Source organism: Oncorhynchus gorbuscha, linkage group LG11 (genome assembly GCF_021184085.1).
Source record: "Oncorhynchus gorbuscha isolate QuinsamMale2020 ecotype Even-year linkage group LG11, OgorEven_v1.0, whole genome shotgun sequence".
In the NCBI taxonomy this organism is placed as follows: domain Eukaryota; kingdom Metazoa; phylum Chordata; class Actinopteri; order Salmoniformes; family Salmonidae; genus Oncorhynchus; species Oncorhynchus gorbuscha.
In genome coordinates, this window is record NC_060183.1 from 76,936,130 (window position 1) to 77,080,308 (window position 144,179).

General features: G+C 42.9%; 6 protein-coding genes across 10 annotated transcripts; 3 read left to right on the top strand and 3 right to left on the bottom strand.

The window, feature by feature from the left end:
• Positions 1-399: 399 nt before the first annotated feature.
• Positions 400-15,533, bottom strand: LOC123989488. Of its 2 annotated transcripts, none has more exons than XM_046290538.1 (8): positions 15,418-15,533; positions 15,230-15,328; positions 11,905-12,018; positions 10,178-10,658; positions 6,891-7,143; positions 3,625-3,705; positions 1,519-3,468; positions 400-1,362 (listed from the first exon to the last, which is right to left on the bottom strand). In XM_046290538.1, exons 2-8 carry the CDS (start codon positions 15,265-15,267, stop codon positions 836-838), a joined length of 3,444 nt encoding a protein of 1,147 aa, XP_046146494.1. In that variant the 5' UTR covers positions 15,268-15,328; positions 15,418-15,533; the 3' UTR covers positions 400-835. The 2 variants fall into 2 exon arrangements, with proteins under 2 accessions (XP_046146494.1, XP_046146495.1); XM_046290539.1 differs by having other exon boundaries at positions 15,423-15,444.
• Positions 15,534-23,845: 8,312 nt separating this feature from the next.
• sh2d4a (SH2 domain containing 4A) lies at positions 23,846-41,937 on the top strand. Of its 2 annotated transcripts, none has more exons than XM_046290540.1 (9): positions 23,846-24,179; positions 24,979-25,316; positions 26,540-26,699; positions 30,233-30,425; positions 31,782-31,911; positions 38,456-38,657; positions 39,425-39,555; positions 40,566-40,783; positions 41,118-41,937. In XM_046290540.1, the coding sequence occupies exons 2-9, from the start codon at positions 25,142-25,144 to the stop codon at positions 41,208-41,210; spliced, it is 1,302 nt and encodes a 433-aa protein (XP_046146496.1). In that variant the 5' UTR covers positions 23,846-24,179; positions 24,979-25,141; the 3' UTR covers positions 41,211-41,937. The 2 variants fall into 2 exon arrangements, with proteins under 2 accessions (XP_046146496.1, XP_046146497.1); XM_046290541.1 differs by having other exon boundaries at positions 30,233-30,413.
• Positions 41,938-51,038: 9,101 nt separating this feature from the next.
• slc38a9 (solute carrier family 38 member 9) lies at positions 51,039-78,801 on the bottom strand. Of its 2 annotated transcripts, none has more exons than XM_046290543.1 (15): positions 78,672-78,801; positions 75,300-75,426; positions 73,422-73,551; positions 71,868-71,986; positions 71,334-71,397; positions 70,321-70,414; positions 67,159-67,329; positions 66,801-66,860; positions 62,609-62,833; positions 61,706-61,813; positions 61,196-61,302; positions 59,339-59,452; positions 57,867-58,015; positions 53,162-53,251; positions 51,039-52,903 (listed from the first exon to the last, which is right to left on the bottom strand). In XM_046290543.1, the coding sequence occupies exons 2-15, from the start codon at positions 75,392-75,394 to the stop codon at positions 52,738-52,740; spliced, it is 1,692 nt and encodes a 563-aa protein (XP_046146499.1). In that variant the 5' UTR covers positions 75,395-75,426; positions 78,672-78,801; the 3' UTR covers positions 51,039-52,737. The 2 variants fall into 2 exon arrangements, with proteins under 2 accessions (XP_046146499.1, XP_046146498.1); XM_046290542.1 differs by lacking the exon at positions 78,672-78,801 and adding an exon at positions 76,343-76,370.
• Positions 78,802-93,108: 14,307 nt separating this feature from the next.
• On the top strand, positions 93,109-106,002 carry ddx4 (DEAD (Asp-Glu-Ala-Asp) box polypeptide 4). 2 transcript variants are annotated; one of them, XM_046290545.1, is made up of 24 exons: positions 93,109-93,220; positions 94,766-94,800; positions 94,984-94,999; positions 95,769-95,828; positions 95,905-95,955; positions 96,041-96,088; positions 96,246-96,269; positions 96,546-96,590; positions 96,736-96,774; positions 96,952-96,969; positions 97,392-97,442; positions 98,117-98,149; positions 99,521-99,556; positions 99,645-99,689; positions 100,089-100,234; positions 100,516-100,668; positions 103,029-103,183; positions 103,389-103,518; positions 103,648-103,814; positions 104,008-104,153; positions 104,270-104,369; positions 104,482-104,752; positions 105,066-105,173; positions 105,279-106,002. In XM_046290545.1, the coding sequence occupies exons 2-24, from the start codon at positions 94,783-94,785 to the stop codon at positions 105,357-105,359; spliced, it is 1,941 nt and encodes a 646-aa protein (XP_046146501.1). In that variant the 5' UTR covers positions 93,109-93,220; positions 94,766-94,782; the 3' UTR covers positions 105,360-106,002. The 2 variants fall into 2 exon arrangements, with proteins under 2 accessions (XP_046146501.1, XP_046146502.1); XM_046290546.1 differs by lacking the exons at positions 94,766-94,800; positions 94,984-94,999 and having other exon boundaries at positions 93,150-93,220.
• Positions 106,003-106,143: 141 nt separating this feature from the next.
• On the top strand, positions 106,144-121,169 carry LOC123989492 (interleukin-31 receptor subunit alpha-like). The gene is made up of 15 exons (XM_046290544.1): positions 106,144-106,653; positions 107,534-107,818; positions 107,935-108,049; positions 108,320-108,492; positions 110,530-110,657; positions 111,398-111,560; positions 112,378-112,460; positions 114,503-114,710; positions 115,111-115,278; positions 116,010-116,108; positions 116,260-116,403; positions 116,493-116,633; positions 117,008-117,092; positions 118,922-119,003; positions 119,697-121,169. The coding sequence occupies exons 1-15, from the start codon at positions 106,599-106,601 to the stop codon at positions 120,246-120,248; spliced, it is 2,481 nt and encodes an 826-aa protein (XP_046146500.1). The 5' UTR covers positions 106,144-106,598; the 3' UTR covers positions 120,249-121,169.
• A 1,510-nt stretch (positions 121,170-122,679) lies between these two features.
• Positions 122,680-142,684, bottom strand: LOC123989494 (interleukin-6 receptor subunit beta-like). The gene is made up of 16 exons (XM_046290547.1): positions 142,517-142,684; positions 141,547-141,621; positions 141,075-141,374; positions 140,526-140,667; positions 139,603-139,766; positions 139,355-139,509; positions 138,281-138,440; positions 137,995-138,077; positions 137,422-137,659; positions 136,994-137,176; positions 136,244-136,345; positions 135,777-135,920; positions 132,636-132,776; positions 131,087-131,183; positions 129,961-130,039; positions 122,680-125,843 (listed from the first exon to the last, which is right to left on the bottom strand). Exons 2-16 carry the CDS (start codon positions 141,614-141,616, stop codon positions 125,181-125,183), a joined length of 2,721 nt encoding a protein of 906 aa, XP_046146503.1. The 5' UTR covers positions 141,617-141,621; positions 142,517-142,684; the 3' UTR covers positions 122,680-125,180.
• Between the last annotated feature and the right edge of the window lie 1,495 nt (positions 142,685-144,179).

Consider the following 144,179-nt stretch of genomic DNA (forward strand, 5'->3'; position numbering starts at 1 on the left):
CTGAAAGATGAGATTTAAAACAAACAAAATATAACACATTTTAAATATACTGTGTCAGTAAAATGTATATAGTATATATATAAACTCGAAGTAGAAGCCTAAGTGCTGTTGTCTATAAGTTCACTACAATTTGGGGATGGGAGGTAGGGTTAGGGGAAAATAATAAAGGAAAATATAGGTTAAAAAATATATGTATGTATATATACAATGTATGTATGTATGTATGTATGTATGTATGTATGTATGTATGTATGTATGTATGTATGTATGTATGTATGTATGTATGTATGTATGTATGTATGTATGTATGTATGTATGTATGTATGTATGTATGTATGTTTACCCCAAAAATATATGGGGGATTGGAAATGATGCAGACAATAACCCCCCCTCCCACTGCAGGCTGTTTTGGCGCCCATTGCTGACCCCCTGGAGATTTCTATTCACACATTGGCAGACATATGTGCTGCAGACACCAGCCACTAGAGGGAGGTACAGCACTGGTGTGTGATTGTGGAATTCCCTAAACTGCGCAACAGAATGTCACACACGCTGAGTCTGTGTCCCAAAAATCTCTCCCTTCCTCCTGAAGTGTGCACTCGTTCATTACTCTCCATTAATATTTTGGATTGGTGGAGTCATGTGCTAGTGGGAGTTAGTTTCCACCATATTTCTTATACCAGTAATTTTCTTTCAAATCAGTGAAGGGGGGTGAGCAAGTGCACACTATGGGACAAAGGGAGATAATTAGGACGCACTCTGAACCTCTAATGTTGTCTGCTTTTTGGATGACTGCCCACTTTTCTGTTCAAGGGTTCTTATGATGCCTGGAAGTCTATTTCAGCTCCTGGATCACAAGGCCTTTATCTCTTCCATAAGTTCGCAACAGTGGGTAAATCCTCTCTCCCTTAGTGAAGACCATGTCAGTGATGGTGTAAACGTGACTCCTGGACACGCCGTTGTAGAAGGAGACCCACCTCTCCTCAATATCCACACACACATCCAACAATTTGAGGTTAGAGGGCCAGGGGAGGTTGGTCTTGAAGACACACAGGGTGGAACTACAAGAAGGTTTACTTAGACACCAGTAACCTTCATTCGGAGAGAAAGAGAACCATCCTTTCCTTTCAGCAGACTCCCTGGTCACTCCTACAGCCCAACTTGCCTCCACCCCAATATTCACCTCCACGTGCCAGAAGTGTCGTCCAGAGCGGAAGCCCTCCTTTCCCAGGATACAGGCCCACCCATCAAATCTCTGTGGATTATTAGGAACCTTCCTTTTTTTTCCTACTGTCACTCTCCTCCCATTATCAGACAGGATCAACTCACAGTGAGCTGTATCAGGGTCCAGAGTCACATCAGCTGTGGAGAGGAACAACAATTACCACGATCACAAATGTCACTATAGATTAGAAAGGAAAAATCTGATTTGAGATACAACATGATGGTTTACTAGATTTTGGAACAGGTGCATGTTATACTGAAGTATGAATAATATAATACTCAAAATAACCGTACCTGCCAGTGGGATGACTGTTTCTTTGCTAGGTTCACTCATGTCTCCCTCTCTATAGATGGCACATACTCTGACTCTGCAAGAGGTGTGTGTGGGTGTTAGGGAGTACACACACTCGTCCCTGTCTGTTAGCAGTATGACCCACTCGTCCTGTCCCTCCTCTCTGTACTCCAGTCTGTAGTGGAGCACAGGCCGTCCCTTTGCAGCCTCCACTGGTCTTCTCCAGGTCAGAGTGACCGAGTTTCTGTCTGCTGACTGGACTACCGGACGCCCAGGCTCAGACCCTGACCCAGTCTCTGCCACAGTGATGTCACTGAACTCACTAGTCACTCCTGCCATGTCCTCTGCTCTGTGTCTGATCTGGTACTGTGTATCTCTCTCCAGGCCTGATATCACAAAGGCTTTCCCATTTTCTCCGGTCGTCATGCTTCTCCAGTTCTTCTCCTCATGGAGAAAGAACAGGTCAGGTCTGACAGGTCTGTACTCCACTCTGAACCTGTCAGTGTGTCCAGTCTTTGACGGGGATAAGAGGAGGGTCACACTACTCTGCTCTGTGTCTACTACCTTAACGGTCTCAGGCTTTGACACAGCTTCATAGTCAGAGTCCACTAACCTGCCTCCCTGGTAGAGACGGATGGAGGCTCCAGGAGTGGAATCATTTGGAATGGAGGTTGCAACGATCTTGAGTTTCTTGGTGACCTTAACGAAATCAAGAAAAGCTCTAGCTGCCGTTGTTACTCTCTCCTTGTTCTCCTCAGACTTGAACCAGGGTTGAGTGTGCTGGTAGCGGTGGCCAGGCCTGGTCTGTGAGTATGTCTGTAGGGAGTCAAGATGCTGCTTCAGGGATGAGAGATACAGGTCTGTTTCACCCAGAGAGGTGAGAGTGAAACACACCACAGTGTCTGTCTTTGAATTACTAATGACTTTTTGCAGCTGGTCTGTAGACACCATCTTAGATCTGATTTTAGAGTCAAGAGATTCAAGGAACTTCAGCTCAGCCTGTTTGTCATCCAGCCACTGTCCTGTTGCTTCCATTCTGAACGGGGACAGGTCATGACCTTTCATCTCCTCTTCAACAGCTTTCTCCTCCTGCACTCCTGACCTCACAGACACCAAAATTCTACCCATGAGTTTCTGCAGTTGAGCTAGGTACTGTTGAATGAGATCTATAAAATTGATCAATTTATCTTTCAGGTCCTGAACTTTACTGACCCACTCATGCTTTACCATCTCCTCACACCTTGTGCCTGTGTATCTGTAGTGTTCCATCTCTCTCTCTACCCTGGACTGCAGGTCTTCACTGATCTCCCTCACACAGGTTGCTGCAGGGTACAGGTTCTTCAGAGGGCAGAGCCAAACTCTCAAAGGAACAGCCTTCTCTCCACTGAGACCCAGCAGCTTAGGGAAGGACTCACTGAGATCAGTTATCTCTCTATCACCTCTATTTGTCTCAAGATCTCCATAGTAGGTACAGGTGAGACCAGAAGATGTAGCTAGTTGAGACGCTCCGTCCTCTGCTGTGAGAAATTGGATCATTTTCTTCAGTTTATTGATAACTTTGCTCATGGTCCATGTTCTGCTGGTCTTACAAACGATGAAGGCCTGAGTTCCATATGTCACAGCCATGACCATGTGTGTGGATGTTTGCTGCTGAATCACTTCAGGACACCTCACCTTCTCTAACAGGAAGAAAGTCAACTGATCCAGTCGGGTGGTTCTTTTGTAGTGCAGAGTCACATAGTCCCCTTTGTGCAGGAGAGGATGGTTTAGATACTCTGCAGCTCCTCCCACATCCACCAGTCCAGACAGGAAACTGGTTCTGATTGGCTGATCCAGTCCCAAAGCTCTGAACCTCTCCTGCAGAGAGTCTGTCTCTATTACCTTGGTCTCAGTGAATGGGAACGGCAGGGATATTTTCCTTTTTATCTTATTGTCTGAGTCACACAAGAAGTCTGAAGGGAGTGAAAATGTCATGTACAGTATTATAATTTAATATAATTCCATATTCTCCAAGACATTTATATTATTCTCATCCATTCCACTATCCCTATAAACACATAATAATTCTGAACATAATCGGTGCAGATATCACTTAAATGTAGAGTTACCTGGAGTGAAGGACTCAGAGCAACAGTTATACAGCATTCCAGGGTGAATGGGCCGACCCAGAGCTGGCACCTCCACCCAGCCTGAGAGACCACATGGGAGAGAACAGTAAGATATGAGACAATAGTCCACACAAGGAGACATGCTGATAATACTATCTTATTTACTTCAGAAATATATAACTGTCATTCTGATAGGATCATAGTCACACTGACTAGAGTTGATTGCGGGAGACACCGAGATTTACTGGGATTTGCCGCCTAAAACCACTCCCTTTTCCTGGGAAAAATAACTGTGAGAAACCTGTAAAATTATAATAAATTATTTCTATGAACAGCATGGAATGGAACTGTTAAATATATGCCATGTCTAACTCTAGCTTCTCTATGGCCTCTGCATGATGAATCTTCAACGCTCAGGGTGGGGACAGACAACCGATCTCAGCATCTTTCTCTCTCTATCAAATCCATTCAAATTGAATCCAAAATAGATAATCCTGTTGTAGATTGATATATATCTCTATACATTGCATTTGGAAAGTATTAAGACCCCTTGAATATTTCCAAATGTTGTTACGTTACAGCCATATTCTAAAATGGACTAAATCCCTTTTTTCTCTCATCAATCTACACACAATACCCCATAATGACAAAGTGAAAACAGGTTTTTAGACATTTTTGCAAACTTATTTACATAAGTATTCAGACCCATTTACATTTACATTTAAGTCATTTAGCAGACGCTCTTATCCAGAGCGACTTACCCTTTACTATAAGAATCGAAATTGAGATCAGGTGCATCGTGTTTCCATTGATCATCCTTTAGATGTTTCTACAACTTGATTGGAGTACACCTGCGGTAAATTCAATTGATTGGACATGATTTGGAGAGGCACACACCTGTCTATATAAGGTCCCATAGTTGACAGTGGATGTCTGAACAAAAACCAAGCCATGAGGTCGAAGGAATTGTCTGTAGAGCTCCGAGACAGTATTGTGTCAAGGCACAGATCTGGGGAAGGGTACCAAAACATGTCTGCAGCATTGAACGTCCTCAAGAATACAGTGGCCTCAATCATTCTTAAATTGAATTATGGAGGCCAAGACTCTTCCTAGAGCTGGCCTCCCAGCCAAACTGAGCAATATGGGGAGAAAGGCCTTTTGGTCAGGGAGGTGACCAAGAACCCGATGGTCACTCTGACAGAGCTCCAGAGTTCCTCTGTGGAGATGGGAGAACCTTCCAGAAGGACAACCATCTCTGCAGCACTCCACCAATCAAGCCTTTATGGTAGAGTGGCCAGGCAGAAGCCACTTCTTAGTAAAAGGGACATGACAGACAGCTTGAAGTTTGCCAAAAGGCACCTAAAGGACTCTCAGACCATGAGATACAAGATTCTCTGATCTGGTGAAACAAAGATTGAACTCTTTGGCCTGAATGCCAAGCATCATGTCTGGAGGAAACTTGGCACCATCCCTATGGTGAACCATGGTGGTGGCAGTATCATGCTGTGGGGATGTTTTCAGCAGCAGGAACTGGGACACTTGTCAGGATCGAGGGAAAGATGAACGGAGCAAAGTTCAGAGAGATCCTTGATTAAAACCTACTCCAGAGAACTCAGGACCTCAGACTGGGGCAAAGGTTTACCTTCCAACAGGACAATGACCCTAAGCACACAGCCAAGACAATGCAGGAGTGGCTTCGGGACAAGTCTCTGAATGTCCTTGAGTAGCCCAGCCAGAGCCTGGACTTGATTGAACATTTCTGGGGAGGTCTGAAAATAACTGTGCAGCGACGCTCCCCATCCAACTTGACAGAGTTTGAAATTATCTGCAGAGAAGAATGGGAGAAACTCCCCAAATACAGGTATGTCAAGCTTGCAGCGTCATACCCAAGAAGACGCGAGGCTGTAATCGCTACCAAAGGTGTTTCAACAAAGTACTGAGTAAGGGTCTGAATTCTTATGTAAATGTGATATTTTTCTTTTAAAGAAATTTGCAAAGATGTCTAAACCTGTTTTTGCTTTGTCATTATGGGTTATTGTGTGTAGATTAAGGGGGGAAACTATTTAATCAATTTTAGAATAAGGCTGTAATGTAACAAAATGTGGAAAAAGTCAAGGGGTCTGAATACTTTCCTGATTGCACTGTAGATGTCATATATGTTATATTTCATTAATTAATGATGGGTTATAATAACCCATCATATTGAGCAGGGGTATTGAGCAGGGATATTGAGCAGCTGCTCAATACCCAGACACCTGTGCTCTGCTGGCCTCTCTCCTTAAAAAACGCTCCTTAGCTCTTGGAGTCCCATGCAGGAAAAGCAAGACTAGAATAGGCTGCTGGACATTTTTTTAAACATTTCTTATACCAAAAGACTATTCAAAGAGGGACACAAGCTCTTGTTTGCTGAATGTTAAATACAGCAGCCAATAGAACTCACGGGTAGTTTGAAAGAAGAGCAAATGCGGTAGGTTATAGCAGTTATTTATTCAGATCCATATAACCATACAATCTTCGTGAAGAGAAGTGAAAGCCTTCTGCATCTAATTCTTATATTATTCAAGAATGATTAAGATAAGGACAACGAAATGTATTAAATGTAACTGTTGAAGACGATTAATTAATGAAGCAACAACAGAGAGAGAAAGAGGTAGGCCATTAACATTTGGGGAAATACACTAAATGGCCATAAGGATGTGGACACCCATTCAAATGAGTGGATTCACCTATTTCAGCCACACCCATTGCTGCCAGGTGTATAAAATCGTGCACACAGCCATGCAATCTCTGTAGATGAACATTGGCAGTAGAATGGCCCGTACTGAAGAGCTCAGTGACTTTCAACATGGCACTGTCATAGGATGTCACCTTTCCAACAAGTCAGTTCATCAAAGTTATGCGCTGCTAGTGCTGCCTGGTCAACTGTAAGTGCTGTTATTGTGAAGTGGAAACATCTAGGAGCAGCAAAGGCTCAGCGTGAAGTGGTAGGCCTCACAAGCTCACAGAACAGGACAGCCATGTGCTGAAATCGCCTGTCCTCGGTTGCAACAAGTTCCAAACAGCCTCTGGAAACAATGTCGGCACAATAAGTGTTTGTCGGGAGCTTCATGAAATGGGTTTCCATGGTCGAGTATATGCTTTACAATGCTTTTGAATCACACTTTCGGTTTTGGCGTGAAATACCGGGTTACCCGGGAGAAAAGTGATTTATTCTCGGAATGAAACATTTGTAAAATACCGGTAAAATATTCAACCCTAACACTGACCAGCTGTAATATTCTCCAGGTTTCCTCTCTGAGTCTCAGCTGCTTTTTGCTGAAGGTCTGAGCGGAGTTTGTTGATGGTCTTATACAGGTCAGCAGTTCTGATGTCCATCCGTTGTTTCTCAATTGCCTCTTGTTTTAATACTGAATTCTCCTTCCTCAGCTCAGAGATGATTTTCTTCAGCTCAGAATCTTCTTCCCCCATCTTCATCTTTTTAGAGACGCTCCCCTCCACCTCATTCTCATTATTTCTCTCCTGAAGAGTAAACAGGACACACACACAGTAAGTCTCATTATATCAACAATAGTTGGGTCGTTCCACGAATAGAGAACGTTTTTCCTGCCTTTGATGTTTTAAGTAGAGATTGTGCACAAATAACGAATTGTAAAAGCCTGTTATATTAAATTAAGTGCATATAAAATAATGAAGACTGCATGGAAAATTCAATAAATCAGATTTTTATGAATAAAGACTTGCGAAAGTGCAAAGAAATCTGCGTTTTGTTTTTCTGACTTCTAGGAAGATTCTTACCCAATGAAATCACAACATTTCTCAATTTCTCATTGTAAAGTTATTTTGTTGCTTTGAAGTAATTTCTGGTTATTATTATTATTTATTCAATGTGTTTAGTGATACATTTATGTCTCTCTTTCATTTTAAGGTCAACCCTGTTATGTGAACGACATTCTCGTTTTAATATAGTGAAACTTTTTAAATATTTTTTTCAAAAGCAACATAGAACACATATATGTCAAATCATAATGTAAAAGCATGTGAGATATTTCCACTCATTTTGTCCATTTTCTGGTGTTTTGGGGTGGAAAATTGAGTTATAGGTTTGTGTTGTAGGTTTCATGATATTTGTATCTAAATCAAAGTAGATCATTTTAAGATTGTTCTATACATCAGTTGGGGTCTATATAAGCTTAAAATGAGGTCCTAAACCTGGCATGAAAGTGCATCCTTGTAGCTGTGTGGGCTAATATTGTCAAAATGTTTGCCTTGGTGTAAGTTGAGCCAACGGCAAGTTGTGTGTTTTCTTCCCAGGCGTAATGCAAGGCATTATCGCTGGAATATGAGGTAACAACAGGGCCTATGTTAAAAGTGTAAGTAACAAGAGAATTTCCCAGGACATAAACATATCTGATATTGGCAGAAAGCTTAAATTCTTGTTAATCGAACTGCACTGTCCAATTTACAGTAGCTATTACAGTGAAATAATACCATGCTATTGCTTGAGGAGAGTGCACAGTGTTAAACTGGAAAAGTTATTAATAAACAAATTAGGCACATGTGGGCAGTATTGATACAAATCATTTTACTGAAACGCAATGGTTCATTGGATCAGTCTAAAACTTTGCACATATATTGGCCAAAATCTAAATTGCAGCTGGGCTGGAATAACTACATTTTGTCCTTCCTCTTGCATTTCAAAGATGATGGTACAAAACAAATACAAAAGAACGGTTGTTTTTTTCTTTATTATCTTATCTTTCTGTATTATCTTTTACCATATCTATTATGTTATATTCTCCTACATTCCTTTCACATTTCCACAACCTTTAAAGTGTTTCCATTGAAATAGTAACAATAATATGCCTATCCTTGCTTCAGGGCCTGAGTTACAGGCAGTTAGATTTGGGTATGTAATTTTAGGTGGAAATTGAAAAAAAGAGTTGGATTCTTAAGAGGTTAACTTCTTATGTCCAGCGGCTTACCCCAAGAGACCACTTTTTTGGACAAGCTATGTTTTTAAAACCATAATGTTTACATTAATTCTGATTATTTCCAGGGGTCCACAACATCCTAAAATATTTGTTGATATCTTTGTTAGAAAGAATACTATATGACGGAGTTGTCACGTTCTGACCTTTATTTCTGTTGTTTTTGTCATTATTTTGTATGGTCAGGGCGTGAGTTGGGGTGGGCAGTCTATGTTTGTTTTTCTATGATTTTGGGATTTCTATGTTTCGGCAGAGTATGGTTCTCAATCAGAGGCAGGTGTCATTAGTTGTCTCTGATTGAGAATCATACTTAGGTAGCCTGGGTTTCACTGTTTGTTTGTGGGTGATTGTCTATGTTGATTGCTTGTGTCATCACAGTTCTCATTTAGCTTCACGTTTATTGTTTTGTATAGTGTTTCAGTGTTCAGTGTTTTCTTTATTAAATTTCATCATGAACACATACCACGCCGCATTTTGGTCCTCCGATCCTTCTCGCCTCTCCTCTTCAGATGAAGAGGAGGACGCCTGTGACAGGAGTAATGCTGATGCCACATTCACGTGCTATCGGAGCTCCTAGTTCCCAGTGGGAAAGTTCACTTTAACAACCCTCCATGTCGGAATTACAAGTGGGAAAATGTTGTTATCCGAGTTGTGACTTTACACCACCGACCTTTCCCCTTTTCAACCAAAAGATGATGACAAATCAGATTTTGACCATTACAACCATGTCAATATTTTGATGTAGCTAGTCTGACCATATTGTCAATGTTAAGCAAGCTAGCTAACTTTATTATTAGAATTGTTAGCTAGCTTATCAAGCAAGCTAGAATTGTATTGGTTAAAGAATTGTTATGACTTCAACATAATTTGAACACTATCATGTCGTACTTTCCACTTCCCAGTTTCCTATTTTCCACGAGCATGTGAAGCCAGTATGAAGGTAAAAAATGACTAAACTTGCACCTCTCCGTTACCCCTCTCCCTCTCCCTTACCCCTGGTCCTCTCCCTTACCCCTGGCCCTCTCCCTTACCCCTCTCCCTCTCCCTTACCCCTCTCGCTTATCCCTGGCCCTCTCCCTTACCCCTCTCCCTCTCCCTTACCACTGGCCCTCTCCCTTACCCCTCTCCCTTATCCCTGTTCCTCTCCCCTACCCCTGGCCATCTCCCTTACCCTCTCCTTTACCCCTGGCTCTCTCCCTTACCCCTGGCCCTCTCCCTTACCCCTGGCCCTCTCCCTTACCCCTGGCCCTCTCCCTTACCCCTGGCCCTCTCCCATAACCCTGGCCCTCTCCCTTACCCCTGGCCGATTTAAGATGAAAACATCAACCCTGTTATGGTCAAATATGTTACTTTATTTGCCACTTACTATAGTCATTTTATTTATTTCACCTCTTGTGATGGGAAAACATGATTATTGAAGTTATTCATGTGCCTTTATGACCGACTGCTAAAATGTAAAAACATTTAAATGACCAAATTACACTACCCAAAAAGTACTCGATTGGTGGAACAACCCAGATAAGTGCTTGTAGTCATGTCTAGTATTATATTTCTAATGACAGTACCTCTTTGATTCTCTCTTTCTTTCCAGTGTTACCATGGTGGTCTTTGTGTCCACCGTATCCAATGACATCGGCCAGGGTGTGTCTCTGCAGAGCTGGGATGGTGTAGTGCTGCCTGACGTGAGGCTCACAGTAGGAGACAGTGCAGGTCAAACAGGACTTAACCGCCCTCAGCTTCTGGCCAGAGCATATATCACATGCCACATCCATGGGCCCAGCGTAGCCCAGAGCAGGGAGGGCAGGACTGAAGCCTGCCTGCTGGAGCTCGTGGAGCACCTTGACCAAGGCTGTGTTAGTGTAGAGCTCAGGCTTGGCTCTGAATCTCTTATTGCACTGGGGGCACACATAGTTTCCTGCATGGCCGGGCTGGGCCCAGTGTGTGCTGATACACTGCCTGCAGTAACTGTGTCCACAGGGAATGGAGACCGGGTTTGTCAACACATCTGAACACAAAGGGCATCTGAAATGACGCACAGTCAGCAAACTGGCAGAGAGAGAGAGAGAGAGAGAGAGAGAGAGAGAGAGAGAGAGAGAGAGAGAGAGAGAGAGAGAGAGAGAGAGAGAGAGAGAGAGAGAGAGAGAGAGAGAGAGAGAGAGAGAGAGAGAGAGAGAGAGAGAGAGAGAGAGAGAGAGAGAGAGAGAAAAAAAAAGATACAGGGGGAGAGAGAGAGAGAGAGAGAGAGAGTTAACTGTGTATTGCCTTCCTTCAAAACGGTCAACCTGGTCGCACCAATTAACATTATATTATATTTTTTTAGATTCTTCCGTGTCACATGGTGTTATACGATCCTCCATGTCACATGATATGATACATTCCTCTATGGCTGCGCTTCAAACATGTAAAAGACACCCTCACTTTATGCCCTTCGGGAAACTCACGCGGCCATCTTTGCCGTCGGTCCAAAGAATTAGCCAAGCAAAGGAAGTTGGCAACGTAACAGCCCTCGTTTGTGATCGAGTGTGCTGTCCTGAAACGCCCCATAATTCAATTTGCGATGATTGTACATCCGCTAAGAAAAGTCATCCGAAACATAAAACCAACATCAATATGGAGAAGTCAACATACAAATGTAAGTAAAAACAGTCAGAAATTGTGCTCCTGATGCACATGACGGCACAAACACGTATCGTAAAAGTAATGATGTTTTTGTTTGGTTAGCTTTTGGAAACGTTAGCTAGCTCATATAACTTTCCCTAACATCACACTTATACGTTGTAATTTTCCATTTGACCTGATATCGTTTGGATGGCTAGTATTCGATGTCTGCGGATGCTTTGTCTTCCAGCCTAGATATGAAAAGCAATCATAATTGACTGTAGCGCATATAAACACACACAACAGCTATTGGTTTTTCCATGATAACTGAAAACACAACTGTAGGATGAACAAGTGACAAATTTCCGGGCAAGGGTGGTCCATTTAAAATGAATGAATTCTTCCCTCGCTCCTTGCTCTGCAACTCATCATATGTTATGATACGTCATCAGAAGTATCCACTTCATTTAATCCACTTAATTTGAGGACTGAGAGGACTGTGTGTTCGGAATGCAGCCCATGTCACATGATATATGTTCCTCCATGATGCGGATTCATATGATAGAGCTGATTATATTATTTTGGTGTGAACAGACCATTTGTGCTCAAAAAACGTATACTATCCTATATCTAGTTGGTGCGACCGGGCTGAAACTATGTAATGTTGCAGTCTGGCCTTTTTCAAACCTCTCACCTGAGATCCGGGTGCATGGTTTCTCCTCTGAAGTGAATGGGTTCAAACATTGACCTGTTACTCTTCATAGACAGGCAGCTGAGACCAGGTGACTCAACTCTCTCCTCCTCGACACTACAATTCAGACAATATTGTTATCACATATCACAAGGTTTTGTTTTAAGCAACTAATTTTTGATTCAGAGATGTTTTATAATCCGTAGTGTAACATTAATTTATGGGATTGTAAAGGTTTATGGGTTGGTTGTAATTCTGGACTATAATCAGTGGTAAAACTGAACTTTGCTCAGGGTTTGGCCTCAGTTTGGTACATGATTGATGGATTTGATTAATTGATACATTTTATTATTGCATCTTCAGCATTTAAAAAATAAAAAATATACCTTTATTTAACTCGGCAAGTCAGTTAAGAACACATTCTTATTTACAATGACGGCCTCCCGGGGACCAGTGGGTTAACTGCCTTGTTCAGGGGCAGAACGTCAGATTTTTACCTTGTCAACTCGGGGATTCGATCCAGCAACATTTTGGTTTCTGGCTCTAAACACTAGGCTACCTGCCAGAGGATGCCCCTCCCACATGGGCTTATAAGACACTGTGTTTGCTGTAGCTAAATAAAATAATTATGTCTATATGTGCACACTTACACACACACATACATATATATATATATATTCAGTTGAAGTCTGAAGTTTACATACACTTTAGCCAAATACATTTAAACTCAGTTTTTCACAATTCCTGACATTTAATCCTAGTAAAAATTCCCTGTTTTACGTAACTAAGGATCACCACTTTATTTTAATAATGTGAAATGTCAGAATAATAGTAAAGAGAATGATTTATTTCAGCTTTTATTTCTTTCATCACATGCCCAGTGGGTCAGAAGTTTACATACACTCAATTAGTATTTGGTAATATTGCCTTTAAATTGTTTAATTTGGGTCAAATGTTTCAGGTAGCCTTCCACAAGCTTCCCACAATAAGTTGGGTGAATTTTGGCCCATTCCTCCTGAGAGCTGGTGTAACTGAGTCAGGTTTGTAAGACCTCCTTTCTCACACACACCTTTTCTGTTCTGCCCACAAATTTTCTATAGGATTGAGGTCAGGGTTTTGTGATGGCTACTCCAATACCTTGACTTTGTTGTCCTTCAGTCATTTTGCCACAACTTTGGAAGTATGCTTGGGGCCATTGTCCATTTGGAAGAGCCATTTGCGACCAAGCTTTAACTTCCTGACTAATGTCTTGAGATGTTGCATCAATATATCCACATAACTTTCCTACCTCATTATGCCATCTATTTTGTGAAGTGCATCAGTCCCTCCTGCAGCAAAGCATCCCCACAACATGACGCTGCCACCCCCGTGCTTCACGGCTGGGATGGTGTTCTTCGGCATGCAAGCATCCCCCTTTTTCCTCCAAACATAACAATGATCATTATGGCCAAATAGTTATATTTTTGTTTCATCAGACCAGAGGACATTTCTTTGTCCCCATGTGCAGTTGCAAACCATAGTCTGGCTTTTTTATGGCAGTTTTGGAGCAGTGTCTTTTTCCTTGCTGAGTGGCCTTTCAGGTTATGTCGATATAGGACTCTTTTTACTGTAGATATAGATACTTTTGTACCTGTTTCCTCCAGCATCTTCACAAGGTCCTTTGCTGTTGTTCTGGGATTTATTTGCACTTTTCGCACCAAAGTACGTTCATCTCTAGGAGACAGAACGCATCTCCTTCCTGAGCGGTATGACGGCTGCGTGTTCCCATGGTGTTTATACTTGCATACTATTGTTTGTACAGATGAACGTGGTACCTTCGGGCATTTGGAAATTGCTCCCAAGGATGAACCAGACTAGAGGTATTGGCTGATTTCTTCTGATTTTCCCAGGATGTCAAGCAAAGAGGCACTGAGTTTGAAGGTAGGCCTTGAAATGCATCCACAGATACACCTCCCATTGACTCAAATTATGTCAATTAGCCTATCAGAAGCTTCTAAAGCCATGCCATCATTTTCTTGAATTTTCCAAGCTGTTTAAAGGCACATTCAATTTAGTGTATGTAAACTTCTGACCCACTGGAATTGTGATACAGTGAATTATAAGTTAAATAATCTGTCTGTAAAAAATTGTTTGAAAAATGACTTGTGTCGTGCACAAAGTAAATGTCCTAACCGACTTCCCAGAACTATAGTTTGTGAACAAGACATTTGTGGAGTGTTTGAAAATGAGTTTCAATGACTCCCAAACTAAGTGTATGTAAACTTCTAACTTCAACTGGATAGATATATAAACATACGTTCATACGGCAGTGAAAAACTATTGAGAAAACAACCTTTCAAGTATTCAACTTATCTTGTTGCATCTTCCAAGCTTTGGAAATAAAATTTGCAACCAGGAATATTTATTTCCTAAATAGCCATTTACGTTTTTCTTCATCTTTACTCCAGAAGAGTTCATGTTTTCTATGCAACATTTGGTCGAACAGTATAGCTCTTAAATCATCATATAAAGTACAGTAAACTAAGAGGTGCAGTTTATTCTCTACCCCCCTTAAACCACAGACAGTACATTGTCACTCTCCCTCATCTAAGGCATTTGACCTACCTACTTCAATTGCCAGAGGCACTATCCTGGTTCTCAACTGGGCACACAAGGACTTTTGGTTTCTGGTTAGGTGATAGGTGAGATAAGGTTCTGGATCATAGCTGTTTTTGATCTGGTTGTAAGTTTAGAGTTTTGGTTTTAGCCATTTTTCAGTTGAACATTTGTCTTTGTAGCTAAGGGTTAACTTGTGTTTGATCAGGTTGATATTGCATCTTAACTTGTTTCTAAATATGTGTTGTAGATCAGCTTTCTTGAATATGTAATTGACTTCCTTTCTCCAGTGGTAGTTGTGTGTTTTATCTCAGTTTAAAAACGTTTCTGTTATTCTGTCCTCTGATATATTGATAAGACGGTTCCATAAGCTAATCATTTAACCCTCTGCCTTTTTTCACAGGTCTCATCCCATGTCTCCTTGAATAGCAAGGATTGGGGCAAACTTATACACTTCCCAGAAAACATTGTATGGCTCTCTTTTTTTTGTAGTGTTAGCTGTTTTAAATTCTTTAAAACCCCAGATTCCAGCAGCATAGTTCAGTGTAGGACACATACAGTATTGTACATTTACCATGTAGGATAGTTAGGACGTTGTGTTTCTTTACGCTGCTTTTGTAGCGTCAAAAATATAGTCTCTTAAAATCAATCGCTTAAAACATCCTCTAATAAAATCAAAACAGAGGAAGTCTTGTTATTGCTCTATTATGGACAGCCCCTCTCTCTGACTCACCTCCTACTCACGACTTCAGGGTCTCCCTCAAGCTCCATATCGTCTAATGTCTCTTTAAGACTATGTTGCTCAGAGAGATCTCGCAATCAGGAAAGCTACCTAGACAACACAAACATAATACATTAATGCTCTATGTGCAACAACGCAATAACAATTTCAACCTCAAAAACCAATTTACTCATACTCACTTAACTCAGTTCTTCAGCACCCTTAGTCCCCCTGATCTTCCTATGTTAATGGCGTATTAAACTTTTCAATGGGCGGAGTCGGCTGACAGATACTGTTGACAGACAGTGGCTTCATATTCAACTTTGGCCTTTGAATGTCCCAAGGATCCCACATAGCACTAACCTTAAGTGAATCTAACTTTAACAACTATACCAAAAACATGAAGGGACTTGGGGAGTCATTTTTTTCTGAACACTAAAGCCAGTCGGTCTTTCCAAAGTCTAATAACAACTCTGAAATGTAAATCTTCAGTATGTTACAACTGACCTACAGATTCCTCCCTTCAGAAGATATTTCATTAGGAAAGCAGCAAAATATTTCTTGACACTACAATTTTAGACACAATCACATATCACACAAGGTTTTGCATAAAGCATCTAATGTTTGACTCAGAGATGTTTTATAATCAGTAGTTTAATATTAAGTTCTGGGATAGTAAAAAGTTTACGGGTTGGTTGTAATCGTGGCTTATAATCAGTGGTAAAACTGAACTAAGCTCAGGGTTTGGCCTAGTTGTAAATGTACCGTGTAGGCTAATTAGGTTGTTCCGTTCCTTTAAGCTACTTTCGTAGTGTCCAAAATCCACCACTTTTTATATCAATAGCTCAGAACATGTAGGGACTTGGGGAGTCATTTTTGTCTAGAAACACTCAGTCTGTCCTAAGTCTAATAACAACTTTGAAATGAACTTCTTCAGTACATAAAAACACTGCTTTGTATTTGTATTTATTACAGATCACTATTAGTGGCTGCCAAGGTAGCAGCTACTCTTCCTGGGGTCCAGCAACATTAAGGCAGTACTCCATGTTCAATAATGGCCTTTTCTTCCCTTTATATATAGTATGTATAAACTGGAAGTAGAAGTGCTGCTGTCGATAAGTTCACTTCAATTAGGGGATGGGTGTTAGGGTTAGGGGAAAATAATAAAGGAAAATATATATTTTTTAGAAGAAAAAAATATATTTAAAAAAAGAATATATATATATACAGTACCAGTCAAATGTTTGGACACTTACTCATTCAAGGGTTTTCTTTATTTTGACTATTTTCTACATTGTAGAATAACAGTGAAGACATCAAAACTATGAAATATAACATATGGAATCATGTAGTAACTAAAAAGTGTTAAACAAATCAAAATCTATATTTTATATTTGAGATTCTTCAAAGTAGCCACCTTTTGCCTTGATGACAGCTTTGTACACTCTTGTAAATAAACTCTTGTAAATAAACAGGAATTTCCTTCTCAGCCACATCCTACAGTCTCACGACTAACTTTTGGGACATACTACTATTTAGCCATTTAAAAAAAAATAGCTATGGAGGTTTTATACATTTCAAATCCTTTGGAAGACTATTCCAAAGAATGGCAGCTGAGTATAAAAAGTTTATTTCCCCATAGCATTTTTAAATCTAAAACAAACAACGTTTGTTCACTCCTTCTAGTGGAATAGTTTAGGTTATCCAGTACCAAGTTAAAGTAGTACATAGGTACCCGGGGACCATACCTTGAGACCATGGGGTGGCAGGTAGCCTAGTGGTTAGAGCGTTGGACTAGTAACCGAAAGGTTGCAAGATTGAATCCCAGAACTGACAAGGTAAAAATCTGTCGTTCTACCCCTGAACAAAGCAGTTAATCCATTGTTCCTAGGCTGTCATTGAAAATAAGAATTTGTTCTTAACTGACTTGCCTAGTAAAATAAAGGAAAAAAATACTCTTAACAATCTTATTCACAAGACACAATTTATTCTGAGACTCTCCTCCCCTTTGAGGCATCTAAGGCTTTCAAAGTGGGAATGGTCAAGATGTGGAAGTGCTGGAATTGTAAGAATAATCCTGAGTAATCTTATCTTGGGGGCACTGTACCAGGAAGAGCACAAATAGTCAAAGTGGCACTGAACAAGAGCCCTTGCCAATGACCCCATTGCACTTATCCAGAAACCTAATTTTATGGTTCACTTTGGAGAGAACTTTTTGTGCCATCCTCTCCCTTGTCAGATGGGTATCTAGCACACGTCCAAGATAATTAACAGTCTTATGCAGTCTTCTGCTAAGTCAGCTACTACCACCTTAAAGTCAGGGGATTTCATTCATTTCACTTTAGACCCAAACAAGATGGACTCTGTTTTTCCAAGCAAAGTGACAGCTTATTGTCATATAGCCATTTACTGACATTCAGAAGTTCAGCACTGAGGACTTTTACTGTCAAACGCTCCCTAAAACATTTCAGCGAGCAGGCCTTTCTAATCGACCTGGCCAGGGTATCCTGGAAGGATATTGACCTCATTCCGTCAGTAGAGGATGCCTGGTTATTCTTTAAAAGTTCCTTCCTTTTTATTTTTATTTTTTTATTTCACCTTTATTTAACCAGGTAGGCTAGTTGAGAACAAGTTCTCATTTGCAACTGCGACCTGGCCAAGATAAAGCATAGCAGTGTGAACAGACAACACAGAGTTACACATGGAATAAACAATTAACAAGTCAATAACACAGTAGAAAAAAATGGGCAGTCTATATACAATGTGTGCAAAAGGCATGAGGAGGTAGGCGAATAATACAATTTTGCAGATTAACACTGGAGTGATAAATGATCAGATGGTCATGTACAGGTAGAGATATTGGTGTGCAAAAGAGCAGAAAAATAAATAAATAAAAACAGTATAAAAACAGTATGGGAATGAGGTAGGTGAAAATGGGTGGGCTATTTTCCTATAGACTATGTACAGCTGCAGCGATCGGTTAGCTGCTCGGATAGCTGATGTTTGAAGTTGGTGAGGGAGATAAAAGTCTCCAACTTCAGCGATTTTTGCAATTCGTTCCAGTCACAGGCAGCAGAGTACTGGAACGAAAGGCGGCCAAATGATGTGTTGGCTTTAGGGATGATCAGTGAGATACACCTGCTGGAGCGCGTGCTACGGATGGGTGTTGCCATCGTGACCAGTGAACTGAGATAAGGCGGAGCTTTACCTAGCATGGACTTGTAGATGACCTGGAGCCAGTGGGTCTGGCGACGAGTATGTAGTGAGGGCCAGCCGACTAGAGCATACAAGTCGCAGTGGTGGGTGGTATAAGGTGCTTTAGTGACAAAACGGATGGCACTGTGATAGACTGCATCCAGTTTGCTGAGTAGAGTGTTGGAAGCCATTTTGTAGATGACATCGCCGAAGTCGAGGATCGGTAGGATAGTCAGTTTTACTAGGGTAAGCTTGGCAGCGTGAGTGAAGGAGGCTTTGTTGCGGAATAGAAAGCCGACTCTTGATTTGATTTTCGATTGGAGATGTTTGATGTGGGTCTGGAAGGAGAGTTTGCAGTCTAGCCAGACACCTAGGTACTTATAGATGTCCACATATTCAAGGTCGGAACCATCCAGGGTGGTGATGCTAGTCGGGCATGCGGGTGCAGGCAGCGATCGGTTGAAAGCATGCATTTGGTTTTACTCGCGTTTAAGAGCAGTTGGAGGCCACGGAAGGAGTGCTGTATGGCATTGAAGCTCGTTTGGAGGTTAGATAGCACAGTGTCCAATGACGGGCCGAAAGTATATAGAATGGTGTCGTCTGCGTAGAGGTGGATCAGGGAATCGCCCGCAGCAAGAGCAACATCATTGATATACACAGAGAAAAGAGTCGGCCCGAGAATTGAACCCTGTGGCACCCCCATAGAGACTGCCAGAGGACTGGACAGCATGCCCTCCGATTTGACACACTGAACTCTGTCTGCAAAGTAATTGGTGAACCAGGCAAGGCAGTCATCCGAAAAACCGAGGCTGTTGAGTCTGCCGATAAGAATATGGTGATTGACAGAGTCGAAAGCCTTGGCGAGGTCGATGAAGACGGCTGCACAGTACTGTCTTTTATCGATGGCGGTTATGATATCGTTTAGTACCTTGAGTGTGGCTGAGGTGCACCCGTGACCGGCTCGGAAACCAGATTGCACAGCGGAGAAGGTACGGTGGGATTCGAGATGGTCAGTGACCTGTTTGTTGACTTGGCTTTCGAAGACCTTAGATAGGCAGGGCAGGATGGATATAGGTCTGTAACAGTTTGGGTCCAGGGTGTCTCCCCCTTTGAAGAGGGGGATGACTGCGGCAGCTTTCCAATCCTTGGGGATCTCAGACGATATGAAAGAGAGGTTGAACAGGCTGGTAATAGGGGTTGCGACAATGGCGGCAGATAGTTTCAGAAATAACCATGCTCCATTCAAAAAAATGTAGAACCAGTAACAGATATAGCCCTTGCTTCACTCCAGACCTGACTGCCCTTGACCAGCACAAAAACATCCTGTGGTGTACTGCATTAGTATCGAATAGCCCCCGCAATATGCAACTTTTCAGGGAAGTTAGGAACCAATATACACAGTCAGTTAGGAAAGCAAATGCTAGCTTTTTCAAACAGAAATGTGCATCCTGTACCACAAACTCTAAAAAGTTCTGGGACACTGTAAAGTCTATGGAGAATAAGAGCACCTCCTCCCAGCTGCCCACTGCACTGAGGCTAGAAAACACTGTTAACAGCGATAAATCTGTGATAATTGAGAATTTCAATAAGCATTTTTCTACGGCTGGCCGTGCTCTCCACCTGGCTACCCCTACCCCGGTCAACAGCCCTGTACCCCCCACTGCAACTTGCCCAAGCCTCCTCCATTTATCCTTCACCCAAATCCAGATAGCTGATGTTCTGAAAGAGCTGCAAAATCTGGACACCTACAAATCAGCGCAGCTCGACAATCTGGAACCTCTTTCTAAAAGTATCTGCTGAAATTGTTGCAACCCCTATTACTGGCCTGTTCAAACTCTTTTGTATCGTCTGAGATCCCCAAAGATTGGAAATCTGCCGAGGTCATCCCCCTCTTCAAAGGAGGAGACACTCTAGACCCAAACTGCTACAGACCTATATCTATCCTACCTTGCCTTTTTAAGGTCTTCGAAAGCCAAGTTAACAGACAGATCACCGACCATTTCGAATCTCTCCATACCTTCTCCACTATGCAATCTGGTTTCTGAGCTAGTCATGGGTGCACATCAGCCACGCTCAATGTCCTAAACGATATCATAACCGCCATTGATAAGAGACAATACTGTGCAGCTGTATTCATCGACCTGGCCAAGGCTTTTGACTCTGACAATCAACACATTCTTATTGGCAGACTCAACAGCCTTGGTTTCTCAAATGATTGCCTCGCCTGGTTCACCAACTACTTCTCAGACAGAGTTCAGTGTGTCAAATTGGAGGGCCTGTTGTCCGGACCTCTGGCAGTCTCTATGGGGGTGCCACAGGGTTCAATTCTCGGGCCGACTCTTTTCTCTGTATACATCAACGATGTCGCTCTTGATGCTGGTGATTCTCTGATCCACCTCTACGCAGACGTCACCATTCTGTATACTTCTGCCCACACCTGCCCGCCTTGTCCAGCATCACTACTTTGGGTGGTTCTGACTTAGAATATGTGGGCAACTACAAATACCTAGATGTCTAGTTAGACTGTAAACTCTCCTCCTAGACTCACACTAAGCATCTCCAATCCAGAATTAAATCTAGAATCGGCTTCCTATTTCGCAACAAAGCCTCCTTCAATCATGCCGATCCTTGACTTCGGCGATATCATTTACAAAATAGCCTCCAACACTCAACTCAGCAAATTGGACGTAGTCTATCACAGTGCCATCCGTTTTGTCACCAAAGCCCCATATACTATCCACCACTGCAAACTGTATGCTCTCGTTGGCTGGCCCTCGCTTCATATTCGTTGCCAAACCCACTGGCTCCAGGTCATTTATAATTCTTTGCTAGGTAAAACCCTGCCTTATCTCAGCTCACTGGTCACCATAGCAGCACCCACCCGTAGCACGCGCTCCAGCAGGTATATTTCACTGGTCACCCCCAAAGCCAATTCCTCCTTCGGCCGCCTTTCCTTCCAGTTCTCTGCTGCCAATGACTGGAACAAACTACAAAAATCACAGAAGCTGGAGACTCATATCTCCCTCCCTAGCTTTTAAGCACCAGCTGTCAGAGCGGCTCACAGATCACTGCACCTGTACATAGCCCATCCGCAAATAGCCCATCCAACTACCTCATCCCGTTATTTATTTTGCTCCTTTGCACCCCAGCATCTCTACTTACACATCTTCTGCACATTTATCACTCCAGTGTTTAATTGCTATATTGTAATTATTTCGCCACTATGGCCTATTTATTGCCTTACCTCCCTTATCCTACCTCATTTGCACACACTGTATATAGACTTTTTCTATTGTATTATTGACTGTATGTTTGTTTATTCCATGTGTAACTGTGTTGTTTGTGTCGCACTGCTTTGCTTTATCTTGGCCAGGTCGCAGTTGTAAATGAAAACTTGTTCTCAACTAGCCTACCTGGTTAAATAAAGGTGAAATAAAAACATTTAAAAAATAAACCACATGTTTTGTCTTGGTGGGAAGCCAACAGTGCAGAATCATCTGCATAGATGATAAACGGTTGACGGGAAATTGACAGTAGGCCATAACCGATAGCTTAGCCTGCCTAGCACGCCCGAATTTGTGCTTTGCAGAGGGGTTATTAAGTTAAAGGTATTGTAGTGATTTCAGTCATATAAATAAATGTTTTTTCTATGGTTTACAGTCACCAAAGATTAAATTGCATTATATTGCAGATTTTTGCATTGAAATGTAAAAGGATAGATACAATTAAAACATTGACACATAATAACAGTAGATCCTACATCGAATTACAATTGAATCCTCCTCGGGTCATCCCACTTTATTCAGTATAATCAAAAACATTTGATTATAGTTCTTTACGCCTCAACTGAAAGTGTAGACATATATAACAAGAGCGCCATCTTGTGTACAAACAACATGACAAGGTTTTTATCTTCAAATCAAATCTAATTTTATTTGTCACACGCGCCGACGACAACAGGTTTAGTAGACCTTACCGTAAAATTCTTAAAAGCCCTTAACCAACGATGCTGTTTCAAGAAATAGAGTTAAAAATAAATATTTAGTAAATAAACCAAATTTAAAATTATAACATTAAAAAAATCTTATGTACAGCCCTGAAGGTTTCTCAACCACGTCGCTCTGGGTGGGAAACCAACAGTGCAGAATCATCTGCATAGATGATAGACGGGAAATTGACAGGTTTAGCCTGTCTGTCTTCAACACTGGTCACGTAGACTCGACGTAACATAGTAAATGTCAATCCGGAACTCACAAATTAGTATGATATGTTACATTTGGTATGGTTACATAAAATAGGTTACTTATTATGCAAACGTCTATCAAACCCCAAAATTGCGTGTTCGAATCTCATTGTAGACAACTTTAGCTAATTAGCAACTATGCAACTACTCTTTTTGCTACTTTGCAACTACGTAGCATGTTAGCTAACCCTTCACATAACCCTAACCTTAACCATTTTAGCTAACCCTGCTCCAACCCTACATTTACCCTTTAATCTTACACCTAACCTTAATCTAACCCCTAGAGCTAGCTATTGTTAGCATTTTGTTGTTAGCCACAACAAATTGGAATTCGTAACATATACGACATAGTGTCTCGGATTGACATACAGAATCATTTGAAATGCTCTGAGACCACGTTGCAACACATGACACTCAATATAGTCTAGACAGCAATGAGCTCCATTATAATAATAACCACTAACGTGCAAACTAGTTATTCCACAGCAACCGCTGTTCCAGGTACAATATCACAGGGTACTCTTCGGTAGTTTGAATATGAGGTCCAAAATATGTGACACTGACAACGTAACTATTTCTAGTTCAGATAACATTGCATCTACTGTAGCCGACAACATTACCGCTGCTCCCAGGAAACAATAGGCCTATTCGCTTCAGTTACCTGTCTTCTATTACTGCAAGCATCATACTCAAAATGAAGCACTCAAACATTCACATTTATTTAGGTATTTATGGTTGAAATGCCCCTATCTTGCCAATGTCTTTCTGTTTTGTTGTTTGTCTATCTTTTTGTCTGTCTGTCTTTTTGTCTGTCTGTCCATCTGCTCTCCACCTATTTTATAAACAAGTTGTTGATAAAATATATAGTTCCATAAATAATTGTTCTGATCAGCACATAACGCACATTGCATTATTACATGTGCCACTGAAAATGTGCCATAACACTGACAATTGTTTATATCATACTAGTCTCTAGCCTATTGGTAATTTGCACACAATTTAGACTCCTACAGAATAGCATTACTTTTACCTGAAGTAAATTAGTCTCATGCACTCTCTCCTGGACAGACTAGATAGATCTGGCAGCAGACTAATTTTTTGCTGAGTTACTAGTTGTCTTGAACGCACTGAATTCAGAGATTTCCGAGTTTCCAGTTGTTTTGAACGCTGCAGTAGTCTACCTGCAATAACAGTGGGTGGGATGGACACATATTAACATTTGCATAAAGGAGTGTTTTTTTTGTTGCGAAACTTGTTGGCACTTTTGTCCTTCATTTAGGAAATAAGTAACTTACGGAAAACGTTACCGGCAACGGAACATTTGTCATTTTCGTTAAACCTGCGAAATACCGCTAAATAGTATGCTACAGGAAAAATATATGCATTTGCAGGCGTGACCATCGGCCCATAGTGTGACTCATGCCGAACATTCCCATGGGACATTTTGTAAACAAGTTATTTTTTAAGGCGCCCACGTCCCACGTATCGCCTGTGATTTCCACTTTCAGGATATATACCCTAGCGGTAAGTACATTTGCATGAACTCCGTAATGAAATGTATGGAACGTATTTTTGTTTACCATTTCAATATCCAGTGATAGTACAAATATATCAACACTGCAAATGTTAAGTCGGCGTTCTCGTTTACTGCCAGCATGATCATAATCCATTGTGAATATGCCTAGTCATAGTTGATTATGGACTTAAGTTACTTTTTTGTTGTAGTATCTTCCTGTAATTAACGTCCCGACTCTAGCTGTTGTAGGTCTGTGTAGTGACGTTTCTGTACTTAAGTAGATACTGGTAGTTAAATGGGCAGGTTGTAGTGAACTCCACTGTATCCTATTACTATTTGAAAATCAAAATGACAGCCATGTCTTAACAGTCGACGTGCAATTCAATGGATTTGACGAGTTTTCAATCACTGTATTTCAAATTGATTTCGCACGGCAAATTCCTATGTCCCGCAGCCACCTTTTAATTGTTTGCATACAGTTGGCGACACCGAGCCAAAATAGGCTGCTATCTCACCACGAGATCATTATTCTGTTTTATAGTATAACTGTTTCTCCCATGCTTATTAAGCACGAATCACAGTCGATTGAGAATGTGAGAGTTCAGAGACTGGACAATTGTCTTCCTACATACTCCTATGTGTGTGTGCGTGTACACCAGTTGCAACATCTGACCTGTGATGTGAACAAACATATCAGGCACTGTACTGGCTATACCAATAGAAAATGTGTGGAGAAGGCAGCAGGTACTCTGATGCACAGTTATGGTCAAAGCAGCCATTTCTTATGGACATTTCTGTTTCTTTCAGTGGGAATTCAGAGAGTGAATACAGGCATGGACCAGCCTTCATTAGATGATTAACAACTACCTATTTCAACTGAGAAACTCCCAACATCCAACCAACACCAGGTGTTCTCTGCTAATACTAAAGTTTTCTCTGCATACTGTTGGTGAGACATTGCAGCTCTACGATGCTCCAGCAGATTTTGACGGACATGTTCATATCACCTGAGCTCCTGGCTGAGCTGAGCGAGGAGCAGAAGCAGGTGTTGTTCATTAAGATGCGTGAGGAACAGGTCCGACGCTGGAAGGATGGAGAGGCTCGACTAGAGAAGGAGGATGCCACTCTGACGAAACCCAAGAAAGGTATCAGTGAGCCGTCAACACTGACAATGAATGGTTGTGTGTGTTCCTCATGGCACCCTATTCACTTTCTAGTGTACTACTACTCTGTATAGTGTACTACTACTCTGTAGTGGCAGAAAGCCTAGTGGTTAGAGCGTTGGACTAGTAACCAAAAGGTTGCAAGATCGAATTCCCGAGCTGACAAGCTAAAAATCTGTTGTTCTTCTCCTGAACAGGCAGTTACCCCACTGTTCCTAGGCTGGCATTGAAAATAAGAATTTGGTCTTAACTGACTTGCCTAGTTAAATAAAGGTAAAATAAATAGTGCACTACTTTTGACTAGAGCCCTATGGGGGAATTAGGTTCCATTTTGGATATGTTCCATTCCTCGCTCTGTGAAAAGCACATTTACTGTTCGTCTCCTGGGATGTTTCTGTTTTTCTATATGCTAGCTGAGTTATTCTCAACTCCATGATGTTCATCACATCGTGTGTGTGTGTGTGTGTGTGTGTGTGTGTGTGTGTGTGTGTGTGTGTGTGTGTGTGTGTGTGTGTGTGTGTGTGTGTGTGTGTGTGTGTGTGTGTGTGTGTGTGTGTGTGTGTGTGTGTGTGTGTGTGTGTGTGTGTGTGTGTGTGTGTGTGGTGGGTTGGATCTCCAACTACATCGAGCCGCTGTCAGGTCGATATGTTTGAAAATGTACATTCTGAAACCCTTACCGTGTACTTAAGTTTTTCTTCTGTAGCTGCCTGCCTTTGTTTGCTTAGATCCATACTTTCTTATAAAACCACCGACTGTTTCCTCGTATCCACTGACAGCGACTTGATGTAGTCCGAGGAACACTCCGCCCACAGTCGTTGCAACCCAACTCCACAGCGATTTACAAACCCAGCTAGTTATATGCCAAACTGGAGACTAAAGGACATATCGGGATCTCCACTGAAACGTTGCGTTCAGATGTAGTGATGGAGAGTACGATTCACTCCTGTTAAAGTAGTCCAACTGCAGCTGTGTTTTACAACTGTGTTGCACTGTGGAAAATGAATTGAACAATATTATGCTAGGATTAATGAGCACAGTATTTCTCTAACTGGCTGTGTGTGTGTGTGTGTGTGTGTGTGTGTGTGTGTGTGTGTGTGTGTGTGTGTGTGTGTGTGTGTGTGTGTGTGTGTGTGTGTGTGTGTGTGTGTGTGTGTGTGTGTGTGTGTGTGTGTGTGTGTGTGTGTGTGTGTGTGTGTGCGCATCAGCCTCTGTGAAGAGTGTACAGTGGCTGGAAGGGATGGATAGTGACGTATGGGTGTGGGTGATGGGAGACCACCCTGCCGACCAGTCCTACGACCAGATCTGTGATGACATCATAGCCCAGAGGGCAGCCTGCCAGGCCCAGAGAGAGGCTGAGGAGCTCAGGTGGGAGGAAATGACATCATCACATGCTGTACATTTTTTTAGCAGTGCAACGTGTTTGTGCTTTATCCCTCTCCTTTGTTGTTGTCGTGCCAAACGCCCTTTGTCATTGGCAAAAATGTTAAAGGTTAAATATGTCAGTCAAAGCAGAGAGAGACCTGACTGTCAGGTCATTAGCCACATATTTGACTCTTAACACTTTAAATAGAACACCTTCTATGGAGACAGACATGGTTTTCATAGCCACCAATAACACCGCTTTCTGACAGGTGGTTAAGCTTGTTGTATTGAACAGTGGCATATACACTTACTTAATTTACAGACACTGTAATGGGATGCAGTGGTTGACGTAGGCAAAGTGTGTGTCTATGTTCTATTTGTGGCTTATCACACCAGACAACACAAAATGACCTGTAAGGTAGGCTCTGCACAGATTCTCTGGCTGTCTGTAATACCCACATGGCTATAGTTTGGTTTAATCTAGACATCGCCCTTCCCAGCCAGGAAGCCCAAGTTAAACATTTCTTCAACTAAACCTCTCTTTTTATTGAGTCAGGCACTGCCTGTGTTGTGAGCTGCACTTAACCAAGATAGTGTTGCCTATAACGTTGTTCCCACAACAACACGTCATTCAACGCTGTGGGGGAGTATGACTTCTTAGTCATGTTTCCCTGTTAGTGTGGTGATAATGATAACCGGCTGCTGTAATAGTTTGGTTGAGCCACAGGTATGTATAACCCCAAATTAACCTGCAATCAGAAGACATGGTAACTTGTGTGGGCAGGAAACAATGTGCCATCTCCACCTCTGGTTAGTGCCAAATACAACAGGTGTAGTAGACCTTACAGTGACATGCTTACTTACAAGCCTTTAAACAACTAATGCTTTAATAAATTAAGAAAAAATAAGTGATAAGTAAAAGTAAGTTCCTGTGAGCAGGTGGCTGGTGTCACTTTAAGTCAGAGGTGCTCGTCGTAATGGAGTGAATGCAACGCTATGTGTTTAAAACCTTCCCCTTTGTTGGAGAAGGTGCATAAAGATGGCGGCCACCGTGTACAAATGCCTTTCTATTGCTCAGTTGGCCGTATTGTTCATTGCTCTCCGTGACTCTTTTTTTTGTATCATCGACAAAGCTCCAAGATGGTGGCCATTTTGAGAGAAAAAAATTACAAAAGTAGATTGTGATGATTTGCTGTCACATTGAACCATGGATAGTGCTAAAACAATGATGTCCTGTCTGAATTCCTCTGTCTTCATGCCCCTCCGCAATTTCACATTCCATCATCTGTATGTGCGAACATTGTTGTTGAACATTCTACTAAATTGACATCATTCTGACGTTTCAAATTCTTCTCTAAGGCTGGTCAGACAAAAGCCTTACTTAACCGCCCATATGGGTTATATAATAGAATTCCATTTGAGAACATGCTGTCTCACGCCCCACTGTTCTGTACTTGTGGATACTTGAGTTCTCTTACTAAGTGGTTTCTAAATTTAAACCTAAAGTATCAACTTTTTTTACAGACAGTCTATCACAGAATCCTGTTTTATTGTGTTCTCTAACATCCACATTCTCCATTTTAAATGAATGTGTTGATAATTCTGGGCCAAATCCTAACTGGAGATCTGTAAAATCGCTGTAAAAAGTTAGAAGCAGCCTCCCGGGTGGCACAGTGGTTTAAGGCACTGCATCGCAGTGCTAGCTGTGCCACCAGAGATTCTGGATTCGAGCCCAGGCTCTGCCGCAGCCGGCCGCGACCGGGAGGCTCATGGGGTGACGCACAATTGGCCCAGCGTTGTCCAGGTTAGGGAGGGTTTGGCCGGCAGGGATATCCTTGTCTCATTGCGCACTAGCGGCTCCTGTGGCGGGCCGGGCGCAGTGCACGCTGACCAGGTCACTAGGTGTACGGTGTTTCCTCCGACACATTGGTGCGGCTGGCTCCATGGATGCTCCCAGGCTCCATGGATACTCATGCTCCATGGATACTCATGCTCCATGGATACTCATGCTCCATGGATACTCATGCTCCATGGATACTCATGCTCCATGGATGCTCCGTGGATGCTCCGTGGATGCTCCCAGGCTCCGTGGATGCTCCGTGGATGCTCCCAGGCTCTGTGGATGCTCCGTGGATGCTCCCAGGCTCCGTGGATGCTCCGTGGATGCTCCCAGGCTCTGTGGATGCTCCGTGGATGCTCCCAGGCTCTGTGGATGCTCCGTGGATGCTCCCAGGCTCCGTGGATGCTCCGTGGATGCTCCCAGGCTCCGTGGATGCTCCGTGGATGCTCCCAGGCTCCGTGGATGCTCCGTGGATGCTCCCAGGCTCCGTGGATGCTCCGTGGATGCTCCCAGGCTCCGTGGATGCTCCGTGGATGCTCCGTGGATGCTCCCAGGCTCCGTGGATGCTCCGTGGATGCTCCCAGGCTCCGTGGATGCTCCGTGGATGCTCCCAGGCTCCGTGGATGCTCCGTGGATGCTCCCAGGCTCGTGGATGCTCCGTGGATGCTCCCAGGCTCTGTGGATGCTCCGTGGATGCTCCCAGGCTCCGTGGATGCTCCGTGGATGCTCCCAGGCTCCGTGGATGCTCCCAGGCTCCGTGGATGCTCCCAGGCTCCGTGGATGCTCCGTGGATGCTCCCAGGCTCCGTGGATGCTCCGTGGATGCTCCCAGGCTCCGTGGATGCTCCGTGGATGCTCCCAGGCTCCGTGGATGCTCCCAGGCTCCGTGGATGCTCCGTGGATGCTCCCAGGCTCCGTGGATGCTCCCAGGCTCCGTGGATGCTCCCAGGCTCCGTGGATGCTCCGTGGATGCTCCCAGGCTCCGTGGATGCTCCGTGGATGCTCCCAGGCTCCGTGGATGCTCCCAGGCTCCGTGGATGCTCCGTGGATGCTCCCAGGCTCCGTGGATGCTCCCAGGCTCTGTGGATGCTCCGTGGATGCTCCGTGGATGCTCCCAGGCTCTGTGGATGCTCCGTGGATGCTCCGTGGATGCTCCCAGGCTCCGTGGATGCTCCGTGGATGCTCCGTGGATGCTCCCAGGCTCTGTGGAGGCTCCGTGGATGCTCCCAGGCTCTGTGGAGGCTCCGTGGATGCTCCCAGGCTCCGTGGATGCTCCCAGGCTCCGTGGATGCTCCCAGGCTCCGTGGAGGCTCCGTGGAGGCTCCGTGGAGGCTCCGTGGATGCTCCGTGGAGGCTCCGTGGATGCTCCCAGGCTCTGTGGATGCCTGATGAAGACCTCCATGGATGCCTGATGAAGGGTCGAAATGTTATAATAAAATCACCTGGGAGCGTTTTCCTGTTTTCCTCATAGTAGTTGCCATGTGCCTGTATGGATAGGACATATCTGTAGCTCTTTTCCTCTATCCATGCCTCGAGGTAGGGGATTGTGGACTGTCATTGGAGGGGTCATGGGACTATTTGGAGAGGTGGAAGGTATTTCGATTTTTAGGGAAAGCTTTACAAATCAGTGGACAGGTAAAGATCTACAGGTGCTTGTGTGTGTTCTCACTCACAAAATCTGTGTGTGTGTGTGGTAGGGCGAAGAAGGAGGCGGAGCTGGTCAAGAGGTTCTCCAGTGTGTTGATGGACTCAGAGCTGCAGTTGTGGAAGGAGGAGGTGGAGCGACAGGAGGTGGAGCGACAGGAGGTGGAGCGACAGGAGGTGGAGCGACAGGAGGTGGAGCGACGGGCTGCAGCTCAGGAGCAGAGCCAACAGGAGGTGGAGATTAAGGTCCCCCAAGCCCATCATTAAGGTCCCCCAAGCCCATCATTAAGGTCCCCCAAGCCCATCATTAAGGCCCCCCTAGCCCATCATTAAGGCCCCCCTAGCCCATCATTAAGGCCCCCTAGCCCATCATTAAGGCCCCCTAGCCCATCATTAAGGCCCCCTAGCCCATCATTAAGGCCCCCTAGCCCATCATTAAGGCCCCCTAGCCCATCATTAAGGCCCCCTAGCCCATCATGTTGAACTAATTCACATGCCACAGCTTATTTAGAGAGTTAAGACTTTTCTTCCAGCTATAGACTTGGATAGACATTGTATCTGTCCCATGGGCAGCGCCATTGAGGCAATCTCCATTTTGAAGTAGTTCATTTAGTTTCTCTATTACTTCTACGTTGGCAAACAAACTGAAAGGGTACATCCTGCCACCTAGAGTGTGTTGTTTGCACAGGTATAAAGGCAAGGCCTTTATGGAATGTTTGCTCACTCGTTAATTCATTTGCCGTTCCTTCCTGATGACCTGGATGGAATTGTGTGATCCTTCCTTAACCCATAGGAAATCCAGTTGACTACACGGGCGGTAGGTAGCCTAGTGGTTAGAGCATTGGGCCAGTAACTGAAAGGGGGGGGGTCTGATTTGTTGAAAATTACTTATTTTTGTGATTTGCTGGATCAAAAGCCTGCACTCCCAGTACTCTAGCTCTCCGGGGCCGCTTGCCTTAAATCTTAAGACAGTTGAACAATTATTCTAAGGTTTTTACAGTCATTGCATCAAGGGTTTTGATCATAAGTACAGTTCGACAGGTTATATGGTTAAGTATTAGACCATTGATTAAAATAATGTAATTCTATAATATTGTCACAGTATGAGTGTTTAAGTTATGTAAACAAGGAAGTTGATGATGCATTGATATAAAACAATTAGCCTCACAATAGGTGTTGAAAGCTCATTTTGTCAACTTACAGGAACAACTCAATGTTTCATCAATGGTATTGTTTGCCCACATCCTCAAGACAATAACACGTTAACTAAACAACCCATATAATCGCTTTCCAGTTATCGTTCATTTGACCAACTTTTAGAACAATGTCCTTCCTAAACAGTCAGTTCCCCATATAGGCCAGTTCAAAACGATGATTAAATACATTTGTTTGAGCTCATAGCATAACTGTCTTTACACAGTGTTTGAAATGGACTTGATTTACTGCAGGTAAAACTCTGGAGGAGGAACAAAATGTTTGAACTTTTTGCCAGGTGTGCTCTAATGAACATGACCCTGGTTCAATACAACAGTCTTACTATTTGTTTAGCCACTACTGTTCACTGGTGACATTTCAATCTCTTCTTCCCCCTCTTTCTCTCAGAAAAGAGAGGCGGAGGAGAGGAGGAGGGCTGAGGAAGAGGTGCGAAGAGTGGAGCAGAAGAGAAAGCAGGAGATCTACATGGACTTGAGGGAGGTCAGAGAGGAGAGAGATGACCAACACTGGCAAGATTCACACACAACACACACACACACACACACACACACACACACACACACACACACACACACACACACACACACACACATATTCTAGGTCGTCATTTTTGCAGTCGAGCTTCACATCTCAGAAGAAAAACCGGTGTTTCTTCTAGACTGGTTGGTTGTGCAGCAACAAAACCTTCACGGTGCAACTATGGGGCAAAACGGACAGGGTTGGCTTAGATTGTTGAAAACATGTAAACTATATTTAGTCTCCAATATGTTGATTGAAAACATCCATTGCACAATGAGCACTTGTTGTCTCTCAATTACATCGTTACAGTTGTTGGTTGGTTAGCTAGCTAGGGAATTCTAGCCATATTAGCATTGACATGAAATCAGTCAAAACGCCTCAAAACAAGCCATGGTATCAAGAAGAAGAAACTAGCTGAAACGAGTCATCTACGATTCCCCACATGGTAGTTTCTTGTCATTGTTGGTAGTAATATCTGTCCATCCAGAATAACAAGTGACAGACTTCTGCCTGATTTGAAGCATCGCTTTCATGACGTTGTCAGCTAAACCATCTATTGGACAAGCCCAGAATGTGATTCCTGATATCCTTGGAAACCTCGGTCCTCAGCCAGATCCTTAGCATGGCTTGGGGTGATGTGTGTTACTTGCCATTCTTTGTTGGCGCTAATTTTAGAACACTCAACATGATCTCAGAATGGCTGCAAAAATATGTTGACCTCATTGGAAAAGGTTTTCATTTTGTGAAGGAGAAGACATGTCTGGGGGATCCGTGCAGTCCTATAGTTTACCACTGACCTGAACATCTAGATTGTATAAATAGGATTTTAAGTATTGTATTAATGTTAAATTGGACAAATGTACATCATATAAAATATGATGATTATTTCCTCCATGGCAAACTTCCAAGTATAATGAATATAGTTCCAACACACAAGTTAATATTTAACCATCTTGTTTGACAAAGATTAGAGCTGACCTTCAGTTGCACTGATTAACAATATAAATAATCAAGCTGCTTTGAATGTTTTTTAAAATTCATTTTCTGCCAAAGTGTGGACATATGTTTGTCTTGTGCTTAGTCTGAAATGTACACCAGTCTTCCACTGTTGCCTCTCTGAATGTGAAAACCCTTTCTGCTGTTTTCACACTTTAACACCAATCATAAATGGGTTGAAATAAAATGTATGGAAGGCAGGAAACCCCCTTGGGCCTCTGGATAGAGCTATATAGGGCACACCAGTTGATCATTACACAGATGACTGTTTCTTGGCCTTGTGAAACGGTTTGTTTACATTCAGTAGGGTAACCAGACAAATCGTGACCTTGGGACTATAAGGTTATATCTGTTCTGAGATATTGAGTAGAAGCTCTGCGTCTCACAAAGACACGGCGGTTGGAACCACAAATCTCAAAGGAAAGGACAAAAGGACAGACTTCCACCTGTCTAATGTCCATTGCTCGTGTTTCTTGGCCCAAGCAAGCCTCTTCTTATTATTGGTGTCCTTTAGTTGTGGTTTTTTTGCAGCAATTCAACCATGAAGGCCTGACTCACGGAGTCTCCTCTGAACAGTTGTCGGTTACTTGAACTCTGTGAAGCATTTATTTGAGGTGCAGTTAACTCTAATGAACTTATCCTCTGCAGCAGAGGTACCTCTGGGTCTTCCTTTCCTGTGGCGGTCCTCGTGAGAGCCAGTTTCATCATAGCGCTTGATGGTTTTTGCGAATTCATTTGAAGAAACTTTCAAAGTTCTTGAAATGTTCCATATTGACTGACCTTCATGTCTTAAAGTAATGATGGACTGTTCTTTGCTTATTTGTGCTGTTCTTGTCATAATGTGGACTTGGCCCTATTTGGTAAAATACCATCTTCTGTTTACCACCCCTACCTTGTCACAACACAACTTATTGGCTCAAATGCATTAAGAAGGAAAGAAAATCCACAAATTAACTTTTAAGAAGGCACACCTGTTAATTGAAATGCATTCCAGGTGTCTGGAATGCATGAAGCTGGTTGAGAGAAGGCCAAGAGAGTGCAAACCTGTTATCAAGGCAAAGGGTGGCTACTTTGAAGAATCTCAAATTTAAAATATATTTTGATTTGTTTAAGTTGTTTGGTTACTACATGATTCCAAATGTGTTATTTCATAGTTTCGGTGTCTTAACTAATATTCTACAATGTAGGAAATAGTAAAAATAAAGAAAAACCCTGGAATGAGTAGGTGTGTCCAGTGGTAGAACCTTATGGCTCTGAAATGTCAATCTGGGTTCAACAATAAGGTTCTGACACTAAGGAATTAGACAGTTTTAAAAATATGTAAATGACCACGTTTACATGTGCATAGTATTCTGGTTAAGAGCTCATATCCTGCTTAAGGTCTTATTTGGGATAAGCTGTTTACGCGCACCTATAGAGATGGATAGATCTATCTCTGTCGCCCGCTCAATAGTATCCATGAATAAACAGAATATTCCTCATTTAGGTATAAGGGTTAAATGGAATAGTAACTGAAATAAAGACATTGACCGTAGGCCAATAACCTCTCACATGTAGAGTAATCTAATATTAACTCCTGCAGAATTAGGTTATGCATTTCTTACAGTGAAATGTGATTTTAGCATCTCTGTGAATGTGCATGTAATGTTATCTTTTGACACTTATGCAAGCAGACAGTATTTCAACCATGTAAAATATGCCCCCAAGACAAACTGAAGTCTTATCAGAAACATGTTACATCGTTTTCTCAGCTTTTCATTTAAAAACCGGTCAAACTGATGACATTTTGCAAAATGTCAATCTTTCCACTGTTTTGGAGTTATTGCGTTTTCTCCCCGGTCCCTAAACGAAACAGACAACTTTACCGCTGTTAACTAGATTATTAATACATTCATTTTATCAATGTAAGACATTATTCTGAAGAGCACTACTTTATTTAGTCTTCTGGGGCAGGCCTCCCGAGTGGCACAGTGCTCTAAGGCACTGCATCGAGTCCTCTCTGTGCCACTAGAGATTCTGGGTTCGCGTCCAGGCTCTGTCGCAGCCGGCCGCGACCAGGAGACCCATGGGGCGGCGCACAATTGGCCCAGCATCGTCCGGGTTAGGGCGCAGTGCACGCTGACACGGTCGCCTCTCCCGAGTCCGTACGGGAGACTCAGTCTTGGGACAAGACTGCAACTACCAATTGGATAACACGAAAAAGGGGTAAAAAATAATAATAATATTCTGGAAGAGAAGCTGCATGTTTCTTACTATGTCAGAAATTATAATATGGCCTACCAAATGTAGGAAATTATAATATGGCCTACCAAATGTAGGAAATTATAATATGGCCTACCAAATGTAGGAAATTATAATATGGCCTACCAAATGTAGGAAATTATAATATGGCCTACCAAATGTAGGAAATTATAATATGGCCTACCAAATGTAGGAAATTATAATATGGCCTACCAAATGTAGGAAATTATAATATGGCCTACCAAATGTAGGAAATTATAATATGGCCTACCAAATGTAGGAAATTATACTATGGCCTACCAAATGTAGGAAATTATTATGGCCTACCAAATGTAGGAAATTATACTATGGCCTACCAAATGTAGGAAATTATACTATGGCCTACCAAATGTAGGAAATTATACTATGGCCTACCAAATGTAGGAAATTATACTATGGCCTACCAAATGTAGGAAATTATACTATGGCCTACCAAATGTAGGAAATTATACTATGGCCTACCAAATGTAGGAAATTATACTATGGCCTACCAAATGTAGGAAATTATAATATGGCCTACCAAATGTAGGAAATTATACTATGGCCTACCAAATGTAGGAAATTATACTATGGCCTACCAAATGTAGGAAATTATACTATGGCCTACCAAATGTAGGAAATTATACTATGGCCTACCAAATGTAGGAAATTATAATATGGCCTACCAAATGTAGGAAATGATAATATGGCCTACCAAATGTAGGAAATTATAATATGGCCTACCAAATGTAGGCCTACCAAATGTAGGAAATTATACTATGGCCTACCAAATGTAGGAAATTATAATATGGCCTACCAAATGTAGGAAATTATACTATGGCCTACCAAATGTAGGAAATTATACTATGGCCTACCAAATGTAGGAAATTATACTATGGCCTACCAAATGTAGGAAGCCTTTTCGGGTTAACTATGCATCCTCAAAAACCAAATGAATAATAGGAAATTATGATTATGGTGTGATTAGAATAACACTAAGATAATAATAATAATAATAATATAGTAGCAGGACTTACAGTCATGTGTGCATACATTCTACGTTTGGGTGGTCCCTACCCAATTACAAGCGCCTACCAACTGAGCTACAGAAGGACCAGATAGATAGTCACTATGGCCTACCAAATGTAGGAAATTATACTATGGAATAATAACCTACCAAATGTAGGAAATTATACTATACAGAAGGCCTACATCAAATGTTATGAAATGTATTATGATTATCATACAAAATTATACTATGGCATCTACCAAATAGGCCATTATTGTTGGCTGAACAATTACTGTATCAGCTCATGGGTTATGGTCATTTTACATTTACATTTAAGTCATTTAGCAAATCCAGAGGACAAATTGGTATTCACCTTATGACATCCAGTGGAACAACCACTTTACAATAGTGCATCTAAAATGTAGGAAATTATAATATGGCCTACCAAATGTAGGAAATTATAACTTCCTATAGGGAGGCGAGCAGGCCAGAGGTGGATGAACCAAATGATCAGAGCCTGGAAATTATAATATGGCCTGGAAGCCAGTGGAAAGCGGAGGAGCGGGGTGACGTGAGAGAACTTGGGAAGGTTGAACACTACGGGCTGCGGCGTTCTGGATGAGTTGTAGGGGTTTAATGGCACAGGCAGGGAGCCCAGCCAAATGCAGTCCAGACGGGAGATGACAAGTGCCTATAATATGGCGGATGTTGTAGAGCATGAACCTACAAATGTTAGTTGGAAATTATAATATGGCCTACGAGATCAAATGTCCTTCCCCGGGAGGAAAGCATTATAATAGGTGGTGATCCTCATCCACAAATGTCTGCCAGACATGCAGAAATTATATCAGAAGGGGGAAAGGAGAAGATTATGGCCTACCAAATGTAGGAAATTATAATATGGCCTACCAAATGTAGGAAATTATAAGCAGGAACTTGCCTAAATTAGAGGTGAAAGTCGCCAGTAGTAAATGAATTATAGTAGGCTAAATTATTATGCTGGATGGAACTGTGCAGGTAGCCTGCTTTTATGAAGTGATTTGTGAAACTGAGCATGAACAGACCATGGTCTGGAGAAGAGAAAAAACACAACAGATTTCATCTAAAGGTCAGGAATATAAGATGTTGACATGCCACAGTATTCCGTCTTACATCAGCATATCCCATCTTATCCGGGTTTCTCCATAGCCCTGTTCTGTGAGCTATACAAGCCACCGGGAGGGGAGGACCGAGCCGGCCTGGAAGATTATTGTAAACAGGATATGATGTTTTATTTATATGCATCAACTCAAAAACTGTACACTTGAGTATCCTGAATAATAACAGGATATTGGTGTGAATGTAAATGTGGTCAGTGATTAGAATAACACTAAGATAATAATAATAATAATAATATATGCCATTTAGCAGACGCTTTTATCCAAAGCGACTTACAGTATCTGTGTGATCCATTCTCAGTGCCGTCGAGGGACTGGAGGGAGGCATAGGTGATGTCTGCCTTGTTGGCTGGATCAGTTCCAACCCACTGGAACTCCCCTGGCTGGGTTACAAGCGCCATGCGTTTGTATGGTCTACAGGGATAGACAACTGAGCTACAAGGAGATTGGAAGAAGGACCAGATAGATAGTCAGAACACATCAAATACGTTATGAAATGTATTATGATTATCATACAAATGACTGTCATCACTGAACAACGATGTGGCAACATCATTTACTTTACAATTTCTGACAGTTGTGCTGTAATTTTTGATACTTGTGCCAGTTTATTGTTGGCTGGAACAGGTCCTGTATTAACTGTAAATTAAGAAGGCACAGCTCTAAACTCACAATTATCTCATGGGTTAAGGGTGTCAGCTGGTAATAGTTTCTACAGTGCTGCTATTTGCCATCTAGCTGGCTAGCTGCTATAGCCAAGACCATACTTGGAGTGCTGACTGACTTTGTTGTCCTCTTTCTTTTCCTTTTTCTTCTGTCCTTCTTTTGTCCTTATTTTGTCTTCCTTTCTTCTGTTAAAGATTTTTTGTTGTTATTCTTTTCTGATTGGTTGCCATCTCCCTTTATTGGAGGGAGATTCAGGCTTGTGATTGGATTGCAGATAGAACCTTATGGCGCCATGTTCAAATGGGTTTATGCAGATCTAACTCTCATTTTTCATTTATTTCACTTAATTTTAACAAAAACAAACGTCATATATATGAAGAACCATGAAGGTAGGATTTTTGTGTGTGTGTGTGTGAGTTTACATGTATGTGTTTTGTATTCTTCTGTGTTTTCCACAGTGCGGAAGTCCAAAGCGGCTGACCTGCGGCGCCGGTCCATTGCCAAGCAGACCCGTGATGACCACCGGCGGCAATCGGTCAAGGCTCTGGAGCGAGGCCGTGTGGCTGCCGTCACCAAGGCCTTCGGCGGGGACAGACCTGCCCTCCCGCCTAAACCCAAACCCAGGAACCTTACTGTGACCAGCGACACCCTTAACCCGTGAGCTGACCTGTGCCTTCACAGTAATACAAGGCCTGTTCGGCAGAGTTGGGGTCAATTCCTTTTAAATTCAGGATGGAAACTGAAATTAAAATGTTCCTCAATACTTCTCGGGGAAATGTGTGCATTTGTTGGAATCTGAATGTCTGTTTACTTCCCGAGTTGAGCCCAACCCTGCTGTTCAGGAGGTCTAGGGTCCAACATTCTAGAACATTCCGATATAAATACTATTGTTGGTTATGTGGAGTAGGGAATCATTCTGCAGTTATGTTGGCCCTATTAATTACATTTATATCTGCACCGTTAAGGATGTTTGACATTACTGAATACACCCTGGACTTGGCTTGACCCCACTGAAACCCAATGGTATCCAGTCATCTGCTATGACACAGCCCAAAACCCTAGTCCCTTCCCTTAGTAACTACCACTTAGGACTTTGCAGGTCTGAAGGTCAATAATATAACTATTCAATAATAGTTATATTATTGAATAGATGGTTAAATCCACTCTATATTCACACTGGTATTAGTGAACCAATCTTTCCACCAGCCTGATATGGTAATGTCTTTTGACAGTAGTCATCCTGTAAGTACATGTCAATCCTCGTGCTTGTGATGGTTTGTCTCATTCACTGATGTCTAGGGATTCCCCTTTCAGACAAAGCCATGCAGAAAAACACTGAGCCTTAGAGCTTAAACACATGAATGCCTTTCACTGGCTGGCTGACTGCCTGACCCACTTTTTCTCTCTGTGTCGCTGCCTGACAGGAAGCAAGGGGTGCGACGCACACTGTCCACCTCCAGCAGGGAGCACATTATTAGATGGTTCCAGGAGGAACAGCTGCCTTACCGAGCGGGTTTCCAGAAGGACCAGAGTCGCATAGCGTCTTGGTTCCATGGTAAGGGGCCAAGTTGAACTGGAAATGTTTCTAAACTGAACAAGAGGATTCCATCTAGAATGAACAACATATGCAAAAAGCCACAAATGCAAATCAATCTTAATTAGTTTACATTAGACCGGAAGTCATTTACTGTATGTGTGTGAAGAGACCACATCAGTCTCCATGCCACGCAGCACAGTTGGTTAGAATTAGGTCTGATGCCCCCTACTGTTTGTAATATCTTAATTATACCACAGAACACCCAAGTTTGATCCATTTACTGAACCACACAGTGCAGGGGTAGGTAACCCTGTTCCTGGAGTGCCGCAGGTACTGCAGTATTCCAACTAGGCACCAGACCTGACCAACTAATTGTTTAATGATGGCCTAGATTCAACACACTTGGTCTTCCAAAAACGTGAAGTACATGCTGGGCGCTCCAGGACCAGAGTTGCCTAGCTACCCCTGACATAGTAGGTGCTGGGCACCTATGCAAATTCTGCTGCTATACAGCGGGTTTATCAGTAACTCTCTTGCCTTGGGACTTCTGCTATATTTAATACGTATCTGAAAGGACTGGCATGATCAGAGGTGTATTCACTAGGAATCAAATGGAACGAAACAAGGAGGGACCGACCTCAATGTGTCCAATAGAAACTCTTGTTTTCGTTGCGGTATGCGACTAATGAATACACCCCAGACAGGTTTCTCATGTTGAACGGAAGCAACGGCCCTGTCCAGAAACACCTCCTTTTCCCTACTCCCTAGATGCACTTGTGTAGCTCTGACTGGGTTGCAATATGGAGGAATTAGAATTTGGCCTATCAGAAGGCCAAATGGAGCTATTGTTATATTGCTTAAACCTATTAAATCCTGTCAGATCTCCACAAGTATCTCAGGGCTACAGGTAGTTTTCTGGAGAGTAAAACATGTACATGTATGTGGTCCATCCTTAATATGTCACATCAGGGTGTCATTCTGACTTGGCAATACTTAATAACTGACCCACCGTTACTTTTACCACCAAGGCATCATTTCGCGGCAGGAAGCCGAGGACTTACTGAGCGAGGGGGAACCCGGGCACTTTCTGGTGAGGGTCAGCGAAAGGATTCTGGGATACGTCCTGTCTTATCGATGCAAAGAGGAGTTTAAACACTTCCTCGTTGACGCGACAGAGGGCTGCTACATGCTGCTGGGACACCAGATCAGATTCACCTCGTTGGCAGAGCTTGTGGAGTTCCATGAGGTAGTGGCACATCTAGAGCCCTTATTTTGTGCTTTAAAAAACAAAATGTTGTTGTATTTGGGGGTTGTTCAGGGTATATTTGAGGGTTTTACTGGCAATGGTTGTGATATTTGGTGGTTTTGCCTACTGTAGTTGAATGCACTTATAAGTCGCTCTGGATAGGCGTGTGCTAAATGACTAAAGTTGAAATAATACAGGATTTCTGTGGGTGGTATGTTGAATATCACCTCTTCTCTTCCTCAATATTGAGACTGTAATGTACCTTGTTTTGTATTCACGTGAACTGTTGTAGTGGAGCAGAATAATGACGCTTTGCATTTTCTTCTGTCACTAGGGGGAGCCAATCACCATGTCAGGAGGGGAGCAGCTGCTCCAGCCATGTGGCCAGAAGCCTAGTGGTGTGGACTATGCAGACCTCTTTACCTGAAACAAGAGGGTCATGTCCCAATAGTCTAAAACAGACTCCTTTCCTAATCTCCTTCCTTCATGACCACTGGTCAGAAAGGTCTCAACAGGTGAATGATCGAGACCAAGTGGTTTCACCTGTCAGTAGCTTTTAAAGTCTATGGACAGTAGTCAAGGAGGGAAAGAGACAAGGAAGGAAGCCACTTTAGAATATTAAGACACAACCTTCAGGCATGAGACGGATCTCTGTGGAACAAAGTGTTTCTACGAGAGGCTCACGTTATGGTTAGATAAACAACATAGCTTTTTTTTTTCTCAGGACGATTTACAGGATGTTCAGATAGAAGTGTAATGTTTAGAACCGATTACGATGTCTCATGTAGACAAGAACAATAATAGAATAACCTTCTTTTTTTTAATCAAGGAGGAACATCGGTTAACTTCATACTAGGAAATCGTGTCCGTTCAAGTAATTCTATTTCTATCTGCAATGTTCAGAAAGTTTCACATCCGTGTTGACTCTTATCCCCCCAGTGCCAACTGTCAAGCCACTGACTTTCTATTATATCTAGACCTCCTCTATCCCACATGTACAATATGAACAGGCCTGTAATATCATTTCTGCTAATGTATTCATAGACAAGTACCAGGTGGCCAGTATTGTAAAGGCACATTTGACAGCGACAACAAACAACAGTCGCCTGTTTGGGGACGAATCACTTGAATAAATTCTGCACTTTTTATTGCAACTGTCTGGTTTGTTTCAATGCTGAGCCGAGGAGTATGCTAGTACTACAAACAGCACCATCAATGCTGACCTGAGGAGTATGCTAGTACTACAAACAGCACCATCAATGCTGAGCCGAGGAGTATGCTAGTACTACAAACAGCACCATCAATGCTGACCTGAGGAGTATGCTCGTACTACAAACAGCACCATCAATGCTGACCTGAGGAGTATGCTAGTACTACAAACAGCACCATCAATGCTGACCTGAGGAGTATGCTAGTACTACAAAAAGCACGCTCAATGAGTTGGCTAGCTAACTTGCTTAAATATTCAGATTTTTTTTTTTTAAAGATGGGCATAGTGTAATTGACTCAACAACCAAAAACACATCTAGGTTTCGCTTTTATGAACTGGAAAATCAATAGTTACGTCTGGTTGTTTATCAAAGTTAGCTGGCTAACTAATGAATCGGGGTTTGGATTATACCCCTATAGGAGTCTGACAAAACACATGACAAAGAGATTAATTTCATGTTGCAGTTTTTGTTTTCTAAAAGTACATTATGAACATAATACATTACCTGCAAAGAAACAATAACTGATTCCGCTTTGGGGAGTCTACGGCTGCGTTTACACAGGCAGCTGAAATCCTATCTGCCACTGTTTTTCAGACCATTAAGATCAGATATTTTGCCAATAATGGGCAAAAGATCAGAATTGGGCTGCCTGTGTGAATGCAGCATACATTAATTGGTTCTACTAAATGTATCACCCACACATTCCTAAAACAAGAAGTCATAACACTCTAGCAATTTTAATAAACTATTTTAAAAAAGGAAGAGGTTGCAGATGAGACTTTTCTGGACCGTTCTTCCCGCCAGCAAAATGTGTGTGCATGGGTGGGAATCTCTACTTTATGCACGGTCTCTGTTCTACTCGCCTTGTGCATTTCTTCTTCCCTGCATGGGTGGGAATCTCTACTTTATGCACGGTCTCTGTTCTACTCGCCTTGTGCATTTCTTCTTCCCTGCATGGGTGGGAATCTCTACTTTATGCACGGTCTCTGTTCTACTCGCCTTGTGCATTTCTTCTTCCCTGCATGGGTGGGAATCTCTACTTTATGCACGGTCTCTGTTCTACTCGCCTTGTGCATTTCTCCTTCTGTGCATGGGCGGGATTCTCTACTTTATGCACGGTCTCTGTTCTACTCGCCTTGTGCATTTCTTCTTCCCTGCATGGGCGGGAATCTCTACTTTATGCACGGTCTCTGTTCTACTCGCCTTGTGCATTTCTCTGCCAAGCATGAATAATAATTATTCAATGAACTTCAATGCATCAGCGCAATTCCCCCTTGGCGCATGTTTCTTTACGATAAAACATTGTACATGTTAATGCAACAGTAAGTACCAAATCATAGTGCATGTAACCTTCATTTTCCCCCCACGATGAAATTGGGGAGGGGACTGTGTATCTGTCTCCATCCGTCCTTTAGTCACACGCGATATCTCGGACACCACTGGCACGATTTTGACCAAACTTGGGTGAATGCTGCGTCTTGCCACAGAGAGCAGTCGTTTACAAAATTACACTGATTGGCCAGATGGTGGTGCTATAACAAGTGAAAATACAATTAAAAAGTCAGTCCATTTTGACTTAAAGTAATGAAATTTGGTACATAGGTCCCTCTCTCACAAGGAACAAATAAGAATTTTGTGAGAAACGTGTCAAACGAAAAAATGATTTGCACAAAACTTTGTGGCGTCTATGGACAAAGGTCTCAACGCAATATTTTCCAGACTACTACCTAAAACAACATAGCTGCTATTGACCAAGAAACATTCATGCAGGTGTGGTCTGGCACATATGCATAAAACTCAGTCAAGAATATTTGTATTGGTACACATTGCAAACACTGTCAAGACTCAACATATGTAAGAGCATTCATATCGACCACATGGTGGCACTATAACTGGCACATGTTTATATCTCTTGATCTACTTGACTGAGTGCTGAAATCTGGCACACATGCTCAGGGATGTGTGTCTAGCTAACCCATGCGATATCTCGGACACCACTGGCACGCATTTCGACGAAACTTGGGGGAATGGTGCTTCTTGTCATAGAGATCTGGCATTTATAAAATGACACTGATTGGCCCAAGGGAGGTGCTGCATCATTCATGGGGGACATGTTTACTGTGGCCTTTTTTCTTCTTCAGTGATTCACCCAGCAGTCATAGGAGACAGAACTTACTTACAAAACTGTCCCCAAAGCTCTTTCTCTCTCACAAGACTGATTGTAGAGGTTGTGTGGAGGGCTCTGTCCTTAATATAGCTTATTTCAGGTGGAGGCTAAAACATTATTGTCCCACACAATGAAATCGGAGGTGGTACTGGATCTTAATTTGGGTTTCCAATCTCTCCAAAAGAATGTGGTGATCGATGGTATCAAAAGCAGCACTAAGGTCTAGGAGCATGAGGACAGATGCAAAGCCTCAGTCTGATGCCATTAAAATGTCATTTACCACCTTCACAAGTGCAGTCTCAGCGCTATGATGGGGTCTAAAACCAGACTGAAGCATTTTGTATACATTGTCTTCAGGAAGACAGTGAGTTGCTGCGCAACAGCCTTTTCTAAAATATTTGAGAGGGATGGAGGATTCGATATTGGCCGATTTTTAGTTTTTTATATTTTCTGGGTCAAGGTTTTGGTTTTTTCAAGAGGGGCTTTATTACTGCCACTTTTAGTGAGTTTGGTACACATCCGGCGGATAGAGAGCCGTTTATTATGTTCAACATAGGAGGGCCAAGCACAGGAAGCAGCTCTTTCAGTAGTTTAGTTGGAATAGGGTCCAGTATGCAGCTTGAATCTTTAGAGGCCATGATTATTTTCATCATTGTATCAAGAGATATCGTACTAACACACTTGAGTGTCTCGATTGATCCTAGGTCCTGGGAGAGTTGTGCAGAGTTGTGCAGACTCAGGACAACTGAGCTTTGAAGGAATACGCAGATTTAAAGAGGAGTCCATAATTTGCTTTCTAATAATCATTATATTTTCCTCAAAGAAGTTCATAAATTTATTACTGCTGAAGTGAAAGGCATCCCTCTCTTGGGGAATGCTGCTTTTTAGTTAGCTTTGCGACAGTATCAATAATACATTTCGGATTGTTATTATTTTCCTCAATTAAGTTGGAAAAATAGGATGACATCCTGGCAACTTGGAGAAAAAACACTAACGGCGTTGTCTCTGTTAATTTCAAGACGGTCTATGCATATTCTAGCATAGTGTCTTACTCTCTATTGAATCAACATCCCTCATCAAATAACGACATGTATCCATCAATCCAAAGAGGAATATTTGTTTTTTTAACCTTTATTTAACCAGGCAAGCCAGTGAAGAACAAATTCTTATTTTCAATGACGGCCTAGGAACAGTGGGTTAACTGCCTGTTCAGGGGCAGAACGACAGATTTGTACCTTGTCAGCTCGGGGATTTGAACTTGTAACCTTCAGGTTACTAGTCCAACGCTCTAACCACTAGGCTACCCTGCCGCCCCATAGGTAGGAGCTTGATAGCCCACCGTTCTGCTCTGTGGACAACAAATCCCATTGAGGGTGTAGACAAGTATCTTGTCATTAGCTGTGTTCGAGAAGATCAGAACTCTGATGTATCCTATGTAAATTGTGACTGACTGACTGATTTACAAATAATAAATGACTTGTTTTTTTACAATGCAAGGTTCTTTGTAGATCAGTCAGTCGGCAGTCACCTGCAATGTTGAACAAGCCCATAATATCCAGTATCGCCGCTGCAGTGGACAGCAAGTTTCTGCAGCTGCATTGTGGGAAGCTTTATTGCCAACCAATCATTAGGGTGTTTTTGTTTGACCCACACCAGTGTGACCAAAGACATGACTGAAACAGGAATGAACAGTGGATATATACAAATGTACTATTTGATGCTCTCACTGATGTGATTGTACAATGTACACACAATTTCAATTTGAGTGTGTTATATGGGGGTTGAAGCAATCTTTATTTCGACATAAAGAACACCTTTTATAGACTATGGCAACACTGCCATGTTGATCTGAGCCTTGCTGTTGGAAAATCACATTAGTGTCTAACTTTCAGCTGTCGCCGATGCACCTTCACTCCTACAGTCAGTTGCTTTTTCCTTACCATTCAAGAGCGCCCCTTTTCCAAATGTTTCCATTTGATTTGCAGGTGATGGCATCATGCCCAGTAATTGCTTAAACAGTGCATTCGGAAAGTATTCAGACACCTTGACTTTTTCCATATTTTGTTAAGTTAGCCTTACTTAATAAATAAACACAATACCCCATAATGAAAAAACAAAAACAGGTTTGAAATTTCTGCAAATATATTTTTTTATCACATTTTACATAAGTATTCATATGCTTTACTCAGTACTTTGTTGAAGAACCTTTGGCAGCGATTACAGCCATGAGTCTTCGTTGGGTATGATGCTACAAGCTTTGCACACATGGATTTGGGGAGTTTCTCCCATTCCTCTCTGCAGATTCTCATGCTCTTTCAGGGTGGATGGGGGAGCTTTGCTGCACAGCTATTTTCAGGTCTCTCCTGAGATGTTCGGATTGAAGTCCGTGCTCTGGCTGAGCCACTCAGACATTCAGAGACTTGTCCCGGCTGTGTGCCATCTGCTAGCCCCAGCCTGCTAGCTGTCTGAATCGCCGTGTCTCCAGCTCGCCTAGCTACTCACTGGACCCTATGATCTCTCGGCTACACATGCCTCTCCCTAATGTCAATATGCCTCGTCTATTGCAGTTTTGGTTAGCGATTTGTCTTATTTCACAGTAGCGCCTCCAGCCTGGCTCAATATGCCTTAGCTAGCCCTTTTGTTCCACCCCTCACACATGCAGTGACCTCACCTGGTTTAACTGGTGCCTCTAGAGACGGAACCTCTCGCATCGTCTGTCTAGGTTTACCTCCACTGTACTCTCATCCTACCATACCAGTCTGTACATTATGCCTAGAATCTATTCTTCCACGCCCAGAAATCTGCTCCTTTTACTCTCTGTTCTGAACGCACTAGCTGACCAGTTCTTATAGCCATTAGCCGTACCCTTATCCTACTCCTCCTCTGTTGATGCAGAGGTTAACCCAGGCCCTGCAGCCCCCAGCATCACTCCCATTCCCCACGCGCTCTCATTTGTTGACGGCTGAAACCGTAAAAAAAAAGCCTTGGTTGCATGCATATTAAAAGCCTCATCCCTAAGTTTGCTTTATTCACTGCTTTAGCACACTTCGCCAACCCGGACGTCCTAGCCGTGTCTGAATCCTGGCTTAGGAAGGCCAAAAATCCAGAAATTTCGATCCCTAACTAACAGTTTCCAACAAGACAGAACTGCCAAAGGGGGCAGAGTTAGCCTTCAAAGTTCTGTCATACTATCCAGGTCTGTGCCCAAACAATTAAAGCTTCTACTTTTAAAAATACACCTTTCCAGAAACAAGACTCGCCATTGCGGCTTGTTATAGACCCCCTTCAGCCCCCAGTCAGTTAGGAAAGCAAAGGCTAGCTTTTTCAAACAAATTTGCTTCCTGTAGCACCAACTCCAAAAGGTTTTGAGACACTAATGTCCATGGAAAATAAGGACACCTCCTCCCAGCTGCCCACTACACTGAGGATAGGAAACACTGTCACCACCGATAATTTCAATAAGCATTTTTCTATGGCTGGCCATGCTTTCCACTCGGCTACCCCTACCTCAGCCCCCACCCCCGCCTCTCCTTCACCCAAATCCAGCTGATGTTCTGAAAGAGCTGCAAAGTCTGGATCCCTACAAATCAGCTGGGCAAGACAATCTGGACCCTCCCTTTCTAAAATTCTGCCGAAATTGTTGCAACCCCTATTACTAGCCTATTCAACCTCTTTCATATCATCGGAGATCCCCAAAGATTGGAAAGCTGCCGCAGTCATCCCCCTCTTCAAAAGGGGGAGACACTAGACCCAAACTGTTATAGATCTATAACCATCCTGCCCTGCCCTTCTAAAATCCTAAAAAGCCAAGTTATCAAACAGATAACCGATCATTTCAAATCCTACCATACCTTCTCCACTATGCAATCTGGCTTCCGAGCTGGTCACGGGTGCACCTCAGCCACACTCAAGGTCCTAAACGATATAACCGCCATTGATAAGACAGTACTGTACAGCAGTCTTCATCGACCTGGCCAAGGCTTCCGACTGTCAATCACCACATTCTTATCGGCAGACTCAACAGCCGTGGCTTCTCAAATGACTGCCTCGCCTGGTTCACCATCTACTTCTCAGGCAGAGTTCAGTGTGTCAAATCGGAGGGCCTGTTGTCCGGACCTCTAGCAGTCTATGGGAGTGCCACAGGGTTCAATTCTTGGACCGACTCTTCTCTGTATACATCAATGAGGCCGCTCTTGCTGCTGGTGAGTCTCTGATCCACCTCTACGCAGACGACACCATTCTGTATACTTCCGGCCCTTCTTGGACACTGTGTTATCAACCCTCCAGGCAAGCTTCAATGCCATACAACTCTCCTTCCGTGGCCTCCAATTGCTCTTAAATACAAGTAAAACTAAATGCATGCTCTTCAACCGATCGCTACCTGCACCTACCCGCCTGTCCAACATCAATACTCTGGACGGCTCTGACTTAGAATGCGTGGACAACTACAAATACTTAGGTGTCTGGTTAGACTGTAAACTCTCCTTCCAGACCCATATCAAACATCTCCAATCCAAAGTTAAATCTAGAATTGGCTTCCTATTTCGCAACAAAGCATCCTTCACTCATGCTGCCAAACATACCCTTGTAAAACTGACCATCCTACCAATCCTCGACTTTGGCGATGTCATTTACAAAATAGCCTCCAATACCCTACTCAACAAATTGGATGCAGCCCATTGCGACCTGTGCGCTCTCGTTGGCTGGCCCTCGCTTCATACTCGTCGCCAAACTCACTGGCTCCATGTCATCTACAAGACCCTGCTAGGTAAAGTCCCCCCTTATCTCAGCTCGCTGGTCACCATAGCATCTCCCACCTGTAGCACACGCTCCAACAGGTATATCTCTCTAGTCATCCCCAAAACCAATTCTTTCTTTGGCCGCCTCTCCTTCCAGTTCTCTGCTGCCAATGACTGGAACGAACTACAAAAATCTCTGAAACTGGAAACACTTATCTCCCTCACTAGCTTTAAGCACCGTCAGAGCAGCTCACAGATTACTGCACCTGTACATAGCCCACCTATAATTTAGCCCAAACAACTACCTCTTTCCCAACTGTATTTATTTATTTTGCTCCTTTGCACCCCATTATTTTTAATAATAATATTTCACGCCTTTTCTTCCAGTTCTCTGCTGCCAATGACTGAAACGAACTGCAACATTTTTTTTTTTTAATCACTGAAGCTAGATTCTTATCTCCCTCTCTAACTTTAATAAGCATCAGCTGTCAGGGCAGCTTACCAATCACTGTACCTGTACACAGCCAATCTGTAAATAGCACACCCAACTACCTCATCCCCACATTACTTACCATCTGGCTCTTTTGCACCCCAGTATCTCTACTTGCACATCTATCACTCCAGTGTTGATGCTAATTGCAATTATTTCGCCTATTTATTGCCTTACCTCCCTACTCTTCTACATTTGCACAAACTGTATATAGATGTTTTCTTTTTTTCTTCTGTGTTGACTGTACGTATATTTTTGCCGCACTGCTTTGCTCTATCTTAGCCAGGTCGCAGTTGTAAATGATAACTTGTTCTCAACTGGCCTACCTGGTTAAATAAAAGGTAAAATAAAAAGAATAAAATAAAGTCGTTGTCCTTTTGGAAGGTGAACCTTCACCTCAGTCTGAGGTCCTGAGCGCTCTGGAGCAGGTTTTCATCAAGGATCTCTGCACGTTCATCTTTCCCCTCGATCCTGACTAGTCTCCCAGTCCCTGCCGCTGAAAAGCAACCCCACAGCATTATGCTGCCACCACGCTTCACCGTAGGGTTTCTTCCAGACATGACGCTTGGCATTCAGGCAAGAGTTCATTCTTGGTTTCATCAGACAAGAGAATCTGGTTTCTCATAGCCTTAATCCTTTAGGTGCCTTTTGGCAAAATCCAAGCTGGCTGTCATGTGCCTTTTACTGAGGAGTGGCTTCCATCTGGCCACTCTACCATAAAGGCCTGAGTGGTGGAAGGCTGCAGAGATGGTTATCCTTCTGGAAGGTTCTCCTAATTTCTTCGACCTCATGGCTTGGTTTATGCTCTGACATGCACTGTCAACTGTGGGACCTTATATAGACAGGTGTGTGTGCCTTTCCAAATCGTGTCCAATCAATTTAATTTACCACAGGTCAAATTGTAGAAACGTCAAGGATGATCAATGGAAACAGGATGCAACGGAGCTCAATTTTGAGTCTCATAGCAAAGGGTCTGAATACTTATGTAAATAATTTAAGCATTTATGTCATTTTTAAAAAAGCACTGAAGCTTCATAATTCATAAAGGGCATGTTAACTGACTTCTCATAGAATACATATAAGATCTCCTAAACCGATGTTAACCTCAGACCTTATTTTTCGGTGTTTATTCGGATAGGAATGGCCAAACGAACCAGAAGTAACTCACTTACGCTTTTAGGACTACAAGCTGGCGAGCTCTATAGAGCACATGTATACAGTTACCTTGTTTTAACTGCGGACACGCAAAGTATTTTACAGTGAGGTATTATTTTCATGTGCTTTACGGTGAATACTCTGTCCATGTGCTTATGTACATTTCTCCACTAGTTATTTAGCTCCAACTTCTATGTTAATATGGAGACATAATTGCTAGCTTGTATGCTAAGACTGGCTTCGTTATTTGGCCTGTTTCTATAAGTCTGCTCCTTTGTGGACCTTTAGTTGCCGTTTTCCTTTGTAAATCAATGGTGCATTCATAACCATCATTGGTTATAAATTATTCCAATAGCAGTTTTACTTCATTGTAATATTGTTTTACTATATCCTGATCGTATTTGAATTACTTATCATTGCTCTCTTCATTCTGTAATTTCAGACAACCCCACACACACCTCCCTGTGAATTGCCATTAAAAACACCATAACGGTTTCGTATGACAAGCAACATTTTAGTGAACGTACATAATCCCTTTATCCATCCGATAACATTAAGGTGCAGTTTCTCTGAAGAATTAAGAGTGAAGAACCGTATGTAGCAATAACCAACAAAAGAGTTAGCTTCCATTTGTTCAAGTATACGGTTGGTGCTCCAAAATGACTATGGCATCATTCTGTCAAATGGCAGATGAACATTGAGGTTTACACTAGGATTAGCTTTCCAAATCCTAGTGGGGAAATTACAAAACTGACCCAAGATCAGCATCTCAGGGCAACTTTACCTTACAATAACAATGTAATACATTTAAGGAATAATACCACTCAAGCTATTTTCGTTCGTATTTGTTTCATTAGTTCACTGTTGACATGGTCCCAAAATGTTTTACGTCAGCAATTAAGTTTAAGATATAGAACTTCAAAAATACAGAAAGTGTCAAAGTATGATGCGATAAGAAGACATACAAATGATTTTGAAAGTTGTATTTTAAAACTTGATTGCTGACATGCGAAACATTATTGGACCGTATCGACAGTGGACTAATGAAACAAACGTGAAAATAGTTTGAGTGGCATTTCCCTTTAAGAACCAGTGAACAAATGTACCCCCCCCCCCCCCAAATATCCACAAGGGGCCAAGACAATTCAAAAGGCCTAACAGTCACCACAAATTGCTTCCCTGCTTTTACACATCAAATAATTCCATCCAGATTTCCCCTCAAAAAAGACTGAATACAGGACATGATTTGTGCATTTTCCCCAGAATAAAACGTATAGTGTTCAAACAGAAGGGGGAGAATAGGAGGGAGGGGAACACGTTTAAGGTAATCATTCAGTAACATTTGTCAGTCAAATGCTTAACTCTGGGGAATTATGCTACAGAAAGTCTGACCACATGATTATCTATTGACAACTCTCCCACAGACTTCTTGCCATTGCACTGTTCTACTTTGACGCAAGCTACACAAACATTATTTATAATCAACTTATTAAATTGAGTTGCTTTCTATGTTCTACATATGAATTGCATTTAAACCAAAAAATTAAATATGAGTGTATTTTACACGGATGAGAAGAACAGTGCTTAAATTGTTCAAACTACAATGGAAACCCCAAAATAAATCAACCTAAAAATGAGGAAATAACAAGATTAGTTATCAGAACAGTACATGTGAACAAGGCTGTGCAAGGCTAGCTCAGTCCTACTGAACTACCATTTTTTTTTTTAATCAACATAAAATAACCTAAAACATTTCTGCACCATCATGTTGAAGGAGGATAGTTCTGAGGTGAAAATCAATGCCCTTAATAAAAAGTCAGAATGATTAGCATGTTTGTGGAGGGAGCAAAACTAATGTACATTTCCAAAGAAGCAATCTAAATGGACATCAAAATCCCACTGAAAGAAGAGAACGTGCAGTTAAAGTAGAAAGACAAAGACATTCGCTTGAATTCCCCAGAGACTGCTCCCTGTGCAAACCAGACCATGACAGTTGGATGCCGTCTCCTGCATCTCTCTGAACCGTCCGTACACAATGTATACAAAAGGCTTGTGCCGGGTCGTAATCAGGGCACTCATCAGAAAACAAAAATTAGTCCCACCTCCCTGTTTCTGTCCATTTTCTTCCGTTTGGTGACTAATGAACACAACCCAGCTTCATTGAGGGACAGACCAACCAAGTAGTGGCATAACTACATGAAGAACTGTCCTGCCACATTGGCCACGCCCAGGACAATGAGGAGGCTGTGGAAGATGGCCGAGGGCCAGCTGAGCTCCCCTCTACGCTTCTGGGAGATCATGTGGACTAGAGAGGGGAAGACAAAGACCAGGGCCAGGCCACACGTCGCCCCCGAGTACCTGGGAGGAGAAACAGAGAGAACAGATCTATATGGACTGAGCAAAAGAGGGTGAATTCAAAGAGGGAGTGTTACTTTACTGTGAGACTGGGCTAAACGTGTGTGAAAATAAAATGTTATATAGTGTCAAATCGTGCATTAATGTCAATGGGGAAATTTGAAGGATAATTTCAATGTATTTTTATTTTCCATTTGCAAGGAATACCTTTATCTACAAACATCATAATCTCTCATTTAACTATCTCAGCAGCCATCTTACCTTATAATGGAGCCAATGTTGGGGTAATACTTAGCCATGCAGACACCAGTGCCAACGATGAAAATGTTCAGAGTGAAAACGTGGAAGAAACTAGGGGATAAAGACATTAAGAATTGTAACATTTTGTAGAAAGCTCGTTTTAACCATCAAAAAAGCTTCACACACAAGACTGGCCCCCCTTCCAATGAGGGGTACATAAGCTGGGGTAAAAACTGCAACTAACATCACCTTTTCACACTAGAACTGCCATAGGCCAATGCCCCATGCCAATAGATGTTGTAATTAAAATAAATCTGCGATTTTGAAAGCAATTTTCCTATATATCGTTTTATTTTACATTGTGTTGTAAAAATTCTGACAGCTGAGCAAAGTATTTAGAGCCTATTTACATTTATTTTCCCCCTCACACACACACACACACACACACACACCTCTTCCTATCTTAAGGGGTAGGAATGTGCATCTTTAAAACACATTTACCATTCTAAATTCAAATCTGCTGCTGATGAGCTCACGAGGTGGGCCTCTCTGAACTGGAGCTGAATTTGTCCGTCTAAATGATGTATGTACAGTCGCGGCCAAAAGTTGAGAACGACACAAATATGCATTTTCAAAGTCTGCTGCCTCAGTTTGTATGATAGCAATTTGCATATACTCCAGAATGTTATGAAGAGTGATCAGATGAATTGCAATTAATTACAAACGTCCCTCTTTGCCATGCAAATTAACAGAATCCTCCCAAAAACATGTCCACTGCATTTCAGCCCTGCCACAAAAGGACCAGCTTACATCATGTCAGTGTTTCTCTCGTTAACACAGGTGTGAGTGTTGACGAGGACAAGGCTGGAGATCACTCCATCATGCTGATTGAGTTCAAATAACAGACTGGAAGCGTCAAAAAGGAGGGTGGTGCTTGGAATCATTGTTCTTCCTCTGTCAACCATGTTTACCTGCACGGAAACACGTGCAGTCATCATTGCTTTGCACAAAAAGGGCTTCATAGGCTTCATATTGCTGCCAGTAAGATTGCACCTAAATCAACCATTTATCAGATCATCAAGAACTTCAAGGAGAGCGGTTCAATTGTTGTGAAGAAGGCTTCAGGGCGCCCAATAAAGTCCAGCAAGCGCCAGGACAGTCTCCTAAAGTTGATTCGGCTGTGGGATCGGGGCACCACCAGTACAGAGCTTGCTCAGGAATGGCAGCAGGCAGGTGTGAGTGCATCTGCACGCACAGTGAGGCGAAGACTTTGAGGATGGCCTGGTGTCAAGAAGGGTAGCAAAGAAGCCACTTCTCTCCAGGAAAAACAATCAGGGACAGACTGATATTCTGCAAAAGGTACAGGGATTGTACTGCTGAGGACTGGGGCAAAGTCATTTTCTCTGATGAATCCCCTTTCCAATTGTTTGGGGCATCTGGAAAAAAAGCGTGTCTGGAGAAGACAAGGCAGCTAAGGTGATGACTCCAGAAACTGCTGAAAGTCCACTCAGACATCAGTAAATTAAACACTGTTTTTCACACTCAACAGTTTTCCATGTGTATCAAGAATGGTCCACCACCCAAAGGACATCCAGCCAACTTCACCCAACTGTGGGAAAAATTGGAGTCAACATGGGCAAGCATCCCTGTCGAATGCTTTCAACACCTTGTAGAGTTCATGCCCCGATGAATTGAGGCTGTTCTGAGGGCAAGGAAGGGTGCAACTCAATACTAGGAAGGTTTTCACCATTTGGAAGTTCAGTGAGCTTATTTTTTCTCCTCCTGCTTTGGCCATGCAGTCAGTCCGCTTCACAAAATGATTGCGGTCTTCGTTATGACATAAAATTAAAATAAATAAAACATGTTTTTAAACTTGATCCTGTATATCTAAAAAATGACCATAAAAATACTGATCGTTTAAAGCAAAACTATCAAAACTATTACCGATGGTGAACCTGAACAAACAAAATAAAAATCTACTGTAAGCCAGTTCAGCAAGAAGCCAGATGAGTGGTCTCCAGTAACTTAATTTTATTATGGTAAAACACAATTTAACAGCACATAGATAATAACCTATAGCAAATTACATAGTTTGTCAGTCAACTAATAAAGCCTAATCTCCCACAAGCCATTTTAGCATTTGAAAGCTGAAGGTGCTGTGCAGAATTTCAAGATCAGAACAGGCCGTTGGTCAGCACGAAGCTGGGCACAGTGCAGCAGTTTGACTAGGCTACTGATATTACCTCAGTCTGGTCAGCACGAAGCTGGGCACAGTGCAGCAGTTTGACGAGGCTACTGATATTACCTGGGGTTGTTCAGCACGAAGCTGGGCACAGTGCAGCAGTTTTACGAGGCCACTGATATTACCAGTCTGGTCAGCGCGAAGCTGGGCACAGTGCAGCAGTTTGACTAGGCTACGGATATTACCTCAAGTCTTGTCAGCACGAAGCTGGGCACAGTGCAGCAGTTTGACTAGGCTACGGATATTACCTCAAGTCTTGTCAGCACGAAGCTGGGCACAGTGCAGCAGTTTGACTAGGCTACTGATATTACCTCAGTCTGGTCAGCATGAAGCTGGGCACAGTGCAGCAGTTTGACTAGGCTACGGATATTACCTCAGTCTGGTCAGCACGAAGCTGGGCACAGTGCAGCAGTTTGACGAGGCCACTGATATTACCTGGGGTTGTTCAGCACGAAGCTGGGCACAGTGCAGCAGTTTGACTAGGCTACGGATATTACCTCAGTCTGGTCAGCACGAAGCTGGGCACAGTGCAGCAGTTTGACGAGGCTACTGATATTACCTGGGGTTGTTCAGCACAAAATGACTTGTAGATCAATGACTGAACACAGTTACATGCTTAGTTCATCACTGAAGTAGAAGACGTCACAGAAAATAGGAAAATACCTTTTTAAGGAAATATCAGCAAAAAACATTTGAGTGAATCAGCGATTCATAACGTTTGAATAGATTCTGACCGATGCAGTCATATTAAAAATCAGGCATATTGATTAACCATTACATCCCTATTAAGGTGCCAAGACAAAAAACAGGCAGCTGGGTGCTGGTACCCAGACACGAATGTCTCTCTCCTCGCTGAATGAATGCTGTCAATAGATGAATGGCTGATAGAAACTGGTAATTGTGCACATGGCTTTACAATTACATTTTAGTGAACTTAATGATGAAGATGAGGCGGGTGAAGGTGATTGAATTTAGAACAGCGTAATAATGATGAAGGATATTGAACAAAGAAAGCAACTACTGCTGCCAACTGAGTGTCGTCGTCCCCCTATGATACATCCATAGGTGAGGACGTTTGCTAGCAAGCCATCAATGTGAATAATATCTAGCAAGCAAAGTGAGAGTGGGGAAAGAAGAACCGCTGATGAGCATTCTGACCACAAACATGTCTGCCTGCTGAGGACAATAAACAGACACACCTCTCCGTGCGCTGCTACTAATCTGCAGCTGTTTTGTTCTATAAACCTGCAGGGACATTGGTATTTTGTCAACATCTACATCACCAACTGTCAGTTTACGGATACGATCACCAACTGTCAGTTTACGGATACGATCACCAACTGTCAGTTTACGGATACGATCACCAACTGTCAGTTTACGGATACGATCACCAACTGTCAGTTTACGGATACGATCACCAACTGTCAGTTTACGGATACGATCACCAACTGTCAGTTTACGGATACGATCACCAACTGTCAGTTTACGGATACGATCACCAACTGTCAGTTTACGGATACGATCACCAACTGTCAGTTTACGGATACGATCACCAACTGTCAGTTTACGGATACGATCACCAACTGTCAGTTTACGGATACGATCACCAACTGTCAGTTTACGGATACGATCACCAACTGTCAGTTTACGGATACGATCACCAACTGTCAGTTTACGGATACGATCACCAACTGTCAGTTTACGGATACGATCACCAACTGTCAGTTTACGGATACGATCACCAACTGTCAGTTTACGGATACGATCACCAACTGTCAGTTTACGGATACGATCACCAACTGTCAGTTTACGGATACGATCACCAACTGTCAGTTTACGGATACGATCACCAACTGTCAGTTTACGGATACGATCACCAACTGTCAGTTTACGGATACGATCACCAACTGTCAGTTTACGGATACGATCACCAACTGTCAGTTTACGGATACGATCACCAACTGTCAGTTTACGGATACGATCACCAACTGTCAGTTTACGGATACGATCACCAACTGTCAGTTTACGGATACGATCACCAACTGTCAGTTCACGGATACGATCACCAACTGTCAGTTCACGGATACGATCACCAACTGTCAGTTCACGGATACGATCACCAACTGTCAGTTCACGGATACGATCACCAACTGTCAGTTCACGGATACGATCACGAGCATCAACTGTCAGTTTACGGATACGATCACGAGTATAGCCAGGATGTCACACCTCTAATAACAAAACAGTATGTTCACCTGATTCGTAGGCTAAAGGACACTGCACCCGACAGCCGGATCTTTAACAGGTGCTTGGAGGCTGAGAAGCCGAGCAGTTCTGGTGTTAAAACAATACGTGTTCCTTGAGAATGGTGTACAGTTTTTTTTTTTTTCTCTAGAGTTTCTAAACTCCGGTTCCAGGGTTGAGTCATCTAGGGTTTCTCGTCCACTGTGGGACTAGGCTAGGGCCAGTGGGGGCAGTTGTTACCTGGGGTAGTGTTTGCCGAAGATCTGGCTCATCATCTGGACACGCACCAGGTAGCCCAGAAGGGGGTAGACAGTGGTCATCTGGAAAAGCAGACAGGTCCGTGCCACAAACACCAGCACGTCACTGCTGGGGAAGTTATCAAGGAAGTTCTGTAGTAAACAGACAAGACAGAATGTCAGAAGGGTGGCAACTGTCATTTCATAACCCCAAACTTAAAAGGAGTAAGGTGAAGTTGCCCCTAGACGCTGATCTTGGGCCAGCTTTGCATTTTCCCCACTAGATGGTTATGGTTAGGATTGAGGGAGGGGAAGCTGATCCTAGATCTGTACCTACGGGAAACCACCCTGGAGCCAACTCAGATACCTGTAGTCATATAGTGTGTGTGGACACCTGCTCGTCAAACATCTCATTCCAAAATCAGGGGCACTAATATGGAGTTGGTCCCCCTTTTGATGCTATAACATCTTCCACTCTTCTGGGAAGGCTTTCCACTAGATGTTGGAACATTGCTGCAGGGACTTGCTTCCATTCAGCCACAAGAGCATTAGTGAGGACAGGCACTGATGTTGGGCAGTTAGGCCTGGTTCACAGTCAGCGTTCAAATTCATCCCAATGGTGTTTTATGGGGTTGAGATCAGGGCTCTGTGCAGGCCAGTCAAGTTCTTACACACAGATCTCGACAAACCATTTCTCTATAGACCTCGCTTTGTGCATGGGGGCATTGTCATGCTGAAACAGTGAATGGCCCCAAAATTGTTGCCACATAGTTAGAAGCATAGAATCATATAGAATGTCATATGGTGTAGCGTTAAGATATCCCTTCACTGGAACTAAGGGACGTAGCCCGAACCATAAAAAACAGCCCCAGATCATTATACTTTACAGTTGGCACAGTGTAGTCGGGCAGGTAGCATTCTCCTGGCATCCGCCAAACCCAGATTTGTCCATCAGACTGTCAGATGAGGAAGCATGATACATCACTCCAGAGAAAGCATTTCCACTGCTCCAGAGTCCAATGGAAGAGAGCGTTACACCAGTCCAGCTGACACTTGGCATTGAGACACTTACAGCACTTATATTTGACCGGGGCAACTCCAGCAGCGCAGAAATTGACAGTGCCCATGTTGAACGTCTGTGCCACATTGAAAGTCACTGAGCTCTTCAGTACGAGCCATTCTACTGTCAATGTTTGTCTATGGAGATTGCATGGCTATGTGCTTGATTTGATATACCGGTCAGCAACGGGTGTGGCTGAAATAGCCGAATCCACTAATTTGAAGGGGTGTTCACATACTTTTGTATATATAGCGTAGACATGAGTTAAGACATAACTGCTAGAGGTGAAGTCAAAGAAGAGGGGAATAAGATCCACTCTGCTCTCCTCCATGTCTCAGAACTTTTACTTGTGTTGTCCAGTTCCTGTCATTTATGATAAAACCCTCTCTCTTCAAAAGTGAAGTGAAAAGCCTTACTGGTTCAATGCAGTCTTTTGACAGAGGAGGGGAGGGGAACGCAGAAAAGATCAACACTCCCACGTATAGGTACGTCAGTCCAACCAGTAGGTAGGCCACAGACAAGTCCCGCACCTGAAATGACAACACAACACTGTTCATTTCATGATAGAACACAATAGACACCACAGATGGAACATATGTTTCTACACCTGAGTTGCTTGCTGTTTGGGGGTTTTAGGCTGGGTTTCTGTACAGCACTTTGTGACATCAGCTGATGTAAGATGGGCTTTATAAATACATTTGAATTACATCTTTATTACTTCATTATATAAGGGAAACTTTTTGTTGTTGCTGCTGACAGTGTTCAACCCCCCGCACACAACAGGCTGGGTGCAGCACATGGTCAGCCGTAGGAGGAAAGTAGGTTAGGGGTTAAGTGCCTTGCTCAAGGGCAACAAAACCATAATCAAATAGACTATTCTTCACAGCACTGTTGGTGACCAGGTTATGCTAATATTTAGTCATACTCAGAGTTCAAAGCTTGGCAAAAGAGACAATTGTAGTCTATTTTATCAGGTAAAGGAATTGCTCAAAATCTGCAGGACAAGCATGTGAGGTGTCCAAAGTTTGCTTCCAACAGTAACGGTAGTGAGACTAGAGACTGAATATACTGGGGGTTGTGGGTAAGAGAAAAAGGAAAAAAAAGGAACAGGAAACAGAGACCACAGCCAGACTTAACAATAGAACAATGGGAAGTGCACCGGGCTCTGGTCAAAAGTGCAGTAGGGAATAGGGTCCCATTTGGGACATAAGATTAGTCTACTCCATAACGCTGACAAGCCACTTCTTTTCTGTCTCAACAGTAGTTCTCAGAACAAAAAACACTGACACTGTGTGACTAATGCTAATGTTTAAAAAAATTGCCTGTTCAGCAAAAAAATGTTTTTAAAAAAAGGTAAAAATGTGTGTGGTCAAATGTTAATGGTTAGTCATGCATAACACCAGCAGTCTCAAACTGATGTAATTGGAGAAAATAAGTAGTTAACGGCCCAGTTAGACCAAACGCTACAGAGCAGTAAGGCATCGCAAAGCTCTCTCTGTGTGGGTGCATCTTCCAAACAGCATGCACAACGTCACATTGGCTGTTAACCCATCTAGCAAGACCATCCGTCCTCCACTTGGTTACTGCGCGTTCACGTCACTGCTAAATTTGCTAAACTTTGGACTTTGATGAGTTGATTGGACTAGCTCATAGTCGCTAACAGTCATGTCTTGTTCACCCATTGGAAATAAATTGCATTTGTAGACTGTTTTCATTTACAGACATAGATGTAAAATAATAAGTTATTTTAAGATCTTTTCACAACACTAAAAGTCACTTAACATACAAGAAAATCAGCAGGATAAAAAGCTAGAAAATCCCATTAAAAATAAGTATATAAAAGAACACTAAACATAATGACAGACTATCCAGGAAAGTGAACTAGATGGAGGATAAAATCTGAGTCAACAGAGAATCTGGGTGAGCCTGTGTGAAGAGCCTGTGTCTTTAGTGTGGACTAGAATATGTGTATGGAGCGTGAGGTTCTGACATGGAGAGGGAGGGCAGTCCAGAGCTGGGGAGCTGCACTGCTGAAAGCCTGGTCTCCCATAGAGCAGAGCCTGGTGCGAGGGAGGGTGAGGAGGCCAGTGTCAGAGGAGCACAGTGAACAGATGGTAGTGTTGGGGTTCAGGAGGCCAGTGTCAGAGGTGCACAGTGAACAGGTGGTAGTGTTGGGGTTTAGGAGGTAAGTAAGGTATGTGGGCACCAGTCCAACTAACTCACGTTGTTCTCCTGGTGTAATGGAGACACAACCGCTAGCGTGGCCAACTCACGTTGTTCTCCTGGTGCTTGTTGCTCTTCATCAAGGTGATGATGCAGTTGTGGATGAAGAAGGCCAAGGTGAGAACACCAGTCAGCTGAGGGAACAGCAGCCTGAATTCTGGGGGGTGGACACACACACGTTACTAAGTTAGTTGCATGAATTAACTTAGAGCAAATAAGGAGGGGTCTGTCATAGTTAACTGGACATGTTATCCTATTGATTTGTAAAGGCCTGATCGCAACCTAAGGTATCAATCTACCCAGACATTCAAATTGAACAGGAAAAGGCACCAACTGTCTGCAAACACTGATTAAGATAGCATTGTTGTTTAATGTGCAGACAATATCCAAGGTAATTTGGGGTCAAAGTTGTGGAAAAAAAATCACTGGGCCACCTCATCGTAAACAATAACATCGTGATTCATCATTATCGGCACCTATCTGTATACAATTACATCATCCATCACCTTTGCCACCTTTTTTTCATAAACAATCCAATCCCAGTCATCATAATAATTTACCTGGAACGTAGAACTGAGTGGATTCTAACCAGTGGAACTCCAGGTGAAAGCCCAGACGAATAGCCTTCAGTGTGACCAGGATGATGAGGTAGACCACAGATATGGTGCCTGGGGGGTCGATAGAGATCAATGAAGCAATAGAAGTCATACAAGGCAGCCAGAAAACAGAGACACCAAACAATGACTCGGGTAGAGCCGTTCACTTTAATAAAAAGCTGACTGCTTTTTCAGAGTCAAGCCATTGTTTGCATGCCTCATTGACAACCATGAGCAAAAACGACTACAACTTTCACTAGCCATAGCAAAAAAGGTTATATCATTGACCTGAGCTTTCATTAACGATAAAGAGAAAAAAAAACACACAAAAAAAAACTTGGAAAATCCATAATAGCTCCTCACAAACATAAATAATGAAATTATACCTTTCTCCCAAAGTGTACGGTTGAACACTCCTTTAATGCTTACACTCAACCAATGCTTTTAAACCATGAAAGGGAAAGTGCAAAAGAACCCCTTTTTTTCTCTGTGTTATTGACTTGTTAATTGTTTACTCCATGTGTAACTCTGTGTTGTCTGTTCACACTGCTATGCTTTATCTTGGCCAGGTCGCAGTTGCAATTGAGAACTTGTTCTCAACTAGCCTACCTGGTTAAATAAAGGTGAAATATAAATTTAAAAACTGGGACTTAGCTTCAGTTAGCATAGACCAGCTCTTAATTCTGGTCCCGGGGACATCTTTGTTTTTGCCGTGATACACCGGATTCCTCTATTCAAAAGGTTTGATGAGTTGATTATTTGAGTCAGGTGTGTACTGCTAGGGGGAGGAAACTAAAATGTGCACCCCTTTGTGTCCCCGGGACCAGGATTGAGAAACACTGGCAACACTGTTCCTCCAGTCCTTACCCAGGAAGGTGAAACGGGCGAAGAAGGAAGCAGAGCGGAAGTTGAGCAGCGGTAGCAGCAGGATGATGAGGTAGAATGGGATGGTGTTGGTCTTGCTCCACCAGCGGTCGAACACGGCGGTGTCTGACGTGTCGTTGCCGTAGTTGTTGGTGTTCAGGTAGAGGCCGCTGATGCCGCTGCTGCAGTTCCCTCTGTGGTCCCCCGTGTCGGGGAACGGGCAGATCACTGGGGGAGGCAGATGGGTGTTAGGGAACGGGCAGATCACTGGGGGAGGCAGTTAGGACAGGACGAGGGTGCAGTATTTTAGGACAGAGTTTAGTTTGCCAATGGTTGGCAAAATCACAATCAGATCTGGGACCAGGCTAGAGGATAGTGACTATAGAACAAAACACTTTTGCACATCTGAACGTATCGTGATGGAACACCTAGACAGATGCGTAGGAGATTCAAAAACGAAAGTGAAAAGTTGTTTGTTTGGCAAGTATACACTGTGTGCGGCAGTCATTTACATGATTGTCTATGGTGAGAGAGAGGAGCGAACCAGAGCAGGCTATGGGGAGAGAGAGAGAGAGCGAACCAGAGCAGGCTAAGGGGAGAGAGAGGAGCGAACCAGAGCAGGCTATGGGAGAGAGAGGAGCGAACCAGAGCAGGCTATGGGAGAGAGAGGAGCGAACCAGAGCAGGCTATGGGAGAGAGAGGAGCGAACCAGAGCAGGCTATGGGAGAGAGAGGAGCGAACCAGAGCAGGCTATGGGGAGAGAGAGGAGCGAACCAGAGCAGGCTATGGGGAGAGAGAGAGGAGCGAACCAGAGCAGGCTATGGGGGGAGAGAGAGAACCAGAGCAGCTATGGGGAGAGAGAGGAGAACCAGAGCAGGCTATGGGGAGAGAGAGGAGCGAACCAGAGCAGGCTATGGGAGAGAGAGGAGCGAACCAGAGCAGGCTATGGGAGAGAGAGGAGCGAACCAGAGCAGGCTATGGGAGAGAGAGAGGAGCGAACCAGAGCAGGCTATGGGGAGAGAGAGGAGCGAACCAGAGCAGGCTATGGGGAGAGAGAGGAGCGAACCAGAGCAGGCTATGGGAGAGAGAGAGGAGCGAACCAGAGCAGGCTATGGGGAGAGAGAGAGGAGCGAACCAGAGCAGGCTATGGGGAGAGAGAGAGGAGCGAACCAGAGCAGGCTATGGGGAGAGAGAGAGGAGCGAACCAGAGCAGGCTATGGGGAGAGAGAGAGGAGCGAACCAGAGCAGGCTATGGGGAGAGAGAGAGGAGCGAACCAGAGCAGGCTATGGGGAGAGAGAGAGGAGCGAACCAGAGCAGGCTATGGGGAGAGAGAGAGGAGAACCAGAGCAGGCTATGGGGAGAGAGAGGAGCGAACCAGAGCAGGCTATGGGGGGAGAGAGAGGAGCTATGGGAGAGAGAACCAGAGCAGGCTATGGGGAGAGAGAGGAGCGAACCAGAGCAGGCTATGGGAGAGAGAGGAGCGAACCAGAGCAGGCTATGGGGAGAGAGAGGAGCGAACCAGAGCAGGCTATGGGGGAGAGAGAGAGGAGAACCAGAGCAGGCTATGGGGAGAGAGAGGAGCACCAGAGCAGGCTATGGGGAGAGAGAGGAGCGAACCAGAGCAGGCTATGGGGAGAGAGAGAGGAGCGAACCAGAGCAGGCTATGGGGGAGAGAGAGGAGCGAACCAGAGCAGGCTATGGGGAGAGAGAGAGGAGCGAACCAGAGCAGGCTATGGGGGAGAGAGGAGAGAGGAGCAGGCTATGGGAGAGAGAGGAGCGAACCAGAGCAGGCTATGGGAGAGAGAGAGGAGCGAACCAGAGCAGGCTATGGGAGAGAGAGGAGCGAACCAGAGCAGGCTATGGGAGAGAGAGAGGAGCGAACCAGAGCAGGCTATGGGGAGAGAGAGGAGCGTACCAGAGCAGGCTATGGGGAGAGAGAGGAGCGAACCAGAGCAGGCTATGGGAGAGAGAGGAGCGAACCAGAGCAGGCTATGGGGAGAGAGAGAGGAGCGAACCAGAGCAGGCTATGGGGAGAGAGAGGAGCGAACCAGAGCAGGCTATGGGAGAGAGAGGAGCGAACCAGAGCAGGCTATGGGAGAGAGAGGAGCGAACCAGAGCAGGCTATGGGAGAGAGAGAGCGAACCAGAGCAGGCTATGGGGAGAGAGAGGAGCGAACCAGAGCAGGCTATGGGGAGAGAGAGGAGCGAACCAGAGCAGGCTATGGGGAGAGAGAGAGGAGCGAACCAGAGCAGGCTATGGGGGAGAGAGAGGAGCGAACCAGAGCAGGCTATGGGAGAGAGAGGAGCGAACCAGAGCAGGCTATGGGAGAGAGAGGAGCGAACCAGAGCAGGCTATGGGGAGAGAGAGGAGCGAACCAGAGCAGGCTATGGGAGAGAGAGAGGAGCGAACCAGAGCAGGCTATGGGGAGAGAGAGGAGCGAACCAGAGCAGGAACCAGAGCAGGCTATGGGAGAGAGAGAGGAGCGAACCAGAGCAGGCTATGGGAGAGAGAGAGGAGCGAACCAGAGCAGGCTATGGGGAGAGAGAGAGGAGCGAACCAGAGCAGGCTATGGGAGAGAGAGAGGAGCGAACCAGAGCAGGCTATGGGAGAGAGAGGAGCGAACCAGAGCAGGCTATGGGGAGAGAGAGAGGAGCGAACCAGAGCAGGCTATGGGGAGAGAGAGAGGAGCGAACCAGAGCAGGCTATGGGGGAGAGAGAGGAGCGAACCAGAGCAGGCTATGGGAGAGAGAGGAGCGAACCAGAGCAGGCTATGGGAGAGAGAGGAGCGAACCAGAGCAGGCTATGGGAGAGAGAGGAGCGAACCAGAGCAGGCTATGGGAGAGAGAGGAGCGAACCAGAGCAGGCTATGGGAGAGAGAGGAGCGAACCAGAGCAGGCTATGGGAGAGAGAGGAGGAACCAGAGCAGGCCAGAGGAGCGAACCAGAGCAGGCTATGGGGAGAGAGAGAGGAGCGAACCAGAGCAGGCTATGGGGAGAGAGAGAGGAGCGAACCAGAGCAGGCTATGGGGGAGAGAACCAGAGCAGGCTAGAGAACCAGAGCAGGCTATGGGGAGAGAGAGAGGAGCGAACCAGAGCAGGCTATGGGGAGAGAGAGAGGAGCGAACCAGAGCAGGCTATGGGGAGAGAGAGAGGAGCGAACCAGAGCAGGCTATGGGAGAGAGAGGAGCGAACCAGAGCAGGCTATGGGAGAGAGAGGAGCGAACCAGAGCAGGCTACCAGAGCAGGGAGAGAGAGGAGCGAACCAGAGCAGGCTATGGGGAGAGAGAGGAGCGAACCAGAGCAGGCTATGGGAGAGAGAGGAGCGAACCAGAGCAGGCTATGGGGAGAGAGAGAGGAGCGAACCAGAGCAGGCTATGGGGAGAGAGAGGAGCGAACCAGAGCAGGCTATGGGGAGAGAGAGGAGCGAACCAGAGCAGGCTATGGGGAGAGAGAGGAGCGAACCAGAGCAGGCTATGGGAGAGAGAGAGGAGCGAACCAGAGCAGGCTATGGGAGAGAGAGAGGAGCGAACCAGAGCAGGCTATGGGGGAGAGAGAGGAGCGAACCAGAGCAGGCTATGGGGAGAGAGAGGAGCGAACCAGAGCAGGCTATGGGGAGAGAGAGGAGCGAACCAGAGCAGGCTATGGGGAGAGAGAGGAGCGAACCAGAGCAGGCTATGGGGAGAGAGAGGAGCGAACCAGAGCAGGCTATGGGGAGAGAGAGGAGCGAACCAGAGCAGGCTATGGGGAGAGAGAGAGGAGCGAACCAGAGCAGGCTATGGGGAGAGAGAGAGGAGCGAACCAGAGCAGGCTATGGGGGAGAGAGAGGAGCGAACCAGAGCAGGCTATGGGAGAGAGAGGAGCGAACCAGAGCAGGCTATGGGAGAGAGAGGAGCGAACCAGAGCAGGCTATGGGAGAGAGAGAGGAGCGAACCAGAGCAGGCTATGGGAGAGAGAGGAGCGAACCAGAGCAGGCTATGGGAGAGAGAGGAGCGAACCAGAGCAGGCTATGGGAGAGAGAGGTGAGAACCAGAGATTGGATAGTGATATATATATATATATATATATATATATATATATATATATATATATATATGCCATTTAGCAGACGCTTTTATCCAAAGCGACTTACAGTCATGTGTGCATACATTCTACGTATGGGTGGTCCCATAAATGACACATGAAAAACGAGTCTCACCTCTTTCTGACCCGTTGGTTCCAAACTCTGTATCTGACATGCTGACATTATGCGCATAGTCTGTAGAAGGTGGAAACAGATTAGTAGCAGTTCAAGGTGAACAAGATAACTTTTCAGAAATCCTTTGGTGTGTGAATACTGGTGAAACACTAAATGACGGTTCCTTTCTACTTCTGAAAACGTAAATAACGTCAAGTTTGTATAGTTCTCTAAACTCTGTTGTAAATCACAGTATTTGTACTATAGGCTATATTTTGTATAATTGAGAATATGAATTACAGTACACGAATGTATTTAGTTTATAGTTATGACTTACTGTAGATGAATTTATAGAGTTTATAGTTATAGAGGATCTTACTGTAGATGAATTTGCCCGTGTTGAAGAGGAAGTTGGACATTAGGACCCAGTAGACCACCATAGCACCAATGAGTGACACCATGGAAAACACCAGACTGGACCACTGGCCAAACTTCCCAAAGTAATATTTACACACGTCAGGGAACTCCCAGTCTGACGTGTCGATGTACGCTGCAAAAACGGAGACAGACAAATAGGTGTGATTCAAGTCATTAACAGGGGTGGACAATGTAAGGGTCCCCGAGGGCCACTGTCTACTGGTTTCCCACACATTATTTTTTTTGTGTGGGAGGGGGTCAACATCTTGACCTGGCTGGGTAACCAGGGGTGTTCAATGGCGTGGAACAATCACAACAGGTAGAAATGTAATCTGTACAGCTGACATGGCTCACAGTTCTACATGAAACATTTATACCTGATCTGCACAATACATTTCTATCTGAAAGTTCAGTAAAGTCACCCCCTCCTGATAAGTCCCCTGGTACCATGTGATTTTAGCATTCAGTTCTATAGAGACAAAAGCAGCAGGGTCGCGTTCAGTACGGTGTGCAACGTCGAATTCAACGGAAACGGTACTGAACGACCAGTTGAAAAACATTGTGATTATGGTAACCCAGAAAGAAGTGACCATATGGTGTGCTGCACGCTTTTTCCGATTTTCAAAATGGTCACACCCATATTGATCAGGCCACACCCACCACACAGGACCCAAACGTACCTCAAAGGCTGTTGAAGAAAGGTGTGCACCGTTTTGGGGAAAAATATCGTTCAGCAAAAACTGTCCCGTAATATAGCAAACGTTGAAACAAACTGAACGCACCCCAGGGTGGTGTACCACTGGCATGCAGTGCATTCGGAAATCATTTAGACCCCTTGACTTAGTCCACATTTTGTTACAGCCTCATTCTAAAATGGAATAAAAAAAATCCCCTCAATTTACACACGATACCCCATAATGACCAAGCAAAAACAGGTTTTTAAAAATGTTAGCATATTTATTACAAATAAAAAAACTGAAATATCAAATTTACTTAAGTATTCAGATCTTTTACTCAGTACTCTGTTGAAGCACCTTTAGCAGCGATTTCAGCCACGAGTCTCCTTGCGTATGACGCTACAAGCATGGCACACCTGTATTTGGAGAGTTTCTCCCATTCTTGTCTGCAGATCCTCTCAAACTCTGTCAGGGTGGATGGGGAGCGTCGCTGCACAGCTATTTTAGGTCTCTCTAGAGATATTCGATCGGGTTCAAGTCCAGGCTCTGGATGGGCCACTCAAGGACATTCGGAGACCTGTCCTGAAACCACTCCTGCGTCGTCTTGGTTGTGTGCTTAAGGTCATTGTACTGTTGGAAGGTGAATCTTTGCCCCAGTCTGAGGTCCTGAGTTCTCTGGAGCAGGTCAAGGATCATCAAGGATCTCCCTGTACTTAGCACATTCATCTTTCCCTCGATCCTGACTAGTCTCACAGTCTCTGGCGCTGAAAACATCCCCACAGCATGATGCTGTCACCACCATGGTTCACCGTCAGGATGGTGCCAGGTTTCCTCCAGATGTGACGCTTAGCAGTCAGGCCAAAGAGTTCAATCTTGGTTTCAGCAGACCAGAGAATCTTGTTTCTCATGGTCAGAGTCCTTTAGGTGCCTTTTGGCAAACTCCAAGTGGGCTGTCATGTGCCTTTTACTGAGGAGTGGTTTCCATCTGGCCACTCTACCATAAAGGCCTGAATGGTAGATGGCTGAACAGATGGTTGTCCTTCTGGAAAGTTCTTCCATCTCTACAGAGGAACTCTAGAGCTCTTTCAGAGTGACAATCGGGTTCTTTGTCACCTCCCTGACCAAGGCCCTTCTCCCTCGATTGCTCAGTTTGGCCGGGCAGCCAGTTGTAGGAAGAGTCTTGGTAGTTCCAAACTTCTTCCATTTAAGAATGATGGAGGCCACTGTGTTCTTGGGGACCTTCAATGCTGCAGACATTTTTGGGTACATTTACCTAGATCTTTGCCTTCGACACAATCCTGTCTCGGAGCTCTACGAACAATTCCTTTGACTTCATGGCTTGGTTTTTATTCCGACATCCACTGTCAACTGTGGGACCTTATATAGACAGGTGTGTGCCTTTCCAAATCATGTCCAATCAATTGAATTTACTACAAGTGGACTCCAATCAAGTTGTAGAAACATCAAGGACGCACTTCAGCTCAATTTCAAGTCTCATAGCAAAGGGTCTGAATACTTATGTAAATGAGGTATTCCTGTTTTATATTTTTTATAAAATTGGCACAAATTTCTAAAAAACCTGTTTTTGTTTTGTCATTATGGGGTATTGTGTGTAGATGAGGGAAAAAAAATATTTTATCAATTTTAGATTAAGGCTGTAATGTAACAAAATGTGGAAAAACGGAAGGGGTCTGAATACTTTCCTCATACACTGTTATAGAACATGTACTGTAGGCTTGTAAAACAGTAAAGTACTGTCCCACGTGTGACCGGGGTTAAACTGCCTGCTATGACATTACTCAGCGCACCATGCCCCGAGGTGCTAACAGTAGCATGCTGGTGTGACAGCAGCCTCATCTACACTGGGCAACTGCAGACAACTGCTACTCTACAATGTTCTACAGACAACAGCTACTCTACACAATGTGAGGGGACAACAAGGCTGTCAATCATCCCATGTCACATAACTAACCTCTCAACAGTCTGGCACTTACCTATACAAAGTTATTTTATTTTACATAAACTTGTGACAGATTTAATACTATCACAACTGTTGCTGAAATAAATACCTTCAGGCCTTCTGGCATCAGACTTGTTAATTGAAAGCAATACAATTTGAACTCTAAACCAGGGGTGTCAAACTCTTTTTGACCTGAGGCAGCATTCAGTCTTCACCGAAGTCCAGAAGTGACACACTTAAAATGCATTATATTTCCTTGCCGTAAAATTTGCACAAATAAAAAAAGGCCTCTTATCCATCACTTCAATTTGATGCTCCCTGACTGTCTAGCTTTGTTTCGATGACACGACTGTTAGCTAGCTGAACAGAGTGAAGACAGCCCTGATCTAAACACTTTTAGACAGAGGTGCAAGAAAGACACGTGAGGGGCACCGTCCCACATATACAAGGGTAGGGGAAACACTTAAGTCACTGCTGATGGTCTTACGTATTGACTTGGGTGATTTGAGCACTCTGAGACAGCAGTAGAGGGTCAGCAGACCCATAGAGATCAGGAGGATGATGCCCAACGTGAACCCTGCCTGCAAGTAGAAGAGACAGGTCAGTGGGAGTTGGCTACGCATTACACTTTAGCCTGGTCCCAGATCTGTATAACCATGTTAACTATGACAAAAATCAGTAGTAGTAGTTGGCGAGACAGCACAAACAGATCTGGGATAATGTGGGCTATTACTTACAGTGTTGTATGGTAGAATTGCAATATGACTATTCAGTTAGGATAGAGAAATGAATCACAATTACCCCTTTCACCCCCCCCATGGTATACAGAGTATAGATGAATTACCTGCTTTATCCCCCATGGTATACAGAGTATAGATGCATTATCTGCTTTATCCCCCATGGTATACAGAGTATAGATGAATTACCTGCTTTATCCCCCATGGTATACTGAGTATAGATGCATTACCTGCTTTATCCCCCATGGTATACTGAGTATAGATGCATTACCTGCTTTATCCCCCATGGTATACTGAGTATAGATGCATTACCTGCTTTATCCCCCATGGTATACTGAGTATAGATGCATTACCTGCTTTATCCCCCATGGTATACTGAGTATAGATGCATTACCTGCTTTATCCCCCATGGTATACAGAGTATAGATGCATTACCTGCTTTATCCCCCATGGTATACTGAGTATAGATGCATTACCTGCTTTATCCCCCATGGTATACTGAGTATAGATGCATTACCTGCTTTATCCCCCATGGTATACTGAGTATAGATGCATTACCTGCTTTATCCCCCATGGTATACTGAGTATAGATGCATTACCTGCTTTATCCCCCATAGTATACCGAGTATAGATGCATTACCTGCTTTATCCCCCATGGTATACAGAGTATAGATGCATTACCTGCTTTATCCCCCATGGTATACTGAGTATAGATGAATTACCTGCTTTATCCCCCATGGTATACTGAGTATAGATGCATTACCTGCTTTATCCCCCATGGTATACTGAGTATAGATGTCCCCATCATCGTGTTCCATATGGCAAAACTAAGAGGAGAAAATCCTCATGGTTATTTGGAGGATTCATACAATTAGACCAGCTACAGTACATGTAAACCTGTCAACTTGATGTAGCGAGGTAAGATAATAAACCTACATGTAAACCTGTCAACTTGATGTAGCGAGGTAAGATAATAAACCTACATGTAAACCTGTCAACTTGATGTAGCGAGGTAAGATAATAAACCTACATGTAAACCTGTCAACTTGATGTAGCGAGGTAAGATAATAAACCTACATGTAAACCTGTCAACTTGATGTAGCGAGGTAAGATAATAAACCTACATGTAAACCTGTCAACTTGATGTAGCGATGTAAGATAATAAACCTACATGTAAACCTATCGACTTGATGTAAAGGAGGTAAGATGAGTACAGTGTGATATTTTTTTTACAGGCATTTAGCACCATGCAACTAATCTATGGAGCAAATATCAGTGGTGATGGTTGAGCGCTTACATCGTGATGATGCTGGGGTTTTTGGCCCCTCCGTCCCCTCCAGTCACTTTGAAGGCCATCCCCAGAGGACTGTACACGTAGAGCTCCTCTTGACAGGGGATCACATGGTCTGGAGGGCTCTGACATGGGGGGGGGGAATAGTTTTCTGTTTGGTACCTTATGAACATGATCCAGGGCTGAATCAACAACCACCTCACTTAGTAGGGACTAAGCTCTAACCAAATCAATAGGATTTCAGAGTCTAAATGTACACACAGACGGTCCAGTGACCTGTGCTTTGCAGCCACAGCAGAATGAAGCTACATTCCAATCATTATTGATTAAAGGGTCTATCCTAAAGGGTCTATCAGAGCACCAAACGTACACGCACAGCAGTGTTCTAGAATATCGGACCGTTCGTTTTCATACTTTTCAAATTCTCAACACATTCAAATGAATAAAGGGTGCGTATCGGCGATGGGTATGTTGGGAATTGTGGGGAGGTGCGCAGTCGGGCTGTGCGTCCCCCACGGATGGTGGTCTCATAACCACATCACTATGGGATGCCGGACTACACTCTCTTTAGGTAATGGTGCTATTCTCTGTGAAACCTCACAGGTTATGGTAGTGGATGATGAACTGCTTGTCTGAAAGCGGTCAATTTGAAGCGGATAGGTGTAAAGGTGTCAGCATGCTTCAGTTTGGCCGACGCCTAGATGAACCAATCGAGTGTGTTTACATACATAAGACACTTTCACTTGAAATACTTGGAAAAGGCGGCAATAGTACTTTGTCCATTTTGAGATGCTGAAGCCAGTATACACTTCCTCAAAATAGTCTGAATGAATCTAAGATAACAAACAAAACAAAAATCTATCATTAAATTTAGCTAAGGAAGAACTTAGTTGCACAATTTTACATCTAAGATGTTTGGTGCAGTATTTCTCAATGAAAAAATATGAATGAATGATGCATGTCTCTGGAATGAAAGACTTTTTGAAGAATCCCTACTCTTGACCAATCACAGACGAACGGGGCGTAGACTTCGGCTTGCCTCGAGGAGGAAAAAAAAGTGCGTCGGAACAGCCCAAAAAAACTTTACCGAAGTCCAAAATGTCACCAAAAGTCATGACACATTCAAACTCTTCCGAACTGTTTCGCCTTGGAAGCACGCCTTGAGGTTATTGACACAGCCAACTGTTGTTAAGAGACAAAACAGGACTTTTATTCACCAGAGTGGCAGAACTGTGTAATATGCCATTCCAAAACCATTCTCAACAGATCACTGCAGAAAAAATGAAGCCATTGACAATTGCTCATCTACTCTCCCAATGATTGTCCTCTCAATTGTCACGCAATTCTCCACAGTATACAAGTGGCATGAACACAGGTTCCTATGTGCAAGCTCCCAGCTTCACGTGTACGGGCTGATGGATTGGGTGTTGATGAATACTATTTAAACCACTTCATATAAGGCAAGTCTGATCAATAGGAATATTACTAATAACATGCATCTACTGGTCTTAAAACAGGTGTGTATGTGTGTGCATGTGGGTGTGTGTGTGTGTAGCCTACCAGCAGTCTGTCAGAGGAGGCAGTGAGTCGGCTATAGTAGTGCACTCTGCTGCTGAGGACAGAGGCCTCTGCTGACACCCTCTCAGAGGGCTCATTCTCCACTATATTCCGATGCTCCACATGGAAAGGCCTGAAGAAAACACAGAGACAGATTAGGCTAAATTACTTAAATAGTTTACTGTAAAATGATCCACCTTCTTTGGTTACATGGATCCAGTTTGAAAACTTTTTTTAAAATGCTGTATTTTCTTGGAGAAACCCACTGACCTAACATGTGAGTATTGGTGAAAGCAAGGGAGTGAAACCATGCCTATCCACACACACACTTACAGTACAGATCAGTGATTATCTCAAAGAAGGGAACAAGGAAGGAAACATTTGAAAAGGTATTAGATGGAACCAGGTCCACGCAGTACAATACCATAATGGAACAGCCCTGATTAAATGAGCAAGAAGATTATTTTCTAAGATTTCCAGAACCAAATTACACAACCTTTCCTAAAGCATTGGTCAGGATTTTGCCTCAAAAACGTCCTATTCCACACACACACACAGTATGACCGTCCTTACATAATGACAGAAAGAGAGACCGGTACACATTAGACAGCAGTGATGAAAACACTTTGTGTACTTTGTCATCCCACAAAACAGATTCTACTGACATCAGAAAAGCATTGTCCAAAGCAATTAAGCTTGATAGTAAAATTGCTCATAAAAGACTTGACAAAATAAGAAACATTGACCTCTCCAGTCCTACATTTCTTTGTGCTGTTACAGTGTCGAGGAGGAACCTACTGGTAAGCATTTCATTGGACGGAATATCCCATACACATGGTGTAGTTGGTGCTGCAGCGTGAAAAACAATGTCTCCGGGTTCTGGGATAAGTCTACAGCAAAGCAATGCTGCATCTTTCTAATAAATCAAGCTATCACCTTGTTAGAATTTGTGAAATACCAAAGTGGATTAATCCACTGGATGCCTGGGTTGTGATGCGGTCTGAAACAATCCCTGGGTGAAGTGAGGGCACGCTGTTGACTTCAAACACTGACAGATCATTACTCTTCTGAGGAAGCAGGGTTGACCGCCTTCCCCTTTATTGTGTCAAACCAAACTGTGCTGGCTCTGATACTAATGGTGGATGGTAACCAGACCAGCTCGGCACAGCTTGGTTTGGCTTGGCTTGGCTCAGCTCAGGTAGCCTAGTGGTTAGAGCGTCGGACTAGTAACCGAAAGGTAGCAAGATCAAATCCCCGAGCTGACAAAGTAAAAATCTGTCGTTCTGCCCCTGAACAGGCAGTTAACCCACTGTTCCTAGGCCGTCATTGAAAATAATAATTTGTTCTTAACTGACTTGCCTAGTTAAATAAAAGGTTAAAAAAAAGTTTAAATAAATTGTGACAAGACTGTTACACCAAGAACTAACCAAGTTAAATAAAAGTGAAGGGCTTCTCCTGGCTAGTAAACAACTCACTGGCATGCTGGGGGTCGCTGGGCTAATGTGCACAGTAGATTCACATGCAGTCATAACTCCTAGAGTGGATCTATATGGCTTTAGAAAAACATTTTTGGCACTGTGACATGTGAAAGCAATGCTAGATTGTGTGGCACATGAGCAGTCAGTGATTAACTTGAATGAACCTGTCAGGTTAGAGATATCACTTGAATTTACAGATGGAAGCTTGAAAATATTGAGTCAACCCATTTGAGAGTTAAGTTTCGGATAACAAATGCTCAATAACAGACAATAAAATACTAGTATTATTATAATCTTATCATACAACGTTCATACAAAAAGCTGTGTAAACTTATTCCGTCAGATTTTCTGCTGTGAGGTACTCCAGCGCACCCAGTACAAATGAGATTATGAAATAGCCTACCTCCTTGCCCCTCGGTCCAGTGAATCTGTGGAGCCTTTGTCTGTGTAGCTTCCTCTACACACTGGGTCCAGTAGTGGTTTACTGTCCCCTTCCATGATGCTTTCAATCAGTGCCTTACAGTCTTCACCTGAGTGGAGAAGAACAAAAAAATTATCAACATTTTAGATTTTTTTTTAAAATGTTAATACTTCCATCCACCAACTTATCCCAACTGTAAAAACTAGATACATCCTTTAAAGCTGTGTGGTTACACAGCTTGGTTTCTCGTTGCTTCACAAAACACTTTCATTGATAAAGAATTACTCCTAATATGCCCTCCTCAGGAATATCCATTACTGAGCTGCCTGCTACTGCATGACTCATTAGGGGTCAGAGGTGAGAACTCACATGCCACCTAACCTCGAGCGAGGACAATCCAACAACAATGCATTGCCGCTCTCCATTTTGATCAGGGGCTTGTGGCGAACAATTTAATACAGCGAAACCTCTGCCACCCCGAAGTGGACACATTTTTGCACTGGCCCATGGACTACTCCAACTAGTGATGATTATTAGATTGGCCTATCATTGATTACCTCTATTGTTAACTAAAACAGTGGACAAAGCCTTATGATGTCATGTAAGAAGAGTACTTTAGAGTCCAATGGTACTGTAGCAAATCTGTATCGGCTACATTAAAATCACACTGATTGGTCATCGTGTCGAGTTGGGAAAAATGTAATCCACTTACAACAAGTAGGCCGGCTGTAGCCTTTACCCAATTAAAAAGAACATTTTAGATTTCATTACAGTAGACTAGTCTAACTCAAATCTGTTAAGTATCATCATCCAGAACTAAAACAAAAAATACCAATCAACAACAATAATGACCTACTAATGAAATTAGGATGTGAGACAAAATACCAACCAAATCAATTAACTTATCTACAGAGTGATCTGCAATAGCACCAATTTCTTAACATTGTTATTATTTTTGAAGAATTTGTAAAAGCTTGTATGTAATTTACCATTACAGGTTACATGGAAGATAAAGTCATAGTTACCCCAGTTAAACATGGGAAAAGAGCTGTTGTTAAAACATACTGAGAGCGTGTATGTCCAACTATGCAGACTAACTTGCAGAACATATGCCACTTCCAGGAAGTGTCAGTTCACAGCTCTGTCTTACGTTCCTAGCGAGGGAGACACACGTACTCGAGGCTTGGAAGTGACAGTGACACACTTAAGGTAGCCAAAATGCCACTGTATCTTATAACAGAGCAATCTTATCTTATCACCAGTGTCAGATTAAGCAATAGGACAAATTAAATATTGTTTAAGGCTGTTCTAACAAGAACTTAAAAAACATAACCAACAAAGCAGCTCAACAGTGTTCCCCCTATATTAATTTAGCAGTGGTGACCCACATACAAACATACATATTTATACCGAGACTTTTAAATGGATAATCATTCGCTCAATGACTAGAAGGACTGATTAATACCTCTGAGGGTTTAGAGCTTGAGGTAGTCACCTCATACAAGTACTTGGGAGTATGGCTAGACGGTACACTGTCCTTTTCTCAGCACATATCAAAGCTGCAGGCTAAAGTTAAATCTAGACTTGGTTTCCTCTATCGTAATCGCTCCTCTTTCACCCCAGCTGCCAAACTAACCCCGATTCAGATGACCATCCTACCCATGCTAGATTACGAAGACGCAATTTATAGATTGGCAGTAAGGGTGCTATCGAGCTAGATGCTCTTTACCATTCGGTCATCAAATTTGTCACCAATGCTCCTTATAGGACACATCACTGCACTCTATGCTCCTCTATAAAATGGTCCTCTATGTATACCAGTCACAAGACCCACTGGTTGATGCTTATTTATAAAAACCCTATTAGGGGGGAGTGAGGCCTATCTGAGATATCTATTGCAGCCCTCGTCCTCCACATACAACACCCGTTCTGCCAGTCACATTCTGTTAAAGGTCCCCAAAGCACACACATCCTTGGGTCGCTCGTCTTTTCAGGTTGCTGCAGCTAGCGACTGGAATGAGCTGCAAACAAACACTCAATCTGGACAGTCTTCATTCAAAGACTCAATCATGGACACTTACTGACAGATTTACATTATGTATTGTTGTCTGTGCCCAATGTTTGTACCCGGTGTTGTGCTGCTGCCATGTTGTATTACTACCATGCTGTGTTGCCATCATGCTGTTTTAGGCCTCTCTTTATGTAGTGTTGTCGTGATGTGTGTTTTGTCTATATTTTTTAATCCCAGCCCCGCAGGTGGCCTTCTGGTAGACCATCTAACTGACTTGCCTACTTAGATACAGGTTAAATAAATACAAAAACAATGCAGTTCAAGAAATAGAGTTAAGAAAATATTTACTAAATAAACTACTGTTAAAAAAAAGTTAAGTCCTAGTTGATATTTCTAGAAATCAGATGATTTCAAGGTACAGCTCAATAGAGCAAGGTACAGCTCAATAGAGCAAGGTACAGCTCAATAGAGCAAGGTACAGCTCAATAGAGCAAGGTACAGCTTTTTTTTATCCCACAGTTGTTTTCAAAAAGTGACTTTATATTAGTTTCAATGTGGGGATACTATGCACTGTTGTTTCTTTTTAAAGAAAAATAGATTTTACACCCTTTTCTCCCCAATTTCGTGGTATCCAATTGTTAGTCGTTACTAACTAATACAATGTTGGGCCATTTAGCAATTGGTGGCCCTATGCAGAGTGTAATCTTCATATATGGCTAACAGTCCTGGATGGGAATGCAAAAACATGTTTTATTTTTGCTTACGAGCAATCACCGGTTTTGCAATTTTACGACAGTCCCTAAAACACCTGCGTGTTAAAAACAGTATATTGCCTAATTTCCTGTCTGTTAAGTACGGTGTTCCACTATCGGTTAAAAAAACAAATGGTGTTTCTTGCGCTCTGCAACAATCTGATACTAGATATATCACACTCATCTTCCGTCGGAGAACAATTTAGCTCATTTAGTGGGCAAGGTTTCATTATGAGAAACAGCTACTATAGCTTGCGATGTTATCGATAGCAATTAATTGATATTACATACACCGCATACTTACTCAATAGGCACCTAACCAAGAATCTCGTTGACCACCTATGACATACCTAGCTAAGGGATAACAAACAAAGTGGGGGGGGGTTAAAAACATATGAACGTTACCTAGCTAGCTAGCTACAGGAACGTTAGTAGCCAGATAGTGTAGCGAGCCAGGGGATGCTGGTTATTTGAACACAAAAAAAGCTTCTAAAACAATTTAGCTAAATAAACCTTCTTACCTCGAGGTTGTGTTTTAGTCCAGCTTTGCAAACGTATCTACTACACATTATAAAAATGTCTGATACTCACCTCCGGAGGCTGCCCGTCACCAAGACTACTTGTCCGAACGTACAGTTTGAAAAAGAAAACAACACGAACGTGTCATGAACATTCTTCTTCTTCTTCTATAATATTTATAGCGGTCCGCAAACAAATGTTTGGTGCATGCTGCCACCTACTGTACAATCCATTATATATGGTAAAATATGATACAAAATTAGGAAAAAGTTCAATTAATAATAATAATAATAATATATGCCATTTAGCAGACGCTTTTATCCAAAGCGACTTACAGTCATGTGTGCATACATTCTACGTATGGGTGGTCCCGGGGATCAATTACCCTGCCAACTATTAACCGTCAATAATAGTTTAACCCTATCTAATCCTACACCCGGTCGACGGCCTTGGAGGACAGAACACTACCCCTCATCCAGTGGCGGTCACTGCCGTTTAAGATGAGGGAGGACCAGTGCGACTTGGGCAGGAGCTCACCAGAGCTGATTACCAGCAACTCAAATGTCCAGTCCACTGCCTGAGCTCCAGGTCCTCTAATAAAACATTAACTTAAAAGTATTGTGGAGCTCCTGCACCTAAATGTAAACAGTACTGGCTCCCAAAATGAGTACCGCCACCTATTTCAGTCCATGTCAAGCACCGAGAAGGACAAAAAAATATATAATGGACATGGCCTTATTTCAATTGCAGCATATTGGATGAATGTCATTCATATTCCATTCACCCAGCTCAATGTAACATTGATAAGTTTAGGCTACTACATGATACTCACATTCTTCCTATACCCATCATGAGGTTGTGAAAAACTAGCCTATGAATGAAAGTTTACAAAATAGGTACACAGGTGGAGAGAACATTTTGAGTAATCAAGGTGACAGACAGAGACACATTCAACACCGCCTTGCACACTCTTGTCTGCATCGAGCTGATACAGGGTGTAATCATTAGTCCAACAGTTTCTATTGGACAAATTCCAATATGTTTATCCCTGTTTCGTTCCATTTGCTTCCGTTTATTTCATTCTAAATTCCTACTGCTTGCAACAACAACAAAAAATAAACTATATCAACTATACAAATAATGTTTCTTTGCAGTCCTATATCGAAAAAACCTGAAAGGCCGCTAAGCAAGGAAGAAGCCACTGCTTATAAACCGCCATAAAAAAAGCCAGACTACGGTTCGCAACTGCACATGGGGACAAAGATCGTACTTTTTGAAGAAATGTCCTCTGGTCTGATAAAACAAAAAATAGAACTGTTTGGCCATAATGACCATCGTTATGTTTGGAGGAAAGCCAAAGAACATTATCCCAACCGTTAAGCACAGGGGTGGCAGCATCATGTTGTGGGGGTGCTTTGCTGCAGGAGGGACTGGTGCACTTCACAAAATAGATGGCATCATGAGGTTGGAAACTTATGTGCATATATTGAAGCAACATCTCAAGACATCAGTCAAGAAGTTAAAGCTTGGTCACAAATGGGTCTTCCAAATGGAAAATGACTGCAAGCATACTTCCAAAGTTGTGGCAAAATGGCTTAAGGACAACAAAGTCAAGGTATTGGAGTGTCCATCACAAAGCCCTGACCTCAATCCTATAGAAAATTTGTGGGCAGAACTAAAAAAGCGTGTGCGAGCAAGGAGGCCTACAAACCTGACTCAGTTATTCAGCTCTGTCAGGAGGAATTGGCAAATACTCACCCGGCTTATTGTGGGAAGGTTGTGGAAGGCTACGTGAAGCGTTTGACCCAAATTAAACAATTTAAAGGCAATGCTACCAAATACGAATTGAGTGTATGTAAATGTCTGACCCACTGGGAATGTGATGAAAGAAATAAAAGATTAAATAAATCATTCTCCTATTATTCTGACATTTCACGTTCTTAAAATAAAGTGGTGATCCTAACTGACCTAAGACAGGGAATTTTTACTAGGATTAAATGTCAGGAATTGCAAAAAACTGAGTTTAGATGTATTTCACTAAAGTGTATGTCAACTTCCGACTTCAACTGTATGCTTAATTTAATACACTGAAACAAACTTAAAGATACCAATATATCTACCTCATCCTCATATTGTTTTTATTTACTTTTTTGCTCTTTTGCACACCAGTATCTCTACTTGCACATCATCATCTGCACATCTATCACTCCAGTGTTAATTTGCTAAATTGTAATTACTTCACTACTATGGCCTATTTATTGCCTTACCTCCTCACACCATTTGCACACACTGTATATAGACTTTCTCTATTGTATTATTGACTGTATGTTTGTTTATTCCATGTGTAACTCTGTGTTGTTGTTTGTGTCGCACTGCTTTGCTTTATCTTGGCCAGGTCGCAGTTGTAATTTAGAACTTGTTATCAACATTTACATTTACATTTAAGTCAACTGGCCTACCTGGTTAAATAAAGGTTAAATAAAAACAATAAAAACAACTATTTAGTCCAATCTCTGTTGCTAAATATCATGTGGCTGTCCATGGTACTGATTTGTGTGTGTGTGTGTATAAAAGTGATTTGATTGGTCTGAAGCCAAATCCATACTGGCTTCCAGTATGGATTTGATGCACCAGGATAATCCACAGTTGAGCTCAGCTCAAAGTTGATTGGCTAATTATTTCATAAATAGCAGCTGGACCAAAATCTTATGCTGTTTTGGTCCAGACAGCATCAGATACATGGGCCACACATATTGAGACAGAGGGGTGCTGTTTCCCTTGCTCAGATGATTTCTCAGGTGAAATTCAGCCACAACCTCTATTTTCTGTGACTGGCTATAAACTCTAAGAAACCCCCTTCCTGAAACATACAGTATATTATTCCCATCACTCAATTGGCCTCGGCCTACTCACAGTAATCCTTTCAGGATCCCTCGCCATCAACCCATCTTCCTCTACTATTCTCTTCACTGCCTCAGTATACGACACCTTCTGTACTACTCTGATCCTGGCAATATCAACCTGCCTTTCTTTAACCGGACACCTCCGATCTGCAGCACAATGGGCACCCCCACAGCTTACGCGCACAACGTTTTCCACCGATACTACACAGTCCTCTGTCTCATGACCTCCTGCACACTTCTAACATGGTGTGCATAGGAATCTCCTCCTACACACTCCTGCAACATGACCATAAACTTGGCACCTAAAACACCATAATAGTTTGGGACAAAAGCTCTCATGGGATAAATGACATATCCTTACTTGACCTTGTCAAGCAAAGACTGCATCAAAACTCAGCAGGACAGATAGTGTCTTCTCCATTTCATCACACTCTCTACCGGGTCATCATCGCTAGGACACGCTCCGGCAGGTATATCTCACTGGTCACCCCCAAAGCCAACTCCTCCTTTGGTCGCCTTTCCTTCCAGTTCTTTGCTGCCACTGACTGGGATGAACTGCAAAAATCACTGAAGCTGGAGATTCCCATCTCCCGCAGCTCACAGATCACTGCACCTGTTCATAGCCCATCTGTATACAGCCCATCTATCTACCTCATCCCCACACTGTATTTATTTATTTTGCACATTTTGCTCCACAGTATCTCTACTTGCACATCCATCTTTTGCACATCTACCATTCCAGTGTTTAATTGCCATATTTTAATTACTTCGCCACCATGGCCTATTTATTGCCTTAACTCCCTTATTTGACCTAATTTGCACTCACTGTATATAGACTTTGTTTTCTTTTTTTCTACTGTATTATTGACTGTATGTTTTGTTCATTCCATGTGTACCTCTGTGTTGTTGTATGTGTCAAACTGCTATGCTTTATCTTGGCCAGGTCGCAGTTGCAAATGAGAACTTGTTCTCAACTAGCTTACCTGGTTAAATAAAGGTGAAAATAAATAAATAAATAAATCGTACTAAACAGTGAGCGTCACAGTGGGCGTCACAGACACTGGGAATCTTACATACAGTTGATCTTCCTCCACACTTAACGCCACCCCAGTTATCACTGAAGTGTTCCTTTGTAGAATGTTCCTTATTGCAACAAAATTATGTTGGAAACTGTTTTTTTCAAATAAATTGATGATTGCCGAATACTATTGAAGGTACTATGTGATGTCATCACGTAAGTATGAACTCCACTCCACATTTCATTCTAAATTCCTACTGCTTGCAACAACAACAAAAAATCAACTATACAAATCATGTTTCTTTGCAGGACAAGGATTGGCCTGACTTTCAAGAATGCCTGAATTGCTTTGCCTTGCTTTTCTGGTTGGCTGGCAAGTGTAACAATTTAGAAGTTGATCCTGTTATGCAGGTGAATGAGGACCCAAAAGCGACTTGGCGAAAACAGAGTTTTTAATCCAGTTTAAGGAAATAGCAATACTCCTAGACAATTCGGAGCGGTAAATAAAGCATAAGAAACAATTTCACTCGTAATCACGAGAACTGACTGGAGACTCGATAATGAACTGCAGGTTGCCTCGGGAAGGCACTTGACCGTAGCAGACTCAGACACCTGCTCACCACGCAGCATCTGAGGGAAACACAACACGACAGGGCGATACAAAGACACAGCACGGTGAACAGTATACAAGGATCCGACAGGACAGAAACGGAAAACAAGGGGAGAAATAGGGACTCTAATCAGGGGAAAAGATAGGGAACAGGTGTGGGAAGACTAAATGATTGATTAGGGGAATAGGAACAGCTGGGAGCAGGAACGGAACGATAGAGAGAAGAGAGAGAGAGAGGGAGAGAGAAAAAAGTGAACGAACCTAAAAAAAACAGCAGGGGGAAAACGAACAGAAGGAAAAGCAAAATGACAAGACAATATAAGACAAAACATGACAGTACCCCCCCACTCACCGAGCGCCTCCTGGCGCACTCGAGGAGGAATCCTGGCGGCAACGGAGGAAATCATCAATCAGTGAACGGTCCAGCACGTCCCGAGACGGAACCCAACTCCTCTCCTCAGGACCGTAACCCTCCCAATCCACTAAGTATTGGTGACCCCGTCCCCGAGAACGCATGTCCATGATCCTACATACCTTGTAAATAGGTGCGCTCTCGACAAGGACGGGAGGGGGGGAGGGAAGACGAACGGGGTGCGAAGAAAGGGCTTGACACAGGAGACATGGAAGACAGGATGGACGCGACGAAGATGTCGCGGAAGAAGCAGTCACACAGCGACAGGATTGACGACCTGGGAGACACGGAACGGACCAATGAACCGCGGAGTCAACTTACGAGAAGCTGTCGTAAGAGGAAGGTTGCGAGTGGAAAGCCACACTCTCTGGCCGCAACAATACCTAGGACTCTTAATCCTACGTTTATTGGCGGCTCTCACAGTCTGTGCCCTGTAACGGCAAAGTGCAGACCTCACCCTCCTCCAGGTGCGCTCACAACGTTGGACAAACGCTTGAGCGGAGGGAACACTGGACTCGGCAAGCTGGGATGAGAACAGAGGAGGCTGGTAACCCAGACTACTCTGAAACGGAGATAACCCGGTAACAGACGAAGGAAGCGAGTTGTGAGCGTATTCTGCCCAGGGGAGCTGTTCTGCCCAAGACGCAGGGTTTCTGAAAGAAAGGCTGCGTAGTATGCGACCAATCGTCTGATTGGCCCTCTCTGCTTGACCGTTAGACTGGGGATGAAACCCGGAAGAGAGACTGACGGACGCACCAATCAAACGACAGAACTCCCTCCAAAACTGTGACGTGAATTGCGGACCTCTGTCTGAAACGGCGTCTAACGGGAGGCCATGAATTCTGAACACATTCTCGATGATGATTTGTGCCGTCTCCTTAGCGGAAGGAAGTTTAGCGAGAGGAATGAAATGTGCCGCCTTAGAGAACCTATCGACAACCGTAAGAATCACAGTCTTCCCCGCAGACAAAGGCAGACCGGTAATGAAGTCTAGGGCGATGTGAGACCATGGTCGAGAAGGAATGGGGAGCGGTCTGAGACGACCGGCAGGAGGAGAGTTACCTGACTTAGTCTGCGCGCAGTCCGAACAAGCAGCCACGAAACGGCGCGTGTCACGCTCCTGAGTCGGCCACCAAAAGCGCTGGCGAATAGAAGCAAGAGTGCCTCGAACACCGGGATGACCAGCTAACTTGGCAGAGTGAGCCCACTGAAGAACAGCCAGACGAGTGGAAACAGGAATGAAAAGAAGGTTACTAGGACAAGCGCGCGGCGACGCAGTGTGCGTGAGTGCTTGCTTAACCTGTCTTTCAATTCCCCAGACTGTCAACCCGACAACACGCCCATAAGGAAGAATCCCCTCGGGATCAGTAGAAGCCACAGAAGAACTAAAAAGACGGGATAAGGCATCAGGCTTGGTGTTCTTGCTACCCGGACGGTAAGAAATCACAAACTCGAAACGAGCGAAAAATAACGCCCAACGAGCTTGACGAGCATTAAGTCGTTTGGCAGAACGGATGTACTCAAGGTTCTTATGGTCTGTCCAAACGACAAAAGGAACGGTCGCCCCCTCCAACCACTGTCGCCATTCGCCTAGGGCTAAGCGGATGGCGAGCAGTTCGCGGTTACCCACATCATAGTTGCGTTCAGATGGCGACAGGCGATGAGAAAAATAAGCGCAAGGATGAACCTTATCGTCAGACTGGAAGCGCTGGGATAGAATGGCTCCCACGCCCACCTCTGAAGCGTCAACCTCGACAATGAATTGTCTAGTGACGTCAGGAGTAACGAGGATAGGAGCGGACGTAAAACGTTCTTTTAGAAGATCAAAAGCTCCCTGGGCGGAACCGGACCACTTAAAACACGTCTTGACAGAAGTAAGAGCTGTGAGAGGGCAGCAACTTGACCGAAATTACGAATGAAACGCCGATAGAAATTAGCGAAACCTAGAAAGCGCTGCAACTCGACACGTGACCTTGGAACGGGCCACTCACTGACAGCTTGGACCTTAGCGGAATCCATCTGAATGCCTTCAGCGGAAATAACGGAACCGAGAAAAGTAACGGAGGAGACATGAAAAGAGCACTTCTCAGCCTTCACGTAGAGACAATTCTCTAAAAGGCGCTGGAGAACACGTCGAACGTGCTGAACATGAATCTCGAGTGACGGTGAAAAAATCAGGATATTGTCAAGATAGACAAAAACAAAGATGTTCAGCATGTCTCTCAGAACATCATTAACTAATGCCTGAAAAACAGCTGGCGCATTGGCGAGACCAAACGGCAGAACCCGGTACTCAAAATGCCATAACGGAGTGTTAAACGCCGTTTTCCACTCGTCCCCCTCTCTGATGCGCACGAGATGGTAAGCGTTACGAAGGTCCAACTTAGTAAAGCACCTGGCTCCCTGCAGAATCTCGAAGGCTGATGACATAAGGGGAAGCGGATAACGATTCTTAACCGTTATGTCATTCAGCCCTCGATAATCCACGCAGGGGCGCAGAGTACCGTCCTTTTTCTTAACAAAAAAAAACCCCGCCCCGGCCGGAGAGGAAGAAGGCACTATGGTACCGGCGTCAAGAGACACAGACAAATAATCCTCGAGAGCCTTACGTTCGGGAGCCGACAGAGAGTATAGTCTACCCCGAGGAGGAGTGGTCCCCGGAAGGAGATCAATACTACAATCATACGACCGGTGAGGAGGAAGGGAGTTGGCTCGGGACCGACTGAAGACCGTGCGCAGATCATGATATTCCTCCGGCACTCCTGTCAAATCGCCAGGTTCCTCCTGAGAAGTGGGGACAGAAGAAATGGGAGGGATGGCAGACATTAAACACTTCACATGACAAGAAAAGTTCCAGGATAGGATAGAATTACTAGACCAATTAATAGAAGGATTATGACATACTAGCCAGGGATGACCCAAAACAACAGGTGTAAAAGGTGAACGAAAAATCAAAAAAGAAATAGTCTCACTGTGGTTACCAGATACTGTGAGGGTTAAAGGTAGTGTCTCAAATCTGATACTGGGAAGATGACTACCATCTAAGGCGAACATGGGCGTAGGCTTGTCTAACTGTCTGAAAGGAATGTCATGTTTCCGAGCCCATGCCTCGTCCATGAAACAACCCTCAGCCCCAGAGTCTATCAAGGCACTGCATGTAGCACCCGAACCGGTCCAGCGTAGATGGACCGACATAGTAGTACAGGATCTAGATGGAGAGACCTGAGTAGTAGCGCTCACCAGTAGCCCTCCGCTTACTGATGAGCTCTGGCTTTTACTGGACATGAATTGACAAAATGTCCATCAAATCCGCAATAGAGGCACAGGCGGTTGGTGATCCTCCGTTCCCTCTCCTTAGTCGAGATGCGAATACCTCCCAGCTGCATGGGCTCAGTCTCTGAGCCAGAGGAGGGAGATGGTTGCGATGCGGAGCAGGGAAACACCGTTGACGCGAGCTCTCTTCCACGAGCTTGGTGACGAAGATCTACCCGTCGTTCTATGCGGATGGCGAGAGCAATCAAAGAGTCCACACTGGAAGGAACCTCCCGGGAGAGAATCTCATCTTTGACCACTGCGTGGAGTCCCTCCAGAAAACGAGCGAGCAGCGCCGGCTCGTTCCAGTCACTAGAGGCAGCAAGAGTGCGAAACTCTATAGAGTAATCCGTTATGGATCGATCACCTTGGCATAGGGAAGCCAGGGCCCTAGAAGCCTCCCTACCAAAAACTGAACGGTCAAAAACCCGAATCATCTCCTCTTTAAAGTTCTGGTAATTGTTTGAACAATCATCCCTTGCCTCCCAGATAGCTGTGCCCCACTCTCGAGCCCGGCCAGTAAGGAGTGAAATGACGTAAGCAACCCGAGCTCTCTCTCTAGAGTATGTGTTGGGTTGGAGAGAGAACACAATATCACACTGGGTGAGAAAGGAGCGGCACTCCTTGGGCTGCCCGGAGTAGCAAGGTGGGTTATTAACCCTAGGTTCCGGAGGCTCGGCAGACCAGGAAGTAACAGGTGGCACGAGACGAAGACTCTGGAACTGTCCAGAGAGGTCGGAAACCTGAGCGGCCAGGTTCTCCATGGCATGACGAGCAGCAGACAATTCCTGCTCGTGTCTGCCGAGCATGGCTCCTTGGATCTCGACGGCAGTGTTACGAGCGTCTGTAGTCGCTGGGTCCATTCTTTGGTCGGATCCTTCTGTTATGCAGGTGAATGAGGACCCAAAAGTGACTTGGCGAAAACAGAGTCTTTAATCCAGTTTAAGGAAATAGCAATACTCCTAGACAATTCGGAGCGGTAAATAAAGCATAAGAAACAATTTCACTCGTAATCACGAGAACTGACTGGAGACTCGATAATGAACTGCAGGTTGCCTCGGGAAGGCACTTGACCGTAGCAGACTCAGACACCTGCTCACCACGCAGCATCTGAGGGAAACACAACACGACAGGGCGATACAAAGACACAGCACGGTGAACAGTATACAAGGATCCGACAGGACAGAAACGGAAAACAAGGGGAGAAATAGGGACTCTAATCAGGGGAAAAGATAGGGAACAGGTGTGGGAAGACTAAATGATTGATTAGGGGAATAGGAACAGCTGGGAGCAGGAACGGAACGATAGAGAGAAGAGAGAGAGAGAGGGAGAGAGAAAAAAGGGAACGAACCTAAAAAAAAACAGCAGGGGGAAAACGAACAGAAGGAAAAGCAAAATGACAAGACAATATAAGACAAAACATGACAGATCCTGTAGTTCACATTGTTGATCCCGCCCTGGGTGCACATTTATTTTTTGCCCTATCATTACCCACCATTGCGACCTGTACGCTCTCGTTGGCTGGCCCTCGCTTCATACTCATCGCCAAACCCACTGGCTCCATGTCGTCTACAAGACCCTGCTAGGTAAAGTCCCCCCTTATCTCAGCTCGCTGGTCACCATAGCATCTCCCACCTGTAGCACACGCTCCAGCAGGTATATCTCTCTAGTCACCCCCAAAACCAATTCTTTCTTTGGCCGCCTCTCCTTCCAGTTCTCTGCTGCCAATGACTGGAACGAACTACAAAAATCTCTGAAACTGGAAACACTTATCTCCCTCACTAGCTTTAAGCACCAACTGTCAGAGCAGCTCACAGATTACTGCACCTGTACATAGCCCACCTATAATTTAGCCCAAACAACTACCTCTTTCCCAACTGTATTTAATTTATTTATTTATTTTGCTCCTTTGCACCCAATTATTTTTATTTCTACTTTGCACATTCTTCCATTGCAAAACTACCATTCCAGTGTTTTACTTGCTATATTGTATTTACTTTGCCACCATGGCCTTTTTTGCCTTTACCTCCCTTCTCACCTCATTTGCTCACATTGTATATAGACTTGTTTATACTGTATTATTGACTGTATGTTTGTTTTACTCCATGTGTAACTCTGTGTCGTTGTATCTGTCGAACTGCTTTGCTTTATCTTGGCCAGGTCGCAATTGTAAATGAGAACTTGTTCTCAACTTGCCTACCTGGCTAATTAAAGGTGAAATAAATAATAATAATAAAACAGCTGATTCAAACAACCAACTCATCCTCAAGCTTTGATTACTTGAATCAGCTGTGTAGTGCTGGGGCACAAACCTGGATTTTCTGACGGGCCGCCCCCAGGTGGTGAATGTAGGAAACAACATCTCCACTTCGCTGACCCTCAACACTGGGGCCCCACAAGGGTGCGTGCTCAGCCCCATCCTGTACTCACCCATGACTGTGTGACCATGCACAACTCCAACTCCAACTCAATCATGAAGTTTGCAAAAGACACAACAGTAGTGGGCTTGATTACCAACAACGAAGAGACAGCGTACAGGGAGGCAGAGAGGGCACTCAAACTGTGGTGTCAGGAAAACAACCTCTCACTCAACGTCAACAAAACAAAGGAGATGATCGTAGACTTCAGGAAACAGCAGAGGGAGCACCCCCTATCCACATTGAAGGGACAGCAGTGGAGAAGGTGGAAAGTGTACACATCACAGACAAACTGAAATGGTCCACTTACACAGCCTCTTCAACCTCAGGAGGCTGAAGAAGTTTGGCTTGTCACCCAGAATCCTGACAAATTTTTACAGATGCACAATCAAGAGCATCCTGTCGTGCTGTATCACAGCCTGGTACGGGACAACTGCACCGCCCTCAACCGCAAGGCTCTCCAGAGCTGCACAACTTATCACCGGGGGCAGACTACCTGCCCTCCATGACACATACAGCACCGGATGTCACAGGAAGGCCAAAAAGATCATCAAGGACAACAACCAACTGAGCCTGTTCACACTGCTACTATCCAGAAGGCTTTGTCAGTACAGGTGCATCAAACCTGGGACCAAGAGACTGAAAAACAGCTTCTATCTCATGGCCATCAGACTGCTAAACAGCAATCACTAACTCATAGAGGCTGCTGCCTACATTGAGACGCAATCACTGGCCACTTTAATAAATGGATCACTAGTCACTTTAAACAATGGCACTTTAAATAATGCTACTTTAATCATGTGTACATATATTACATTACTTCCTATCATATGTATCTACTGTATTTTATACCATCTACCTCACCTTGCCTATGACATCACTCATCCATATATTTATATGTACATATTCTCATTCACCCTTTTAGATTTGTGTGTATTGGGTATTTGTTGGGGAATTGTTAGATTACTTGTTAAATATTACTGCACAGTCAGAACTAGAAGCACAAGCATTTCGCTACACTCACATTAACATCTGCAAATCATGTGTATGTGACCAATAACATTTGATTTGACCAAAATGTGCACCCAGGGGGGGCCCCATGACCGAGATTGGAAAACTCTGCTGTAGTTGACTGGTAGCCAGTGAAGTTGAGCCAAGATTGGGGTGATATGGTCTGACTTTGGCAGCATTGTTGTGGATTAGTTGGAGCCTCTGTAGTGATTTGGCTGGGAGGCCCCCAAACAGCGCTTTGCCGTAGTTGATCCTAGAGAAGATTAAAGCCGTTGATGAGTGAGAGGATTTGATTAATCTGTCCCGGGAGCACGGGTAGGCGTGTTTTGCACCAGGAAAGTTGATTGCATTTGTTTTGGAAACGGGGCTGCCTCCCGGGTTTGAGCCATGTGCCCCGGTCAAAGCCCATGGCGAAACAAAAGTGACATAATTAGCATGTGGAGTAATGAGTAGGATTCTGTGTTTTCACATGTAAAAGTGATTGCTTTTGATATAAAAAGCTTTATCTGCATTCCCAATGAAAACTAGATTGAAAATTCAAACATATATTTCATGGAAAACAGATGTATGTTTCTGGATGATGATCCATACTGCCTTTTTGACAACATGACCAAGCACCCGCAGATTACTGTTTGGTTTAAGAAGGGTGCTCCTCCCTAACCGCCTTTGCCCGTTCACGTCAGGTGCCTCAGACCGGTGCCCCGCAGCTCAATATAATCCAATCCTCACAGTTTCTCTGCGCCTAGAGTGACGGTATGACCCAGACGATGTTTATAAGATGGAAAAATTATGTTTTACATATTTGTTTTATGTGGGCTTCGAAGGACAGAGAAGGATCAAACTTGACTCCTTGGTTGGAGGTGACAGAGGATGGGTGAATGATCTGGCAGTTGATTGTAGGACAGGTGTTTCCAGCACTGATGACCTGCTTGGGTGTCCCAATAAGTATAGCCTCAGTCTTGCTACTGTTCAACTGGAGGAAGGTCTCTGTCATCCATGCCCTGATGTCCTCTAGGCAGCTGCTGAGTTTTGCCCGGGCAGAGAGGGTGTCCGGTTAGGTGTTAATGTAGACCTATCGTCAGCGTAGCAGTGGAAGATGATGTTATAAATTAGTGGAAGTTGATAAAGCATGTAAATTAAAAACAGGATATGCCCCAACACTGACTGACCCCTGTGGGATGCCACATGTGACTGTAGACTCCTCCCATCTGGACTCGCCAATAGTGATGATACACATGTTGCTTCCTACCTTATTAGAACAATTAAATGCAAAAACATTTCACAGCATATATTGTTCTCACATATTTGCATTATTTAACAACATAAATCATAAGAATTTGTGGTTTTGAGTGGATTATTCCTTTAAGTGAAATCTTCACCCACCAGGGGCACTGGGCCATGCAAAACAGACGCCACCTGTTATTCCACTCTTTGCATAAAGGTACAATATGCAAAAATCACTTTGTCATTTCCTGATTGCTACATTTCTAGTTCCCCTAATTTCAGTTTATGTGACAAAACAAGCAATGCATAGTGTAGAGAATCATTGTACCATCTTAACCGCTGTGAAATAACTTTTCAATAACCAAAAAGATTGTATTTTCAGCTGTTTGAATTTGGTGTACAAAACCAAATGTAAAAGATAAAAACAAAACTTAAGAGATGGAATTATAGGAATAGCACACGTAGAGCAGATATACTGCTTCTTAGACTTGCTTTCACTGAGAATGACAGTACTGTCCCTGAAAAGTTACATATTGTAACTTTAAAATTAATCTTTAATGAAATAGTTCACATTCATGGTTCTTTGGCACATGAAATAGAGTACAAGGAGTGGAATGTTACAGAGACTGGCAACCAGGCTAAAGGATCATATCTAACAGTGTGAATCTATAGTGTAGTGTTATTCTTATGACTACAATCATGAGGCTCCTGCCCTCTAGTGGGAAAATAATGTTAGGTACAGAAGAAAAGATGGGTGGGAATAGGAACTCAGGGCCACCTTCAATTGCCAACCGTTGCAGAAAGAAATGCCATGAATAGAGCCAACATGATTTCTTGGTCTTTTTGTCAAACAAGCATATATTGTTCTACATTGATACTTCTATCAGAACATTCCAAAACGTTGTGTCTTGCTGAACCAGTGGTGCACTGGTTACACTAAAATATTTGCCCAATTCAAGGATAAGCTCTCCTCCGCCCAGAGGTGACCTCAATCACCAAGAATCAAACAATTAAGATGATTTTGGACAATTGTGTTTCCTCTGAACCATGTTTAGTTGCCAGATGGTCTCAAATGTTGCAGATATAAATTATATCACTAGAGCCGACATGATTCCTTATTGTACATGTTAGAGAGGCATGTTTGTTTTACATTACATTTTTCTATCTGAACGTTCCAAAACATTCCTCCAGGTGATTGACATGACCTAACACACAACGTGACCGGAGCAATTACCCTAATTGCCAATCACAACATGGATGACATCGATTTTATAGCGCTTCTTGTTTACACATTTTGTTGAGTTGTTGAAACAAAGATATTTTCCCAGTCCCTCCGTTTCAATAAAAAAATACCAGGGAGAAATAATTACTAATATGGATGAGCCACATGTAAATGAGAAAGATGGGAGGTCACATTAAATAGTAACTCCTCACTTACTCTGCCATAGAAAGCTTTATAGTTTTATATTTAAACATTTTAACATTTTAACATATCATTTTGATATGACCTTTCAATGATAAGTAAATAAATCCCGAGCAGTGGTTTTATAAAATGTTTTAATAAAAAGTAACACCCCCTTTCATCCTTGTCTCCCTCCCGCCGTCCAGCTGGGTTTTTATCGCGTCCCCAACAAGCGCGCTCTCTTTTTGACGATCCACAGCCTTCTGCCACGTGGAAGAACATCAAGACGCTGCGGGAAAGCGTTTCGACAATGTACGGGAGGTTTCAATTGTACTTTTTCCTCAGTGCATCAAAATGCTTTTATGTTTGTAATGATTGCAGGGAAAACGTATCTTTAAGTTAATTAGCTGTTTAACTAGTAATATTTATGGGTTAGCTAGAAGACCGCTAGGTTCGTGTTGGCTAGGTAATTAACGCCATAGGAAGCCACTTTGGTGTTAACTAAACTTTACAGTTTAGTTAAAGTTATCAAAACTTGTTACATATAACCATTCATATTGTTATTTTTGGTGCCATTTCGGACATATTACAGATTTATAAATCTACATAATGCTATCTAGCTAACATTACCTAGTCGAACATGGCGAGCATGAGACTAATTTGCTTGTTCAGCCAGTTAACTAGGGTAACATTAGCTTGTCAACTAGCTACATATTGTACATGACTGGCTAATTAAAAATTTAAAAAACTAAATAGTCAGTTATTTGGATAACTAACTTAATGTTATCTAGCTCGCTTAACATTACTGAACTTTGTTAGACATGCTTATCTAGTTAGTTAATGTTGTCTTTACATTTCGAAATCAATGGCTGCACGTGTTGGGCGAATTTGGTGGGTTAATGACCGCAGACAAATGGCCTGAAAAGTAGTTATTAACTAGGTTTACTTAGTGCGTCCTTTACTGATATCACTGACTATTCATCTTCTGAGGCTCATTTGTCATTGTACAGTATTGGGGAAAAAAATGAGTACTTTCTGGTGGCTGTGTAACAACCTAGTTATGTCATTATGTGCTTTTGATTCTACTTTCCCAACCAAGTACACTAACGTTAGCTAGTTAGTCAGTGATCACACTTGTTTTAATTGAAAATACTCTAGTAGCGCTAGTTTAACTAGAGAACCTCCTAGACGCGTTCTGAAACATTGACTACTAAAGATGTGTTTACGTTATACATTGAGTGTCTGAGTGCGCTCTATGCGTCTGTAAATTCAGAGGTTTGGCTCCCGGAGCGTTCAGAGCGACGGTTCAGAGCGATTCGCTCTAGGACCGTTCAGAGCGACTGGTTCAGAGCGATTCGCTCTCGGACCGTTCAGAGCGACTGGTTCAGAGCGATTCGCTCTCGGACCGTTCAGAGCGACTGGTTCAGAGCGATTCGCTCTAGGACCGTTCAGAGCGACTGGTTCAGAGCGATTCGCTCTCGGACCGTTCAGAGCGACTGGTTCAGAGCGCACACTGGACGCTCTGGATGAGGGGTTGATCCGAGCGTTCGGACCTCACAACTGTAGTCAAGAAAATTAACTGGCTAAAGTTAGCTAGCTTGCTAGCTACTTCCAGACACAATTGAGAGACACCTTCACTCTGACCATTTTACACGCCCTAGCAGAGCTGTTTTCATGTCATCCAGAACGTTGCTGATAGCCACACGGTTATATTTAACAGGTGTTGTGAATTCATGAGTTATTATGCACACTAGCAGTTCTGTGAAATTTAATTTACCAACGCATCCTAAAATGTAGCAAGCTAGGTAATAGATAACCAGGTGCAGTTAATTGACTTTTGGCTTTACTTGATTTCAGAACCACATTTGTAGATCATGGACAACTGGGATGAGGTAAATTACTCTAAACCGGTCATTTGAGCTGTAATGCTTTACATATTAGTGGAGTCATTTGTGAACCAAAGCTTACATTTCACACCAAGTAGTGACTATATGTGTAATATTGGCTTAAATCACCATATATGAATGCAACATTCATTTAAAAAAAAACTTTTTAAAATGTATTTTACTTTGCAGGTTACCACAAGTAATGGTAGGTTAATGTAATTTGTATGTGGACTAGCTGGATTCCCTCTGCAAAATGGGCATGTTTTCTGTAATAGCCAAATCCAATTTTATTTGTCACATACACATGGTTAACAGATGTTAATGCAAGTGTAGCGAAATGCTTGTGCTTCTAGTTCTGACAATGCAGTAATAACCAACAAGTAATATAACTAATGATTCCAAAACTACTGTCTTATACACAGTGTAAGGGGATAAAGAATGTGTACATAAAGATGGGGCGGCAGGGTAGCCTAGTGGTTAGAGCATTGGACTAGTAACCGGAAGGTTGTGAGTTCAAACCCCCGAGCTGACAAGGTACAGATCTGTTCTGCCCCTGAACAGGCAGTTAACCCACTGTTCCTAGGCAGTCATTGAAAATAAGAATTTGTTCTTAACTGACTTGCCTGGTTAAATAAAGGTAAAAAATTAAAAATAAAGATATATGAATGAGTGATGGTACAGAGCAGCATAGGCAAGATACAGTAGATGGTATTGAGTACAGTATATACATATGAGATGAGTATGTAAACAAAGTGGCATAGTTAAAGTGGCTAGTGATACATGTATTACATAAGGATGCAGTCGATGATATAGAGTACAGTATGCATATGAGTATGCATATGAGATGGATAATTATATTAGGTAGCATTGTTTAAAGTGGCTTGATTTTTCACGGGTGTTGGGAAAGCCTTTAAACAAAATAATCACAGGATGTAACAAACGATTAATGGCTGAGCTTGAATGTGTTTTTGTAGAAAGTGGAATGAGCTCGTGGACCAGTGGTGGCCAAAGTTCCAGTTTTGGGAGACCGACTGGTAGGATTGTGCCTTTTTATATCCATTAGGTAACTTGCAAGAATTGAAATAATGTTAAGATTTGTGATCTCTTCAGATAAAGTCAGCTCCTGGAACAGTGGAGGTGGTGGCTTTGGTGGCGGCAGAGGCAAGTTATTTAAAATAAATGGTTTTTATCACCGGTCTGAGTTATTACTCTACTGACTTGAAATTCTTGCAATTTTTACTTACAGGCCGAGGGTCCAGGGGAGGTGGTGGAGACTTCAAGAGTTTTTCTTCAGGTGCATAGTCTCAGAGTTATTTTAGATACTTTATATTTGATGTAATTATTGCTGTGTAAAATTGAGTATTTACTCAAGATGTATGCCTAAGGCATCTTGGAAATAATTATTTTACAGGTAATTATTATTTTTTAAGTATATTGCCCTTTGTCAACAGGAGCTGGTGAGAATGGGAATGCAGGTAAGTGACTGACTTGTTAACTTATATTGCAGCTCAAGACTGCATTCGAGCAAATTGTCACACTGTGATCAATTCATGGGGATGGTACTAAAATGGAATAGAGGCATAATACTGTTCAAGGTATTTGATACGTTTCAGAGTTCCAAAATGTATTATGCTGGTGCCGCAAGCATTTTGAGGGTCTTCAAATGTCATCGGCATGACTTTATTAAATCATACCTCGAATTGTATTAATATTGGTTTTCTTTTAATTGAATGTGTTCTGTACATATAAAGACAGCTCCTGGAACAGTGATGGAGGCTTCAGGGGAAGAGGCAGAGGTGAGACTTGTGGTTCCTTCTGAAATAAACAAATTAGAAAAAATAATATTTTCTGGACAATTAACTTTATGGAACGATGGGTAATTGCATGACTCTTAATTGTGATTTTTGTCTCCCTAAATGCTTCAAATTGTTGTCTCAACAGGGGGCGGCAGAGGATCAAGGGGAGGAGGCATCCGAAATGGTAAGAGCTATTCTTATCCTCTAGTTCTCATGCCCCACATTGTAATTTTTCTTGATGAGCAGAGTCTTAATGAACATTATGCCCCTGATTTTGAAGTGTTTCTTGAATATTGTCTTATCCGTCTAGCTGTTGGATGTAATGTTTTACACATGGGTTTTGTGAAATCTACTTTGACAGGGGATGATGGCGATGGTGGTATGTTTGTTTTCATATTCTCTAAATGCAAGAAAATGTAGTTATTCTAGATGGTTGGCTCAGTTTGAATGCTCTCGTTGTCCTCCCAAGTGTTTCTGCATGTCTTTTTGCATTCAAATAAATTGAACATGCTCTTGTCCGATATCAGTGATTAAAAAGGTCAGGTAGATTATCAGTTAAGAGCGTTGGGCCAATTAAAGGTTGCTGGTTCAAATCCCAGAGCCTATCTATGTACCCTTGAGCAAGGCACTTAAACCTAATTGCTCTGAATACGTGTCTGCTAAAATATGTAATGTTAACATTTTTGTGGATGGTGGTTAAGACTAAGTTCTAGTTCTCATTATTGAAATGGTGGTACGCTAATGAAATGTATCATGCTGTTTTTTATGGCTCTTTTTTTGCTCAAATCTTTCACTTTTCAGGGTTTGGAGGTAGCCAGGGAGGCAGAGGTGGCAGGGGAGGCTTCCGGTCAGGTAAATCAGCACCTCACTTAAGGAAATTCTAAAATATTCCTTAAAATATATGATTTCTATCATAAAAAATCTATCCTCAGTCTTTTACCAGTGAGTATCATTCAAAGATGCCTAGTTGATGGCAATGCAAAAATATTTTCAGACCTGCCAACCTGTGTGCATTTGGCGTACCATGCACGCAATTTGAGGTGCAAGTATGCTGGTGTGAGAAACAGCCATATAATGGGCTTCTAGTAGGTACATTGTAGGATTTTGCCAATTTAATTTAGGATCAAACCAGATTTATTTGTTGGCTGCATTGTTTGATATTATCGAAGATTCGGTTTCAGGAAATGGCAGCTGTAAGGGGAAAAACTGCTTCAACTTCCTGAGAAAGAAGATTACTCTGGGATTCCCCTCCTACCCAACCTTATCCCTTGTTTGTACATTTAAACTTGTTTCTAGTTGGCTACTGAAGAGCAGCCAAGTTAACTGTATTACCTACCATTCCTTCTGAGGCAGCCTTTTACCAACATTACGCAAAAAGTGTATTTGCCTATGATTTGAGCAGTGTGGGGGTGTTGCTGACATGGCACTCCAAAAATATTCAGGGTTGTCATTTCTTTATTTTCTTCATACTTTAAATCAGTTGAAATGCTTGAGGGAAAGTTGTTGCTAACTATGCTTTGTTTCAGGTGGTGGTGATGGAGGAGGATTTGGCGGAGGAGGTAATTTTGGGGCCCTATACATTTATATTTTCCCCAATTTCTGTTTTCCCCTTCAGGTTCTCTCACTCAAACTACTAAATTTGATCTAAGGCCTAAACCACATCAGGATGTCTAGGACAAATTTGATGTTTATTTTGGGGTATAATTACCCTTCAATTCCAGTGTGCACTTAGCAAGAGGCACTGTTTTTGTAATGCACATATGGAGTTTGCCAAATAAAAACTCACTGGCTTGATTAAAATCATATGCCAGGTAAGCATAGGCTACTTTGTAGTTAAGAAAGCCTTTCCATCTACCAGAAGACTTTTCATTAGCATCGATACAAATGACTTATTAATAATAATAATAATTCATTAGCATCATCGCTAACGGCTACACGGTGATAGATGTGTGCACCGCACTGACGGGGAATTCTTGTTGCTTCTTCAGAAAGTTGCAGGAAATGCAAATCACTGACTCATTCTGTTCATTTCCTCTAACTTTAGCAAACACATTTTATACTGAACAAAAATATTATGTAACATAACAATTTCAATGATTTTACAGAGTTAGTTCTTAAGGAAATTAATTTGGGCCTAACCTATGGATTTCACATAGGGCATCGGCCCACCCGCTTGGGACCCAGAACAAGCCACTGGGGCGCCAGGTCCAGCAATCAGAAATAGTTTGTCCACCTAAGGGCTTCATTACAGAAATGTCATCACAGTCCGCATGGTGATGTGCAGGTCCTGGGCTGGCATGGTTACACTTGGTCTGCGGTTGTGAGGCTGGTTGGACGTACTGCCATATTCTCTAAAATGATGGAGATGGCATATGGTGGAGAAATGAACATTTCATTATTTGTCAACAGTTCTGGTGGACATAACTGCAGTCAGTATGCCAATTGCACACTCCCTCAACTTGAGACATCTGTGGCATTGTGTTGTGACAACACATTTTAGTGTCTTTTTATTGTCCCCAGCACAATATGCACCTGTGTAATGATTATGCTGTTTAATCAGCCGGTTGATCATCCATCTGACAGGTGTGGCATATTTTGGCAGAGGGAGAAATGCTCGCAAAGGGATGTAAAACCAGTTTGTGCATAATTTGAGAGAAATTATTGTGCATATGGAACATTTCTGAATTTATTTTCAGCTTATTAAACATGGGGCCAACACATTACATGTTGGGTTTATTTTTGTTCGGTATAGTTAATTACATTAAGGTCATTACTTTGTTTCATATTGTTGCGTTCTGTTTTGGTCTGGATTCTATTATTCCATCAGTGTTATTTTTGAGTTTATTTTTAGAGCCATATTAATTGGCCTTGCATTTATGAGATTGAGACTCAGCAAGCCTTTTTGTGAAACTTCCCATGTCTTATTCCAGGTTATCGTGGACGAGATGAAGAAGTTTTCTCTAAAGGTTCCATGTTTTCACTTTTTACTAATTCATTTCTTTGACTTGATGTTGAATATTTTTACATTTGAAAATGTGAGATTTTCGTCTCTAGGCTCAACCATGGATGGAGATGGTGGTGGAGATGGTGGCAATCCAGGTTTGTATGTTATACACGTTTTTTGTTTGACTATGTATACCAGTGATCATCAACTAGATTCAGCTGGGGGGGGCTAATAAAACCAGGCCTGCGCCCCCAGTTTAGGAACCCTGATGTATCAGAAGACTAATAAAACGTCCATGTTTTTCTAAACAATACTTAAAGGGAACCATTGCATATTGTTTTTGTTCCATGTAACCTATTAATGTAATTAAACATCCTCTGAGTGGTGCTACAACTATTTGGTTTTCGTTTCAACATTGACGACAAGAAGGCGGCTGCTCTTCTCTTAACAACATTCAGTTGTAGAAAGTTGCATCCGAGATGTTCTTTCAGTGGATTCTATAATTAAATACTTCAGAAGGTTATCACGTTCTCATAACCTCACTCTACCACCAGGTCCCCCAAAGGTGACCTATGTGCCCGAAGCCCTCTGTGAGAAGGAGTCGTCTATTTTTGCTCATTATGAGTCGGGCATCAACTTTGATAAGTACGATGACATCTTGGTCGATGTCAGCGGCAGCAATCCGCCAAAGGCAATCATGGTGAGTGCCTTACTAGTGGCTGTGTTAATGGGTTATTTTATTAATCTCCTTACCGTCACAACTGAATGGACTTCCACAATATTGGTTGCTTTGTTGGAAAGAACAAGGAAAAGGTTAAGATGTTGGGATGGCCCCAGAGTTGCACTTGCAACATAAATGCTGGATTGTCAAATAAATAAACAGATGGATTGTTGTTGTTGTATTGGTAAATGGCAATGTTGTTGTATTGGTAAATGGCAATGTTGCTGTGATTTTGAGACTGACTAACCTATTATCCTCAGGGTTTTGAAGAGGCTGCCCTGTGTGAATCTCTGAACAGGAACGTCAGTAAGTCTGGCTATAAGAAGCCCACCCCAGTACAGAAGCATGGCATTCCCATCATCGCTGCTGGCCGGGACCTCATGGCCTGTGCCCAGACTGGATCTGGGAAAACGGTAAGTTGCCCCTGTAGAACTGAAATTCCCTATTTAGCAAGCAGTCTTAAGTGCCTTTTTCTTGTAGTTCAAATACTCGCATGTGAAATGGAGCTCTGGTTGTATGCCCTCTCCGTCACCCAGTTTAACCTATACTCTACAGCGCTTGTGTTGGCCGCCATGTGTAAGCCAGACCTGCTAACATGCACGCATTTTGTGTACCAACTACTCAGTTCTCTGTCCATGTACGAGATCAGAGTTAAAATTACGCAGAAGTTAATAGGGCCTGAATAAAAACAATAATAATAATAAACAAATCTACTGAGTATATCTAACATCCTGACTCGAGCTGCAACAGACATGTACAGAGTTTGTGTCAACGGACAAGGAGATAAATACATCATTATTTGACGTAGCTGCATCGTGTCTGCCCCTCCTGTTTGTTGTGATGCTGAGTTTGCCGACTGTCAGCTGTCTGTAAAAACATGAACAAATCCCATTTTCGACTGTTGTGGGAAAGTAAACACTAATTGTTTCAAGCCAACATAAGACGGACTTTCAGTGGGCTTTAAAGTGTCAGCAGTTCACTCGCATCTGCTAGTGAAAGAAATAAAATGCACAAATGCGATCAGTTATTTTTTAGTGAATGTGATATACATTTAATTCTGCGTCCCATTAGTTTTATTTTCCACTTAATGTTACGAGGATCACGCAACCTGAGACTAATTATGATCCATGTCACAAAAAGCATGACCACAGTATAATTAAATATAAACGTTTTGGCATTAACTTCTCTGGGATATGTGGGATGGTAGCATCCCACCTCGACAACAGCCAGTGAAATTGCAGGGCACCAAATTCAAAACAGAAATCCCATAATTAAAATTCCTCAAACTATTTTACACCATTTTAAAGAAACTTCTTGTAAATCCAGCCACAGTACGATTTCAAATAGGCTTTACGGCGAAAGCACATCAAACAATTGTTAGGTCAGCACCTAGTCACAGAACCATACAGCCATTTTCCAGCCAAGGAGAGGGTTCACAATCAGAAATAGCTATTAAATTAATCACTAACCGTTGATATTCATCAGATGGCACTCACAGGACTTCATGTTACACAATAAATGTGTTTTGTTCGATAAAGTTAATATATGTCCAAAAACCTCACATGAAATAGGTATGTTATGATCAGAAATGCATTGTCTCAAACAAAAATCTGGTGAAAGTGCGGAGAGCCACCTCAAATTACAGAAATACTCATAATAAACATTGATAAAAGATACAAGTGTTAAACATGGATATATAGAAACTTCTTAATGCAACCGCTGTCAGATTTCAAAATGGCTTTACGGTGAAAACACACCGTGCGATTGTTTGGTCAGCGCTAGTCACAAACATCCAGCCATTTTCCAAGGAGAGGTGTCAGAAATGGCGTTATAAATATTCACTTACCTTTGATCTTGATCTGAATGCACTCCCAGGAATCCCAGTTCTACAATAAATGTTTGTTTTGTTCGTTAAAGTCCATTTATGTCCTAATACCTCCTTTTTGTTCGCGTGTTTAGCCCAGATTCAAATGCATAAATCGCAATCACTTGTTCAGACATTGTCAAAAGTTCTATTACAGTTCGTAGAAACATGTCAAACTATGTATAGAATCAATCTTTAGGATGTTATTAACATAAATCTTCAATGTTCCAACCGGAGAATTCCTTTGTCTTTAGAAATGCAATGGAACGCAGCTATCTCTCACCAGAGAGTGCATGATCAGCTCATGGCACTCTGCAAGACACCTGGTTGAAACGGGCTCTTTCTCTCCCCTTCACAGTTGAAGTCTGAAACAAGGTTCTAAAGACTGACATCTAGTGGAAGCCTTAGGAAGTGTAGTATGGTTTGACACCTTATATGTGATGGGCAATGACTTGAAAAACTACAAACCTCGGATTTCCCACTTCCTGGTTGGATGTTTTTTCCTCTGGTTTTTGCTTGCCATGAGTTCCGTTATACTCAGACATTATTCAAACAGATTTAGAAACTTCAGAGTTTTATGTCCAAATCTACTAATTATATGCATATTCTAGCTTTTGGGCCTGAGTAGCAGGTAGTTTACTCTGGGCACCTTTCTATCCAAGCTACTTAATACTGCCCCCAGTCCCAAATAAGTTAAATGGAGTCGGAGTTTAGAAGACTGCGCAATGAAGAATGAATGTCTTATTAGCAATAGAGGCAATGCTTCTAAAAATGCCTTTACACTAGATTTGCGAGTTGAATCTCCAATTTGCTGTGCCTGTCTGGTACTTTAAAAAGTTGGACAGGGTTGGCAGGTCTGGTAAGCCTGTGGTTAGACAAAGTATCTTAACGTTTGTTGTCGTCCCCCAGGCTGCATTCCTACTGCCCATCCTGCAGCAGCTGATGGTGGACGGCGTGGCAGCTAGTCAGTTCAGCGAGATCCAGGAGCCAGAGGTTATTATAGTGGCCCCAACCAGGGAGCTGATCAACCAGATCTACATGGAAGCCAGGAAGTTTGCCCATGGGTATGAAGTTATGTTCACTGCATATTCGAAAGGCAGTATGTTCAACACCTTTCACCCCACCTGCACTTTTCAATAGTAATGGTGGAAATGGTGCTGGATGCAATTAACTTTTGCCATAATAAGAACAAATTATAAGGTCAATTGTTGGGGGGGGGGATCCAATGGACACTGATTCTGGATACTTTTCCCCCACTGTCTTTTGTAGAACTTGTGTGCGTCCAGTGGTGGTTTACGGTGGCATAAGCACCGGTTACACCATTCGTGAGATACTGAAGGGCTGCAATGTGCTCTGTGGGACTCCAGGAAGACTGCTGGACATTATTGGAAGAGGAAAGGTAATCTGTGCTTCAATAACAAAACACTTTTTGTAATCACACCTTGTAGTTGGCAACCGGGTGAAGCCATCTGTGAACATAGTCCTTTTTAGCAAATGGATATAGGGCCTCTTCTGTCTACTTCCCCAGATTGGCTTGAGCAAGCTGCGTTACCTGGTGCTGGACGAGGCTGACAGGATGCTGGACATGGGCTTTGAGCCTGCGATGCGCAGGCTGGTGGGGTCCCCAGGCATGCCAGCTAAAGAGCACCGCCAAACCCTTATGTTCAGCGCTACCTACCCCGAGGACATCCAAAAGTCTGTCTCCCACACTCCGCCACAGATAACTGAGATAAACAATGATTTTTAAAATGAATGTTTAAATATTTGTGCGGCTAATGTAAAGGATAATGCAGTAGAAACCAGTAATTGCATGATTTCTAAATGGTAGTTGTGTGTTTTTAAATGAAATGGGTGGGCCCCTGATGCCTTGTTGTCCTGTGGTGTTAAGACTGGCTGCTGACTTCCTGAAGAAGGACTATCTGTTCCTTGCTGTGGGTGTGGTGGGTGGAGCCTGCAGTGATGTGGAGCAGGTCGTGGTTCAGGTGACAAAGTTCTCCAAAAGAGACCAACTACTGGAGGTCCTGAAGACTACAGGTACCCATCAGCACCTCGTTGTATGACTGTCGGGCACCTCTCATGCAAACGCTTCAACCACTTTCCAGTACATCAAATTGTCTTTTCATTTTGACGGGTATATTCTGCCTTCGCAGGGTCTGAACGCACAATGGTCTTTGTGGAAACCAAGAGGCAGGCTGACTTTATAGCAACGTTCCTGTGTCAGGAGAAGGTTAATACTACTAGTATTCACGGGTAAGGGACTGTCTTCAAGTATTTACCCCATAGTCATTGCTAGTTGGGCCCCAGAATACCTTATGTCTTGTTAGTCTTTGTCCAGTTGTATGATGTGTTATTGTGTTATCAGTGACCGTGAGCAGAGGGAGCGTGAACAGGCACTCGGCGACTTCCGCTCAGGAAGGTGTCCTGTCCTGGTGGCCACCTCTGTTGCTGCCCGCGGACTGGACATCAAGGATGTCCAACACATAGTCAACTTTGACCTCCCCAACAACATTGATGAGTACGTCCACCGCATCGGGAGAACAGGTCGCTGTGGGAACACCGGGAGAGCTGTGTGTTTCTTTGACCCGGAGGCTGACAGCAACCTGGCACGCTCCCTGGTCAAAGTCCTGTCTGGGGTAAGTGATTTCACAATCTCTGGTCAAAAGCAACCTTTAAAGATGGATCAGCGCCACTGTCCGTCCCAACACCTTTGTTATTGTTTTGTGGATGAAAGTGTTTTAGATAAAATGAAGTATATATTCTGCTGTTCTAGTGTGCGTGCAATGTTGTCTGAGAGGGGATAATGTGTTTGCAGTTACTTTGTTGTAAAATCCTAAACGGACGGGAAGTTTCACCGTTAAGGATTCCAGCTTTAAGGCCTGCTAGCAAGTAAGTCAAAGCTGACTTTGAAATAAAATAATGTATTCTCACTGCAATTACTTTTCACAGGCCCAGCAGGAGGTGCCCAAATGGCTGGAGGAAGCTGCCTTCAGTGCTCATGGCACCACAGGGTTCAACCCAGGTGGCAGAACCTTTGCCTCTACTGATAGCAGGAAGGTATGGATCTGGAATAGGTTGAGTGCTGTTATTTTCCATTGAACACTGTTTAGTGGCTACATGTTTAGTGTTCTCGTTGACACATGGTTCATCTCTTGACCACAGGGTGGCTCTTTCCAGAGAGATGGGGCAAGTCATCTAGCTGCTGCCCTGAGCAGTGGCGCAGACGACGACGAATGGGAGTGATGATGCACATCTACAGTTCTTTTAGTTTCTGTTTTCAAGTCATGTTTTGGTTTGATTTAACTTTTTCTTTTAGTGTTATTTTGTTTTAAAGAAAATAATTTTGCACTGCTTGATATTTCTGGAAATGTGCGTGGTCCTGGATATGGGAAAACCCATTCATGTCAACCACTGGTTAAAATCTGTGAGCTTGAGGTGAAACTTCACAAATGAATGTTCTAGCTATTATTAGTGCTACTGGTTCTTGTGGTTTGAATTGTGACTCATCACTTGAATTTATTATTTTCCTTTTTCACCCAAATGTTTTACCTCGTTGAAAATGTGTCATTTACACCCTAGTGTGTTTTGAACTGAACTATTGAGTAACGTGTGTGTCTGTCCCCAAATAATACCTGTAAAGCGTTGTATTTCTGTAAGGATTCTGCGTTTAGACCTAACTGTGGTTCTGTTAACCAGTCTGAGTTGACCCAAGTTTTGGATTGCTTGTTGTGACTGATGTACAAGAGTGCTTATGTTGTATAAAATATTCATGGAATTTTGTGCCAGGCAAAATTAGTCAATACATTTGATTTACATGATTAATTCATGCAGACATTTGAAATATGGATGAAGTCCCATTTTATTCATAAAAAAAGAATGTCTTGGATAATTTGTCTGGCTTGTTTATTTTGTTTCCGCTATTGGCAATTAAAGCTTTGCGTTGTTTCACTTGTAAAATCTAGCTGAGCGCTTAAATTCGGTCCCCAGGCATTCATCCTGTTTCCTCATTTCCTGTTAAACTTGCCATTGTTGTGCAATGGCCAACACACCCACCCAGTCATTGTTCTTGGTCGTCGTGCCTTCAATTCACAACCCCTAACTTCCCACAGGACATTTGCGTATGATAAATGTTTATAATGGAGTACCGAATTTAACGTTTCAAACTTAACCAGTAGCCGCGGTGTAAAACAATTCGGCCACTCGGAAATCTTACTTCGATGATTTTAAACAACTGAACTCAAAACGCACTCTGGATGGAAAATACATCGGTTTGAAGTCAACCAACTGACCTTTTGCTAGATGAGACGTCATGATGTTTCCTAGTTGTAGGTGCGGCATTAATAACAGTTTGTGCTGTTAAACCCGTTGCTTATAGATCCGACTTAGTTTAGCTGTAGTGATATTGTTTCGCCACTTACTGGAGAGGAAATTTTATTACTTGAAAGACATGCCATTCCATTATCTGCCAAGGGTCTGAGAAGGATGGCAACTCCGATAGTCCTGTCAATCTTCCTTTTGCTCCCAGCAATTTCTGAAGGTGAGTTCCTATATGATAGTAATGTATTAAAGGGACAATCTGCTTGGAACTTCCATTAACTTTCAGTGATATACCCATTGATTATTGAAAATATATTTTTTAAACTGAACATCCCCTTCCGTGATTCACTGACCAGGTGAAGGCTATAAACCCAAATTGACACCTGTTAAATTCATATCGATGAAGGGGAGGAGATGGGTTAAAGAAGGATTTTAAAGCCTTGAGACATGGATTGTGTGTCTGCGCCATTCATATGGTGAATGGGCAAGCATTAATTTGTGTGAACCAGCCAGACGCAGTGGTTTGTGTCAAGAACTGCAACACTGCTGGGGTTTTGAAGTTCAAACGTTTCCTTTGTGTATCAAGAATAGTCCTTCAGCCAATAACTTGATACGTATACCATGCCCTGACGAATTGGGGTCCTGAGGGCAAAAGGGATGCAATTGATTATTAGGAACATGTTCCTAATGTTTTGTACAGTGTATGAGCTTAGTTAAACTGTTGTACCATATCAGAACCCAAATATATGGTTGTTTAACTCCCAATGTTTGATAACAATGCAACTGTAATCAAACACTATGTAGCATCAAAACATGGTCAATACATAATTTTTCAGTCCCTACATCCATAGCTCTGTCTACATTTGAATGGTCACAGAGCCCCAACCCTCAGCTGTTTTCCAGAATAGCAGCGAAATTGCCACTTTGTTTGAAATTCATATTGAGTGGTTATAGAAGTTGGGGAGTTGGCTGTCATCGCTCATTCTCTATTTACTTTTCTGTGCTGAATGTTGGTCTTAGTGCAGGCTTTTGTACTGTCATCTCTCAAGTTCTTTGCCATGATTTGTTAATTACAAAGTTTCACATTTTGTTATCAACAGGACAATATGGACATAGATGTGAAGTTATCCCAAAAGACCCATACATTGAATTTGGCTCCAATATTAAGATTAAGTTCAAGAAGACATGCAACAAGACAATCTCAGACAGCCACGGCCAAATCTATTGGACGATCAACAACAAGAGCATAGATGAAAGCCTCTATGAAACCAACACCTCCTTTGCTGCGGTGACCATCTACAATCTATCCCTTCCGAAAGCAATAGTACAATGTCACAGCCATTTAACTCAGCAAGTCTTGGGTGGTACCATCATACAAACATACTGTACGTACCTACTTACATTGTTGGTGTGCGTTACTTTCAATACGTCAACGTTATCATGGCATCTGGGGAATGAATTTTACGAGAGAATAAATCATGTCCTTTAATTTTTTCAACAGGGAAACCCAGAAACATATCGTGTGTCACGTATATCTCACAACAAGATTTTACATGTCGCTGGGAGCACAAGATCAAACCCACATCGAAAATAACATATACCGTTTATAGGAAATGGTGAGTTCTGACTCGAAACATAGCTTTCTCTTCGTATAGCAACGTAGACTGCAAGATTCCCTTGTCATATGGAATAATGCACAAAAGGAGTGCGCTATGTAGGTGATAAGGTGCCATTTGGGACGTAAAAAAGAGAGCCCTGCAGCTGATATGCAATAATTTAATAACCAACGTATCGACAGACAAGCTGTCTTCGTCAGGGTATGTAACCATATGTCTTCCTTTTGGGACGTAACCAACGTTTCTGTTTTGTTGTCTCTTTTTGTGTAGGGAAAATAGCCCAGATGCATGGGAGAGTGATCATTGTAGTTCTGGAAGCATGTCATGCACTTTTAATAAGAGCCTGCCGAAGCTTTCAAAGCTAAATTACATCACTGTGCGAGCTGAAAGCACAGTTTGGGAGACAATCTCGGACACACTGGAATTGGATCCTTGGGATACAGGTATGTAGTCAGAATGCACAGCTTTGACTCTCTGGAGCAGAGCATGTTTTATATATAGTACCAGTCTAAAGTTTGGACACACCTACTTATTCAAGGGTTTTTCTTATTTTTTAAAACTATTTTCTACATTGCAGAATAATAGTGAAGAAATAAACTATGAAATAACACATGGAATCATGTAGTAAACCAAAAAGTGTTAAATAAATCAAAATATATTTTAAATTATTCAAAGAAGCCACCCTTTGCCTTGATAACAGCTTTGCATACTCTTGGCATTCTCTTAACCAGCTTCACCTGGAATGCTTTTCCAACAGTCTTGAAGGAGTTCCCACAAATGCTGAGCAGTTGCTGCTTTTCCTTCAATCTGTGGTCCAACTCATTATACCAGTGGGTTGTGGAGGCCAGGTCATCTGATGCAGCACTCATCACTCTCCTTCTTGGTCAAATAGCCCTTACACAGCCTGGAGATAGTCCCACTAAGTGCAAACCAGATGGGATGGCGTATTGCTGCAGAATGCTGTAGTAGCCATGCTGGTTTAGTGTGCCTTGAATTCTAAATAAATCACAGACTGTGTCACCAGCGAAGCACCATCACACCTCCTCTTCCATTCTTCATGGTGGCAACCACACATACGGAGATCACCTGTTCACCTACTCTGCATCTCACAAACAAACGGAGGTTTGGACCAAAAATCTCAAAGTTGGACTCATCAGCCCAAAGGACAGATTTCCACCGCTCTAATGTCGATTGCTTGTGTTTCTTGGCCCAATTCTTGGCTTCTTCTTATTGATGTCCTTTTAGTAGTGGTTTCTTTGCAGCAATTCGACCATCATGGTGTCCTTTAGTAGTGGTTTCTTTGCAGCAATTCGACCATGAAGGCCTGATTCACAGTCGCCTCTGAACAGATGATGTTGATATGTGTCTATTACTTGAACTCTGTGAAGCATTTATTTTTGGCTGCAATATCTGAGGCTGGTAACTCCAATGAACTTATCCTCTGTAGCAGAGGTAACCCTGGGTTTTCCTTTCCTGTGGCGGTCCTCATGAGAGCTAGTTTCATCATAGCGCTTGATGGTTTTTATGACTGCACTTGCAGAAACTTTCAAAGTTCTTGAAACTTTCCAAATTGACTGACCTTCATGTCTTAAAGTAATGATGGATTGTTGTTTCTCTTTGCTTATTTGAGCGGTTGTTATCATAATATGGACTTGGTCTATTACCAAATAGGGCTATTTTCTGTATATCTTGGCTCAAACGCGTTAAGAAGGAAAGAACTTCCACAACTTAACTTTTAAAAGGCACACCTGTTCATTGAAATGCATTTAAGGTGACTACCTCATGAAGCTGGTTGAGAGAATGCCAAGACTGTGCAAAGCTGTCATCAAGGCAAAGGGTGGCTACTTTGAAGAATCTCAAATCTATTTTGATTTGTTGGATACTTGTTTTGGTTACTACATTATTCCATATGTGTTATTTCATAGTTTTGATATCTTCACATTTAACATTTACATTTAAGTCATTCACTATTATTCTACAATGTAGAAAATAGTACAAATATGGAATGACTGGGTGTGTCCAAACTTTTGACTGGCACTGTAAGTTAGTTGTGTGTGTATACACCATTCAAACAAATTAAATGACCAGTTATACCAGTGGACAATTGGATTGTTGTCCATCGTAAAGCTCAATATCTTTACACCAGTATTTCTTGTTTATCTATTGTATTGTTTGTGTAATTGAGGTCTGACTTTAATCACCCGACCTGACATTACTCACCCGACCTGACATTACTCACCCGACCTGACATTACTCACCCGACCTGACATTACTCACCCGACCTGACATTACTCACCCGACCTGACATTACTCACCCGACCTGACATTACTCACCCAACCTGACACTACTGACCTAACCTGACATTACTCTCCTAACCTGACATTACTCACCCAACCTGACACTACTCACCCAACCTGACACTACTGACCTAACCTGACATTACTCTCCTAACCTGACATTACTTACCCTGTTTTTCAAGTGAAAATTGACCCTCCAAAGAATGTGCGGGTGGTTCCTCTCCCTGCTCATCTAAGGGTTGAATGGGAAAGACCAGGAGGCACAGGCTTTCTTGACCAGGTCATACACTGTCAAGTCAAATATGCCAAGGTACACCGCTCATTTATTCAATGTTACGTTGTCTGTGATTTGTTTGTTGCTTAGTGCAATGTGCTATTTTCCCGGACTAGTTGGAAGTTAACATGACTGTTTTTGCCTCTTGTTGCTTAGTGCAATGTGCTATTTTCCCGGACTAGTTGGAAGTTAACATGACTGTTTTTGCCTCTTGTTGCTTAGTGCAATGTGCTATTTTCCCGGACTAGTTGGAAGTTAACATGACTGTTTTTGCCTCTTGTTGCTTCGTGCAATGTGCTATTTTCCCGGACTAGTTGGAAGTTAACATGACTGTTTTTGCCTCTTGTTGCTTAGTGCAATGTGCTATTTTCCCGGACTAGTTGGAAGTTAACATGACTGTTTTTGCCTCTTGTTGCTTCGTGCAATGTGCTATTTTCCCGGACTAGTTGGAAGTTAACATGACTGTTTTTGCCTCTTGTTGCTTCGTGCAATGTGCTATTTTCCCGGACTAGTTGGAAGTTAACATGACTGTTTTTGCCTCTTGTTGCTTCGTGCAATGTGCTATTTTCCCGGACTAGTTGGAAGTTAACATGACTGTTTTTGCCTCTTGTTGCTTCGTGCAATGTGCTATTTTCCCGGACTAGTTGGAAGTTAACATGACTGTTTTTGCCTCTTGTTGCTTCGTGCAATGTGCTATTTTCCCGGACTAGTTGGAAGTTAACATGACTGTTTTTGCCTCTCATATCTTTGTTTCTTCTCCCTGTGTAAATGTCCAGCATGTAATGGATACATCTATGAACACAGTGGCCAAGACAGCCTCTGTCACTTCTGTTGAAGTGGAGTCATGCACCAACCATACAGTGTCTGTCCGCTGTGCTTTAGACAAGGCCCCCTGGAGTGAATGGAGCAGCCAGGTGACAGTACTGTCCTCTCTCAACGGTAAGAAAACATAAAGCCCCAGTAAATCACAATCGCTATTCAGGTTTTCAGGAGAAGTGTTATTTCTATTTAAATCTACCCTTTCAGAAGGCATGTTTGAGATGATAGGTATATGTCTCAGAGTACTGATCTAGGATCAGCTCCCCCTTGTCCATGTAATCTTATTAATTATGCTCTAAAAGGCTAAATGTGATCTAGGATCAGCTCTCCAACTCTGAGAGGCTTTGATGTCTCTGCCGTCTGTTTTGTTTTTCACTGTTAACAGTTTGAGGTTGTTGTAGACATGAATTTGAATGCACATATTTTGCTGTGCTTGAAGAATGAGTCGTTAGACCTTGATTGAATAGCATGCACTGTCTGTGTGTTTGTCATGCACCCTTATCAAACATTATCATGTAAAAAAAATATATTGCTGTAAGCTTCCTCACATTATAATCTGGCATGGTTTGATATAGATAAGCAATGTGGCTGAAACAATTTCACCAACCCAGTTGTCTCATTCGATGAGAAATAATAGGAAGGATGCATTTTGAAAGTATTTTAAACAGTGCTGTGGTCTGAGTCTAGTTGGTGGCGTAGGGTTTGTGAAATGGATTGTGGTGAGAAACATTGAACTAATCACCCATCACCGTTTTCTGGAACACATCAGTCAGCCACAGTATGCTTTCAGTTTTGTCTTAATATTGAATGTTTACGTTTCAGTTTCAGTCTTAGTATTGAATGTTACTACACATTCTCCGACAGTACATCACAAAATTACGTGTTTATTATAACTAGGCTAAACTCTGTCTAAACTCTATTATTTCTCTGTCAACAGTGAGCACAGTGCAGTTGGACCTGTGGAGGAAGATGGATGCACCAGACAACACTGGGACTAGAACAGTGCACCTGATGTGGAAGGTAGGGAGCCTATGGAAGGAAGCTTATGTATGGCACTTTACATAATCAACATTATAAACTGGGTGGTTCGAGCCCTAAATGCTGATCGGCTGACAGCCGTGGTATATTTAAGCAATAAGGCACGAGAGGGTGTGGTATATGGCCAATATTCCACGGCTAAGTGCTCTTCACAGGCACAACACAGGGCGGAGTGCTAGGACACAGCCCTTAGTCGTGGTATATTGGCTCTATATCATAAACCCCAGTGGTGCCTTATTGCTATTATAAACTGTTTACCAACATAATTAGAGCAGTAAAAATAAATGTTTTGTCATACCTGTGGTATACGGTCTGATATACCACGGTTCTCAGCCAATCAGCATTCAGGGCTCGAACCACCCAGTTTATAATAGATTGTATACCACGGATGTTCTAATTATGTTGGTAAACAGTTTCATAGCAATAAGGCATCTTTTGGGGTTTGTGGTATACGGCCAATATAGCACGACTATATTGGGCTGTATCCAGGCACTCTGCGTTGCATCGTGCTTAAGAACATTCCTTAGCCGTGTTATATTAGTGATATACCACAGCCCCTCTGACCTTATTGCTTAAATAGGCATTGTTCCGGTTCAGTATTGGTTAGTCACTACCAAGGGTCTCCAGCTCTGGTCCTGGGTAGCTACAGTGTACCCGGGCTGTTGTTCCAGCCCACCACCAACACATCTGATTCTACAAATAAATATATCCTTGAAACCTTGAAGCAGGTGTGTTAGTGGTGGGTTGAAACTACAACCTCCTCACCCAGTATCTCCCCAGCACCACAGTTGGAGACCCTTGGTCTAAAGCCTTTCAAAGATGTATAACTCTACCAAAAGTTTCCTTCCTCAAAACTAGGGTTGCAAAACTACCGCCAATTTACAAAAAGTTTACGAGTTTTGGTGTTGTAATTTTGGTAATTAACAGATCATCTGTGGTAATCTAGGTATGGTACCTTTGGTAATTTATACTTTAAATGATGTATTCATCTATAGTATACATTTTTTATATCTTGTGCATTGATTTCTAGTGGATAGACCATATGGTTCTAGAGGAAATAGCCTAATTAATGAAAAACGCATCTCATCAACATTAGCATTATTTTCAATTAACTCTGCAACTCTTCCAAATGGACTTTTTACATAATTCACCAGTTTGACACCAAAATATTTACAACAAAGACATACTACTTTTGTATTTTATTTATTTAACCTTTATTTAACTAGGTAAGTTTAATTAAGAACAAATTAATATTTACAATAAACAGTGTAAATAGTATAAACAAAGGATATCTCATGTTGAAACCCTCATATTTGGGCTCCCAAGTGGTGCAGTGGTCTAAGGCATCTCAGTGCAAGAGGTGTCACTACAGTCCCTGGTTCGAATCTAGTCTGAATCATAATTGGCCAAGTGTCGTCCGGGTTTGGCCGGAATTTGTTCTTAACTGACTTGCCTAGTTAAATAAAGGTTAAATGTAAGGGAAATGTAAAAATTAAACACCAATGGTATTCACCAAAGTGCCAGAGGTCATTACAGACAGCTGTGATAATCTGAAGTACCCAAAAAGGCCACTAGATATTGTGTGATAAATATGCAATCAGATGCAAATATATTTTAAAGCTGAGCTTTCAGTCAACCTGATGAAGGTCGACTGACTGGAAGCTCATCTACAATTAAATACATTTGCATCTGACAGGAAGTGTGCAGAGACTTTCCTGTTTCTCAAGTTTTGCCTCCAGCACATTCACTAATCAGCTGTGGGTCTGCGGTAGATTCTGCCTATTATCTACATGTGATAAATTCCATCAAATACTTTAACTTTACCAAAAGCCTTGCAGCTTACTGATTAACTTCGATTGGTACCAGTAATACCCTCCCCCCCCACACACACACTTTGTAACCCTACTAAGAAATATGAGTAAATCTAAAACTTTACTCAAAATATTCATTTTTTGTTTCTAAATGGGGATGATTCTGACTGGGTGTGATGTATTTTCTAACTTCCTCTTTTCTGCTTTGTACAGAGCATCTCCCCTGCATGCAAGGCCATCGATGGATACAGGCTGACGTACATGGCTGATGAAAAGCACATGCCTGACAGACATTTGGACACCGTTGTGGATAAGGCTTCCATCACTGTGGACCAGCGGGCATACAGAGTCACTCTCGCTGCCTATCGCGGCGACACCACGTTTTCTGAACAGTCAATCTATGTACCGGCCGTGGGACAAAGTTAGTTGCTATATTTGACACATATTCAATATGATTTGCCAGTTATCCTGTTTAATATCATGTGACTCATTGCAAAGCTATTAGCTAGCAGATATGAGTCATATCTATCATGATCCATTTATACTACCAGATAGATAGGTATATCACACTATCTCACTAGTCTTTATAATACAGACACTACTGCTACATTAAACTCAATGTTTCAACAAAAGCCTCTAACAATTTTAAACTACTAAACTTCTTCTACTTTCATTAAAATACTTATCGACAGTTGAAGAAAGGCAGAGTTTTCCTGTAGAAAAAGTACCTGTCCTCGTTTGTTATTTACAGTGTTATTTAGAAGTGGTTTTAAGCCTCTGTGTACTACAGTGTCACATTCATATGAGTTTATGTGTGTTAGGTCTCCCCCAGGTTAGTGGCGCCCAGGCCTCTGCCCATGACGGTGACATCCAGGTCAGCTGGGTTGTTCCTCCTCTCTATCCTGTCCATGGCTACATCATAGACTGGACCACCGATGGAGATACATACACCTGGCTACAGAGCCAAGACACTCACATCACATTGACTGGTGAGCTGGGATTCTAAAGAATGGATGGATGGATGGGTGGGTCGATGGACGGGTGGGTCGATGGACGGGTGGGTCGATGGACGGGTGGGTCGATGGACGGTTGGGTCGATGGATGGGTGGGTCGATGGATGGGTGGGTCGATGGATGGGTGGGTCGATGGATGGGTGGGTTGATGGGTGGATGTATAGTTGGATCCTGATTATGTTACTTTATGTAACTTTACATTGACATTGGAGTGCTTGACATGACTCGAGGTTTGAGTTTCATTTTCTACTGTGGTCATTAGGAATTATTTTAATTGTTTTGCTGTGGTTTCTCTATGGGTTTGAATAGACTCATAGAATGTGCATTAGAGGAAGATCCATTGAGCTTGTCGTTGATGTGGTGAAAGAAAAACAGAATGCTTTTAGATGGATCAAAAATCTAGTCAATCTTTATTGGTCGAGTACACAGAATTGCAATGTTATTGCAGTTCCAGCTAAATGCTTGTAATTCTAGCTACAATTAGGTATTACACCTATCAATGTTCTGTTTTTATATGATGAGCCATGACTAGAATACATTATACACATATAAAGTGGGTAAAACAGTATGTAAACATGATTAAATCAACTGGTAATATTGTGTGTATTACATCCCAGATTAAATGAACACCACTCCTCCTGTTATCCCAGTAAACAATTGGAGGAATCTACTTTGGGATGTTTTCATTTTCTCGCTCCCTCTCATAGGCCTGCAGCCTTTTAAACTATACAACATCACAGTAACTCCACTCTACGATGACAAGACAGGACTCGAAAAGGTCATTCAGATCTGCTCAGTACAAAGAGGTACCGTTCACATGTTCCTCTCTTTCTATTGGTCCTTTGGGGTAATGGCTATGTATCTTCATATTCTTCTTTATTAAAAGGATTTAAATGTTTTAATTGTATCTGTACCAAATAAATGGATTACTAAATCATATTTTCTTGATCGACTCAGCTCCAGGGAATATCTCCTCGGTCGATGTACACGTTCAAGACAAAAGTGCTCAGGTCAACTGGGCTGCTGTGCCTCAGAGCCAATGTAGCGGTGATGTCGTCAACTACACTGTTTTCTACAAGACTGAAAAACAACCAGAGCTGAGTAAGTCTCCTGAAACATTGTTTCAACTTTGTTATAACGGCATGTCGACTGTACCGAGTCATTTCCTGTTGTTTTTCCTCCCCTCTCAGATGTGACGGTAAATAGCTGGAAACAGGGAGTGACTTTGGAGCCTCTCCAACCAGACACCAGATACAGTGTCCATGTTATGGCCAGAGCTGTTACTGGGGCAACCAATAGCAGCGTCATTCACTTCACAACGAGCAGATACGGTAAGGTCATGTCTGTAGGCTTCACCCACCATCTGATAGTATCTCATGGTAACACAGATTGACACTTTAAAAGTCTCTTTATGGTGCTACATATTCATTCCATGTATCCACTTTGAAACACAGGGTTATAGTAGCAAATGTTCTAACCATAGAATTACAGTTACTAGAACGGACATTCAAGTCAATCTTCCGTGCAGGCTGGACCTGCGGCCATCTTGCGTGCCCTCGTCTGTACCAGTGGTTTTAATTCTGTGGTTTTCTGACATATTCTAACTAAGTATTTTGCCCCATGCATACACTACTGCTAAATTATCCAAAAACAGTATTTGCTGTTGTGTTCCTTCATCATAACGTCTCTGTGTCTGTCCCATCAGGCAGGACCTTCCTCATAATGTCCTGTGTCTTCGGTGGTTTTGGCGTCATCATCGTCCTAGTCACTGGACTCTTCTGCGTCATTCAGTATGTTCTGCCGTTGATCTCAGAACCTTTTTAAAGCTGCAGATGTTCTTCCCTGTATACAGTGCCTTGCGAAAGTATTCGGCCCCCTTGAACTTTGCGACCTTTTGCCACATTTCAGGCTTCAAACATAAAGATATAAAACTGTATTTTTTGTGAAGAATCAACAACAAGTGGGACACAATCATGAAGTGGAATGACATTTATTGGTTATTTCAAACCTTTTTAACAAATCAAAAACTGAAAAATTGGGCGTGCAAAATTATTCAGCCCCCTTAAGTTAATACTTTGTAGAGCCACCTTTTGCTGCGATTACAGCTGTAAGTCGCTTGGGGTATGTCTCTATCAGTTTTGCACATTGAGAGACTGACATTTTTTCCCATTCCTCCTTGCAAAACAGCTCGAGCTCAGTGAGGTTGGATGGAGAGCATTTGTGAACAGCAGTTTTCAGTTCTTTCCACAGATTCTCGATTGGATTCAGGTCTGGACTTTGACTTGGCCATTCTAACACCTGGATGTTTATTTTTTAACCATTCCATTGTAGATTTTGCTTTATGTTTTGGATCATTGTCTTGTTGGAAGACAAATCTCCATCCCAGTAATATATGCCAGTCTCAGGTCTTTTGCAGACTCCATCAGGTTTTCTTCCAGAATGGTCCTGTATATTTGGCTCCATCCATCTTTTCCATCAATTTTAACCATCTTCCCTGTCCCTGCTAAAGAAAAGCAGGCCCAAACCATGATGCTGCCACCACCATGTTTGACAGTGGGGATGGTGTGTTCAGGGTGATGAGCTGTGTTGCTTTTACGCCAAATATAACTTTTTGCATTATTGCCAAAAAGTTCAATTTTGGTTTCATCTGACCAGAGCACCTTCTTCCACATGTTTGGTGTGTCTCCCAGGTGGCTTGTGGCAAACTTTAAAGGACACTTTTTATGGATATCTTTAAGAAATGGCTTTCTTCTTGCCACTCTTCCATAAAGGCCAGATTTGTGCAATATACGACTGATTGTTGTCCTATGGACAGAGGCTCCGACCTCAGCTGTAGATCTCTGCAGTTCATCCAGAGTGATCATGGGCCTCTTGGCTGCATCTCTGATCAGTCTTCTCCTTGTATGAGCTGAAAGTTTAGAGGGACGGCCAGGTCTTGGTAGATTTGCAGTGGTCTGATACTCCTTCAATTTCAATATTATCGCTTGCACAGTGCTCCTTGGGATGTTTAAAGCTTGGGAAATCTTTTTGTATCCAAATCCGGCTTTAAACTTCTTCACAACAGTATCTCGGACCTGCCTGGTGTGTGTTCCTTGTTCTTCATGATGCTCTCTGCGCTTTTAACGGACCTCTGAGACTATCACAGTGCAGGTGCATTTATATGGAGACTTGATTACACACAGGTGGATTGTATTTATCATCATTAGTCATTTAGGTCAACATTGGATCATTCAGAGATCCTCACTGAACTTCTGGAGAGAGTTTGCTGCACTGAAAGTAAAGGGGCTGAATAATTTTGCACACCCAATTTTTCAGTTTTTGATTTGTTAAAAAAGTTTGAAATATCCAATAAATGTCGTTCCACTTCATGATTGTGTCCCACTTGTTGTTGATTATTCACAAAAAAATACAGTTTTATATCTTTGTTTGAAGCCTGAAATGTGGCAAAAGGTTGCAAAGTTCAAGGGGGCCGAATACTTTCGCAAGGCACTGTATGTAAATGGTTGTGTTCCAAATAGCTCCCTATTTAGTGCACTGCCCATCACTCACTTCAAGTCAATTATGTCAGACAAGTCAGATGATTGGATGTTCTATGTAACATTGGTTAACTGATCCCTAGGTGGAAACGATTTAAGGGGAAGATAGTGCCCAACCCCGGTCTCAGCTCCCTGGAATTCTGGTCTTCACAGGATTGTCATAAGGTAAACATGATAATGACATGATATTTTTATATTGTATCAATCAATCAAATGTATTTATAAAGCCCTTTTTACATCAGCCGATGTCACAAAGTGTTATACAGAAACACAGCCTAAAACCCCAAACACAAAACACATTCCATTTATCCCTGTCCTATAGTATAGACAATGGATACTGTACATTCCATTTAGTCCTATAGTATAGACAATGGATACTGTATTGAACATGTCCTTCAGAAACACAGCCTAAAACACAAAACACATTCCATTTATCCCTGTCCTATAGTATAGACAATGGATACTGTATTGAACATGTCCTTCAGAAACACAGCCTAAAACAAAAAACACATTCCATTTATCCCTGTCCTATAGTATAGACAATGGATACTGTATTGAACATGTCCTTCCATTTCACTCGTCTGAAGAAAAGCGATTTGATATACATTTAATTTGTTACATTACAACACAAATCTTTCACTTTATGACTATTACTTATGGATTAAACTGTTCATGTTCCAATTGGCTCATTCAACCCCCTTCCTCTCTCCCCTGTAACTAGTCCCCATGTTCTCAGTCAACATACCTGGTGAAATAAATAAAATGTTGGTCTTCATGTTGGCTCAATAGGCTCCAGTTTCCATCGTCCCTACTGTCTTCACCATTCCTTTTTGGAAATGTGTCCTTGTCACCCCACAGATCCAACCCTTTAACAACCCGTCTGAACTCGAGACCTTCTGTGAGATGATTTACCCCTGTGAGGTGAACACCATAACGGACGACATCATGGGGTCAACTTCTACAGAAGACAGGGACATACAGGACATGGGCAAAGAGACAGTCTGTGACCAGACAGAGAGATGGAGCTCTGGCTTCGGTAGCAGGACCTTCTCTGACAGCCAACCCAGAGAGGAGAGCAGTAACCTGGGCCTGGCCCCCACCCTCCTCCCTTTACTGGCTCAACAAGACAGAGAAATCAACCTGCTGGAGTCAACTACCTCTGAGGACTCATCATCAGAGCCATCAGACCTCCAGGCCTCCGAGAGCTGTCCCGTCAACCCCTACAGGCTGCAGACGCCAGGGGAATGCCCTGTGAGGTTGGGGCTGGGGGGAGGCGAGGCGACGTCGGGCACCACAGAGGAGAGTAGGAGTCTGTTGGACACACAGCAGCATAGCAGCATAGCTCCTCTCACTGCGTACGTCACTCTGGGCATGTTTGAACACAGGGTGAGGGAAAGTAAACGGACATGAACACACTCCTGAATCCAGTGGACTTCTCAGTCTTTCCTAGAACATTTTATTCATTCAGTTTTAATGTCTCATATAGGCTATTGTGTTTTTGTGTTAGTGGTACTTTGAAATATCAATTTTGTAATTATACTTGAGTGACAATTTGTACAGTATGTGTATTTGTAGATTGTAAAGGTGGATAGATATCAGTTCTTTGAATTTGACTCATAAATATCAATCTATACTGTTGTATGTGGTAGACTTTATCTCATCAAATGTTTTAGTTTCTTGTCGTTGAGAAGGACTGCTGTTGGTACAATTTAAGCGCTTCCCCTTCCCGTCCATTACCAGTATGCCGTTTTGTTTGGGGGGAGGGGTGTTGCAGCACCACTTCCTAAAAACAGAAAGCAAGTGTGCCAAGATGGAAATACTTCAGTAACAGGGTCAAAGCAAGGCTTCATGTCTCGGAGTTACTGGATGGGTGGTAGCCTAGCGGTTAAGAAGTTGGGCACGTAACCAAAAGTTTACTGACTCAAATCCCAGAGCCGACTAAGTAAAATCTGTGGATGTGCCCTTGAGCAAGGCACTTAACCCTAATTGCTCCTGTAAGTTGTTCTGGATAAGAGCGTCTGTTAAATGACTCAAAAGTATAATGTAAATGTTTGCGTCCAAAATGAGTCCCTATTCCATATAAAATACATTACTTTTGACTAGGGCTCATAGGTCTCAGGTCAGAAGTAGTGCTCTATATAATTATTAGGGTGCAATTTGGGACACACCCAGTGACTAGAGAGACATTGAAGCCCATCCTTGATTTGACCCTGTACTGCTCTTTAAAAAATATCATTCACTGGGTCATGGGAAAGAAAAAACAAAATCACTCCAAGTCTATGATCTGCCCGATGACATTTTTTGAATAATAACTTATTTTTAAAAATGTTATGATTTTGCTTGGCTCCCATTCCTATGTTTAGTCTCTGATGGACTAATATATTCTGTTCTATTAATGTTGAATGTCTCACTGAATGTAAAGCACTCTTCACTTTGTAAAATGATGCAGACAGGAGGCATTTCATTTGTTTTTCATAACAATTTAACAAATTATACATGCACTTTTCAGTATACACTGAGTGTACAAAACATTAGGATCACCTTTCTAATATTGAGTTGCGCCCCCTTTTGCCCTCAGAACAGCCTCAGTTCCACAGGGATGCTGGCCCATGTTGACTCCAGTGCTTCCCACAGTTGTCAAGTTGGCTGGATGTCCTTTGGGTGGTGGACCATTTTTGATACACATGTGTGAAAAACCCAGAACCGTTGCAGTTCTTGAGACAAACCAGTGTGCCTGGCACCTACTACCATACCCTGTTCAAAAGCACTTAACTCTTTTGTCTTGCTCATTCACCCTCTGAATGGAACACATACACAATCCATGTCTCTATTGTCCCATGGCTTAAAAATCCTTCTTTAACCTGTCTCCTCTCCTTCATTTACTGATTGAAGTGGATTTAACAGGTAACATTAATAAGGGATCATAGCTTTCACCTCATCAGTCTATGTCATGGAAAGAACACGTGTTCCTAATATTTTGTCCTCGGTGTACAGGGCTCTAGTCAGAAGTAGTGCATTATATAAGGATTAGGGTGCATTCTGGGACGTAGCCAGTGATTAGAGACATGAAGCTCACCCTTGTATACTGGAGTCCTCACTCCAAGTCTATGGTCTGCCTGATGACATTTTTTGGCAAAACAAAATGTTCTTATGTGACGGAGTGTAACAAAATCAGAATTTGACTTAATATATTTGGTTTTATTATATTAATGAAGTTCTTGTTGGAAAAAAAGACCTCTAAAGATGCAGGAAACTGCCAAAATAAAGGAAACACTTCAGTAAACGAGGGATACAAAGCAGGTGCTTCCACACAGGTGCGGTTCTGGAATTAATCAATTAACATCCCATCACACTTAGGGTCATGAAATAAAAACATCCAGTTTCCCATTATTTTGACTACCATGGCTAGAAGAGATATGAGGCTTTGAAAGAGGGGTCTCACAGGACCATAGGGGGTTAAAAGGTGTGTGTCTCAGTCACCACATTTCAACCCAATTAAACACTTCTGAGAGATTCTGGAGGTCTGCCTGAGACAGCGTTTTCCATCACCAACCAAACACTAAATTATGGAAATTCTCATAACAATGGTGTCGTATCCCTCCAATAGAGTTCCAGACACTTGTAGAATCTATGCCAAGACGCATTGAATCAGTTCTGGTTCGTGGTGGCCCAACGTCCTATTAAGACACTATGTTGGGGTTTCCTTTATTTTGGCAGTTAACTGTATGCTGCTTGACAAGAAGCATAAAAACAAAAATCCTTCACATGGATAACACACCACTGTAGTTTCCTTCACATGGTTAATACTGTTGACTTTATGAAATGATGAAGACAAAAATCAGGCATTTAAACTAGTTTATTTCATACTTAATACTGCTCCAAAAAGGGTTTATGTTATGGTTGCATGCAGTGAAATACTACGCTGTTCTCTGTATACAATGGAAATGTAGTGTTAACTGAGTGATGTCAGAATAGTTTTCATAAGTAGCAACATCCAAATGTAGGTAAAAGTACATTAATTTCTGAGCATACTCCTTGCTGTAGAAACTCATTTGGAGGTCCAGTTGAGATCTGTACATTCCAAACAAACTATTTTCATGACAAAACAAACAAACTAATTAATATAAAAAATAAAGATATACCTGTAAGAAATAATACACAATCTTCCTTTTCAGTACATATAATACTGTACCAGTAATCTCTCTAAAATCTGACCTGGAACCAGATGGACAGGGAACTTGCATAGCACTGCTTTACCTTTCGTTAAATTTAACCACAATGTCCTTATTAACAGATCAATTTAAAATAAAATAAATCTTGTATTTAAAAACAAAAATAGTAGTAATTCATAGAATTTTGAAATGAACATGAAACATTTAGTAATTCCTGGGTATTAAGGTCTTTGGCAACAGATCAAGTCTAAAGATGACTTGGAGCAGAATTCATAACAGCATGTCAAGTTGACCTCGAATAAAAATTCTTAAGGCATTGTAAAAAGGCAAATATACATTTGTCAAAGAGTTTTTTTACAGATTCCCTACCTGAAATGACGCCATGTCACCAGTCATATACTGACTAGTGTAGCATATTTCAAGGGGTCCTGTTGTATTGGTTAGTGTCACATGTTGGCTTCCTTTAAGTCCTATTTTCTATTCTACACTGCATTCGGAAAGAATTCAGAACCCTGGACTTTTCCCACATTTTGTTTCGGGACATTATATAGACAGGTGTGCGCGCACCTTGCCAAATGATATCCAATAAATCAAGTTGTAGAAACATCAAGGATGATCAAAGGAAACAGGATGCGCCGGAGCTCAATTTGAGTCTCATAGCAAAATGTGGAGAAAGGGTCAGAGTACTTTCCAAATGCACTATAAATTCAACCAGTTTGTAGAGATCAGCGCCCACTTCTAGACTATGCTCTTCGGACGACAGGTGAAGCTAACACAACGAATGATAAACAGTACAAAGCTCACTAGCTACTGAAGAGGCTTTTAAATTGAGTAAACTTTTCATTGTGAGGCATTACTTCAGTCCATAGACATGGTCCTAGATACTATGAAGAAAAAAGAAAATATGCCACATTGGAACACTTTACCATTCAATCTACCATCCTGGGAACACAGTCATCTTCATTAGGGCCGACTAGCGAAAATAAGCAAAATAAGCATTGGACAGGTCCATGTAGCTCCTCCCTGTTTTCTACTGTTTGGTGCCTAGCTCCTCGGGGACATTGCTGTTTGAGACCGACGAGATCTGTTAATTACATTCATGTACAGCATATGCGTTGTAAGGATGAAAATCAGATGTTCATCATTGATTAGTAATGCCTGACCTGTGTCTATAAACTCCTGTCTGTCATGTGAACTGATTGAGATGGTGGTTGCCAAGAGAAAAGATGTTTTTATTTATTTAACCTTTATTTAACCAGGCAAGTCAGTTAAGAACACATTCTTATTTTCAATGACGGCCTGGGAACAGTGAGTTAACTGCCTGTTCAGGGGCAGAACGACAGATTTGTACCTTGTCAGCTCGGGGGTTTGAACTCACAACCTTCCGGTTACTAGTCCAACGCTCTAACCACTAGGCTACGCTGCCGCCCCAATGTTATGCACTGCCTGTCTAGTCTTACCTATAAGATACAGCATCTCAGAATCCCATGTATTACACTGATGATAACATGAAAAAGTGGTCTATTTGCTTCTTGGAATGTTAAAACAAAAACTCCACAAACAAGCTGAAGGCTTGGAGCCAAACTGTCATCCACTTAAAAAGAGATTTAATGAGGCAAGTTAGGATGTCTGTAGGAAAATTAATATGCCGACGTAATTCATCATTTGAAATCTTGAACGGAATGTCTGAAGTGAACCAAGGCACAAAGGAGGGATAAATGAATGTCTGAAATGATCCAAGGCACAAAGGAGGGATAAATGAATGTCTGAAATGATCCAAGGCACAAAGGAGGGATAAATGAATGTCTGAAATGATCCAAGGCACAAAGGAGGGATAAATGAATGTCTGAAATGATCCAAGGCACAAAGGAGGGATAAATGAATGTCTGAAATGATCCAAGGCACAAAGGAGGGATAAATGAATGTCTAAAATGATCCAAGGCACAAAGGAGGGATAAATGAATGTCTAAAATGATCCAAGGCACAAAGGAGGGATAAATGAATGTCTGAAATGATCCAAGGCACAAAGGAGGGATAAATGAATGTCTAAAATGATCCAAGGCACAAAGGAGGGATAAATGAATGTCTAAAATGATCCAAGGCACAAAGGAGGGATAAATGAATGAAGTGAGATGACTTCGAAACTAAAGTCACCATTTGTTCTCCTCTCCTAACACGGTTGCCTGTGGCCCCTCAGCTGAGGCATATAGCTAGGAACGGGGCCTGGCTGTTCGTCAGGGGATTGTCCCTCATCTGTGGGCGTGGTCTGTTGTGACCCCTCCTCCAGAGGGCAGAACCGGAGCGAAGCCAACCCCTGCTCCTCCATCTCCAGCTGGTTCCTGTCCCCCGGGTCTCTGCTTTCGCTAGCCACAGGTGAACGGCTGAAGTAGGGGTTCCGCTGGTGGGACTGCCCACTGCCCTCCTGGCTCTCTTCGCTGTCCAGCAGGGGTTGGGTGGACTCAGAGCGGGCGAAGCTGGGCGTCTGGGACTGTGAGGAGCCACACTGGGGGGTCTGGAGCAGAGTGCAGGGGGACTGGGGCAGAGTACAAGGGGACTGGCCCTTGTAGCCGTTGGAGGCCACCACCGACGAGTATTGGACGGTGCTGGTCATGGTCTGGCCCGAGTCACCGCCTTCCTCGCTGTCCGAGACACTCTGGCGTGGCGTCGACATGCAAGAAGAGCCGCCAATGCCGCTGCTGTGCTCCTCCGACAGGTACTTGTCCTTCTTGAGCGGCAGGCCCGCCTTATCCTCTTCGCACAGCGACTTCCTGTCGAATACGTCCACCTCCACCACACTCACGTCGCCCAGCACACTCTCCTTGGGACTGACAGCCTGAGATTGAAAAGGAGGGTTAAGTCAAGTTCTATGTAAGGTCTATTTCACATCTATGTTATTATACACTGAGAAAATAAAAATGGTCAAATGACTGAAATGGATGCAGATCTGCATCTAGCAACATGTGCTTAGTGAATAGAAAGGCATAGTAATTAGGGCTGGGAATTGCCAGGGACATCACGATACGATTGGATCACCATACTGAGGGACCTCGCCTCCCGAGTGGCGCAGTGGTCTAAGGCAGTGCTAGCTGTGCCACTAGAGATCCTGGTTCGAGTCCAGGCTCGCAGCCGGCACTCATGGGGCGGCGCACAATTGGCCCAGTGTTGTCCGGGTTAGGGGAGGGTTTGGCCAGCAGGAATGTCCTTGTCCCATCGCGCACTAGCGACTCCTGTGGCAGGCCGGGCGCAGTGCACGCTGACACGGTCGCCAGGTGCACTGCGTTTCCTCCAACACATTGGTGCGGCTGGCTTCCGGTTTAAGTGGGCATTTTGTCAAGCAGCAGTGCGGCTTGGCTGTGTTTCGCCTCTCCTGAGTCCATACGGGAGTTGCAGCGATGAGACAAGACTGCAGCTACCAATTGGAAACCATGAAATCGGGGAGAAAATTATTATTATTATTATTTTTTAAACATAGCAAGGGAGCTCGCCATACCATATCATCCCCACGCAGAGGGAGCTCGCCATACCATATCATCCCCTCGCAGAGGGAGCTCGCCATACCATATCATCCCCACGCAGAGGGAGCTCGCCATACCATATCATCCCCACGCAGAGGGAGCTCGCCATACCATATCATCCCCTCGCAGAGGGAGCTCGCCATACCATATCATCCCCACGCAGAGGGAGCTCGCCATACCATATCATCCCCACGCAGAGGGAGCTCGCCATACCATATCATCCCCACGCAGAGGGAGCTCGCCATACCATATCATCCCCACACAGCGGGACCTCACCATATCATCACCTTACAGGGGAGTAGATACGATATGATTGTGATTCAATATATTATATTGCGATATGATGTGACAAACAGATTGCTCACTATATGTCTGCTGCAGAGAGACGACGAGTTTTGATCAGTCATGGAAATAAAAGTGCTGAAAACATGTTGGCCCACCATTTTTTTTTAAAAGATGGAGAACAAGCTATAGAAGAGGGAATGCCCTTGGCACAGGTACAGCCGACTAGCGCTAGCTAACGTTAACTACATAGCGGAAACGCTATGTAGTTAACTGGACTGAAAAACAAACCATTATCTTCAAGGATTTTGCAACGCATGAATTACATTTTTAATTCTCATCTTGAACTGAAATGGAATTGAGCCCAACCCTGAGGGCCACAGCTAGAGAGCCTGAGGAGGGCCACAGCTAGAGAGCCTGAGGAGGGCCACAGCTAGAGAGCCTGAGGAGGGCCACAGCTAGAGAGCCTGAGGAGGGCCACAGCTAGAGAGCCTGAGGAGGGCCACAGCTAGAGAGCCTGAGGAGGGCCACAGCTAGAGAGCCTGAGGAGGGCCACAGCTAGAGAGCCTGAGGAGGGCCACAGCTAGAGAGCCTGAGGAGGGCCACAGCTAGAGAGCCTGAGGAGGGCCACAGCTAGAGAGCCTGAGGAGGGCCACAGCTAGAGAGCCTGAGGAGGGCCACAGCTAGAGAGCCTGAGGAGAGCCACAGCTAGAGAGCCTGAGGAGGGCCACAGCTAGAGAGCCTGAGGAGGGCCACAGCTAGAGAGCCTGAGGAGGGCCACAGCTAGAGAGCCTGAGGAGGGCCACAGCTAGAGAGCCTGAGGAGGGCCACAGCTAGAGAGCCTGAGGAGGGCCACAGCTAGAGAGCCTGAGGAGAGCCACAGCTAGAGAGCCTGAGGAGAGCCACAGCTAGAGAGCCTGAGGAGGGCCACAGCTAGAGAGCCTGAGGAGGGCCACAGCTAGAGAGCCTGAGGAGGGCCACAGCTAGAGAGCCTGAGGAGGGCCACAGCTAGAGAGCCTGAGGAGGGCCACAGCTAGAGAGCCTGAGGAGAGCCACAGCTAGAGAGCCTGAGGAGGGCCACAGCTAGAGAGCCTGAGGAGGGCCACAGCTAGAGAGCCTGAGGAGAGCCACAGCTAGAGAGCCTGAGGAGGGCCACAGCTAGAGAGCCTGAGGAGGGCCACAGCTAGAGAGCCTGAGGAGAGCCACAGCTAGAGAGCCTGAGGAGAGCCACAGCTAGAGAGCCTGAGGAGAGCCACAGCTAGAGAGCCTGAGGAGAGCCACAGCTAGAGAGCCTGAGGAGGGCCACAGCTAGAGAGCCTGAGGAGAGCCACAGCTAGAGAGCCTGAGGAGGGCCACAGCTAGAGAGCCTGAGGAGAGCCACAGCTAGAGAGCCTGAGGAGGGCCACAGCTAGAGAGCCTGAGGAGAGCCATAGCCACTCCAAGTAGTGAGGGAAGTAAAGTAGATAAATGTCTACTGATAACCGTAATCCAAAATGCAAAGAAACATTTAAGGTGACTATAGCGGTCCAAATTGTGTGAACGGTGCGAATAAACAATTATTTTGACCTGTTGGTCCTATCACCTGTCATCTAGGAGAACCACACGTACTGCTCACACAACCACAATGATGTTACGATCAGTGGAGAGTAGACAGGATCCCAGTAAATATTCATAGCTCATCACAGATCAATTTAGTGGCCTCCATAGTTATTAGGACAGTGACACATGTTGTTGTTGCGGTTGTTGTTGGTGGTGGTTTGGCTCTGAAATGATACAATGACTGAGGTTAAAGTGCAGACTAAGTTTTCATCAGAGTGTATTTTCATCCATATCGGGGGAACCGTTTAGAGCACCCCCCCCCCTTCACTTGTGTATTAAAGTAATAAAAAAAGTTTAGTATTTGGTCCCATATTCAAAGCACACAATGATTACGTCAAGCTTGTGAATACACATTTGTTGAATGCATTTGCTGTTTGTTTTGGTTGTGTTTCTGATTATTTGTGCCCAATAGAAGTTAATGGTAAATAATGGATTGTCATTTTGGAGTCACTTTTATTGTAAGTATGAAGAATATTAAGTTTCTAAACACTTCTACATTAATGTGGATGCTACCATGATTATTGATAGTGAATAATGATGAGTGAGAAAGTTACAGAGAGACACATATCATACCCCCAAGACTTGCTAACCGCTCACCATTACAATAACAGGGGAGGTTAGCGTTTTATATCATACCCCCAAGGCATACTAACCATTACTATAACAGGGGAGGATAGCGTTTTATATCATACCCCCGAGGCATACTAACCTCTCACCATTACAATAACAGGGGAGGATAGCGTTTTATATCATACCCCCGAGGCATACTAACCTCTCACCATTACAACAGGGGAGGTTAGCATTTTATATCATACCTCCGAGGCATACTAACCTCTCACCATTACAACAGGGGAGGTTAGCATTTTATATCATACCTCCGAGGCATACTAACCTCTCACCATTACAACAGGGGAGGTTAGCGTTTTATATCATACCCCCGAGGCATACTAACCGCTCACCATTACAATAACAGGGAGGATAGTGTTTTATATCATACCCCCAAGGCATACTAACCTCTCACCATTACAATAACAGGGGAGGATAGTGTTTTATATCATACCCCCGAGGCATACTAACCTCTCACCATTACAATAACAGGGGAGGATAGTGTTTTATATCATACCCCCGAGGCATACTAACCTCTCACCATTACAATAACAGGGGAGGATAGTGTTTTATATCATACCCCCGAGGCATACTAACCTCTCACCATTACAATAACAGGGGAGGATAGTGTTTTATATCATACCCCCGAGGCATACTAACCTCTCACCATTACAATAACAGGGGAGGATAGTGTTTTATATCATACCCCCGAGGCATACTAACCTCTCACCATTACAATAACAGGGGAGGATAGTGTTTTATATCATACCCCCGAGGCATACTAACCTCTCACCATTACAATAACAGGGGAGGATAGCGGTTTTTGGAGAGGTATGATGTTTGTGCGTCTGTAAATTTCACAGAGGGTACTGTGAGTCAAAAAAAGTGACTCAGCCAGTGTGATGTTCTGAACTCTCATAGATCAGCACAGGAGGCACTTCAACTTACTTTGGTGGGGAAATCAGGCGACCAGTTAGCGATAGTACTGTTGGAGGGATCTGGAACCGGTGGCCAGATCTTTTTTATCCTACAGAAGAAAGGGACAGAGTTTCATTAGAACATGTTGTTCAGGACTCATCCCAAATGGCACCATATTCCTTATGGGCTCTGGTCTAAAGTAGTACACTATATAGGGAATAGGGTGCCATTTGGGACACCGATTTAGTATCACACACTAGACTTGTATTATCATGAGTGAAGGCTCTTGAGCAATGGACAAAGGCGCTAGGAATAAAACTCTCCCCATACACAGTCCTATGTTTTTCCTTGGGAGTGTTTACTTGTTAAAACACAGACCCACTGATGTGTGGTATGAAGTGTTTGTCCCAGCAGTAACGCATCAGCAAGAGAGCATGGTTGAACTAATCTGCTATCAAGTGTGGAGGAAATTAATATTCATGACATACTATGCTGTTTGACTTAAAATAATTGTCCATTGTTATATGATAGTATTTTTTACTGATACAAACTTGTCTTGTGTGACTAAGTCATAAAATCTGAGCGTATTAGATTTATGAGCCTTTTGGGTGTGACCGCAGTACGTGTTGACGATCGGCAGGAATTTAGCTTTGTGGGAAGAGCAGGGAGGAACAGAGAATCGTGGCGATATCAGCTATCTTGATCTACACAGACAAGCTAAATGACTTTTTACATGCCGTTTCTGCACATCTGCATCCTGTCAAAAATAAATGTACTTTCCATAAAAGGAGACAACTTGATTCGTGAAGCTTTCAACTCTGAACTATTCTTAGTGATGGTTGATCCGATTCACTTTTGCAAATCTGATAATAAAGTTGTTTGAAAGAATCTGCAGTCTCTCTTCCTATAGAGTTTCTGCCATACAAGTTTCAATAAACATTGTTTGTTGAGTACCTGAAGTCAAAAGCGCAATCGTGCCAGAATTCTTCAAATATGTCTGACTCGGGGGGGTTACAATTAATTTGTGTTACACAACCCTGAGTCAACGCTCTTACAACTCAACATCACACTGAAGCAATTGTACACATTCAAAATGTAAAATGTAGAGTAGTACATTCTATTTCAAACAATTCAATAGTGTGTGGTTGTGACTTACAAGTCAATTTTGTACATGCAGAGGGACACAGTTAGCACTATGACAAACAGGACACCGATGCACACAGACACCACGGTGGCTTCCATCTGCCCAGGAGCTGAGGGACAAACACACAGAATTACATTTTTAAAAAGGACACTAGAACAGACAACCATTTTAGTCAGGAAAACATTCCTTAAAAATAAAAATAAAAATAAAAATCTGTGGACAAACACAGATTGAAGATTTAGTACAACTACTGCAGGGAAAATAGCTAGGACACACAGAATAGAATCAAGTAGTGACTATTAAATGTATTTGCACCTTAAAGTGTTGAGGACTGGAGGTCTTAACTAGACATATTGCAGATTGAGTCAATGTCAGGATGTTACATAGACAAAGCATTACCGGGATACAGAATATATTGAACAGTACTGGACTGGAACAGGCGGAAAATATTCAAACCTCGTCTCCCTTTTTCCACATTTTGGTTACAGCCTTATTCTTAAAAAAGGATTACAATTCTAAAAAGGATTTTCCTCAATCTACAAAATGTGGAAAAATTCAAGGGGTCTGAATACTTTGAATGCACTGTATATAGCATGAAGTGTCTGTTAAACACTGCTTCACTCACCATACATCAGAGTATATAGCATGAAGTGTCTGTTAAACACTGCTTCACTCACCATACATCAGAGTATATAGCATGAAGTGTCTGTTAAACACTGCTTCACTCACCATACATCAGAGTATATAGCATGAAGTGTCTGTTAAACACTGCTTCACTCACCATACATCAGAGTATATAGCATGAAGTGTCTGTTAAACACTGCTTCACTCACCATACATCAGAGTATATAGCATGAAGTGTCTGTTAAACACTGCTTCACTCACCATACATCAGAGTATATAGCATGAAGTGTCTGTTAAACACTGCTTCACTCACCATACATCAGAGTATATAGCATGAAGTGTCTGTTAAACACTGCTTCACTCACCATACATCAGAGTATATAGCATGAAGTGTCTGTTAAACACTGCTTCACTCACCATACATCAGAGTATATAGCATGAAGTGTCTGTTAAACACTGCTTCACTCACCATACATCAGAGTATATAGCATGAAGTGTCTGTTAAACACTGCTTCACTCACCATACATCAGAGTATATAGCATGAAGTGTCTGTTAAACACTGCTTCACTCACCATACATCAGAGCATATAGCATGAAGTGTCTGCTAAACACTGCTTCACTCACCATACATCAGAGTATATAGCATGAAGTGTCTGCTAAACACTGCTTCACTCACCATACATCAGAGTATATAGCATGAAGTGTCTGTTAAACACTGCTTCACTCACCATACATCAGAGTATATAGCATGAAGTGTCTGCTAAACACTGCTTCACTCACCATACATCAGAGTATATAGCATGAAGTGTCTGTTAAACACTGCTTCACTCACCATACATCAGAGTATATAGCATGAAGTGTCTGTTAAACACTGCTTCACTCACCATACATCAGAGTATATAGCATGAAGTGTCTGTTAAACACTGCTTCACTCACCATACATCAGAGTATTGAACGACAGGTCCGAGCCATTTGTCGAGCCTTGTACTGTAGAGGCCATGATCCGCACCACCTGCTTACTGTTGCTGGCCAGGCCCTCCACTGTGTAAGAGTAGGTGTCCGGAGAGACAACTATTGCTGAAAAAAACAAAAATTCATTCAAATTCATGTTTTTCTTGATTGCAGATGTAAATGTTTAAGTTGGACAAATACCAGCACTAACTGTACTTACAAATACCAGTACTTCCTGGTATATATAATAACAGTAAAGGGGATCCACAGTCAGAACAACATATTCATAAAAAAAGGTATGATTAAAGGGATACTTCAAGATTTTGGCAATGAAGCCTTTCATCTACTTGAACTTCCTTCAAACTGCATGCAGAGACATAAAATGGTATAAACGAGTTAATCTAACTGGGGAAGTAGATAAAGGGCTTCATTGCCAAAATCCTGAGGTATTCCTTTAAGAACACCATGTTTATATTGGAGAAGTCCACACCTTTAAGTAGGGACTCCTTTAAATGGATCATGCTGAGAGATGGAAGTTATTTTCTGGTTGGTTGTGAACAAACTTGTCCAACAAAAATATAGGATATATTTGTTATCTTATTAAGGGGGAAGGAGTTACAGGCGTTATGTTTTCTATTCATTTACTGAACAAAAATATAAAAATGCAACATGTAGTGATGGTCCCATGTTTCATGAGCTGAAATAAAAAGATCCCAGAAAATTTTCATACGCACAACAAAGCATATTTCTCTAAATGTATTAACATCCCTGTTAATGAGCATTTCTCCTTTACCAAGATAATCCATCCATCTGACAGGTGTGGCATATCAACAGGTTTATTTAAACAACATGATCATTACACTGGTGCACCTTGTGCTGGGGACAATAAAAGGTCACTAAAATGTGCAGTTGTGTCAACAACAACAAAAATGCCACAGATGTCTCAAATTGCGGCCTCACAACCGCAGACCACGTGTAACCACGCCAGCCCAGGACCTCCACATCCGGCTTCTTCACCTGCGGTATCATCTGAGACCAGCCACCTGATGAAACTGGGTTTGCACAACCTAAGAATTTCTGCACAAACTGAAACCGTCTCTTGGAAGCTAATCTGCTAACTCGTCGTCCTCACCAGGGTCTTGATCGGACTGCAGTTCGGCATCCTAACCGACTTCAGTGGGCAAATGCTCACCTTTGATGGCCACTGGCACACTGGAGAAGTGCGCACTTCACAGCTGAATCACGGTTTCAACTGTATCGGGCAGCATTTAACACCATGGTATCCTCCAAACTCGTCCTTAAGCTCAAGACCCTGTGCAACTGGGTCATGGACTTTGATGGGTCGCCCCCAGGTGGTGAGGGTAGGAAACAACATCTCCACCACACTAAACCTCAACAGTGGGGCCACACAAGGGTGCTTTCTCAACCTCTCCTGTAATCCCTGTTCACCCAAAACTGCATGGCCAGCCTCCAACTCAATCATCAAGTTTGCAGACGACACTACAGTGGTAGGCTTGATTACAAACAACAACGAGACGGCCTACAGGGAGGAGGTGAGGGCAAAATAACCTGTCAGGAAAATAACCTCACACTCAACAAAACAAAAGGAGATGATCGTGGACTTCAGGAAACAGCAGAGGGAGCACACCCCTATCCACGGGACAGTAGTGGAGAAGGTGAAAAGTTAAGTTCCTCGACGTACACATCACGAACAAACTTAAATGGTCCACCCACACAGACAGCGTTGTGAATAAGGTGCAGCAGCGCCTCTTCAACCTCAGGAGGCTGAAGAAATTTGACTTGTCACCAAAAACACTAAAACTTTTACAGATGCACAATCGAGAGCATCCTCTCGGGCTGTATCACTGCCTGGTACAGCAACTGCTCTGCCCACAACCGCAAGGCTCTCCAGAGGGTAGGGAGGTCTGCACAATGCATCACCGGGGGCAAACTACCTTCCCTCCAGGACACCTACACCACCCGATGTCACAGGAAGGCCATAAAGATCAACAAGGATAACAACCACCCGAGCCACTGCCTGTTCACCCAGTTATCATCCAGAAGGCGAGGTCAGTACAGCTGCGTCAAAGCAGGAACCGAGAGACTGAAAAACAGCTTTTACCTCAAGGCCATCAGACTGTTAAACAGCCATCACTAACATAGAGTGGCTGCTGCCAACATACAGATTCAATCTCTAGCCACTTTAATAATTAAAAATTTGATGTAATAAATGTATCACTAGTCACTTTAAACAATGCCACTTTATATAATGTTTACATACCCTACATTACTCATCATGTAAATACTGTACCATCTACTGCGTCGGCCATCGCTCATCCATATTTATATGTACATATTCTTATTAATTCCTTTACACTTGTGTGTATAAGGTAGATGTTGTGAAATAGTTAGATATTACTGCATGGTCGGAACTAGAAGCACAAGCATTTCACTACACTCGCATTAACATCTGCATGTGACCAATAACATGTTTTATTTGATGGCGTCGTGTGGGTGAGCGGTTTGCTGATGTGAACGTTGTGAACAGAATGCCCCATGGTGGCGCTGGGGTTATGGTAGGGGCAGGCATAAGCTACAGACAACGAACACAATTGCATTTTATCAATGGCAATTTGAATGCAGAGATACTGGGATGAGATCCGAAGGCCCACTGCCATCACCTCATGTTTCAGCATGATAATGCATGGACCCATGTTGCAAGGATCTGTACACAATTCCTGGAAGCTGAAAATGTGTGTACGGCAGCATGTTACAGTTCCCGCCAATATCCAGCAATTTCACATAGCCATTGAAGAGGAGTGAGACAATATTCGCACAGGCCGCAATTAACAGCCGGATCAGCTCTATGTGAAGGAGATGTGTCGTGCTGGATGAGGCAAATGGTGGTCACACAAGATACTGACTGGTTTTCTGATCTACTGATCCTTTCCTTTTTAAAAGGTATCTGTGACCAACAGATGCATCTCTGTATTAGAGCCTAATACATGCATTACATTGGATGAATTTCCTTATATGAACTGTAACTCGGTAGAATCGTTGAAATGTTGCGTTTATATTTTTGTTCAGTGTACTATAGTAATACATCTACAAGGTGGGCTTCCTTACAGTGTTCCTTGCTTCCTGTGATGTAGAATATTGTGTAGTTTGTGATGAAGCCTCGCCGTTTGTCCAGCGGAATCTCCATCCATTCCACCTCAGCGTTGCTCTTCCCTGTTCTCCTCACTTTCACAGAGGGACCCTCCAGTGGAGCTGCAGCAACCAGAACCGGTGGGGAAAACAGCAGTTAACATTATTCAACATTTACACGTTTGCCACCAGCTACTGTAGCAAATATAATAACACTGGTATATCAATGATTGAAATTTATGTGGCGGTTTCAGAGACACAGATAAAGCCAAGTCCTGGACTGAAGAGCTATTTCAGTGGAGATTCTCCATTGAGCATGCTTTTTAGTCCAGGACTAGTTTTAATGTCTGTAAAACCAGGATTACTCTTAATCTGTCAAACCACTCCTATAGATACTACACTGTGTATACTGTAGTGTAGTGACCAGTACTAGTTTGATTTCTTACCTCCTTGTTCCAGAAAGCATGCAGTGGTTAATGGTTTCCCAGTCCACCCAGAGTACATGGGATACACAGATATATTGTAGAGCATAAATCTCTGAAGGGTACCTTGATTGGGAACAGTACAATAAAGTTCAGATGTATTTCATCCCAGTTTTGATTGATCAACAAGTTTTCATAATCAATTAGTTGATGGGTTTGATATAACGTGTTATTTTAATCTAACTCATCCCTAGTCAACATAATCATCAAAACCTGTAGAAAGACATCCACAGAGTAGCCAAACTACAAGACAATTGTCAGTTAAAAACATGGTATTGTTAGGTTATAACTAAAAAATGTTTTAAAAAGTAGAAACTAAGGGACTAGGAAAAGCTCCAACCAAGTTTATTCACCCACTGGGTCAAACAGCTGCAACAACAAAGACATGTTTACACCAGAACCAGTATTTATACCTTCCTCCTATGCTGAGTCTCCTCCTTACACATCTAGACGGCCAATACATCTAGTCAAGACTTTTGTAATGCCTGTTCTTTCTCCCTTCCTCTTACCTGACATCGGCTCCAATTCCTCACTCCTCCCCAATTCACGGCTTCCTACCTCATCTGTTGAACTGGAACCAAAACTGTGGCCCTTCAATAACATGTTCTTCCTGCACTCAGTAGATTTCCATAACCTCAGTTCTAGTATGGTAACATGAATAAGGATATTTCACGTTTAGAAGTTACTACCCATCAGCATGTGTCTCAGTCTTACCTTTAATGGGTGCCTTCCTGTTGTGTCTAGGTTCTCTCTGCCAGTCTATCGCGCCGTCACTGACCGAAACCCACTCCAGGACATACTCAGTCACCCCTGTGGCCTCCACATTGGGCGGCTGCCACTCCACCCACAGCCTCCTGTCCTGGTTAAAACAACTGAGCGATGCCACTGGAGGGGGCTCTGAAATACAAGGCACACACAGGTACAACATGACATCATGATAGGAGCATCTCAAAGCCAGTCAGTTAACATGCAGAACACATGGCGTCACTATTGTCTCTTTTGACAAACATTCAGTTGTTGCTTTGAGAATTGTATTAACATAAAACGTTAATATAATATATTACCCAATATCATTCATTATTATTGGTAACATTTTACAAAGGAAGAATGAGAGAAAACATATAGCTGACAAGGTCACACACCGTGGGCCAATTTAGGAATGCCCAAAGAAGCTCGGGGAGACTCGCCAACAGAATTCCAGGCCTTCAATTCAATGGAGCCTCTTCTCTTGTCAGACAGTGGAATCTGGTAAAGGGGGATAATTTTCCTCTCCTGCGACCTGGAGTTTAGCTCAGAGCCATTGACCGGCACAACCTCCCAGGCTCCATCTTGGATCTTGATGTTGTAGCCTCGTATCCTTCCATTGGACTCCACTGGATCCTATGATGGGAAGAAGGCAACGAACAAATCACCACAGGGTTCTATGCTGACCTTTGTTACAAGGAGCACGTGTAAGCCCAAGATGAAAAATGTCGGCGCACACAAAGTAAAATAATTCAAAGCATAATTCAAAATATTTGAGGTATTAAAGCTATAATCTGTCATTTTTCTAGGTGCACTGGCACTCCGAAAATTAAAATTTCAGGTCGTACAGCAAAACATTTAGGTGCATATACTAGTAAAATGGTTGCACTGTAGAGCCCTGCACCAACAATTATTCAAGCCATATAGCTAGTGATAAATCAGCATAGTAGGGTCAGCATGGTCTTTATTACCTTACACATCACTTCCACTCTCCGCTCACTTTTGCCTTGACTGGGAATGACCACTCTCCATAGGTCTGGTTTACTTGTAGGCTCTGGGTAAAGAAGAGAATCCATTTCAAACATAATGATAAAACGTGGGCAGTCCCATATAGACTACCTACCTGGATCACACTCAATATTATTGCACTTAATCAGTCACACAATCACCACTTCACTTCTACAGCTTTACATGGTTGCCCACAATGTTAAATGAAAGATGATAGTATGACATATGCTTGTTGTCATGGCTACTCACTGTCCTCTGGGGTCCTGGCGGTAGAGTTCGCGCTCCAGTCACTCCAGTAGCCGTAGCCCGTGTGATGCATACAGCGGACCTGCACTACGTGCTCCATGTCTGGCTTAAGGTATTGGAGACGGAAAGACTCCTTGCTACTTTCAGTGTCATTTGGGGGTACCTAAAAGAGTCAATTAAATGGATATGACAACTGACGGACATGAGGGGGCAACAAACTTGTGCGTACCAGAACGCTGATTTGAAACAGCTCCGACAAAACTCAGATGAGAGTAACATGTTTGATTCCCTGTTGAGAACACCTAAGAATTAGAATAGATTACTTAATAAAGGCCCAGTATGGATCTTTGTGGACGACCTGACCAAATTCACATAGAAATGTAAGCTATAGATTTTAATGGAAGCAACTCTGATAAGCAGTAGGACCGTTCGATGTACGGTATTTTTATTCTTCCTGTCCTCGCGTTCCGCTTTTGCATCTTTTTACTTTCGGTTTTGAACACCAGCTTCAAACAACTGAAAATAATACATTTTTGTTACTGAAAATATATTTTATTAGCCCGCTGATCAATTTCCCCAAATACAATTTGAGTGGGGAGACTGAGTCTGGGTCTCAACTTACTGTTGAGTCAGAATAGTAGGGTTTCTCTCTTGTTATGTCAATCACTAATAGTCACTCAATTGGCCCATGTCAGCTAAATTGTTTTAGATTGGTAAGTTAGTCTAACAGCCAGCTATCTAAACTTGTAGTAAGCATGGTTGAATTACTGACCGGGTGTCCCCATTGACCATCAGATGATATATTAAAAACTGCAAGCATTTGTCTTCACCCAATGGCAAAATGTGTAGAATTGCAGCAAACTTTTTTGCTCTGCCCGGAGTACCCCTGAACTAACCACTCATGGGCATTTTGTTAAATGGCAACGTATCCTTTCCATTCATTTTGGATAAGACTACACAACAGATGGATGTAGACTTCTCGACATTAGTCAACTTCTGAAGTTTAAAAAAACGTTGAACAAACTGAATTTGCATTGAATCATCCCTTTAACTTGCACTGAGATTGTTGCCATTTACCTCAGTCCAGTCTCCAGAGCCCACAGTGCAGAACCTGAGGTTGTATTTCAGTTTGACAACAGTTTCATGGATAGGGTGCTTCCAGCTCACTAAGAGGGTCCTGGAAAAGTTCTTCTCTGAAATAATATTGACGTCTAATGGGGGATTCGTTTTCACTGCAAAAAAGGTAACACACACACCATTAAACTCTGGAAGATAATCATTGTAACTTAAAAGGGCCTTTGGATAGTTTGTTTGCCTCCACTTACCCATTTCATTCGGATCAATTATGAACAGAACGTCCGATTGAACCTTCCCCAAATTGTTTTCCACGTCTACCCATATATCCAGTTCCATATAGTTTGGAAAGTTGCCAAAGTAGATGCATCCACTGCTTCTCTGAGCTTTTGTGCTGTAGTTCTGGTTTACGGCACTGCAGGAGAACAAACAAATCTTGACACACCATTTTTTGGAACCAGACAAAAAAATAAAAGACAATCACAATAATGATGTACATTTTTAAACAATTAGAAAAACAGCAATTTACACAAGACAAACTTTTAATGGGGTTCTCAGAACTGGAGCCAGATTTTCCATTCACTGATTATTGAAAGCTATTGACAATTAAATGTTGATGTCAATCATGTATCTAACCCCATTTAACTTTCTCACCCATCACTGTAGCCTCTATATGACTTGGTTGGCCTTCCTTAGCTCTTCGTAGACTAAGTCATTGGTACGTTTTCATTCATAAGGCCACACGGAGACAGCTCTCATTTTACCTGAGTACCTACATTGTCCTGCAGACAAATATTGGCTACGCTCACATGACCGTACCTTGTTGACTGTGCCTAAGGCCCGTACTGACCAGCCGAAAAAAGAAGGGGGAAAAAAAGCACTCCAGTTCTCTGCCCCATCCACTTGGAACAAGCTACAAAAGGACATGAAATTACAAGAGGTAGTCTCTGAATGAGACCACAGTAAACTCTATGGTGGACAATGAAGGAGGGGTGGGGTGGGGGGCTGTCAATGTGTTGATCCTAGATGCACCACACCTCCTCAATGCTTCATGTCTGCTCAATGTGTAAATGTATGTATTTAAACTGTAGTACTTTGTTGTAAAATAGATTTGTTTATCTCAATGAGACCAACCTGGTAAAACAACATGACACACGTGTATAGGGACACTCACATTACACTTCCAAACAAGGTGAATGTTGTGCTTATCTTCTCGTCCATTTCCCCAGGCTGCCATGTGCACGTCACATTGGAGGAAATCTGTCGGTCGAACTGGACAGCCATACAGGACAAATTCTCAGGCTTCTCAGGAGGATCTGACCAAGAAACCAAACAGCTGCTGTTATTTCATGAGAGAGAAACAAAACTAACAGCCACTGACCTACTGCACTGAGCAGGTTGGGATCAATTCATTTCGATTCAGCAAGTCAATTGACCCCAACCCTGACACTGAGAGAAAGCTTTAGGGTCCTTCAGTGTGAATATGAAAGAAAATCGCACATGAAATATTCCTTTGGGGGAATTTGGATTTTATTTCTGTACTAAATTATAGCATTTGTATCCAAATGAATTACTCAGAAATTAGATTGAAATAGAGATATTTACCAAATGAAGACCTAAATTCAAACCTAAATTACAGGCAAATAATTACATTTCGTGGACATTATGTTCCATTTTTACATGAAATAACCCTTTATTTATGTGAAATCCTTGGCATACTTACACCCTTTGGTCAATTCAATCCCGTGGATTGTTTTGCTTTTGTTTAAGGATGAGGGAGACTCATTCTTTTTACAAAGTAACCATTTTCCAGTTTCCCCGGTGATAGTTATGGTTACGTTAACAGCTGAGTCGTTGATCTTGGTGTACTGCTCTTTGGGCACTATGACGCCACCACTCGTCCAGTAGATGTCATCCGCTGTGGCTTTAGCAGCATCATAGACTACACAGGTAGCGGTGAATTCCTTCCCGATTTCCACTGTTGGAGATTGTGGGATTATTGTTCCGTAGTTTTTGAAAGAACCTTGAAAAAGACCAGAGCACACATCAAGTCAATGCTACACAGCAACTTTAAAGGGTTTATGTGCAGTAGAGGTTTATTCAAACATATCAGACTGAGTCGCTCTGGATAAGAGCACCTTCTGAGCAGTGCCTAATTGCAAAAAAATTAATTTTAAATGTAGTGGTACACTTACTAGAAGTGAGCCTACAGGCCAGACATGCCAAGGACAGAATCTGCAGCAAACGGTATGATGACTGGTCCATGATGCCTGAGGGAAGATTCACAAATTCACAGACTCACTAAGACTAAGTTACATTTTATCCCATCACTGGTACATGGGTTAGGCACCTTATTTTATATTGAGTACTTTACCAATAAGTCACAGTTCAGTTTTATGACACCATCCCTCTGACTAGGGTCTATAGTTAATGAAACTAATGATGAAGCCAGCTAGGTATAGCTAAAACCACAAAAGTATGGATAGGTACTGTAGTTAGCAATATTATTAGGAACAAACAGTAGCTCGCTAACTTACTCTTGGCAGAAAATCATGACAGCTTCAAAAGAAATACAATAGTATCTTGCTCTGCCTGCTAACGTTACTTGTAACAGTAGCTTCATCATATGAAAGAGATATCAACGTGATTATTTTAGATAACTAGCTAGCTAGGAAAATACCAGAATGCTGATTGTGTTTGCTGCTCACTGTCCAGAAACCTTTGACACCTTCATCAAATGTAGTTAGGGTTTTTTTTAAACCTTTTAACTAGGCAAGTCATTTAAGATCAAATTATTATTTACAACGACGGCCTACTCAGGCCAAACCCGGACGGCGCATGGCCAATTGTGCGCCGCCCTATGGGCCTCCATATCACGGCCGGATGTGATACAGCCTGGATTCGAACCAGGTACTGTAGTGACTGGAACCAGGTACTGTCGTGACTGAGATGCAGTGCCTTAGACCGTTGCGACACTCGGGAGCAAACAGTATCGTGCAACATAAACGTTAGCTAAGTAGCGTTAGCTAAGCTTAATATAAATAATTGGGTTGTTTGGCGTTACAAAGATGTATTGAAAAGGTTTATGCTATAGGGTCAGAACGACGTTAGTTAGCGTAGCCAACTAGAAGACCCAGACAAGATATGACAACACCAAAAACTCACCTTTTATGTACTTTTCTTGTTTGGTTCCTCCTTTTTTTGTAACGCTATACTATCTTACATCGCTAAATAAGAGTATGTGGATGTAACATATTTTAGCTAAAACCATAAGATCCCTCCTCTGGGGCTACCTTACTTTACTGTCGCCACTTCCAGCAGTACATTGCATAATCATCACGAGTTATAAATACTTCGAGAGGAGCAGCGTAAATAATACAGATATATAAACATAACCATTGAGCTAGGAGTGTGTCCAGTTTGACAAATACTTGTCTGGAGATCTGTGCAAACTAACTGCGCGGAATAGTTTCCCTTGTGATTTGCCAGAAGAATTGTCTGTCTCATAAATACTTACCAATCAAAACGCATACATTACGTTACTGTTTTCCAGTTAGTCTCCACCCACTTACACTGAATGCGCCACGATATGCCAGGGGCGTATTCATTACGCCAATTCTGTTGCAAAACGTTTCTTAAACGGGGCTGAATCTACTTGAATTGTCCAATAGAAACTCTAGCTTTAGTTGCAACATATGCAACTGTTTGGCTAATGATTACACCAAAGATTTGTATAAACTAACCCAATGGGAAAAAATGAGTCATAGTGGGCAGAACAAGCAAGGAGGGTGGCAGAGACAGCACGAGCTAACGATATCCATTTGTCGCCGTTCTGGCATATATTTGCATATTTCCGCTAGGGAACGCCTATACTGTAGAGTGTGCGTGTCCAATAACTAAATTCGCCCTTACACTCCTAACCAACACTTTTTAAAAAATGTATTTTGGTACAGGGTCAAATTTATAAAATGTAGTCCACTCTGTTCGTAATAGATTTCGGTTTTGGAAACTATATTGAAATCAAATGTTTCACAATGCGAAAAGTATCATAACGTCGGCCAAAATCCATATTTGCACCATTTTCTCATACTGGTCTTCCTCTCATCAAATCTAATCAAATGTTATTTGTCACAAGCGTCTAATACAACAGCAGGAGTAGACCTTACCGTGAATTGCTTACTTACAAGCCCTGAACCAACAATGCAGTTCAAGAAATAAGAGTTCCTAAATTCAGAGCATTGTTAGATTGTCCGTTAATCAATTCAGAGCGATTCGCTCTCGGACCGTTCAGAGCGACTGGTTCAGAGCGATTCGCTCTCGGACCGTTCAGAGCGACTGGTTCAGAGCGATTCGCTCTCGGACCGTTCAGAGCGATTCGCTCTCGGACCGTTCAGAGCGACTGGTTCAGAGCGATTCGCTCTCGGAGCGTTCAGAGCGACTGGTTCAGAGCGATTCGCTCTCGGACCGTTCAGAGCGACTGGTTCAGAGCGATTCGCTCTCGGACCGTTCAGAGCGACTGGTTCAGAGCGATTCGCTCTCGGACTGTTCAGAGCGATTCGCTCTCGGACCGTTCAGAGCGACTGGTTCAGAGCGATTCGCTCTCGGAGCGTTCAGAGCGACTGGTTCAGAGCGATTCGCTCTCGGACCGTTCAGAGCGACTGGTTCAGAGCGATTCGCTCTCGGACCGTTCAGAGCGACTGGTTCAGAGCGATTCGCTCTCGGACCATTCAGAGCGATTCGCTCTCGGACCGTTCAGAGCAACTGGTTCAGAGCGATTCGCTCTAGGACCGTTCAGAGCGACTGGTTCAGAGCGATTCGCTCTAGGACC

Bases quoted from the DNA above. Each gene is read 5' to 3' on its own strand.
- LOC123989488 (XM_046290538.1), bottom strand. From the start codon at position 15,267: ATGGAGCTTGAGGGAGACCCTGAAGTCGTGAGTAGGAG. The intron at 3,469-3,624 runs GTAACTCTACAT...CACTCCCTTCAG, and splicing joins CTCTGAGTCCTTCACTCCAG to ACTTCTTGTGTGACTCAGAC. The intron at 1,363-1,518 runs GTACGGTTATTT...TCCTCTCCACAG, and splicing joins AACAGTCATCCCACTGGCAG to CTGATGTGACTCTGGACCCT.
- ddx4 (XM_046290545.1), top strand. The intron at 99,557-99,644 runs GTTCCATGTTTT...TTTCGTCTCTAG, and splicing joins TGAAGAAGTTTTCTCTAAAG to GCTCAACCATGGATGGAGAT. The intron at 100,669-103,028 runs GTAAGTTGCCCC...GTCGTCCCCCAG, and splicing joins AGACTGGATCTGGGAAAACG to GCTGCATTCCTACTGCCCAT.
- sh2d4a (XM_046290540.1), top strand. From the start codon at position 25,142: ATGCTCCAGCAGATTTTGACGGACATGTTCATATCACCTGAGCTCCTG. The intron at 25,317-26,539 runs GTATCAGTGAGC...TGTGCGCATCAG, and splicing joins TCTGACGAAACCCAAGAAAG to CCTCTGTGAAGAGTGTACAG. The intron at 39,556-40,565 runs GTAAGGGGCCAA...TTTACCACCAAG, and splicing joins CATAGCGTCTTGGTTCCATG to GCATCATTTCGCGGCAGGAA.
- LOC123989494 (XM_046290547.1), bottom strand. From the start codon at position 141,616: ATGGACCAGTCATCATACCGTTTGCTGCAGATTCTGTCCTTGGCATGT. The intron at 136,346-136,993 runs GTAAGACTGAGA...TTCCCAATCAAG, and splicing joins CAGGAAGGCACCCATTAAAG to GTACCCTTCAGAGATTTATG. The intron at 125,844-129,960 runs GTAAGTTGAAGT...TTTCAATCTCAG, and splicing joins CGCCTGATTTCCCCACCAAA to GCTGTCAGTCCCAAGGAGAG.
- slc38a9 (XM_046290542.1), bottom strand. The intron at 66,861-67,158 runs GTAAGATCCTCT...CACCTTCTACAG, and splicing joins CACGGGCAAATTCATCTACA to ACTATGCGCATAATGTCAGC. The intron at 52,904-53,161 runs GTAAGATGGCTG...TTCTCCTCCCAG, and splicing joins AACATTGGCTCCATTATAAG to GTACTCGGGGGCGACGTGTG.
- LOC123989492 (XM_046290544.1), top strand. From the start codon at position 106,599: ATGGCAACTCCGATAGTCCTGTCAATCTTCCTTTTGCTCCCAGCAATT. The intron at 107,819-107,934 runs GTACGTACCTAC...TTTTTTCAACAG, and splicing joins TACCATCATACAAACATACT to GGAAACCCAGAAACATATCG. The intron at 119,004-119,696 runs GTAAACATGATA...GTCACCCCACAG, and splicing joins CTTCACAGGATTGTCATAAG to ATCCAACCCTTTAACAACCC.